At 45.2% G+C, this 144,179-nt stretch overlaps 2 protein-coding genes and 2 long non-coding RNA genes across 17 annotated transcripts in view; 2 read left to right on the forward strand and 2 right to left on the reverse strand.

Moving 5' to 3' along the window:
• Positions 1 to 6,322: 6,322 nt before the first annotated feature.
• zfh2 (Zn finger homeodomain 2) lies at positions 6,323 to 69,030 on the reverse strand. 8 transcript variants are annotated; one of them, XM_086979215.1, is made up of 12 exons: positions 68,381 to 69,030; positions 64,895 to 65,142; positions 28,637 to 28,791; positions 26,285 to 28,363; positions 25,419 to 26,079; positions 24,627 to 25,249; positions 20,311 to 24,467; positions 18,112 to 20,009; positions 17,683 to 17,981; positions 13,179 to 13,346; positions 12,008 to 12,929; positions 6,323 to 11,930 (listed from the first exon to the last, which is right to left on the reverse strand). In XM_086979215.1, the coding sequence occupies exons 3-12, from the start codon at positions 28,647 to 28,649 to the stop codon at positions 11,810 to 11,812; spliced, it is 10,941 nt and encodes a 3,646-aa protein (XP_086835341.1). In that variant the 5' UTR covers positions 28,650 to 28,791; positions 64,895 to 65,142; positions 68,381 to 69,030; the 3' UTR covers positions 6,323 to 11,809. The 8 variants fall into 8 exon arrangements, with proteins under 8 accessions (XP_086835341.1, XP_086835326.1, XP_086835322.1 ...); XM_086979200.1 differs by having other exon boundaries at positions 68,137 to 69,030; XM_086979196.1 differs by having other exon boundaries at positions 68,061 to 69,030.
• Positions 42,773 to 48,833, forward strand: LOC147758790 (uncharacterized). The gene is made up of 3 exons (XR_015320380.1): positions 42,773 to 44,424; positions 44,566 to 44,706; positions 44,798 to 48,833. It is a non-coding gene; the product is annotated as an uncharacterized LOC147758790 (long non-coding RNA).
• LOC147758791 (uncharacterized) lies at positions 54,396 to 70,697 on the forward strand. Its single transcript, XR_015320371.1, has 5 exons — positions 54,396 to 61,559; positions 62,148 to 62,697; positions 63,324 to 63,687; positions 63,925 to 64,011; positions 69,029 to 70,697. It is a non-coding gene; the product is annotated as an uncharacterized LOC147758791 (long non-coding RNA).
• A 30,209-nt stretch (positions 70,698 to 100,906) lies between these two features.
• msn (serine/threonine-protein kinase msn) overlaps positions 100,907 to 144,179 on the reverse strand; it is a 57,271-nt gene continuing 13,998 nt past the window's right edge. For 3 of the 7 annotated variants that reach the window (XM_086978044.1, XM_086978045.1, XM_086978046.1), the window contains 14 exons: positions 118,378 to 118,626; positions 117,284 to 117,485; positions 114,251 to 115,153; positions 113,770 to 113,948; positions 113,460 to 113,504; positions 112,009 to 112,155; positions 110,793 to 111,269; positions 110,169 to 110,367; positions 109,387 to 109,872; positions 108,948 to 109,198; positions 107,629 to 107,649; positions 106,419 to 106,497; positions 105,625 to 105,845; positions 100,907 to 105,315 (listed from right to left, as the gene is read on the reverse strand). In XM_086978044.1, the coding sequence (XP_086834170.1) occupies positions 105,232 to 105,315; positions 105,625 to 105,845; positions 106,419 to 106,497; positions 107,629 to 107,649; positions 108,948 to 109,198; positions 109,387 to 109,872; positions 110,169 to 110,367; positions 110,793 to 111,269; positions 112,009 to 112,155; positions 113,460 to 113,504; positions 113,770 to 113,948; positions 114,251 to 115,153; positions 117,284 to 117,485; positions 118,378 to 118,626 (3,543 nt within the window). In that variant the 3' untranslated portion in view covers positions 100,907 to 105,231. The remainder of the gene's footprint in view (positions 105,316 to 105,624; positions 105,846 to 106,418; positions 106,498 to 107,628; positions 107,650 to 108,947; positions 109,199 to 109,386; positions 109,873 to 110,168; positions 110,368 to 110,792; positions 111,270 to 112,008; positions 112,156 to 113,459; positions 113,505 to 113,769; positions 113,949 to 114,250; positions 115,154 to 117,283; positions 117,486 to 118,377; positions 118,627 to 144,179) is intronic. The other 4 variants (XM_022812692.2, XM_086978048.1, XM_086978049.1 and 1 more) reach the window with 4 other exon arrangements.

Below are 144,179 nucleotides of genomic sequence, written 5' to 3' on the forward strand. Positions count from 1 at the left end.
GGTTTATCCCATGATCGTCGGCTGCTGATGCTGATGGACAATCACAATAACAATAACAGCAAAAAAAATAGCAAGAGACGAAAAAAAAAGACTGTGTTCGAATTCAAATTGCTGAGTGCGCGCTGTTTTCACATTAGGAGGTACCAAACGGCGGCTAGAGGGCCAAGTGACCGAGCGTCCAGTTAATGATGTATGCATTTAACTCAAAGAAGACTAGACGAAAACGTTGCCTTCTCGGTGTAGCCTACTCAGGCGACTCACTTGAACGACGGCAACACTTCGTCAGTTTCTCCTCACATAGTTAACGCAGTTCATCATCTACTTTCTCCTAGGGAATGACAACGTCGGGTACGCTAGGTCGAGCCAGAGCGAAGCAAGCAACTTCGTGAAGATCTCCACCCCCAACAGTAACATAACTCCGCCGCCTTTCGGAAAGGAACCCCATAATGATCCCCAACGAGGGACGTACAGCCAAGAAGTCGACCAAGCAAAAGATTCAGCCGCCATATAAACATGGCGCATGTTCCAAACCTTCGACTCTTTTTCCCGGGTTCTACTGTAATATGATAGATCTCAAACCATCAAAAATCATGCTGATAGTTAGTCATCTGGTTGATTCCGTCTCACGACATCAAGCGTAGATTGGGTACGCGTTCACACAGACACAAACAAATAAACACAGAGGTAGACTTAAAATTCAACGATTACAAAGGATATACCCGGACGAGAATAGGCTGAAACGTAATATTCAACATTTAAGCATACCGGAGGGGTACAGACCGAGTTAAAAAAAATTCACTTTCTATGCTTAGATACTATAGCACTATTATGGCTGTTCTATATATATATATATATATATATATATATATATATATATCTCTATATATATGTACATTTCGTGTGACAATTAAACGGCAGTCGTTGTTGCTGACAAGGTGAAACTAGTTTAGATAGTGTTTGTTAATGAAGTGCTTTGTACATTAGCCTGAAATTACGTGCAACTAAACACAAAGCCACTTATTTGGTTAGTACTTTTAGTGTTATCTTGTCGCCGCTGGCTCTTTTACCGAACAGAACCTTTAATTAATTGAGTTCATTAGATCGTGCGCCTTATTTCTTTTTCTTTGCTAACAGCTGATAGAGTAAGAACCACTATTGGTACAAACATAACCGTGTGTGTCTGCTTAGGCAAGCTAAATTCCCATTTCCTATGTCATAGTCGGCTTTGAAATTTCAATTAGGCATCTATTCAGTTACAGTTTCATTTGACGACAACGAACCAGCCGAAGGGGCCGGGGGGCGAAGGGCCAACAGCCACCGCACAGGGCCTGCCCGTTGGTTGGGGTTGTTTGCATGATTACAGATAAGAAGATGTCACTGAAGTCTTTTTTCTTTTGCAGGCTGTAAAGAAAGATCTATTATGTACATTAGGACAGTTAGCTACGCATTTGAATAACTTGGTCGTTGTCTTCCATCCGATTATTCTAAACCTACAAAATCAGTTCGTAGAACATCAGGATACGCCTATACCGAAGGTAACGTATATAGTCCGATGTCGTCAGCTTTGCCGTTTGCTTCGTCTGTTTTCTATTCAATTCCTGGACAGTTTTCGTACTTATTCGCAATATCTCGCTTATTTATTGCGCCGATGAGGCAATACATGAGTACCGATAATCTAGTGTAGAAGTTTGATTTGCAATTCTAAGCTGTAGGTGAGGTGAAATTGCATATATATTGAGGTATTGCCGCCGCATTAGTAGGCCTGACTTCAGCGAGAATTACTCAAACATCAAATAGCAATCGTACAACAAACACTCAATACAGCGCTGCTATTGTCCAAACACATCACGACCTTGAATCCACAGGTTGTAAAGGTTATGTAATCTCTACCTGAGCCACCCCGTGCATTCAACGCGTTTGATTCTATGCTGTCGTTCATTAATTCGATCCGTAAACTATTTAACAACCTAAAATGAGAGCTGTCGTCCGACTAGATCAAGCGATTTCTCGGACTGAATTGTCATCCATTCGCTTCGTGAGCAAATTTCGTCTACTAGCCACGTCAATAATGTACCACCGTGTTTGTTTCTGCAACCGCGAGTGCCGCGGGTGCCTTGAACACGACAAAATAGACGGCACTGTCGCAGATTCACTTCGTCACCGTCGATAGCGGCTCGCTACTCCCTCCGCTTTGGATAATGAATGACAGACGAAATTGTGACTAGTTAGTGACTGCTTACATTGACTGGACGACTCCAGCGACAACCCCTCACCGACACCTCAGAACATTCACCTCAGAGAATGAAAAGCGGTGCAGTGCTAGCGGAGTTGGCAGGCAGGCAAATGGACGGCCGATCGCTTGGCCAGTCGGCGTCCACAACGGCAGCAGTATCATCACAGAAACCCGCTCACCACCACTACCTCGACCATGTGACGATGAACGGCAGCGTTATTGCAATAGCAGCATAGAATATATGACGAATTCGGCAGCTGCAGCGACCCTATAGAAGACGCGACTGCTTTTGCTCACGCCGGCCGCAACGGTGGTGTCACCTGGTGGCTGAGATCTGGGGCCACTGCTGCCGCTCCAGCCGCTGCTACTGCTGTTTCTGGATGGAGTAGAGTTGCGACGGTACAACGGCCGGAGCGGCAAATGGAAGCAACAACTGCGTGCGACTATATTTTAGACAGAAAACAACGTCGCAGACAATCATCGTGAAAGAGAATACGCATACGTACACACAGGCAGGCAGGCAGGCAGGCAGGCAGGCAGATAGAGACAGACTAAACTCAAGACGCAAAAAGCCGCAAGATCACGGGCGACGAACATGAAAAGGAGCCCGCGGTGACGCTGATTCAGAGGCGGCGGCGGCGGCGGCTTCGACGACGAAGGAACCACCAAAATAGCGTTGAAACGGCAGCGGCAAGAGCGAGCAGCGAATACAGTTGGACACACGCAGACGCACAAAAGGAGGGAGAGAGAGTGAAAGACAATAATCAAAATCGCCTCGACTTTGTATCTGTCTCCTGTAGCACCGGAGTGGCAGCCGTGGTAGTGCATAGTCATAGCTAGCCACCGGCCGGGCCGCCACGATCGTCCGTCGCCCCCTCCACTGGATCTTGACTGTGTCAAGCGCCCATGGATACACAGTATCTAGGGTCTGCCTGTTTATTGCGGCTCGATTAGTTTGCCACTCAATGAATGCGGACCTGGCTTCAACCGATAAAAACGACATAACAACAATATATACAAGACATTGCATTGATACCCTGTAAGTGTCCCCTACTATGCAATGGACATCGCTTCAGGTTCTTTACTTTGGCCAATGCTATAACAATAACCTCAACACGGGAATAAGAACAATGTAAATTGTCGCATTGTATGGCCAAACAGTAAAGCAAAATGGTACGCTACTCACGAGCGTCTATGTGAAGACCAACTCAGCAGCGCACATAGCAAATTGAAAATGTAGCGTGCATGTTAAATAGAAAATAATGGAAACATGATGCGCCCTCGAACCAAGGCATTGTCTGTTCTAGGTAACCGATATAACTGAGTCTGTGATGAAAGGACATGGCCGTAAATCACGGTCAAAAACGCCGATGACTCGAGCCCAAAAAGCGGTAGGTATTATATTATATTTGATCGGTAAGTGTCTTTTTTTCTCTCTGTTGAATAAGGATAGAGCCGTTTGTCAAAAACATGCTTGATTTAGAAAAGTAACACCATTTAATAGTAGTTAGGAAATCTTAAGGACACTGCACAATAAACACTGGTGTCTGGAAAACGCAACTTAGTCACTACCGTTCGTGAACGCGTTTCATATAGCTGATATCTCTCTGGCTTTCTATGCTGCAATCCCCTTGTTATACGTATGAATCGCTGAGCCATTGACTGAAAGGGACAGAACTTACTGGTTCAAGCTCCATCATTTATGTAGCATACATGATATATATAGTTTCACAACCAAATGCTTCCTGGCCATTGATCTTTCATCATTAGTATCATTGGATTACTTTGTGGTAGAAAAGCGTATTGCGTCAAAATTCCAAATATGTACTCTGCATGGGTAACGAAACTCAGAACCGAGCAGTACGCATCCGCTTTATTCCACTGAGCGCTTAAGCCACAGATAACCACCGAAGCGCTCGTATTGAAATTGAATTTTTGCTGTTATGTCTATCTTGATTAATGTCGTCAAATAAGCCTAATCAGCATTATATTTACTTATTGATCCTGTTTTGCAATACAGCTTTGTATTTACGATATATTTGTTTATACATTTTTTGGGTCAGCCGCGCAAGAACGATCCTATCTGCTTTGTTCGCCATTAGTAGTAGTAAAATGGAACCGTCGTAGTCAACACTGGAAGGAACTAGCGAAGGATGCATGCACCATTATACTACTACACATTTATGGCTTCCAGCGAAGTTGGGTCGAAGTGTGGAGGAAGAGCTGGGGTCAGCCCGAGACGGGCGGATCTTTTCTCTGCGTTTAGTTTTTTATTTTCAAATTACGCCCGCGACGATAGTAGCGCCAGCAACACTAACAACAACTATGCCTATAACAATATTTTGAATTGTTTGTCTTCAAAGAGCGCCACTGGCGCGGTCGCATATCTCAGTTCCTTGTGAGGACAACAAGGGAGAAGGCTTGCCGACGACGACGCAACTGCTGCCGTTGCACGTTTCCGTTCAAGCTCCGGCTTCAAACCACCTTGGCTGTCCTCCGCGGTCAGGAGAGAGCCCTGCGCTAGCTGCAGGGTCCACTCGACTGACAGGGCAATAACGGCTGAGAGTGACACAGCCTCTGGTGTCATGGCCCGTTCCCTGGCGCCGACAACAGCTCTGAGCACGACAACATCGTTGACGTCGACGACTTGTTTAACTTAATAATGGCAATCCTTTGTTTGTCACCGGCCGGCCAGTGAACGAGCGACCCTCGTCCGCAATAGAGGGAGGCCAGAGACAAAAAAGGGCGTAGGACGGTGACTGGGAAAGAGAAAAGTAAAAGAACTCGAATGGTACGAAGGAAGCATATTACGGAAAATAGCAGGAACTATGACAAGAGAAAAACGAAAATCTCTGACAGAGTGCCATCGCGGCCGTACAAGTGTCTGCACAAAATAGGCGACAGCGACGTTGACGCTGTGGCAAAGGCAAACAGAAAAATCAGCTAGCGTTCGAAACAACGGGGGGACAAGACGACCATAAGTAAACTCATGAAATTGAAAAATAGTTGGATAGAAAGAGAGCGAAAAAGTAGAGAGGGGAAACAAATGAAAAAAATCAAGCAGAAAATTTGGCCGCGTTGCCATAATCGGCGTAGTCTTTGTCAATAAGGTGGGCGCCGACAAGGAGCTTACGCCGAGCCGTGGCCAATTGTACGACAACCGCCCCCAGCACGTTAACCGATCGACGCAGATAGCCGCCATAGGAAATCTAAAGCAGAAGAATGAAAAAATAGAACAGAGATGCCGCTCTGCGGGAGGGCGCTGTTGGTGGCTGTCGCGCAGAAGCATCACCATAGGCGGTGCAGAGGTGGTACGCACGGGAACCGAGGAGATCAGGTAGCACGACGATCGCTGCGAAAACAAGGGATGCTTAGAAGCAAGCATTTAAGCTTTCCATATATGAGCCAGTCGAAAAAAATCAACGAAAAACAACGACCTGAACGAGAGCAGTTGGAGGCTCGCTCGCAAGTAACAGCAGACGGCGCTGTAAGGACAACAACCGCCATAGCTAACATGCGACTGATGTCGGAACTTTGTTGGGTCAAGACGAAGGCCATAAGCTTGCTAACCGCTGTTATGGTATATTGAAGATATGGTGAAAATGTGGAAGTATGAGCAAGACTGGCATAATTTTTTCCACTATGCAGTCTATGATGAAAAAAAAAGCGTTTATTATTTATTTAAAAGTGTTCGAGTATATTTAAAGTATATTAAAAATGAATTATCTACGAGTGTTTGAGTGAAAGATCCCAGTACATAAGGAAGCACAGTGCGAAAATCGGCTGGATCGCCTAAATAATGAAAAACAATCCATTTGTCCTAACTGGTAAAATCGTTAAGAGATGCACTGCGGAATAAATAGGTACCTGATGGTGCTACAGCCTTTCGCGAGCCTTGCTACGGAGAGTTTTTTTTTTTATAGTATGCTTTGTTAAAGCCGATCTAGACACGGTGACGTATCTATATCGGTTGTTTGAAACAATAAGAAACAAAGTTCTCCCTCAGAAACACTAGCGCACATATTACCGGTTTGAATTTTATACCCATATGAGTATATAAATATAGCATAAATAACGACATGATCCATATTTGTTTCTTGATATATAAATGTTTTATTTATTTACTTATTTGGTTTGTTGTTGTTTGTTGTCGTTATTATTATTATTATTATTATTATTATTACTTAATAATTATCCACCAACAATTTACAATGAACACAATCATTCGCGTTTTGCAAGCAGCCAGTTCGTGTGGTAATTAGTTATCGTGTACTTTTGCGTCACTTCGCTTGCGCACTCTCGTACCTTCTGTCGCTTCCTTCATAGTTTGCTTTCATCAAATCGTCGCCATCTGCCCGTTTCCCTGTGTCTCTTCGCACTACGTCCTGATTGCGTTAATAGTAGTTGATTAAATACCAACCATCCTCAATGTCCTTCCCAGTGTCTTTTTCAGCTCTCTGATACTATTTTCGCTTCTGATGCATCCTTCTACCTCATCTTCTTACAATTGCTGCCACAATTGTCATTCTCGACATCGTTCATGAGCCCAGTTTTGAAGTGGAAAAACTCCGTATCTCAACTGTTGGTTAGTTGTTTACCGCAATTCGGCCAATTTCCTTGTGATCACTTTACCACTGCTTCGGCGTCATTTCAATGTAACATCAGAACGTTATCAGCTCGATGCCTACAGGAGAATTCGTCATCCTTCCGATATCTCACCGTAAAGCGTTACCTTTTTTTTTTCGCGCTATCCTGTGATCTCCTGCCTCTCGCTACCTAGGAACACTCGACCAATGCTCTTCAATATATCTGCATTTTTCTATATAGTTAGTTTAGTTCTCGTAATCGTCATTCTTATTGTCGTCCTCGTCATCTTCGTCATCGTACTTTCTTGCTTAGCTTATTGTGCTGCATACTTATGTTAGGTTCATCACCGCCTCTGTAAACGCATCGAGACACGTGGCGGCCCTACCACTCTAGGACGAACCTCACGCGCCTCCCGATGCGCTGCGGCCATAAAGTGTGACAAACATTGCCACTCTTCTGCATCAGACGGCATCTGTTCGATTTGATTTTCTTTTTGACAAATAATAAATTACACCTAGCCTAGTATATTTACCATTATGTATCTTGCCACAAAAGGACAATCCGCATTCGTCCTGTTTTTTCTCTCTTTACGTCTTTGTCTTTCACACAGCGATCCGTTCACCATTTTTAATGCGCGCGCGCACACACATACACACACTCACATGCCCACATTCTAATTCTTCGTCAGTCCTTTTTTCCCCTATATATATATATATATATATATATATATATATAGGTAATCATCCTTATTCTCTTTTGCTAATATTAGGTTCCGTACTAATTACCATAGATCATTATTGTTATTACCATACACAGAATCTCGAATGCTACTGTTCTTGGTATAATCGTTTTTTACTGTTCCCTGTTCGGGTCCACAGTTCTGCGCAAATCAGTATCATATATTCATTATTAAAGGACCACGGCTTGTTTGTCTTCCATAAATTAATGAAGAATGATCATAATTGTAATGGTATATATACACAAAGGTAACAAAACGTCGTCGATTGCAGCCACCCCTTTTCTGAATTGCCAGAAAGGCTGATTCCTAGAGAGCTGTTGCCTCGAATAATTAGAACATTTCCATCGATTTTTTTGTTAGGTGGCTTCAAAAAACCGCTGGTATGTATATAAATGTAGTGGCTATATATGCTTATTTTTTCAGTAATAATGCATTGTAATATTATTTTACAAGTTTTAAAGGCGGACATAACAGAAGATACAAATATAACGACACGAAATTACACAAAGACCACATGAACCTACACACCGGTTATTAAAAAAATGACACCAAAATCATATGGAATAAATAGCCGTTTGCAGACGACAAAACTGTTTTTTTTTTTTCGGAACGAAGCAAGAACAGAAATTTTGTTGGGATTTTCCCCTTAGCATTTTCTTTTTCTCTCCCAGGCCAAAACTTCTATTTTTTCCCTATTGTTTTTAATTATTGTCGCTCTGTTTCTCTCTAGTTTTTCGGCGATTCTCCGTTGTCACGCATGGCCATCCTTACAGGAACAGCGTCGACGTACAATGTGTGGTGTCGCTACCATATCCTTTCATTGCTTCACGTTTTTAATTTTTCTGCACCTTCAGTTTTTATGTTTATATATGTACATACGTTATCGCCTGAGCCCTTCTTTCGCTTTTGTTGGTTAGCTCAGCGTTGTGCTTATAATTCGCTTATTTGCAGGCTTCCGCAGTGCATAGCACAACAAGGTAGCAGTCTGTGACTGAATCGCGAGAAGAGGATGAATTTCGACATGTTGTTCCAAGCTGTGTGATCCCATGAGCGGCGCCAATATACTAGTAATGTTCAATTGCAATAATGTCTTCTGCCGCATTGTTTGCAAAGGCGACGCGCAGACAGAAAAATAAGCAAAAAATCTTTTTCTTAGGGAGAGATCGCGGAGAGCTAAAAAAAAAAATAGCTCAAATCTGCCGCCCGCATACAACAGGGTATATATATATATATATAGAGGTGTACTAGAATAGTTCAGACGACCCGACCGTTAACGCAACCCCAGAAAGCGAAAGCGTGTCGTGTGTGCGTCTGGCAACTCTCTGTGTGTGTCTTCATCCTTCTATAGCCACTTTCTGGTGTTCGGGAAAAGGTTTTTGCATCTTTCATGCACGTATGATCCGCAAGGGCATTGCGCCCGCCGGAGGTCCGTTGTCAGTCAATCAAGCAACCAATAAATCAGTCTGTCGTTAAAGGACATACAGTTGTGTACGGCCATCAATGAGAGGATGAGCAGAATCCTTAGAAATAGAAGAACACAAGCAATCCTGAAGGGAGCATGAATTATCATCGCTGCTCACTTAGATCCAGGAAAAAAAATTAAATATCTCTCAACATGCGTAATCATCGATTGATTTCAGTTTTTGCTATTAGTTATAGATTCGATTCAATCCCCTCAACCTAGTATTATCGCGACTGTCTCTCCTAGCCGTGTTATCTTTCTGAGTTTTACAGAAGTTTCTGCATCATTTTTAGCGTTTCATTATCAATATCGCCTTTGCAATTATTTACTTTAGCAGCAAGTTAGCTTCACCATGATCATCGTTATCGTCGTCATCTTCGTCGTTATCAAATGACACACCAAAGATAGGAACTTTCGTATTTTGTGGACGGCCACTCCCAACATGGAACGGCGGCCTTTCGAAGCATTTAGTCGGGCCCTGGTACGACCGTGCCGCGCGGTAACTTCGCTCGCGTCCATCGCCAGCACAACGACCGTAATGCACCACCACTGCCATCTACAGCTACCCAACCCATAGCAAAGTATCCCATATGAATAGTAGCAAGATGAAATTGGACAACCTGATAACAGTTCGAGTAACTGGTACTTGCGGTAACTATGCAGCGAGAGCGCCTTTTAGAGCCGCTTCCGCTGGTCAACGGCTTACCTCACTCGCTGTTTGCCTTCTGCACTGGTTTATTATTATTAATTATTATCGCTTTTTCGGCAGATTTCTCATCGTTTTCTATTTTCAGCAGCCCAAACAGACATCAAACGAGACGGCACGGGAGGCCGCTCGGACAATGAAAAAATTGCACATCTTTTCTACAATATCGGTTATTGTCTTCCCTTGACATTTCCATTCACTCGTCCTCTCCATGTATCTATATAACCTGTTTTCGTTTATGCCTGTATTTCTTTCGTTCTTCTTTTTCTTTCTTATTATCTTGCTTATTTTGTTGCGCATCGTTTACAGGATATATATATATATATATATCATAGGATCATGCTATCAGCGTCCCCTTTGTCTCATTATAATAATTGTTGTTTTTATAATTATCAATATTGTTATTATTAGTATTGTTGTTGTAGTTGTTATTATCTCGTTGCAGTCCACTTGAACGATTATTTTTATTAATTCTATCTATCTGTCTGCAGCAAGTGTGTCGGTTTTGTAGTGGATTATACAATATTATATATATGAGGAACACTGGAGAGTTACCCTAATGGATGCGTGGTCACACACCCTTGTTTTTTGCGTCGTCTATGTCATCGTCATTGTTTAATATTATGTCATTAGCATTGTCGTATAACTCCGATTCTTATTATTAATAATTACCCTTATTATAATTAATATTACCACCTCATTGTTATTAGCAGCATTATTTAGCATATATACACTCGAGCGTGCTAACCCACCGTCCGAGGTCGGCGCATTATCGCCGTTCTCATTGCTTATTTTCATTTATGATTAGACGAGGGCCGCCCTCATCAGGTGTGGCTAGTGCTCTTAACGTATATCTTTTTTTTGTCACTTGGTCTTATTCACTTCCTGCAATTTTTCGTCTATGTCGTCGTCTCCACCATCGGCTTCATCAGTCTTCACAGATTATGTTGTTTCCTGTGTCTTACGATGACCTTACGACTGTATCGTCTGCTGATGTTGGTTTTCTCTCTCTCTGCCATTCTCCATCGTTTCTTCACAGTCGTCGTCGTCGTCGTCGTCGTCGTCGTCGTCGTCGTCGTTGTCTGTTTTTGTTTTCATTATTCACAGGTTACGCAGGTGGCCCGCGTCGGCGTTTCATGCGATTCGCATGTTGACGTTGAGTGGGGCGTGATATGATATATATATATATATATATATATATATATATATATATATATATATAGGGGTTAGGTATACGACTCGGCTTTGCCGAATAAGCCAGGCTCACAGGCTTGCTTTGGATTGCCTGAATCGATGCCTATTTGCATTTTTCATCCTTCTTTCATCAGGCGATTAATAAACGCGCGCACGTTATTTATATTAATTCTGCTTTTCTCCCAGCTTCCGTCGTGGCCCCTTATCTCTTTCTGCGTTTGCTGTGGTTGGATCAGGGCCATTAGTTAGAACATCTGATTGGTATTTTCTGTATAGAAATAATATCTCCGTGTGTATATGTATTTATTATAAAGAGAAGTGTATAGTAATTATTGTGAAACCACTCATGTCTTCTTCGTAAACCCTACATGCGTTCTTTGATCACGCTCATGTCGTTCGTGGTCACCGGCTTGGATGCCGAATCAGCGGAGAGCTGTCGGTTCGCGACACATCACGCTTTCGAGGCAGTCTCCGATAGTTAGTCACCCGCTTATTTACTTGCTGTAGCTTTCCTTCCCTATACTAAACTTGCATTTGTCGCTGTTGTTGTTGTAGTATTAGCAAAGACAAGTCTTATTCTTGCTTGATGTTCTCGATGGTCTCATTGTTGTTGCTGTTGTTGTCGTCCTCGTAGCAGCTGTTGTTGTTTGATCACACTTACAAATAGTCCACAGTTCTTCACACCCAATTCGTTCTTTTTGCTAAAAGCGTAAGGCCGTCCGTCCATTAGTTGATGGTCCAGCAGACCGGTCTTCACTTGCTCGCCGTTTTCATAGTACTCCAACTGGACTGAAAGTTTTTATAGCAGTCCCTTGTTTTCATAATAGTGTTCCTTGGCCGGTCGCTTATAATAGTCAATATCAGTTTATCGTTCTTCTTCAAGCAGTACTATATTATTATATTATTAATTCGTCTATTGGCGTTGTTCGTATCTTCGTAAACTCTCCTTGTTTCATCGATGACGGTGACGACACAATTTTTCACTGGCGGCTCGCAGAACTGAAAAGGGGCGCCCCAGGGCTCTGCGCACCGAAAAATGCGCTGAATTGATTCTGGCCACCGTTGACGCCCCCTGCGCCTGAAGAGGTGAACAGGCTGAAATCATCATTGGAAGCAGGATTGTTGTTGCAGTTAGTATCGCCTGTCGATTTCCCTGACGTGACATCCACGCTGTCTTCCAGCGACGCCTGTTGCTGCTGCTGCTGCTGCTGCTGTTGTTCTTGTTGCAGATTGAGCTGACTCAGTAGCTGCAGCTGTTGCACGAGCTGGCTGTGCTCGGGGCCGAACGCCGAGCTGGCCTGATCGCCGCCCGCTCCGGAGCTGGGGCCGTGTTGTTGGCCCGAGATCGGAAGGGGCGGCCCCGAGCTATGGCCGCCTCCGGCCTGCTGCGACTGTTCGGGCTCGTCCTTGTTGAGCTCGAGATACGCCCGAATCTGGCTGATATGGCTCGGCGAGAAAAGGTGGTCCTGTAATGAGCTGGAAAATGACTCGTAGCGGGTGTTGCAGATGTCACATTGTTCCGGCCGGGCAGGCTCGAGCTCGGGCACCTGGCCCATCTTGAGAGCGGCCGCCTTGGTCTTCTTCTCCTTGGCGCGGGCGTTCTGGAACCAGACCTGGATTACCCGTTTGGGCAGTCCGATCTGGGCGCCCAGACTCTCGCACTCGGCCATCGTGGGCGTCTTATAGTCGTGAAAAATACTCTTCATAATCCGAATCTGCACCGAGCTCATTTGCGTGCGGAAGCGTTTGGCCTGACCACCGGGAGCGGCGGGTCGACCCTCGGTCGAGCCAGGCGAGGTCTGCTGCTCGTAGTAGACCACCGAGTCACCATTCTCGGACATGTTTAAGTCGTTACCGTCGTTCTGGTACTGATCCTGAGTGTCTTCAGAGTCGGACTCAACGCGGGCCAGACCCATTCGCGGTTTCGCGTGGGGCTCATCAGGCCCGCTGAGGTCCAACGGCGTGGTCGTCGTCGTTGTCATCAGAGTCGACAACGGCATATCAACACCTGCAAGACGCCACAAATGCATTGGCTTAGACTGGAAAGTGGGGTACTTTCCACTTTGCCTGTATAAAGCCCTAAAAAACACTGGCACCGGCCTTACTACAACGCGTTTTTTTTCTTACCAAAGCGTGCACCAAAAGCAAGCGAAGCAATACCCGCGACAACAAAAGCGCCGATGAAATCTATCCATTTAGAGTCAGTAGCATCCACTGGTTGAGGCTTAAGTTAAGCTGACTGGCAGGTTCCTCTTACCTTGCTTCTTAGCACTCAGGTCCGTGGGACCATTGAGTTCCTCAAGGAACCGTTTGAACTCTTCAACGTTATGCTTGCTTTCCTCAACAGCAAATGAAGGGTTCGGGACCTCGTCAGGGTTCGAATTATCTGCGTCACCATCAGGAAAGGCGTCGATGTTCAGCTCACCTGAAGTAAACGAGCGAAACGTATGTAAAAATAAGTTACTTTTACACCACTGGAAGCAAACTAAGTTTAACTACAACATGCAATTTTTCAATTTCTAATCTCATTATTCTGCACTAAACACCGAGTCATTATACATGATTAGCCCGCAGTGTTTCTCTGTACAGCCTAATAATCAAAGAGATCTTTGAAACGGTAAAACGATTATTGTCGTTTACGCAGTGATGTTTGTTTGCCTGCATTGTCAGCACAAACGACACACAACAGTACGTTGATGCGCTAGTTTTCGCCGCAGCGTTTGCCACCGATTACTGTTCAACTAATTACTACCATTGCGGCTTGTGCTGTTGCCATTGCTGTCGTCTTTGCCGCCGCCGTCGCTGTTGTTACTCATAATGAACGTAGTCATTTGTTTATTGCTTCCCAGCGGCAGCACCAGCGTATCGCGTAGCGTATCGCACTATCGTAGTCACTAGTTCTGGTTGTAAGAAATATTGGTAGCAGCAGCGGCGATAATGGTGATGCCAGACAGCGCTTTTTGCTTGCTGTCTGCCTCCACCACTGCGTTCAACGCGTCCCATTGCCTACCGACGTGTATCCGGCGCGTCTGGAGGCGGGGCTAGCGAGAACCGGCCAATCCGACGCGGCGCTCTTCTCTGTCGTCCGCCATTCGGTTGGGCTGTTCCGTCCGACTGGTCGATTGCCAGTTAAAGAGCGATGGCTGGCTGGGCGAGCCATGGACGAGCCTTGTAATTACGTCGGGCAAGCCAGCCAGGGGTATTTAGTTCTGTTAGTTGTACTTTTCCTTTGTCTCTCTCTTTCTCTCGCGTTCATTCGCCTTCGTTCTTGTTTTGTCCGATTCACATTCTACCACCTAGCAGCAGCCAGCATCACTCGAATAGCCAATGAAAAACACGACGACTAGCCACCGTAACCGCCGTTACTGTAGTGCAATGTCGCCGTTAAACGAGGAGCCTGCGACAGTCGCCGTACGAGCGAACGAGAAAATAGAAAAGAAACGTAGGTTTAAAAAGCGGAGAAAACGAAATAAGTAACGAAACAACGAGGACGGCAACGCCGAAGGGAGAGTGACGATCGGGAAGAACGCAAACGCTTGATAGGTTTTTCAAGGGAGGAGGAGGAGGAGGAGGAGGAGGAGGAGGGGGGAGGATGTCTTAACTCAATTAAATGTAGGGAAGCATTTCAGGGCTTCGGTTAAGCCCGAATGGGAAAAAATTCGGTGTTTTCGCGTTGGTTCTAATTATATATGAACTCATTATCCCAGACAGATATATCGCTGATTATTGGATTATTATTATACACCGTATTACGCGTATCGGACCGATAGAAAGCAAAAACGGCCAACATATGAACCTCTTTTCACTTAAATAGCGGCTGTGCACGTATTTATTGATGTTTTGAATTCCAAATTTAACAACTGGATTTATATAAGAAATACTGGACCACCCTTTACTGATTGGTGACAACAGACGGGAGCCTAATACACGCACAAACTTTAGCATTGTGCACGCCTTGCATATATAGAATGTTAAATTTTGACGGCCACAATAGTATCCTGTCAAGTTATATATTCATCCAAGCAAACGTTGTTAACGTAGGAGCGATATCGGGCTGTCGGGAATGACTTCGATAGGAGGAAATGGTCGGGTAGTGTATTCTGGGGAAAAGAAAGATAAGGTTTTTTTGAACTACTGTTTAATTCTGACGCAGGACACGAGGTAAAGCTACTGGTAAACTGTGTCATTACATCTGCGTGATATCATCGGCGCAATCAAAACTAACATGATTTGGTCATCAACCACCTTTACAACCGGCGACCCAACCAAGTAGTGCTTTATATTGTAGCACTCGATCGGACGTATATATTTTTATTGTTATTATTATTTTGAGGCTGATGGTTTTTACATTCATTTTAGACGCTATGCGTCGGTTATCAGCGCTCCACCAAACAACGGTGGCAATAAGCAAGCACGCTGGCCTGTCTAGTTCTCGCAAATCGGCCCACTGGGTTGACACACCGATGGACACCGTGGCACCAGTTGAGCAGCCCCGGGCAGTGTCTTCTTCAGCTCTCCTGGTGCTGTCGCCGCTTGGTGCTTATAGTCACTTATGACTTTTCCTATAAAAAGATCCAATGTGCTTTAGCGTGAGGTGGCCATTACGTGGTTGGTTTCTCGACGACGCAATGGCGGTCAAGGCTTTATAGAGGGTGACGCATCTTTAAGTTCATCGTCCACGTCGACAGGCCGATAGACAACGGTCTTCATCGGCCATTCGTTTACTCGCTTACTTACCCTCTCAGTCATAGCAATAACTGACACTCTCAGATGTTCTACGTAGATGTGTCGTTACAAAAATCGAAAAGTAAGCAGGTACTTTGATTTGATGATGATGACAAGAGTGGGGCATTCTGGGGCATAAAAAGGTTTTCGAAAATCAGGAACGACGTTCGAAAGAGAAGCAAACGAACAGAACAGTACCGACAGCAACGAACATCGTAAAAAGTCTCGAACTGTTGTTGAGTCAGAATGAGTGAACAAACAAACGCCTATAGGAGTGTAATTGGCGCTCTATTGATCGATGGCTTTGCCATTTCAACGACTGGTAACAAAATTTGAATGACTGGACGGACCGCACAAACAGGCGAATACTTCGCCAACGAATTAAAGGCTACCGATGAGGCGTTTTGTCAAGCGCAATTGTGCTTCATACGTACGGTCGATTGAACTCGCGGTAATGGCAGCTGTGAGCCGAGTGATTGATATAGTGAATACCAATCTAACTTCGTTCGACGATTAGCGCAATTCATAATGATACCATTCGAGGAACAGACATACTATTCTCCGTTTCAAAATTTACATTAACAACCGTCTATTGTAAAGCTCTCTCCATTCGTTCTCACTGAAATATAAGTAGCCGATGGTAATGGCGAGTGACGCCTCCGCGTAAACACGGCGCGCGTCCGATTTGCACCACCATTGACGGCATCACCAACGTCGACGTAAAAGCTGGTTGCTGACTGCTGACTGAGCATTCAGTCAATGGCACAAAACCGAAAACCAACATACGACCAATCAGCCACACAGGCCAAAGCAGTATTCGTTGTTGCTAACAGCCCATGCTTGTTTGTTGTTATTGCTGCCATCATCATCATCATCGACATCATGGTCCTCGTCAGGCCAGCCGCTCTCAGTTCGTTTTGTGTCATTATGCGCACCCTTTATTATTGTCGGCATCTTTCTTCAGCGTGTCCTTTGCTAGTTTAGGAGTACCCTCTTCGAGGATAAGTTGCACCGCGACAATCATCAATGAGCTTTACAGCGTAACGCGACGTAGCGTAACGGGTACGACGGTGTGGAGTGCGGACGTTCTAAGACGGGATGCTCGTCGGCAGGAACCCAACAGTGTTCGACGTGACAAGCGTTTGGTTGGCGGTTAAGCACTAATAAGCCCACGTTGACCGATGTCACCATCACAAATAGCGCGTCGACCACGACGACGACGACGACAATCGGACGGAAAATGCGACGCCATCTTGAGACACTGTCTATCCTTTGCTGCAAGTGCAGTATCGTCTAAGATCAATACGTCTCTTGTTTAGGCTCAGTGTCGCAATGCTACCCCTACGCCACGTTCCAGCCGCCATTTCTCCTGGGCGTCTCTACGATCGGTTACAATGCAGACGACAACCAACGAATACAGTAAAACGAGTCCAAGTTACAAGCCACGACAATACTAGATTACTATCGAATTTTCTGAAACATCGTTAGCATCCGCAGATGAACATTTAACGACTTGGCAAATGCAAAAGGTCAACGAAAAAAGAAAGTGGAGGAGAGGGCCATCATTGGCCAAACGATGAGCTGAATAGATCGATACTATGAAAGGAAGTTAGCTATCGGTGTCTGCGAATGCCTAGAAACTAACCGTTCGATGACATAGTTGGGCGGTGCAGCGACAAAAAGATCGTGTGGTTTCAAAGGCCCACACTTTAATAAAGGATAAGTGAACAAATGCCACCCTTTTTTATACTTGATTTTTTGCCGTTCAACAAATCTACAAATAGCTGCAAAGCCAAATAAATGGACCACACACTACAGGGCATCAAATACTGTTGTTAATTTCATGTTTGCTCAGTGTCTTATAAACCAAACCGTACTACCGAAAATATTAGAGAAGACTGCCTCCAGAAATGTAGCTACGTCGTTACCAATAAACATTACCTTCTAAACCCCGCACGTTAGCCGCCCTATCGCAGATTTTAACCATCCTACACAGTGCCTACACATAATAGGGGATGAGAACAAACCGAATTTACCTTTGGAGTAGAGATCGGCGTGCCGAGTCGCGAGATGCGATTCTAGCGCGCTGCGGGCCTTGAACAGGGCCCGGCAGAAGGGGCAGCGCTTGTGGATAGCTTGTTGGTGGGCGCGAAACTGGCCTTTGCGTTCGCGGGCCCGGGTGTTCTGGAACCAAACCTGCACCACTCGCTTCTTGAGCCCGACATCTCGCGCGATAGATTCCAGCATCTTCCGACTGGGGTTCGACTCTTGCTGGTACTTCTGGTAGAGGAAGTCGAGTTGCTCCGGAAGGATGGTCGTACGCAGTCGTTTGTCCCTGAAGGAAGCAAAGCAACGTGCAAGCCGGAATTAGCCTCAAGATGCCCGATTGATCGAATCGTTGATCTTAGATCCATGCAAGGGGAGTGGACGTCGAACGCAATTTGCTTGCGAAGATGGACGCTTACCTTGGAGAACCATCTCCGCTGGCGTCCTTGCTTGGAGAGCACTCCTCGTCAGTGCTGGCTGAATCTGGTTTTCGTTTCCATTGTCCATTACTACCTTCCTCCATCATTCCCGGAAAGGCCAAATTTTGAGCGGTCGCTATCGGGTTCGCTATAGTGCTTTTGGGAGTTTGGGGCTGTTGGGCTGAGGAAGGCGTGCCGGTGAACAGGTTAGGGTTCATCACGTGTATGACCTGATGTTCACGCCATTGCTCGAACCGTGAGAATACCAAGGGACACTTGTCACAACGAAAGGTTCCCGCGCCAACAGACACTGCTGCGGCTGAGGGAGCTGAGGGTGTACCCGTAGGGGATAAGGCGGGACCAAGAGGGCTCTGGGCCAGAGGGGTTAGAGCATTAAGCGAGGGGGGTTGGACGCCCGACGTCTGGGATTGTTGTTGTTGCTGTTGTTGTTGTTGAGCCTGCGCCTGGGCTACTTGAATAGCCAGTGCAGCAGGTAGGGCTACCGCCAGGGCGCGCTCCGAGCTAAGGTTGGCCCCAGAGGACGCCGTGCTTTTGGGAGTGCCAGAAGGCTCTGGAGTATCTGGGGGCGTCTGACTGCTGCCGACGCTGCTCTCCGGGCGATCCGGCTGGGACGACTGCTGCTCCTGCGCGGACTTCAGTTGCAGGGCGATCGGATTCTCGTCCTTGAAGCATGAGTTCCTCTGATGCTTGATAAGCTCGTAGTAGCGCTGAAACACCTGGTGGCACTTCTTGCACTGATAGTTTAGGCCGGGGGTCCTCTGAAATCGTCCGCTTTCATCTTCGGAGGTCTGCGGCTGGTTTTCGTAGACCTTCCTCGCCTTCTGCCTGGCATTTTGGAACCACACCACGATCACGCGCGGACTGAGATTAAGTAGTTTCGACAAATACTCCAAATCATCGTCTTTCGGGTAGGCATTGGATTCGAAGAATTCCTGCAAAACCTTGATCTGATAATCCGTGAAGCGAGTTCTGTTGGCGCGTTTTCCGCTGGGCGGCGTTGGAGCAGAGGGCGGGGCTGCCGCCAGGTTGGCTTGCAGCAGAGCTGTCGGTGAAGCAGCGGCTCCAAGCGCTTGGGCTTGAGCCTGCACTTGCATCTCTTTCAACAGCGTCTCCTGAAGCAGGTCGGGATTGCTGAGCAACTCAGGTTTCGCCTGGAGCAGCCGCTCGTGGGTCTTCACTAGCTCCTGAATCCCCTCGCTTGCCTCCTTTCCGCCGCCCTCGCCCATCAACATAGCCATCATAAGCACATGCTGTTGAATAGCCATTGCATTCGCAGCTTGTTGTTGTTGTTGTTGTTGCTGCTGCTGCTGCTGCTGCTGTTGTTGTTGCTGTTGCTGTTGTTGTTGCTGCTGTTGCTGTTGTTGTTGTTGGGCAGTGGTTGTGGTCTCTTTGTTAACACTGGTACTACCGGGCTTTGACGGTTTCGGCGTACTGGGCGCGCTAGGTGTGGCGGGTGTCTCGAGTTTGATCACTTGCACGGGCGGCGTGGGGGGCGCCGGCGAGGGTGAGGGCTGAGGTGTAGGGGGCTGTTTAAGTGCGGGAGATGGGGCAGGAGATGGGGCAAGTTGTTGTTTTTTGTTTTCGCCGACCGCGCCTGCGGCTGCCACTGCCACCGCAGCTACCGTGCTGTCGCTAGTCAAGCAGACAGATTGACTCGACGCTGCTGCTGTCGCCGAGGTTGTGGTAATCGCCAACGGCTTGACGTCGCCGGCCCCGGAACTGCACACTTCCGAGATGGGGATAACCTTTGCCTCCCCAGTCTTCTCATACTCTTCTAGGTTCAGGTAGGTAGACGGGGGATTGTTGAAGTTGTAGGGAGAGTCCTTGTTTCGTTGGCGCTCCTTGAACAGGGTGTTGCGGAACCAGTGTTTGATTACCTAAAAATCGAATCGATTATAATGATATATCCTATTGAATCAAGCAATTGTACAAAAAATTGATCGAAAAAAAAAAGAAAGAAATCAAATAATACGACATGCTGTCTTTGTAGAGTCAAATAGATACCATTTGACAAAGGTTGTTGGATCTACTTCCGATCGATCCTGGGCTCTGGATCTAATGATTGGAAAGTTTTTACCAATAGGTACAAAATCAATACGAAATACACGCATGTCGGTAAATGTTCCTTTAGTATGATATTACTATATGATCAAAGCAGAACACAGGATCATCATTTACCTTAAGTGGCAGTCCAGACTTCTCCGACATCTCAAGGAGAGCCTCTTCGGTCGGGGAGTTATTGATGTCGAAGTAGGCGCGCAGGATCTTTAGTTGATCGTCGGTGATCCGAGTACGCGCTCGTTTCTGCTGCTGCTGCTGTTGCTGTTGTTGTTGTTGCTGCTGCTGCTGCTGTTGTTGCTGCTGTTGTGCCGCAGCCTGCTGCGCCTGTTGTTGTTGTTGTTGTTGTTGTAGCGTGAGCTGCTGTTGCAGCAGCTTTTGATGCGCCAGCGGATCAGGCGCCTGTCCCATTTGGCCGAACACCTGTTGAAGCAACTGTTGTTGCTGTTTAGCCATTGCGTTAGCGGCGGCCTGGTCACCCGCCGCGGGTCCGGCGCCTGTGGCAGCAGCAGCGCCAGCCGCGTTCTGCGCGGCGGCAGCGGCCAACTGCAGTTGCATCAACTGCTGTTGGAAGAGGTTCTTTTGAGCCGCTAAGACGGTCTGGTCGGCACCGGCAGCCGTAGCGGCAGCCATCTGCTGTTGCATGGCTTTCTGCTGGGCGGCTAAGAGCGCCGCTGGATCCTGCCCGGTCATCATAGCATGCTGGATGGCCGCGGCTGCTAAAATGGGATCTACCTGTTGCATGGGATTGGCCGCTGCGGCAGCGGCTGTCAGGGGGTTCAGGGGGTTTATGTTCATCATCATCATTGAGAGGGGATGCATGGGCGGCAACTGGCCGAGTTGTTGAAGTTGCTGCAGCTGCTGGGGGAGGGCTGTGGCAAGTTGAGGCGGGAGGCCCATCAAGCCCATCTGCATTAACATCTGCAACTGGGCTGCCTGGGCGAGCTGCTCGGCGCTCTGCTGGTCGCTTCGGGTGCCGTCGTGGTTCTGGCTCTGCGGTCCGCTTTTGGGTAATGAAGGCTTTTTCGCTTGTGGCTGTGACTGGGCCGAGTCCGCACTTCCGCACTTGTTCGGCGCTTCCGCAGAGGCGTTTGAGGCGCTAATGCTGCTACTGCTGCCGCTGTTGTTGGCAGTGGCGGCGCTAGAACGCCGTGCAGCCTTCGTCGCCTGCGTATGCACCTTCGCCTCTTCCGGGACGACGCTCTCGGACGGCTCCTGTTTGACGTCGGAGCCCGACGAGGCGCTACCCTGTCCGGAACCGCCGAGGCTGCCGGAGCTCGCGCTGGGGCCCGTAGGTCCGTTAGTGCCTGCTGCTGCTGTCGCCTGTACCTGGTTGTTGCTGCAATTTCCTGCTGCTGTTACTGCGGCTGTAATAGCTGCTGCTGTTGTCCCGACGGCTCCGGAGTGGTTGCCGGACCCAGGAGTGGGAGTGGTCTTGTTCTCGAAGTCGTTCCTAAACTTTTCCGCGACTTTGGAGACAACTTCTACAGGCACCACGTCTTTGTGGACTTCCTCGCGGTGTGCCTTCAATACCCAAACGCTCGAGAATTCCTTGCCGCACTCCGGGCAGCGGCATCGGTTGAGCTCAGGTAGATCGAGCTTTCCGGAGACATTTGCCGGCTTGTCAGAATCCTTCGCTACATCCTGGAGCTCGGGGGGCGTCTTCTGGTCACTGTCTTTATCCTTCTCCTCCTTATCCTTAGCGTCCAGGGTCTCCTGCGGCGCCCCGTCGGCCTCCAGCTTAATCTGCACCACGGCCCCGTTTTCCTGAGCGTTACTGTCTGCGCTTTTGGCCGCAGACAAGTCCCCGTCATCGGAGGCGCTGTCTTTTGCCTCATTGATCATTATTAGCGCCGCCGACGTGTCATCGCCCTCCCTCTTGTTGTCGTCTCTGTTATTGCTGCTGCTATTGTTGTCGTCCGGACGTTTCACTTTCTGGTTGAACTCGTTATATTGCATGACCACGTCGAAACCAAATGACTCGAGTAAATGCTTGTACATGGGCGGCTTTTTGCCACTAGCATTAATGCTGCCGCCGACGCCGAAATTCTGATTGAATTGGTTTTGTAGAAGATTTTGTGGAGTATTTGCTTGCTGCTGCTGCTGCTGTTGTTGTTGTTGCTGCTGCTGCTGCTGGTTGACGGGTGCCGGCTGCATGCCTTTGGGGAGCTTGACTGGGCTGACATCCCCAGATGTTAACGCGGTTAGAAGCTGTTGAACCGCTGCATTCTGCTGGTGTTGCTGTGCTTGTTTCTGCAATATTGCAGCGGCATTCGTCATCGGACAGAACATTTGATGCTGGTTAAGTGCATCGGTATTTGGAAAGGACTGGTTACAAGCTTGACACTGTTGCGCTCCGGTATGCTGTCCGCCCAGATGGTTCAGGAGCTGCTGTAGAAGCTCTCTTTCCTTGTCGGCTGCATTCTGCGAATGACCCACACCCTGGATGCTTTGCGCTAGACTTTGTATGTTATGCAGGTTTTGGGCAATCTGCTGGAAGTTCTGCAGCGCCACCTGATCGGCAGATGCCTGTTCGTCGTCGTCAGGCCGTTCGATCAGCGGGAGCTGAAGATCCAGCTGTCCTTGCAGGGCCAGCTCGTGGATTTTCGCCGCCCGGCTCTGATGAAGAACGGAGCGGAGGTGGATTTCGAGTGTGGCATTCTGGCCGTAGCTAACCTTGCATAAGTTGCATTTGAACGGCTTACCGGACTCTTCGATGATGTTGTTGTTGTTGGCCAGGGTGGCCGGCGACGGAGAGCTTCTGCTGGGCGAAACCTGGCCTGAGGGCGTGCCGGGAGCGGGTGGAGTGCCAGCACCGTCTTTTGAGCCAAGATGACCGGCTCCAACTGAGTTTTGGACACTATTTGCACATGTGCCACCCAAGGGCTGAGTGATCTGCTTGAGTTTGTGTTGGTGGCTAACCGAGTTATAGTGCCCTTGAAGGATACTCTTCTGGGTGAAGCTTTCTTTGCAAATATCGCACCTGTACGGTCGAGAGGGGTCGTTGTACTTGTCGACGACGGGTCCCGCTTTGGCGCGGTGGCCCGCGCTTTTATGGTGCTCCGTCAGGTACGATTGCTTGGTGAAAGCCACCCGGCATCGATGGCACTTGTACTTGCGGTTGGGATCGTTGTAGGCGTCCTCCGCGCGCCGAGACTGGTTCATGTAGTCGTCTTTGAACGTGCTGTCAACAGGCTGCTCTTCGTCATCTAGCTCTTCTGGCTGAAGCTCCGGGTCATCGTTTTCAGCCGGAAGCATTTCGTCATCAGCATCACGGAGGCTCTCCTTCTTGAGCATCTCGTTGAGCACTGGATCGAGCACTCCTGAGCCTCCCTCCTTGTTAAGGAACGGGTTCTTCGCCAGGTACTCCTGGTATTTCCCCCTATCCTCGGGACTCATCGACGAGTGAGTGCTTTCGACATGTTTCTGGACAGCCTGAACCGACCTGAAATTTCTTCCGCAGATGACGCAACTCGTCGCCTGACGGATCGCGTGGTACTGTGAGTGCAGCTGTAGCTTTTCCATAGTTTTGAAAGCGAGCGAACATTGGTTGCATCGGTACTTGTAGACGTGCCTCTCCGACACTGTGAGATCTGATATAACCGTAAGGAAGTGACTTTTAAAGTGATTTCTGAGATCGGGTGCAGCGCCGAATGAGGCGTCGCAGCCGGTCTTCCAGCACTGGAAAGAACCGGCCTCTTCGAAATGCTCGGGCAGGTCCTGCAGGTGGTTGAGGACATTGTCGAGGTTTTGGAACTGCTCGCCACACTTCTTGCAGGTTAGGTCTTCAGGGTCGGTCTTGTCGGGCTTGTCGTCCGCTTCGTCTTTTTCGGCTAGCTTCTCATCAGTGTCCATCTTTTCCTCCGTTCCTTCAGTCTCTGTGCCGGAATCGAGTCGCGGCCGTTTTGCCGACCGCGCTTCGCCGGTAGCCTGCACGATCGCAAGCAGCCTCTGCAAACCCTCTTTGGTGACGTTGTGCACTGCCAGCAAATGCTGGCCAATCATCTCAAGATCCGGGAACTCATCCTGGCACAGTGGGCATTGCACACAGCCCGAGCTGCTGCCGGAGGTGTCCAGGTCCTTCTTGCGACTAAGCTCCGAGTCGTTGCCGGAGTCCTTATCGGTGTCGGCCTTGCTTTCCTCCGACTTTGCTCGGTCCTTGAGTTCGGGATGGGAAGCCAAGTGCTCCCGGAAGGCGTCGTCCGAATCGCACACGAAGCTGCACAGACTGCAGTGACGCGCGTCTGTCGCCCTCGAGGAGTCGGATGTAGCAGCGCCTGAAAGAATACGAGTAAAACTTTAACTTTCGAGTCACAGAGAAGACACTTCGATCAAAAACGAAGAAGAATAACACGGTCACAAATCTTCAACAAGCTACGGTAGGCCACCACACTGATCACACTTTAACTGCTGCAACTTATTGTTGTGGCACTCACCCTGATTCTTAACGGTGACAAGGAGTGAGTCCAAGATGTCACAGGGTTCGGCCTGCGCCTTCATGATATGGTCGGCTCCTCCGGTGTGTTCGATGAGTTGCGACCTCTTAGCGGTAACGAACTCGCAAAGCTTGCAGCTGTACTGCAGGACTTGTTGCTGCTGAGCCTGAGGCTGGTGGGCGGCCTCCAGCTGCACCAGACGATTGAATGCTCGCTGGCACATTTGGTGACGCGGGCTGGCCGCGTGCAGCTGGAGCTTATGTACGGAGTTGGTGTAGTAGTCACAGGCGTTGCAGCGCACCTGAACCGGGTTCGATATGTTGACGTACTTGAGCTTCCACTCGTTTCGTTGGCCGCCCTCCTTAACGTGATTGACGTGTTGAAGGCGCTGCAGATGCTTGTCCGTTTTACAGTGGAGCTGGAAATTGGCCCGAAGGTTCGTCTTGTACGAGCAGAGCTTGCAGATATAACTGCCAGCAACTGCCATTAGAACCTCGTCCTCCTTCGTCCTCGTCCTGTCCATTTGGAAGTGGGCTCCCAAGGCCTCCACACTATCCACTGAAAACACACAGCAAACGCAGCACTGATAGATTCGCGAGGTTTCGTCGCACGACACGTCGCACCTGAAATGAGTGAGATAACAAACAGATCGCTGTTAGATAGTGAACGCTAATTGTTAGCTCTTTCCCGTTAGAGTACGTTGCGTCATATTTACCTACGAAGCAGCACGTGGAAAAACAACAGAAGTTCGAAGGTGCACATCGAGAAATATTGTGAAAAGCGGATGCTCACCTAAGGGTGGGATCGGGATGTTCCATGTCTAGCGTGGGGTTATTCTTATGAGCCGCCTGTGGGGTGCTCTGGTGCTGGTTCTGTTGTTGTTGTTGTTGCTGCTGCTGATGCTGATGTTGTTGGTTCTGGTGTGCCATGACCAGCAGTGCATGTTGGTAGGCAATGTCGGCCAGTTGCACCTCGGGGGATTGTCCCGCGGGGTCCTGCTGGCCGGCTTGCTGTTGTAGCTGCTGTAGAAATGCAGGATGCAAGCCCATTAATGGGTGATTGGGCCCTGCGGGGGTGCCAGGTTGCGTCAGCGCGCCGAGCGCCTGCTCCAGCCCAGCCGGATTACCGCCGCCGAGCGCTTGTAGCGCCTGGAAGCTCTTCATATTCTGCTGTAGCACGGCATGGTTGTGCGTGTGCTTCTCGGACGTCATGTGAATACGCAAGTTACGCGCCACGTTTGTCTCGTAGTTGCAAATGTCACACCTCCAGGTGGCCTTAGGCTTAGGACTTGCCTGTTTAGGCCGTTCAGGCTCGGTCGGTTTGGGGGGCGCGGGAAACTGCATCTGACCATATGGCGCAGCCGAAGCCGCTCCGCCCACCTGCAGCTGGCCATTGTGGAGTTCCTGGATGTTGTTGATGTGCTTGTCCGACTGCATGTGTATAGAGAGGTTGCCTGGTAGTAGTGAAACGGGTAACGTAACACACGTCGTTAGAATAAGATATCAATATATATATATATGTATATAAAAATATGCCTACACTAGCATGTTAGCTTGAGAACCAATGAAACTCTGAAAAGTTCTGGTTAAGCCAAAGCTTGTCACCATTCTTGCCGGTAGCCGAGTATATAATCTTATATCAACGCTGAGCCTGCTCACCTTTCGTAGTGGTGCTGTAGTTACACACATCACACCGATAGGGCTTATAACCGCACGTGTAGGTTTCCCCGCGCGCGAGTCGCGGATGAGGCTGGTTAGTGAGGCAGTACACGCAGCTCATGTCATTCTCGGGGTGCTTTTCCTTCATATGGATCTCCAGTGTCTCTTGATATTTGTAATGCCAGTTGCACTTCGGACACTTGAGCGTCTTGCACGAGTTCCTGGAGTGCATCACCTGAGGCGACGGCGCTGGACTACTGGAGGCGAGCTGCGGGCCCATTTGCCCCACTGGCACCTGCCCCATTTGGCCGGACATGGCCAACTGATTGAGTTGATTTAGCTGCGACATCGACATGTGGGCAGCTGCCTGCAGCTGCGACTGCTGTAAATTCTGCTGCAGAGTCTGCAGTTGGCTGTGTACAGCGCCGAGCTGAGCCGCGCGCGCCTGATTCGCATCGCACTTATTGCAGTCTGTGCCCGGCGGCTTACCCTCGGGATGCTGTGGACAAACCTGCAACCCGAACTGCTGTTGTAGCATAGCGCTGAATAGCGCCTGCGCTTGTTGAGCAGCCATCTGGTCCATGGCACCCTTACTAGGACCACCTTGATGGCTAGGAGATGAACCGGTTGAACAGGCAGAGGTTGGCCGCTGACTGCTGGGTGATTCAGCTTCGCGCTTCACCTGTTCAGCGAGCTGCGCCATCCGCTGGACCCGCTCGATGTTGGCAAGTTCTTCGAGCTCTTTCGCTTTTGCGCTCAGTGTTTCAGGGCTAGAAGGTGTGCACTCGGGCGGACTGGGGCTTCTTCTCATCGATAGAACCAACGATAACGCTGTTGGACTCGACGTTCGGGACCGGTTGCTAGCGTTAACGCTGACGCTGCTGCTGGCGCTGCTGTTATTGCCGCTATTTGTGTCCTGCTGGCTGGGACGTTCATTTGTCGTCGTACTTCCAGCAGTAGTATTACTTGAAATCGCATTGGTTGTTGTGGTGCTCGAAGTGTTGTGACTTTGGCTCGTAAAGGCTTTCGACGCGACGGTGTTGTCAGTATTGGGTGGCGACGTTAATTGCTCTTGACTCTTGGGTGACGAAGACGATGCAGGAATTGTGGAAGGTTGAATTGTTGTATCACAGTGGCTGGAACTATTTACAAGGGGACCGGATAGTGGCGTTTCCGGCCGAACTTCGGAGGGTGCGCTATTGGCGCCTGAGGTAGTTGAGGCTGGCAGAGGGGTCCTGAGGGGCTCAAGAAAGGACAAGATCGGCTCTTTCTCCCTTCCCACCCCCTGGATAATGGCGGATACCGCACGTCGCTCCAGCTGTGCGGCCTCATCCTCGCCTAATGACAGGCCGTGCTGATTCGTCGCGTGGCCTACAAACGACTTTGAAAAGCCGAATGACAGCTTGCACAGGAAACACATAAGGATAGGCCGCGCTGGCTGCACCTGCTCGCCGTCCTGCAAGCTTTCTTGCAAGAACTGCGCTAAACTACCACTCACTTGCGGAGGTTCCTGATCCTTCTGCTGTACAGCACGCGTTTTGCCGTTACGTGCACGTACGCTGAATACCCGATAGCTGTGTACAAGGGGCGTGCAACGTTCGGCACCACCGGCGGCCCTAGCACTTGGCGTGCCATCTCCGGTCTCCGCTTTGTGGATATGGTACGCATTGACCACCTGAGGGATGGATAGTTCGGTACCTCGAGGTGGTGTCAATCCCCGGCCGTCAACAATCGCCCCTTCCTGTGACGGCAAAGGCAATGAGCTTGAGTCTTCTGAGCTCTCGGAATCGATGATGAACGCCGATCCATCGGGATTGTAGACAATACGTCCAGTAAACGACTCGACGTCAGCTGGCGCCTGCGTCTGTGTTTGGCTTTGCGGAGCCTGGCTAGGACTTAAACTTTTAGTCAATGCCAAGCCGAGGTCCTGCTGCGCCCCCATAGCCAGCACACCTTCCTCGGGGGTCATGTTGATCTCAGCAGGGTTGAAATTGACAGAGAGGGGTAGGGGACTCGACGCCGCCTGTGGTCTCGTCACTGGGAGGCTTAGATCGAGCGAGGCCTGCCCGTTGCCTTGGCCTGAAATAGGACACAGAACAGTTTAACGACATCAATTGTCATCACTGATACTAATTATCCATAAAGTTAAGTTTGTTTTTTCGAGAAAAGAACTAATAAGAGCAGAACGAAGACAAGTTGTAATTTACCGAAGAACATAACGTTAGATCCAATTTTGAAAACTGAAAGAAACCGTAAAACAGTTTTTTTGCCGAAAAAAATCTGACGAACATCGGCCAGTTTTGCTTCAGGCGAAAATCCAACAATGATAAAACATTAGCCTGATTTACTTACCAGTGTCGCACATAGTCCCGAGCAGTTATCAAAAGTGATGATGTGGTTCTTCTCCTGAGTTGAAGCGATCTGCGCAAAATTTTGAGTCTTTTTTTCCTCATAGCAGGCGGAGAGATTACAAGAAACTAGGTTCGAGCTCCGAAACATAACGGACACTGCAAGAAAAGGAGGATGCCATTGATATTACTATTTAGTAAACATTTTTAGTGAGCGCTTTTTCTTTGCTATGCAGAACAGTTTAAAAGTTAGCAGACCTACACGTGGGCACACATACGCGTACTAGGCAGCTGGTTGACAGACGACTAGTTCAAGTCAGCAAAATGGGCTCAGGTTATACATCAACAGACGCCTCATTAATCCGTCCTGTGTTCAACGATCTCATAAAATCGCTTGCATTTGTTCTTCTACGGACTACCGTATTCGATGAATGGTTGGCTGTTTGGCCCGAAAGCAAGTGGCAGCCGTCGCCGCCGCCGCCGTCGCAGCCCTTGGCGAAGGCAATCTGTCGGATTGTTTTCGCTGCCGTAAGCCACTGGTCTTCATTCGTTCAGATTAAAATCATAGGCAAACCACGTTACAGCTGCAGCGCCGGCGATCGAATCAATCATTGAACCGAGGGTCAGTCACCACCGTACGGACGACCGAACGAATCGCTAAGCTCGTCGGCAGCATGTATTGTCATCACTTAATAGAATCAGCATAATCATTACCACAATCATCGTTGCCTATAGCATCAGTATCAACATGAATGGCATCGGCAAATAGATACTAAACGCAACTGTAAAGTCACTGCCAGCGGTGCTCAGCAACATCATCGTGACCTGTCACATATATATGTGTATGTATATATATAGCCGAGCGTATAGCGGTTGCAACTCGTAAGACTCCCACACGCCTTACTTGCTCTTTGCTAAGCATGGACCTGATGATGGTTTGGCGTATAGCTGTTTCAGTGTACAATACAATCTATGGGCAAAATGGTAACGCTACTGCTTCTTCCAGACTGGCCGACAACGACGACAGTTGAAGGGTCTAAGGACAACTGATCAGCGGGGTGGCTGTTTCGGGTCCTACTCCACGCATGCGATGCCCTCGAGCCTTGTTTTCTCCGAACCCATACAATATCGAGATAGGTCCAGCAAAAGCTCGGCTAACGAACCGATATCTTGTCAAGCAGCATTAACAGGTTCAGATGACAACCAATAGGTCGAACAGGAACGTTAGTGTTTCTTTTCTAGATTACATCGTCGTGTTCAGTGGTTGCGTCTGCTCTACTCAACCTATGGTACACAGGATACGCAAACGATACATCGAATTTTAGCTCGATACATGGACAAAATTCGGCTGTCTCAAGCATCACTGATTTTTTCTTCGCTGCTAAGTAGCAGTCACTACGGAAAAAATCGAAAATTTCTTTCGCCAGTTTGTGAAGCTTGGTTTCCATTTATGCGATTAATGCGATTATTTCCCTTGAGCTTCAAGTATTTCTTGGATATTTGGTGCGGCGCCACTGTGTATCGGTGAGTCGTCATCTACTCCCCTCTCCCCGTCATTGATTGAATATCATCGATAGTTTAAAATCATTTATTCTGTGCGGCCACCGTTAAGACACATTGTGCCATTAGTATCAACAATGCCAAGTAGCATTACTACCGTCAATCTAGTTCTCATCAGCCGTGTATATATATATGTGTTTCGTAAATTCATTATTCTGTATTGGCTGATTTTGCGGTTCTTCGCTACGCATACGTCATGTGGCTCTCACTTTTTGGCCTTTGAAGTTGATAGTTGCACGTACTCCCTCACAGAAGGAACGGAACTTCATAATCTATCGCTCTAATGCTCATTTTTCAATCTGCTTTGCTTCGTAGACAATTTGCATTCAAGATCAACTTATGCCGGTCCTGCTGTTGCTGCATCGAAAGTAGCAGAACAGCCTCAGCTACACCGGTACAAAACCACACGCAAAGTCTTTACAGCTATTGTACTTTGTACACGATGACCGCAATTGCCAGTAATCATGCGCCGATGACTACGCGGACACGGCCGTAACGGTGCTGGCCGACAGGCAAGCAAATGGTACGCATTTTCGGTTTGATTCTAACGCGTCTCCATACCCTTACGCCTTCGTGTTTCGCTGCGTCGAACTAAAAATTCCAAATGACTTCTTTGTCGTCCTTTCTCTTCCTTACTTCATTGTCTTGTTGACCATCTAAACAGAGCAGTCTTTCCTCTCGCTAGAGATTTCGAATTTCTTAACACAAACGTCGTTACTATCGCAGTGGCTATCGTCGTTGTTATTGCCGTCGTTGCTATTGTTTCCGTCAGCAGCAGCATCAACGAGAACAGTCAGTCAATCTGCTGTGAACTGACTTCTATCTTTCTCCTTTTTATCATTTTCTTTATTTCTTTTTCCCGCTGCTTCAGTCTTTTTCCCGATCGTTCTTACCGTAAAGTATTCAATTTTCAATTATCGATTCCTCAGCCACCATAGTCAGTCGTGTTGACGTCGCCATTAAACCATTGTAGCCAGCTAAATCCAAACAGGCGGTCCAATGAGGGTATGTAGACAGGCAGGCAGGCAGGCAGGCAGGCAGGCAGGCAAACCGATCGACAGTCACAAACCACCGCACCCGCGTCATTGCGTTCGCTGTTGGTGTAGTTTACGTCGTCTGTTCTTTTTGGCCTGTACAAGCCGCGTCTTCAGCGACTCGTCCGCGCGTGCAATTCAAGGAGAGACTAGATCGTACCGAAACTCATAGCAATGACGCATCTTAGTCGTTCAACGCAGCGCCGCTGCATCCGTTGAACCAGCTGTACTAGCAACATAGAATCAGACAGTGCTGCGGTATCCGCTGCTTCTTTTTCTTTCGCCTGATCTCAGATTTACAGCGCTAATGGTAAATGATCGGTGGGTCGTCTGTTGCTAGCGGCAGCTCGCCAGGCTCATCAGCAGTTGCTGACAGCAGATAGACACGTGAACTAAGAAATGTAGTACATGTATAATTAGAAACAGAGATAAGCAAATAAGCGATAGCTACCATCATAAAAAGCATACATCGACTAACGGGCCAGTGGATAAATTGTCGAGTTTACTTGGTGTCAGCAAGTTGTCAACAAAGTATGTAGTGTCGTAACAGCAAAATGTTCGAACTGCAGGCGCAGAAAGAATCAGGCAACGTAAATAGCTTTTTAAGCACACGAACATGGTACGGTATTAGTAGTGCGCTTATATTTCCCACAACTTTCCTCTTCGAAACTACAAAGCTTGAGTGCGTATATAACAACGCGACAATGGAGCTGCCTCGTATGGCCGCTCGTACAACACATACTATGAACTTTTCGTTTTGGTTCACCCTGATTTGCTCTCTTAAGTACTGCAAATATTTGCCAAGACGGTCAGTATTCGCTTTGCACCAATTTATTTTCTGTGCGACCGCATGTGTACACCGTTGCTGTCTCCTTCGCCCAATCTAGCCGTTAAGTCCCGATCGGGCCACTTAGCTCCCAATCGATCCCTCCCCGTTTCTCTCGGTTCTGGCATTCTGTAATTACGATAACAATTAATATTAGGTGGATAAGGGGCCATGTCAGGTCAACAGGGCAAGTGAGACGACTGCCTAAAAACAGGTTAAATGAACCCCCAACACCCCCTTGCAGAGGCCTGAATGCGCGCTACCCCGGGCAAACCCCCCGAGGACACGATGCTGCAGCAGTGGCAGCACTAAGACAAGTGACCCGAGCCTGAATTCGTCGCTTTCCCTCTTGCGTTCTTTCTCACCGTATTATTTCACTTCCACTCGATGTCCTCAGACCGAACACAACAGTTCGCTTCGTCCTGTACGACCATGAGGTTATTTCGATCTGCCATCCATTCTACTGTCCAATCATTCGTTCGCTCGACTCTTAGCTTCAAATAATTAGTATGCGGTCAACACATAAAAATGAACATGTGTTAATTACACCTATCGGTTGGGACCAAGTCGCCGCAGCCGCCGACGGCAGCACCAGCAGCAGCATCAGTAGCCAGGACAGCTCTAAATAAAAACGCACTTTATCGGACGCGGCTGCTGCGGTGCTCGCCCGCGTCAACGAGACGTCGACAGGCCACAGTTTAAGGGAGTTAGGTGTGCGTTTCGGATGGTTGACCGCAGCTGGAGAGGGGGAATTATTGAGACTGGGAGAGGCCGCCACAATGGTAGAGGCTGTAGCAATTACCGTTGTGCTATTACTATTGCTAGCCTTCTTGGTTCATACTCTTCCTGTCGGTATTTGGTACCCACTGTCGTCTGCTGGTAGGCCCAATGATGGGCAGTGGGCACTCACCAGCTCGTTTCTTCGAACAGACCATCGAGATAAACTAGGGAACGCCACGCAAATGGACGTAAGCATTAAGAGCAAGGGGACAGAAAAACACTCGGACTCCCAGGCGGGAATCAGCATCCACGCCTCACCTATCTTTGATGAAAGGACAGAGATAACTATCGCAGAGTTGAGCGTAAGGTGGCGACATATCCTTACCAGCTAAGCGAGTTTTCACGAAATACAAGCAGCATGACTTACAAGGGCAACTTGCGCAAGATGTGGTTGTTACCATTTGTCAAATCATTACTTATAAAATGATACTATCTGCTATACGTTAATAGAGGTTAATAAATGTTTTATTTGGACGACCATTCATTGAAGCCGACTGCTCGTCGACCATAACAAAAGCCAAAAAAGTAGATTTTAGCTGGTAAAACACGCAATGGTTGCAATAAGAATCCAGATTTTAGCTACGAGCTAAAATACTAAATTGGCTGAAGTAGTTACGAGGGTTATCGCTCAAGAAAAGAGCAGCTCGCGTGTGGGGCGTCCATTTGAAGCACGACGGAGGCGACGACCAAATGATGTCGTTGGTTTGTGGCTCTAGAATCTATGACAAAAGCTAACAGCAGTTCGATATCAACGAGAAAAAGAAACTAGAGACTGGAACAAGTAGAGGAACACATTATAAGGAGACGCGAAATGGCGACTTGCCCCTGCTATTCCGATCGGTCAAGCGCAGCGTCGTTGTAATTCGCGAGTGCCCCACCCATGCCTCGACATGATCCTAAACAGTAAATATGCATACGTGCATATTGCTGAATTTTTATGTCCTGGTGGTGCTTTGTAGAACGTGCACTGACGATAAAATCGGAATATAGTTCCTTGAATTTAAAATAATTTTGCAGATAAATGCGCCGATACCGTCAGCAGAGAACCCCTTTGAGTTTACTATACGTGGTCAAGGCCCAGACAATATTTGTGTAACACAACTAGTTACAGTGGCCAACTACGAATAATTAATAAACCACGAAGGCTATAATATAATGTTTGCAGGAGACAATAGGTCCTGACTGCATTAACAGGAATGAATCAAGTGATACGAAATACTAATAAATAGCAGGACACGGCCCAGTGTTGTCCTGGAAAATCAATTGCAAACCCACATTTTTCTGTGTATATTTAACCGCTGCTGCTGTGTATTGTAATTTATCAGTGCTACAAATAAATAATATTCAACTTTTTTTACTTTTGGGCAAAATCAAATGCTATTACCTGCGTCTGCGAGGGTATTATATGTAACCAATGCAGTGTGAGCTTATTCATCAAGCGGCAGCCTTTACAAACGGCCGTCACAGATGCCATCTTTATTTAGTTGTCGTCATACCCGTGAAATGGGTTCTCGAAAAACGGGTTCGCTCTTCAGATTTGCTTCGAATTACAGATGGCACGACGACACAAAACGCAAAGCAGCAGTAGGCCCAGCCCCATTTTCAATGACGATATCAATCGCCTATCATCGCGTTTTCATCGCAGCGACTAAGCTGCTTCCATTTCCGAGCAGCCCAATATTGCGGGCGTATCACATCATCAATTAACGACGACTAGTAGTTAAATATTGTTGACTTGACGCCTTATTATATCCGTGTCGCGGACTATTTCCTACTATACACCGTATTATATTTATATGTATATACTATATTAACTTGAACGTATAGTTGTACTTGGTTTAATGGTCTTCCGAGAGGAAGTTATAAAGATCACACAGACTCGATCTAATTGAGCATTCTATACAGTACCTATTGTAATTTAAAATAGAAAAGGCCATCGCTTGCTGGCCTAATTGACGTTAAGACAATAGTCGAATATTAATTAATCCACGTTAATAAATGCACTTAAACAATCGACATCTCTCGAAAAATTCACGACTCTAGAATTTTTCTTTTCGTTTTTGGTTATCTGGGTTGCATGCTGGGTTGTATGTGTCCTTAAAAAAGACGCTACGTAAAAATACGCTTGGACATGTGTTACCAGGTTGCCCGCTAGGTTTCAAACTAAATGTGGTAGTGGTAAACTGAAACCCAAACGTTTCAACTTACCACTACTACATTTTGACATGATGGGCGACACTTTAAAATTGATGTCCACTACAGCTGCGTAAGAATATATACGTGATTTGCCTGTACCGTTTATTGTATTACAGGCCGCGTGTTGCATCCGCCAGTCAACGGTCAGCCAACATGGTAAACAGTCAGAATCCTAATCGTATCGCTCGCTTTTGGGAGCGAAGTACTAAAACAAATATAATATTCCAACGGTCTATCCATTTCAAGCCGGCAGCGGAAAGCTGCAGGAAAGCTCTCATTCCATCGACGGTGAATTATACTTCGCTTAGTCTCCTTGTTGGCAGACCATAGGCCTATAGCAGCTACCACCAGCCGCGGATTTTCTGAGATGCTCCGATGCTTTACCGAGTAAAAACTGTTGTCATTGGCGCGCCTACTACACCCCGACCAACGAAAACCACCGTCTCTCCGTAACTCTGTCCTATTTTAGTGTTCCTACGATTTTGCTGCTTGTATTCGTGTAGCAGATAATAATATAGCCAACTGGAGAACTGTCTCGCGTCGCCCCTGGACTCCTCTGGCAAACGCCGAGAAAGCCCGCGTTCCTGAGTTCCACACACAGAATGAGCACCATTGCCGGCAGCGACAACAACAGAAGCAAGAAGGCCCGCAGTGGCAGCACAAGCTAATTTCAATAAATTCGACACTTTATGGTTGTGATTGGGATGTGGCGACGTTGCAGCAACCGTAGTGATGCTGATGGCGGCAGTCGTAACACGTGTCGCCGCAGAAGCTGGTGCGAACTGTAGAGCAGCTTCTGTTCATGGTATCTGCGATTGTTTGCATGGCGCGATGTTGTCTAAGATTGTTGCCGTGAGGCAGGCGAGAGGGGGGGACTGCTGCTGCTGGCGTATATGTCGGTGGTGTTGTTCATGCTGTTGATGCTGATGCTGATGGTATCTCTGACAGAGCGGCGGTGGTCGTTGAAGAATGTTGTCGACCCAGGATCATGTTGTCTTTGCTGCCGCGTTTCGTCTCCTCTCCTGCTCTCTCTCGCTTCTTTGACGCTACCGGCATCGGCGAGCGGCTTTCTTTCCTTTTGCTGCTGCTGCTGCTGCTGCTCCGGAGTCACCACTGCCTCCGTCGGTGCGCAACAATAAAGGACAACGCCACGCAACGTTCAATGTGTGCACAACGGATAAAGCAAGAGACACACGGACGGACAGAAAGAGGGAGACCATCGACACAACCGCGGCTTTTATTTTGCCAGTGCCCCGATACACGTCAGCCAGCCAGGCGACCAGCTACTTTAGCAACAATCAACAACAACAACCACCGACTGACTTCCCGCTAGATCAGCCGTAAATCACATGCGAAAACAACGGCGGCAGGAGCGCAACATGTGACGCGCATTTCAGCTTGTTCCGATGCCGCACAAACATGAGATTCGCACAGACAGGCAAACATGCCCACACTTCGTACCACATGAATAAAGAAAGCTAGGTGCACACAAGGCCCGGGTCGACGTATGATGCCGGAGCAGGCAACAGCCAACGGGGCGGGCGGTGGCTGTAGTGGTAACTATAGTGATAGCCCACAGGGGTACGGGAAATGATGTCGAGACCTGGGACAGCAGCAGCTAGGAATACGTGTATATTTTCATTTCATTTAAATTTTAGCGCGCAAAAACAACTAACTCTCGTCATCCTGCGGATCTTTCTCCAGCTATTCCGTTTATATGATTCCGTCTTCTTTGTCTTGTGTTTATTCTATCTCTCAGTGTCTTGTCTTTGGCGACCGCCAACTTCTTTCTAAAGCGTTTGGTTTCTTTATCTGGTCTACTGCTCGCAGTCAAACAGTATCATTAACGAGGCCAAACATTGACTTGGGCACTATTTCTGTTACGGAGCAAATCATATGGCCCATCATAGGGTCGGTCGTTCATTGCCAGAGGTTCGAGCCCTTCTACGCTCGTAGACCATTTAAGCGGCACACGGTATCGGACGAATATTTAAAAGTAGGCACTATAAAATAGCCATCATCGTGCTTATTCCACATTTATTCCCAATGTGCCTGTTTATGCGCAGGTAGACTGAATATTATACAACTACAACCGGGATCATGTTAATAACGTAACGATAGCTTGAAACAATGAGACGCTTTGAAAGCTGATACAGCAGAGCGAAGAACGAAGAAAACCGAGATCCGGTCCAGTCAGAGTCTGACATGAGTGAAAATACTGAAATAGGCAGCCACAACGAGCTCTTCGAATAGACGTTTCCCTAGGGCCCAACCCAGTACAGGCGTACATATATAGCCTAACAGAATGGCAGCAACGTAAGCCGCTAATACTTCTCTTTACTGCCGCTATCTCGAGAAGAACGCATGCCGCTGGGCCACGCTTTTACGCCTGCTTTCCCGAGCTCGTCGTACTTCGACTTGCCCCGCAGCTCTCAGCGTTCCTCCCCTATAAATCCCACTAGCCAGTCAAACTCTCCCCGATCCTGGGGTCGCCCTCATTGCGATTCGACGGGCGATCGTCCACCAGGTCATCGGGCTCCATCGGAGGACGAAGGAGATGATAACGATGATTATGATTACGATAGGTTCATTTTTCGCTGTTAATCATGCTGACTAGCTTTGAATAACCGCACAGTCTCATGCAATGGATGTTCGGACGCAAAGAATTCTAAAGTAAGCTGCTTTCAGCCTGTAGTCTCTATAATGTGTCCAGTGCACACACTGCTAGCTAAGCAGGCTATAATAGAAATGGCAGCAATCGAAGAGAATAACGGAAATGGCGAACAGAATTAAGGCCAAGAGGGTGTATGGATTTTTCGGCTTGCTCACGCAGGCATAAGCCACATCGAATAAACCCAGAAGGCCCAAATCTGCGCTCACTTTTTCCAGTACTGCATCTGATCCATAGCAACCTCCTTGTCGCTAATAATAACAAAAAACGTTTTCTATTATTTACACTTGGTTGGATCCACACTGATTAAATCATGCGATTAACGATGTCATACTGATGTGTTAGAGCGCGCGAATCCGCAAACCGTTGTAGCCTTTTTCGCTTCTATCAACTTTACCAGGCTTGCTCTTGCCAGACTAATTGCAATGCAGATGCATGTAATACATGCTATATCTCGTAAACTAGCTTGTGAATATTGGGATCAGACTTCGATGGTTCAACAACTCGGTCATCGATTGCGTATCTGCTATACTTATAATATGCTACTATGTGCGTGAGCATGAAATATCTCTAGTCCGGAATCTGGCGTCGTCGACAGCGAAGTCAACAAACGATGTTCCGGACCTACGCGGATACGCATGGGTCGACCGGCACTCGAGCAACGCCGTGGTTACGCGTACAGGCGCTAAATCGGTCCAATGGGACCACACATACATCTAACCATGGCGGTGAAGGGTTTTAGGTTTCACTCGCACCTCTAACAGCATAGCAAGCGCAACAGTAACTCCACTAACGTCGTTTCATCTAAAAGCCTGAGAGGTTCTAGCTGGTCTACACGAGCTGGATCTTCTTGTCCAGCGGCTGTTAGTAGTGGGTCGGATTTACAACAGCCAGTCAGCTAGCCAGCGAACAGCCTAGAGAGCTTGAGACGGCCGCCCCTTAACCACTGCCGAAGATAAAGGCGATTGCAGGTAGGTGAAAAAGAAGGCACTAGTTAGTCGAGACGTGAAGCAATGGGATCTCAATTCGACGTGCCTCGATGACTGGGTCGTCGCAGCTGGGATGGCTGCTATCATCACCACTTCAACCGCTACCGACGCGTTGTTGACTCGCCGCCCGGTTGAACGGCTGGTGAGCTTGCAGTCGCGCTGGCTGAGAACATATAGACTTCCGATAATCACCGAGCAGTGCCGCTCAACCAAGTGGCAGACCAACTGGGGTCGACCACCAGGAATGCTGACCTGGGTCCCACTGGGATTACCATTACTGCTCCGATCGCCATTGCCAGAGGTATTTAGTGCGACGGATGTTTGAAACGCCTCAAGTCGTTTCGCTTGCCTTCAGTTCACTACTACCAACTCGTGAGTATATTAATGGCAAGGCGCAAGAATAACGGCACAATCGGCGAAATTGGGTCGATCCTGCGCTTTACTCAATCGTTCTTCACTCTCACGGACTCATTCTGAGAGCTGCTCATTAGTCTGACTATCTGGCCGCCGGCTTCGCTGGTAAACTTGATCCACCTGGCCCCCACGACGCAGGAGCGTTATCCACTATTTTAGCTCCTTTAGCAGCTTTGCCACTCTACCGGCCATCTGGGCTAATTCTTGGTGCCAACTTTATGGGACATAGAGTGCGGCGAAGTTCACTGCCGATTCTTTTTGGCTTCAGCCTCACCCCGGTCGTGAACAACAGTCGGCAACGGCGGCCTCGATCAAAGTTTTCGTAATTCCCTATCGTCACAAACGACAAAATGGCTGACAGCCATCAGCAAGGTATTCTTAGCCAGCGACGCCAGCAGTCACTTTCCGATCACTATAGAATTATCGATTGTGCTGCTTTCCATAGGATCGAATTTATGTAACGCACCAATCTACCCACAGACCATTAGGCTACCGCAGCACAACAATCTGGCCGGCGGGCGTGAAGCGTCGACTGGCCTCTTTACCCACTGAGCCACTCGTCGGACTGACCGCCCACCGTACGTTCGTCCATCCGTCCGTCCGTCCGTCCGTACGTCTCTCTCTCCCTCCATTCGATATCAGACCTAACTCCCGATCGTCTACTTATTTCCACTGTTTCACATCCGATCCCAAAAAGGAAAAACTAGGAAAAGAAGGAGGAAGCTGACGGTAACGACAGCGAAAACCTGCGACAAAAAAAGGAACTCGAGGAGGATATCGAAGAGAGGACTTTTGTCAATCCGTTTGTAGCTCTTTTATAGTGAGACAACAGGTTGAGCTCTGATTAACTTGCTGTTGGACAGATGAGAGCCCACAATGCGGGATTCCATGATCAGCATCAGAAAGACTGACGTCTGTGGCGCCTGCTACATAACCGGCACCGTATGCTAGTTATAATCAAAGCAATGGCGGTTACCCTGGACGCGGACACTGGCGCTTGGCACCCGCCATGAGTCAGCGCACTTATCGAACACGAGAAGACTATTCAGTCCAGTTCCTACGCATTGCTCTATCTAGCTACTGTTACAACTGTATTTAATTGCAGCCGCGGTACCCGGCTGCGTACGTGTCTATCCACAGGTGTCATTCGCTGTCTTTCTTTCGTTTCGTCGCCCGCACTATTTTCCCTTTTCTTCATCTCACTGCGTATTTCTCTGTTCATTCGGTCGTCCTTATTTGCTATGGACATATCGGTCCTCCTTTATCTTCCCATGTATTTTTGTCTTGTTTGTCGTTCATCGTCTCATCCGCGCTTTATTCTCGACTTTACTGTCGCTGGTGGTCGATTGCTGCGCCAGTCGTGGCTGTGTTCATCGTCCCGTCTCTCTGCGTATGTTTCAGGCTGTTGCGGATGTGTACGCGCGCGACTGATAGTTGACGCGCGATGTTGTTGGAAGCAAGCGAATCGAGTTGGACCGAGACGAGTTAACAGAGCCAGGCAACGCCTCGGAGTGTTTTTCTCTCTGCGCATCAATCGCAGTCCCGTCTCCATGCGTCCGTCCGTCTCTCTCTGCGGCTTCCATGCCTGACCTACTGACAACAGCTAGCAAGAGACAGATATTGTTGCAGCTCGTGCTGCTTGGCAGAATCGGCTCAGCGACATATAAGTCTGGGCTCTTCGTGGAGGCCATGCCGAAAGTCGAACGTCGTGCCCGTAGGGAAGGAAAAGGGTCCAGCATAAAACGAAGGCCCATCCAAAGCAGCGTCGGAACAACACAGGGCTCAAGTCGACAGTTTACCGCCAGTGAACCATGGGGTAAGAGCAGCGGTAGTAGCAGCATCTAGGCCAAACAAGCCAATGGACTCAGTCATTCAGTCACTGCGAATGTCTAGTCGTAGATGCATGTGACTTTTGCTAAAAAATAAATGCATGTACTGCTATATGTATCATAAGTATGTTCTACCACGTATGCTTTTTATTTATATATAGATAGACAGTTTGTGAAACCCTCGAACAGCACGTCTGCCTGTCCGTCACCCTGTTTGTCCCAGATCTTTTTCTCGCTGACTGAGTCCATTGGTTCCTCCGTTTCGCCCCCGCCGCTGCCGCGACAGCCACCGTCTTTCCATCTTCATTTTAACAAACCTTTTCATCGTCGAGATCTTTCCGCAGGGCATTGCCGATAGAACAACAGGCCTTATATTGAGTGAGCAGCAGCCGGCGTGAACGCAGAGAGCGTCACGCATCTGCCACCGCCACACAATAACACTATGGCAGCACCAGGAAAGCTACGACCCGGTCCCATGGCTCTAGCAACGGCGACTGGTTCAGACAGGCGTCTTCGCACAATCAGCCTATGACTGAGTACTCATTGATGACGCTGCGGCCGCACTAGTGCGCCATTACCAACCGCTGTTTGTAGCAGTAGCGGCAATGGTGGCTCGCTTTCTTCGCTGGCCTCTCGCCCCAGCCTTCCTCCGTTCTCCTCTTCGCCATTCTCGACTTTGATCTGTAGTGTACTCGAACTGGTTGGTGTGTCATTATTTTTTCTCTGCCGTGTGCTGTTGCGGCAGGCGAAGCTTTTTCTAGCAAAGCGCACCTCCTTTCAGTCTTGGATCTAGCGCAAAGCTGCCGCAGGCGTCGTGTTCGACGAATTGGTAAACCGCCAGTCAACGTATCACAAGACGACTATTGTATCACGTGCATGCGCCGCTCTACTTCTGCTACAGTTAGTACCAGCTATAGTGATCTACCAATTAATATAGAAACCATCATCGAATTTTAGCCGATAACGTATATGTATACAAATCCATGTATAGACATGTAGACTGCATTGCAATACTGATAATATTATGGTTCGATTAACTCGACTAGTGGTAATTTTTCTTTCTTCCCAATAACTGCAAGCTATGCGCAGACATGTAATGATGATAGCAGTTATAATGAAAGTATAATAGTAATAAAAGCAGCGCCAGCAGCAGTTGGAAAGCAAGTACGAGGCTTATCGTCGAAGGGCCGCCGCTGGCTGCACACCTCACAACCTCACTAGACGCACCCAATCCAACTCAATCTAACCTTTTTCTTGGCCATATTTACACTCCGCGGCATTTCTCTTCTCAGATCTTTGCTCCACCCCAGCAGCTCCCCAAATATCCCTTGCCGTCCTATCCTCCTCGTCTTACCCACCCCTATCCCCCAGTAGAGTGGTGGTAGACCTTCTAAGCAGCAACAGCAGGCAATGACCAAGTTAACCGTAACAGCCAAATCCAATACAATACCATTAGCAGTTGGATAGTTGCTGCGTACTGCTTCTTTTGGCGCCGCTACCGTCGCTGTTTGAGTCGAAAGAAATGATGACTCAGCTCGTCTAAGTGCGACGGCCTAGCATTTTTATTACTATTGGTTCAACATTTGTTTGCTTCGCTGCTCCATCTTTTTCTCTCGCTCGTTTTCGGCTGCTGTCTGCCTGCCTGCCTGCCTGCATCGGTCTATCGGTGCCCTTGTACCCCCCCCCCCCCCCCTTTTCCTTCTCTCTGTGTCCGTATGTCAATGTATCTGTCGCGTCTGGCTATTTTCCTTGGCCCTTCCTCGTTGTCCGCTGACGCCTACAGGCCGTTTGGTCAGGTCGCCGCTGCCGCTCCAACCGCCTCACATCGTTTTGCTTGGTCGTTCACTCGACCTGGCGGGTGACTGTCGATTGTCGATGCCCGTTGCTTGCTTGGTCACCCGGTCGCCCGTCTATCTGCTTGTCGCATCTCTGCGTGTCCTACAAGTTACGAGAGCTACGCGCTGTTGTTGTCGCTATAGCAGTAGGCGCTCCCTGTTGTCGCTTGCGCACACTCCAGTGACGGGAGCGGGCTTGATCTTTCTCATCCTAGTCCTGGCTCTTTCTTCTACTGCTTGTTCGTCTCATCTCCTTCGTCCTTTTCGCCGTCCTCGACATCGTGGTCGCTGCTGTCGACGATGTCGTCATGGTTGTCGCTATCGCTGTCGTCGTTGTCGTTATCATCTTTAAGGGAAAGATGGAGGTTGGGACTACTTTACTAGCCACTGGTCGCGACCCTGGCCGGCCTGGTCACCCTCGGTGTAACGCTACTTTTCCTCTATTGAGCGGACGACAAGCAAACGAGAGCGACGAGGAGGAGCGACCAAGCTTCCCGCAGGCAGCTCTGCTTGCAGCTTTAGCTGGTGCTCCTTGCCGCTGTCGCTCTTTCCGAATGCACCCGACCAAATACTGAGAGCGGCCGATCGCTGCTACACTATACTTCCACGGGATTCACTAGCCCGCCAGTAAGGACCAGCATATAGACACACACGACATCCAGCAACGGCATCGTAGGACCGGCCTCAGCAGCGGCGTCAGACATGCCGGACATCTGTCGAACGCCGCGTTACTCATCGAAGAAAGGAGGCTCGAATCCTGGTCGCTTCGCAGCCGGCTGCGGGAGCCGATCGCTGTCCGAGTCCGGCAGCACCACAGACTGGCCAGTATACAGTCTACTATGGCACTAGCTATGATCACTGCCGCCGCCGCCGCCACAGTCTCCGTGATACTGCTGCTGTTGATTCTCGCTCTCGGCCATCGTCTATCTACTGATGGCTAAGCGCCGAACCAAGCGACCACTATTGCGGCCATCTCGGGCTAACCATTAATGAACGCCGTGATCTATGGACGCATGCTTGGCTACAATCGCCATTCTGGCGTTGTTCAGCTACGCTCGCCAGTGCTGCTGCTGGCGGCCGCTACGGTAGTGGTAATCGTGTGGGCCACAACCCCAGGCGGTATAGCTATATATGTGAATGTTTATATCTGAGCGTTGGTTCGTGTGCCTGCGTGCGGATATCTAGCTAAGTGTGAGCCTTCATTTTCCTCTATGTCTCCGGGCATCTATATCGGAGCGTTGTCGTTCCCAGCTAGCGCGGGCGCCGCCGCCGGCGGTTCCACTGCTAACACCAAGTGCTGGGTCGCCGCCTCGTCCCCAAATCGGCGAAAAGCAGAAGTCCGACTCAGACCCCAACCGCAGACCACAATTAATGCAATGCCTTGACTGGACCAGCCATGTCACCAATATGATGCCATCATAGTTCCCTAATGCTTGGCTCAATCTAAGGAGGCCTCTGCTAAACTATAACACAATAGTAAGTTGCCGCATTCGCGGATGCAGCTCCCAGCGTCTACTAACTAATCTTTCTCTTTTCCTATATTATAGAGCTCGTTGAATCAACCCATCTAACGCAGGAAGAACGCGCACTTCAATGTATGGAACATTTTGAGCCTCAATGTCTCATTCTGCTTGAGTTTGGGTACCAGCCTGTATATCGTACGTATCTTTGCACATACATAGTAATACAGTGTTATTATTGTTGTACTAATAAATGACAAAAAGAAAGATATTCCGAAAAAGAAATGTTCGATTCCGTTCAAAACTATAGTACTGCTGGTTCTGTTGTCTCTGTTGCAGGCACTATTATCGACTAAGGGAGCCTATTTTTTTTAATTCGTCTTCACAAAGGAGTAAGTGCATTAGAGTTAATTACGACACATCCTCAAGAGATCAGTTCTTCTTCCTCGAAATACACCCGTGCGTAGCCTGCTTCGAAAGGTAAGTCTCTTTCACATCTAGTGAGACACACAGCTTTCCGACGCCTCTCTGCCCTACTACTTTACAGTATGCGCTTTCTCGTCTCTTACAGCCCGGCCTCCAACTGCCGCTATTCCAGCCACTGATGCCACTGTCCATCGTTACTTCGTTTCGAGACTTGCAGACACGCCAAACGGGAAACAGGTCGCTTTCGGAGGATATCTTTATCGACGGACGAGGTCCTCGGAGATTCTCTAATTGCCATCAACGGTCGTCGGTGTCGTCGTCGTCGAGCTGATCGCACCGGTCAATCCATAGCGAGGCGGACTGGAGGGCACCGACGAGTGAAGTGCCACCGCGACAACGAGAAGACAGTCATTTGAGACAATCAGGACGGCCGAACAGGAACTCCATGACTCCGCCGTACGCCAGCTTCATACAGCAATAGGAAAAGTGCGCTTTGCAGCTGGTCGCAGTGCTGCCACCCCTGCTGTACCACTAATTCAGCTTCAAATCAGCACCGAAGAGTTAGACACCGATAGGGTATGGACTTAGCTGGCTAGCAACACGGTGTCACTTTTCGACTTCTTTGACGTTAATTCTCGCTGTTTTTTTCCGCCTTAGTCCTTTTCTTTTTCATGGGAAGGTACGGATGACATTGGGGCCAGATGAACCTTTCGGCAAATCCTGTACAGTCGAATCCAAGTCCGCCTGATTCGTACGGACGTGTCCTGCATATATTGTATGTCCAGCGGTAGTAAACAATACGATTGAATTGAAAGGAAAGGCAACACAATGCGCAGCATGTCCGTCATTGCAGAAGCTCTTGACACCGTTATAAATTAGTATTAAATAATGATAGTAGACATTTGGCAAAGTTAAATCGTAGCTCTTCACTGCGGATAAGCTCGCTAGCCATCTGTACATATTATTATACTGTAATTATAGGCAGTTCCTTTTTTACCTTAGTAACAAGTCGGATTAGATATGCTTCGAGCTTTCGTAGCCGGTGTGCCCCAGTTAGGATCATGCATATTTTATTCGGTGAGTAAGCTCTGACTTAATCCGTTTGTGGTAGCAGTGATGTCGTAGTTTCCCCGGAGACGTATCATCGTACTGCTGTTACCTAGCTTGCTTCACTTGAAATTTTGCGGACTAGGTTCCTTAGCTAGGCATAGCTTACCAATTTGAATTATGAAAATGACTCTTTCCACTTGTTTCCTTGCCAGCCTATCCCAGCGTCCATGGCGCCAATTAGAAGCGCGTAAAGTAAACAGCTACGAGTTGGTGTTGTTTAGCTTCGAAGCAACAGGATCGCGCCCGCGGCAGCAGACTTTTCTATCTTATTTTACTTCCAGAAGCCTCTTTTTAATGTTAGCAGCGGATATCGCTGGTTCTTTCTCGCCCTTAGAGCTCGCAGTAGTCAGGGTAGAGACCGTGCACAGCAGAGAGGTTAATGCGAGGAATACGGTACCATTCCGCCATGCTACTACTTTACGCTCTCCAGCGGCTTTTCTCAAGATGTCTGTGGTGTCTTTCTAGATCTGCGTTCAGATGGACTGGCTGTTCGACCAGATCCTCGGCCAATTCGGCTTCACAGAGCCGGCTACACCCTCTAAGCCGACCCGATCATTTTGAACGTCTGCCAATGCGCAACTAAACCTCATCAATAGGTGCCCTGATATAGGACGCAGTTCGAGCCTGTAACTGCTATTGCTTTGCTTCGCCGGCAGACTCGCTCGTACGGCTGGAGAGGCTGTGTATGGGAAAAAAATCACCGAATCACCCGTTATCATACTCATCCGATTGAGTTCACAACCACACGTACCAGCGTGCGATTGAATCGCTGCTGAACCGGCGACGGCCATAGCAGTTGCCGTTGGTGCCGGAGATGGTAGTTGTGATGATCATGCTACCGCTGCTGCCATGTTTGAGATCAGCGACGCTGCGCGCCGTACCAAACAACACACATTTCTTGCCGGATGAACCCGCCTCGAAACAGACGAACTGCCATATTATTGAGTAGTTCTCTCAAATCGTGCCGCGCTAAGCCCGGCCGTTAACCAAGTTAAGCCAAGCCACAAGTATGCAACGTACGGATGAAAATCATAGACCAAAGAGAAAGCGCGTTGTTAACGCCTGCTGCTTGCACTCGATCTTTCATAGATATAATAGATTTGATTGTAGAATAGAATAATAGCTACTTGAATATTAGCCGTTGAAGGTCGCACGACCGACATTGTGCAAAGGGCCAACATATCTTGAAAAGTCTATATCCAACTCTGATCTTTAAGGATATCGCGCCGTCTCTTCAGATGCGCTACGGGCATTAATTCATACACCTACACAGACGAGACCGTTAAATGAAATTTCAGTGTAGTCACAGCATTATTTGGAAAAATAGCACTGCTTCTTTACGCGAACCCTCTAGCAAAAATATCTATGTCCGCTATTTCCCAATAACCTATGAACCGAATGAGCGGACAGAGATACGGCACATCGACAACAAAAACGGGTTTGATATAATCTTTCTTTTCCTGCATATGTTCCTTGTCCAGATTTGAGAGTCACACTGGCAGCTTACCAGCGCCGCCATTATTATTACAGCGGAGCGTGCGATTTTCCCTCCGCTTTTTCGATCATGTTTTGACTCTGCTATGGTGACTTTTGCTGTTACTGTTCCTGCGGCCGTTGCTGTTGCTGCAGCGCTGATCCTCGTCGGTGTAGCGACATGTAAACTACCCAGGGGGCGAGAGGCCCCGAGATCCGTCATCCCAACACAAGCTTTTTTTGCCTACCGCCAGGGCGAGAGAAAGGGAGAGAGAGCGAGCGCGGAAAGAGATTCAGTACCAACTGTCTTCATGTATCTCTTTCAGCGTGTTTATCGGTTCTCTCGTTATGTCAGGCTGATTTCATTTGGATGCTTACTTTCCATCTATATATCTACATACATATTTACATATGATATCGGGTCGTGCGTATGTATGTCCGCTCCGTTAAGCAGTTCTCGGCCTCGTCTGTTTTGATCTTTTTGACTTTTTTTTTTGCCGAGAAACAAAATCGCAACAACAGTCACGTTACAGTCACAACGATAAAAAAAAAAGCGTGCCATAATATATACTGGAACAGTTCTGCGTCCGTAGCGTCGCAGTGTTTATTGTACACGTCTTTATATTTGGTTTAGCAGTTTTCTGGGCGCATTTGCATCTACTCGTAATCTGTTTGAATCGGTAAAAAGGCACTGGTAGAAGGCCATTAGATAATTCAACAACAGGAACCGTAAGATGATGCCAAGCATTAACGCTAGCACGTATTAGTAGTACTAGTAGAAACGGCAGCAGCAGAAACGGGTCGTAACGATAAAGAGGTCTGACTGTTGACTATCGTCGATGCTGATATTGCTGAAACATTGGTGTGATCGTCCGTCCATGCAGCGTCATCGTGCTCGCGTACTTGATGCGGCGGTACCGTTTGTTAACAGGTCAATCACGCGCAGATTGCAGTCTGCGGAGGGTGCCCACTGCTCAAAGATGACCACTTGAACAGATATCTCCGCGTAGTTAAGTGTCGCGCGGGTTAGCTTGGTTCGACTGCGACTAACTGAGATTGGCCGATGCTTTTCACCCTTGCCGCCGGCCATGTCCTGTCCTAGGCTTCGGCAACTACAGCCGCAAACGACGAAAAGGCTATTTGTAACTCTACCAACTCCAGCCGTTGCCGCTGCGGCAACAGCAGCTTCTTCTACACCCGTAGTGATCGTATACAGTTTCTAGGGCTCATCGAACCTTCGAGGGACCGACCAACGGCAGACGAGCGGGCAAGGCCTGGCTAGAAGAACAACTGGTTTTTCTGGTGTCAGCAGAATCACAAACCTCATTGTTATCGCAGATAAGCAATAGTCATCGTCATTGCAATTGCCTCTATTGCATTGGCAGTCCGATCTAGTAGAAATGACGGCGCTAGCCCTCATTATCCTTATAGCGCAGTTTTTCCGGCATCTTTTATCTTTTTTAGTGCATGAGTCGCGTACACGCTCACGCACGAATCATGCAAACAGGCAGATAGAGCCCGGCAGAGAGAAAGACGGCACCGAATGCACACCCAGCCATGCGTGATAGTACTAGACGCGGTAGGGCTCATTTAGCCGAAAGTCTCGTGATGGTGTTAGCCTCGTTAATGGTTTTAGCCTCCTGCTGTTGTAGACAGAGATCATACCACCGCAGCAGCAGCAGCAGCAGCAGCAACAACAGCATCAGTCGTGGCAGCTTTGCTGTCTGGTCGGCGCGGAGGCGGTTTCGCCTGCCTCTCGCTGAGTCCACAGGAGTGTAGTGAGGCCCTCGGCGCTAGCTCTCTAGCTTGAAGAGCGCGGGCTCAGTGATTTATTCGAGTTATGGTCTCGCAGCCGTCGCCGTATGCCTGCTACATGGCTGCTATATGATGCCGTTCCGTAAGCCGTTCATTCGTTTACTGGTTTTGCTCGTTCGAACGCGTCCTTTCCTTCTTTCACGACTTTACTTTGTTTTCTATAGTCATCTCTCTTGGCCACGGGCAGAGATTGTATGGTCGCGACCATGGCCAACGCTGGCTCGACGAGTCGCGTTCGTACGGAAACTCAGACAGTCTTTGGGTTCGAACGCCTGGGCAATTGGCGTATTCGAGCAGCCCCGAAAACCGCGTCTACGACTGTAGCTGTTGCGGTCTACGATAAGACCAATTTACGATGACGCCAAAACCGGCGTTCACGGCACTCGAATGATCAATATCTGCAGGAAAAGTAAGGATAAAGCAAGAATTCTGAGACGTATGAGAGTAGAAACGAGCGACGACTTCCGTATAGGGCCGGTGGTAAGACGCGGACATACGCATATACAAGCAGACGCAAGCTAGCCTGGGCACGCTTGTTCCCCTTGGCCCGGCAACCCGGTTATTGCTGCTTAAAAAGCTATGAATTGCCTGTGCCAAACGGCGCTAACAGTGGACATATTGTACAACAGATAGAGCGGCCATTAGCCAGACTATGATATTAGTCCGTGTGGATACATTATGCAAACAAAAACAATATCGAGTTTAAATAAAATATGATGACCGGCCGACAACACGCGATAGACAACAACTATTGCCTACAAACAGCACAAATGAAGTACACAACTTGTTATCTGTTTAACATCACACAGATACACGTTCAGTTAGCGACTCAATAGGAATGTAAATGGACTGATTGTGTAACAAGTGCCTGCCGTTCGTAGAATTTCTATCTAACGTACTATGCTCGGCCGCATCCTATCCACAATGGAAATGACGACCCATTATAATCTGTTTCGTTGCATTCCAGCAACTAGCCAGCAAAAATTAACGTGACGATTCCTCAAGTCCTACTGGCACTTCTTGACGTTGCCCTTAAAGTCCTTTCATATCGAACGGACTGTAAAAACATCTCTCAGCACACAGGCTAAACAGATAAATCGCTGTGAAAGACAACGAGGGACGAAGAGTGATAGAGCGAATATGCAAAGCTTATTTACGAAGGTGGTTAAGTTACGCTGCTGGTGGTGATGCAGGTAATGCAAGTGAAGCTGATTGGTGATGCTTGGGGCGTATTTGCGCGTTCCGGCGTTGTTTGCACCCCCCGCTGATCTCAGGTGTGCGCGAAAGGTTTTGCGGTATGGTGCTGCTTCTTTCATACCGACTGTAAAAGTAAAACGTGGAAATGCTGTAAGCTGACTCTCCGGTGGCTGGGCGGGCTGGTTCACAACGAGCGGGTAAAAGTGAAAAGGCTATATAAATAGAGAAGATGAAAATGAACGAAAAGCTTCGAATCGAGCTGAAAAAAATGCACTTTGCGGGGATAGCAAGAGAACACACCAGGTGGCGGCACTGGTTGCACTCGTATATAGTAAATTTAGTGATAGATAATACTAGTTGAGGCTGTATTCTCCAGGTTTAGCCGATCTCCAGTTCTAGGTGACTGTAAGCTGAGCCAAACCTATCCAAATTACCCTAAAAGACAATGCCACTCGGGAGCTCTACCCAGTTTCGATGAGACTTCTATGATCGAGCAGGTGCGATAGCATCTTCGAAGTGTAATGCCAACTCTTTGACGATCTCCGACCGGCTCGATATTAGCCACTAAAAGGACTCGCACATCGAGCATTGCTGATAGAATTCCAGCAACGGCAGAGGGACGAAAGGGGATTGGGGGTGGAGGTGGTAGTGGGGAGTCGATTCTGAACTAGTGCTGCTGCTATTTCTACTCAATCCGAAAGAACTGAAATCTGAACACCGTGTGGCTAGCTGGGTCCAGTATCATGCGGATGCAGCGGCGCGAGCGTAGCTTGTGTCGCCGTTGGTTTTCTAAGAACTGAACAAAAACAACAGAAAACGGAGCTTGCGAAGCCACCCCGATGTCGGTGTAGCAGGCACAGCAACAAACAAAAGCGCACTCTTACAGATCGACCCAGTAGACGACCCACACATTCAGCAAGCACGCCATGTTCACTTGTGTGATTGGCACCTGGTTGCGAAGACGGAGTAGGCTAGCTAATCGCAGGCAATTGTAGGAGTAGGTAGGTAGGCAATGTCATCGCATCGTTGTCTGCATAGCGTATGCTCTCTAGCCCTTCGTTTCTGTAAACGGTGCAATCAGGTTTAGCAGGGATGAGTGAGATTTTATGGGGATGGCGATAGGATGCAGAGGCGGAACACGGCTGATGATCGAGTGATGTGCCGATACGGTCTGGTGTGTGAGTGCCAATGGCGCGGTGTTAGGTAGGTGTGTATTGAAGCCGACATCAAGGGCCCGTCAACGCGTCACCAAACGACGTTGCTTGCTGTTGACTTCAGTGGTGGTAGAGGGGCGACGGTAAAGGTAGTAGTTTTACGCTCGTAAGAGCAGCAGCTCGATAACGTAGTTCAGTGCTGACATTTTGCACCTTTTGGCGACAGCTTTACTGCATCATCTGAGCGGCTGAAAGGCGGCACGCGCACTTTCATCGGCACCCAGCTGCCGTAGCCTTAGTACCTTAACGCTAGGTATCACCAGCACGCTGACAGAAAAACAGACTGCGATGCTCATGACTGTCTAAGCTACAACGCAGAATCCACTACCAAAGTTTTCTGTCCAGGTCGCCTGGTGCATAGCAGTTCCTATAATGTCATCATCACGTAACCGTCTACGTAGTGGGGGGGGGGGGGGAGCAGGCAGACGTAGAAATGGACGTATGGGAATGGATATGGATATTAGCGCGAGCAGTTGTATATATATATATGTATATATATAACACAATAATCTGGTCAATTAATCCACAAACCCTCTACTGTTGATCGTCATTTAACAGGCCGACATAAAACTTGCCCAAGTCGTTATGTTGAAGTTCCCCCTAGTAATGAAGCTTCTGTCTAAGAAAACCAAGCTAACGCCAGGAATTACTCTCCTAGCCACGGAGACACAGCCATGTCAGAAGAAACTTCACAACAGATTGAGATTGTAGAGTAGCAGCAGCCGTTGCGGTAACGGTAGCCGTGTCCAAATCAAACAACGATGGAGACTGTCATTAAGTCAGCGACGCCGATGATGCCGGCCAATAGGAGGAGTCAACTATTGCGAGGCATCAGAACTTCATACAGCTCATCTGCATCGACCGGATCTTCTTCATCATCTGCACCATCACCATCGTGTCCATCATATTCCTATTTATGAGAATATTGTTATCGTCGGTAGTTGCTGTTATTGTTGATTATGTTAATGACGCTGCTGACGATGACGATGTCACCAGCACTAGCAAGGTACTCTCGTGTGTGTTACCTGCTTGATCTTGTCGTCAGTCACTCAGTGTGAGTGAGTGAGCGAGTCCTCCTCAGAATGAGCTAAAAAACAGGCACACAAGGCAGCACCTGTTCAGCGCCGTAAGATGAAGGCTGCTGCCGCCGTTTCTGCAGTGGATACTGCCTTTTCTGCTGCGTGTGCTTCCTTACTGGCCGACTTGGCCCAACAGTAGCGGACCAGCAGCGACATCGCCAATCACGGCGATAGCACTAACAGCAAAAAGCCGCTACGACTAGAATCAGCCGGTAGGTATATCGTCGAGTTCGGGACCAGCAGCTGATCAAACATGGGCTGTTCGCGCTGGTCTACATCCGCGGGACGCCGTCAAGGCAAGCAATGAAAAGGCGGCGGCTCGATCCGACAAGCCCGAAAAGACTCGAGTGCGCGACCCCTGACTGACCGTGTAAGTAAGTATTACAAATAACTACCTCGCTATTGCCGCTAACTACGGCACTAGCGGCTGCAGGGGTATCGACGATAACAACAATACCATTCGCGCGTCACCCTAAACGACACCAGAATGACTGGCTGTCAACGGCTTGGTTGTTCCCTCGCGAAATGGCTCCCGAGTCAACGCTTAGCTTGTACGCGTTGTGTCGATGACGGCACCAGCTAAAGCCTTCAGCAGCGGAAGCGGCTAAACAACACTCCGGCTTGGGCCACTCGCCTATATTCAAGCGTCTACTAGTTTCGTTTAGTTCGAGGGTGAAGAAGGTCCGTTTACATAGTAATTGATTGATAGCGTTACAGTGCATGACTTCGTCAAGATATAGGCTAAACAAAATGCCTAATATAGGCTTGATTAAAGTGTGCATCAATTGTTCGTTGAGTTCGACGCCATATGCTGACAGAATTATTTTCTATTACATATTTAGACTTTTTACGAATGTCATTTATGTGTTATGGCTTTCATGTTTATGTCTGCCCACATTCTAGACTGTAGCAAGAGAAAAAATAACGACGGGATTTTTATTATTCGCTTATAAACCGACTTCAATGAGACATCTCGGTGTAGGTGAAGGTACAGTAACAACAAACGATCAAAAAAAACGAAGATTTTTCTCCATTTGGAGAGGCGCAGCGAACCAGCGACGCGGTTCATTTAGTGACCTTTGCCTACGTACTAGTGGCGCCCAGGGTAAATGCTGCACTCTCTATGCTGTACCACGTCTATTCGTGCCTGCCGGTGGCGTTATTGTTTACATTAATGTTAGAACGAACGTATTTTCGGCAAACTCTCCATACACAGACACACGCACGCACGCACGCACGCACGGCAGCAAAAACGACAGCAGCGCCAGTTCGCACAAGAACAAACACACTATCCTTCTATCAAACGCGTCATTATCCATCGTCATGGAATCACCCGCCACGCGGAAAAACGATGTGCCTGGCTCTATAACCTGTTATTGGCACTCGATCAGCTCACTGCTTTTCAATAGCGAGCTCTTGTTCACAGTCTCAGCCTCGTGACCAGGTCGATACGACCGTCAAAATATTCGCGTCCGACCTACGGGCATACCTGGACTATCACTAAGCGCCAGCCATCCATTGCTCTAACACCCGTGTTCAGGTTTTTCTTTTGCCAGATTCATTTAAAATCGATAGGAGCGTTAAAGCAAACAATTTCTCTTCGAATCGACTTCTATTTCCACTTAGTAGTAACGGGTTAAACAGTTTCGACGATTAGTGAGCCATAGAAAAGACAAATTTTCGTTCGTTGTGTTCGGCGTTCTTGTTATTAGAACGTTATACATCAACAGCCGTTTACGACATCAATGATACCAGCATCATCATCATCATCTTACCCCATAATAGTCGCTCTATAATGGCGTCATATCCTATTGATGATTGATAGCAGTGCGTTACCTATACACGAGCAGCTGTCCTCTCGTTAGCAACTGGCGGTCTTTCGTTTTCTTCATTCGGAATTATTTTTACTAACCATCTGTAAGTAAATAAAAGCCAACGAAGAAGCTCGCTTGCACAACAACCTTGTACAGCCATTGCCGCTTCGGTGTGCTGATCATTAAAACACATCGTATCCACCATTACTCATTACCAATCCAGCGTCCGCCAACGGTCCGATTACCAAATATCTTGTCCTGCGTGTATTCTATACCACGGTGTTAACTTGAACATAGTTTATATCATTGAATATGGTGGGTACACAGGTTCGAATCAATGAACTCTGTAAAAACAAAGGTGATGCCAATAGTACCAGAAGTGTCGCCGGTCGATTTTATTGTTTCTCACCGCGTCAACGTTGAGAACGATTCCTGCTGCGACGGGCAATGCGGTGTCTGCGCACTGACAATCAATTGTGTGCAATGGAGTATTTTAAAACGGGTCACTAACACTTTATGCACATATATAGTATAGACGCGAAACAATAACATGAATACAGCCGATCAATATAATTTGCCACTGAAACAGATTCTGTTGGCTGCAACTAGGCTGATATCCGTTTCAGGCCCATCGGGTCTGGTACTTCATTATAAATCTGATGCTGCTACCGTTCTTCAGCTCGATGAAGGCTATTAAGTAATTTGATGTCGCCTAAGCCCTCTGCCTGGACTATCAGAGCCATCAGCACACGGACATGTTGTGATAACAAGTTGACACAAGCCCAGCATTTCACAAGAAATCTTTATGGCCAAAGTTGAATCCGGATTTTTCAAAACTGTGCACCATAATCGTTCCTGTCGTTTTAATCGATAGTTGCTCTTGGAGATAGCCGCACACAGTCAACCTATCCCATATCTTGCAGCAGCGATAGACCATAAACATCGTATATACATATATATAGTCGATCATTTTGTCATCAAAAGCGCTGAATTTATAGTTTCCATTCCCCTGGTACGTATTTGCCACCACAATTGGCCTGATCCATTTTAGTGTAAATAGAACGGATTCTATAATGCTAACTAATGATAGAAAGATTCCGTTTAGTGCTCCGTAGCCCTCCTTACAATGTAAATGATCGAAAAAATGGCGCGGCCGGTGTCGTTTGCAGACAATTATATCTCGTTTTGTCATTAACACATTTACTACGACTGCTCCCTGTTGTTCGCGTAGTTGCCATTTTCGACATTGCTTGTCAACAATGTTGCCATCCTCTGCCATCTGCTATTAGTACAAGCGCATATCATTGGACTATTCGAGAAAAAGTACCCTGCCGCTGTTGTTATCGCCTCCGTTATAGCTGCCCGTTGCGTCAGTTTCTATTTTATCATAATATATACGATACTACTATATATATATATATATATATATATATATATATATATATATATATATATATATATAGTAGTAATAGTACTGGCGGACTCATCGTGGACAGATTAACAGCATCACCTGCCACCTGAATAGTTACCGTTCCACAGGCGTTGACAGATCTTGGTCGACGGTAGGACGACGATGATGTTGGATGACAACGAGCGATGCGAGAAGGGTTCATTTATCTATTGACTTGACAATCGGGCTGCCCGTCCACTGACTGATCACTTCCGGATCAAGCGGAGAAGGTCAGAGGATGGACTAAGGGAGATAAAAAGAGAGCGAGAGAGAGAGAGGGGGGACAAGCCAACGAATAGCAACAAAAAATTAGTACAGAGAAGCCGAGGTTTTACCGCTGGCTATTCCGTTCCGGATTGACTGATTTAACGCTGCAGTGGACAGCCAGCAGCCTAACGCCGGTAGGATCATGACGCTCTCGCGTTCGGATCGGGAGGTTGGTTGGCGATAGGTATTATTGTGAACGTGTCCGTATGTAAGAGTTTGTATGGATATGCGACGTGTGTGTAACATAGACGTTGGAGTTATTGAACGGCACGGGATCTTACCGCTGATATCAACAGCAGCCAACGATGTGTCTTTGTTGCAGCGGCATCTGAGCGTCAAACGAACTCGAACGTGTTTAGACAGCTTGAAGCTGCGTCACCAGCGGACAGCGCTAAAAATTTTGTGTCTATATCTATTAGCATCAGGAGTACAAATCGTTCGTTTTCTACAGCGCCCAACGAGAGACACCATCGGCTGTCTTTTGAACGAACGTAATCGCCTTCAGCAAGACTGTGACAAATATGAAAAACCCATATATCCTTAAGATGAATGAGCTTTGATGAGGATAAACAGCTCGGCCACAACTTTAGTTGACTTCGCCAGGTAGGTCTAAGTTCCATAGAGTGAAGGCCGCCGATTGTGATATGAATTTAATTCCGATGAAAGATGAAACGTTTAGGTTCATGTTGAAAAGAAAACGAAACAATTGGGTTGCTTGTACTTCACTCCAAATCGGACAACTGACCATATAGGAAACGCTGAAAGGTCATCTTTATGTAAAACCTTTGGTCCATACTTATGTGATTGCGGCACATCTTGTCGAAACGAAGCTGTCGGCTCACAGATCGTCCAAGAGTGAGGCCTTTGGCTGCAACTATGTTTCTATACGATACATCTATGTCCAACGTATTTCAAGATCATCATCAAAGAACCAGGATCATGGCTATGGTCATCAGCAGGCTGTGATATCATAACGCTGTTGTCAACTCATCGATTTCGAACAAAGCCAAGATATCGCGCAAGCGCGTATTTAATTTTAAGACATGAAACGAGATAAAGGACCAAAGAGCAGCTAATAGGCCCGAACGAACAGCAATGGCAGTAACAGCGTTCGAGTAGACCGCGCTAGCATTGGAACGGTTCTCTACGACCGCAACGATGAAATGTACACACAGACGACGGAGACTAATCATTATCAACACGATCGCCAACGCCGACGTTAAGCTGCTCTCGTCGCGGCCGCGGCACCTCATCAGTAGTATTCTGAAGCTGCTTTGCTGACGCTGTCAAGCACCGGCATCGAAACTGGCAACCGCCTCATAAGCTACAACCCCGCTAGCGGCGGCAGTAGACGATGCTGGCCGCCGCCACCAGATACGTTGCGTTGTTGTTGCTAACACATCAATGATCATATAATGATGTTGAATCGGCCAGCGAATGTGTGCCTACGTAAGATATGTTGCCCTTGTTGTCCCAGCGTACAACGGTAGCTGCCGATTGTGACACTGGCGATGGACCCGATTTTGGGTCGCCGTGCATTTTGCCGCTGTGTTATTGACTCTATCCTCTTCGTTTTGCGCTCTTTCTCATCCTCTTATTGCTTTTTTTGCGATGAGATTTTAAGCTGCTGTCTGGACGACCACGAATGAAGTTCGACTATTTGTCGAAAGCGTAACTTGTCTAGAAGCCCTAACCATTCAGCGAACGCGTTATGTGCAACCCAGATTAGTAGTAGTGGTTATTGGCTGGAACCTCTACAACTGGGTATCATTGTTGCCGTCGTCATTTTATTGCAATGACTCTCAAAGTTCGGAAGTCTTCATTGACGCCGTCGTTATAACAGCCGCAGCTACTGCGCGCATCGGCTAATGGACCTTGCCCAATCCAAATCTGTTCCGTCGTTCTTAATCCGACTGGCGAACACCTCAGAAAACACAACAGTAGAAGCGGGAGGAAAATCTGATTTCGCAAAAGCCTCGCGTTGCGTATCCCAAATACTGTAAGCGGCCGCGTTGCTAAAACAGTACGCGCGAGCAACAAATTATTCCTGTGTCGGTTGTTGAGCCTAGACAAGCGAATGACAGACGCGCGCCGACTGAACTACCACCGGTGGATGTCACGAGAATGTAGCAGATGTAGTTTTTCGCTGTTATTTCTCGTTCTGACTCCTATCTAATATTCTGCGTTTTGTCTGATTATTATAATTATTTACGTAAGAGGCGTTCACCGCTGAGCAGATAGTGGAACGGGGAATGGCCACCGGCAACCGCCAAAAACATCGGCCTAGCGAATATGTGGCGGCCTATAACAGCTACTATTGTTAAGAGCCTACATAACAGGCAAGTCGAGCAATGGCATTGTATAATGCTTGTTTTTGCGGCTGCCACAACTAAAATGAATAAAACCAAATACTCGCTGGAAAGCGTTGGCGTTTACTGTTGCCTTCGCCGCTATCGAGCGCTGAGAGCCGTTGATGGACGGTACTTGTCTTCAGTTTCCCCGTGAAGGTGTTGCCTACCGGCTGTGGCCAAGCTGGTCGGCCACTTACTGTTCGTTATTTGCGGTAGTTTTTTCTCTGTTTTTGTTTGACAATTGCACCAGACGCGGTCCCAATCGACGCCAGCGTCGCTGCTGTTAGCGCGACGGCAACAGCAGCAGCGACGCCTTTCCTATTCGGAAGAAATAATGACTCAAGACCCACCGTTGCCAGGGATAAAATGTGGCAACGGATCCAACTACGATTGTTGCTTAGGCCTACAGTAAAAACATGACCAACAACATCAATAATTCCTTCGTAATTCGTTAATTCGTCGTTATGTGTTTTGTACGAGCTCGGCCGCAAGATGGCTGACAAGGTGTGACTTGTTGCTGGTTATTATTTTGTCTGGTCTAGAGATTACGCATGACAACGATGATGTCGCTAACCACCACAGGGTCTACTGTTAGTACAACGCTGCTATACGTGAAGCTAACTGAGCAAGACCATGTTGATGCATATACAATAGCTTATCGGCAACGCTTTTACCAGAACTGATGTTTGTATCCGATTATATTGTTTGACCTTTTTCTTGGCACAGCAAACCTGAATCTACTTAAGTTCTACGTGGAAACGAACAAAATCGCAAGACGCCGAATCCAGTCGCCAGTCTCTCTGATCCAACAACTATAGAAAGCATCCCGCCGATTGGCATAGAGTGAACTGCCTGGCGCCGACACTCCAAGGGCCAATGGCAGGGAAAAGAACAAAGACTGCTGGGCATTCGACTGCTTCAGCGGCTTCGGCACCGGTCGCATCTGGCTGGTAACGGCACCGTCAACCAGTAGGAGAATTGTGCGATCGGGCCATCTAAACCGCGGCGCAATGGCGTTTGAGTTCTTTGCGTTCGCCATTTTCTCTTCAGCCATCTTGTCGTTCTTTTCCATCGTCGTTTCCATTGATTTGTTCGCTTACTTCAGCAAGGAGTTTTTCGTTGCTCAGTGCTCTCTTTCATCTCGTGCTCTTACCTATTTACTGTTCGCTCACTATTGATGAGTGGCGAGTATAGTCGAGTCGGGTTGCACATGAATTCAAACAAAGCCCAAACTGACCCAGTAGAAAGGAGATGTTCGAGAACGCACGAGCCAGCTGGACGAATAGAAGAACCAGTCGATGAACGCCAAGAGGGTATTATTCTCTTCACACTTCGAAGCAAGGCTTCATCACGGCCAAGATGCCACGAAGTGTTTCTGCGTAACAATAACAACGACAACTACCGCAGAGACTACGATATTACTCTAGGGGTGATAGCCAGCACCATCTCACAACCACTTCTACAACTACGGTGGCAATCCTAGTCGTTGAACAAACGTAAACGAACATGAGAAGATGGCTGAGTGCGTTCCGAAGGAACAGCAAAATCCATTTTTTACCGCGGCGGCCCTTGTTTCGCAGATGACAAAAAGAATTCAGCTACAGAAATGATAGATGCCAACCACAGCTTTGCGGAACCTGCAATCATGAAGGCTTAATTACATCGTAATTGTTTCTTTTCATGCCTTTATTATTTACGTATGAAGCCACGAAGTGCGTTGATGGTAATGTAAATTGTTGTTTCGTGGGCATATGATTTGGTTTCACGGTGCATCTATCAAAGGATTTGCTAATCGCAGTGCCCTTATCGTTGCCGTTGTTTGCTTTGTTCTTAAGTCAGCTAAAAAAAAAGACGCAAAAATCAATCAAAAAACGGGGATACTACGTGACGCCTCTATGAAAATCAGTCACTGTCAGCAGCCAGTTTATCTTTAGTACCAAAAGAGTTCATATAGATATATGCGCTAAAAAAGAGGCAACTATTCTTGAGCGTTGACGTTATTTTATGTTGTTATACTGAGTGAAGGACATCATCCTTTTGAAGGAGCGAGCTCACAGTTCGCCTTAGCCGGCCGACTGCTAACGTTTTCAGCTTCGTTAGCTTTCGAAACTCGGCGGGTTGCTGTACTTGTCTATGGACCAACGGCCACCGTACGACATTTCAAATAACTTGAGAAATACATAGCGGGGAAGCGCTCCAACCAGAGCTTGTCGTTTTTGCCATAGCTGTTGTTGTTGCTGCTCCTGTTCAGATTACTTATATACGACACAGCGTACAGATCGATGCGACTTAGTCATGCTGCCAGCGCAGTATTTTAAGTTGATGAGGCTGAAGAACATCGCCATCGCGCGAAGGCCATCTCAAGTGATGCAAGCAGAATTCGTCGCGAATGTGTATGCCTGTGCGTGTGTGTGCGAGCTAACTCGTAGCTTTCCGCGAGTCGCTGTGTCTGATCGGCTGTGTCACTGCGGGGGTGCCGATCTGCCTTTGCGGTGGTGATTGCTGTTGTCGCCGCCGCCGCCACTGCCCTCCGCCGCGCTGTCGAGATGAGGGGCCTGTAGCCGTAATTAAACGCACGTAAAATGAGCATAAACCACGTACAGTTAGTTGTAGCAAAGACGATAGCAGAACCATGCGTAGAGCTAGCCATACCCGCCGATACTGCTGCAGCCATCTCTATCACCCTAAGCTGTACGAATAGCAGCAGTTTAGTGGCCGATCACCTTTTGATTCGAATTCTTCCGCGTCATCTTCTCTCTTCTGGACGCTCTTTGTGTGTGTGTGTGTGTGTCTGTAAGTGTGGGTCTTGCCTGGCTCGCAGTGCTCCAGTCCAAAAAGAAGAAAATGCTTGCTCGCCCTATTGTCAAATTGCAGGCAACAACAACGACGTTGGGTCATCGCCAAAAGAGCTACTTTAGTGGGAGCAAACTACCCCACCTCTAAAGAGGAGTAGACGTCATAGGGTCCCCGGTGAGCAAAGAAAACGGCCATTACGAATTCCTCTTCGAAGGCCTTCAGAAAGTGAAGATCATCCTCGACTACGACGAAATGACGGCAAGACGGAGCATGAGTGCATTGGCCGCTCGGAGGCGATCCGACACGACACATCAAAGACAAAAGCAGCAGAACGACTAGTGGTAGCTATATTATAGTGGTTTATGAGATTACGTTTGCTCAATAGGAAATGACTAAACATGGCTGCCGACAGTGCCATGTTGCAGACGCTAAACATCAGAAAGAATCAAGTCAGCATCACATTGTTTTAGTGTAGCTCATGTAAAACTGTTATTTCAACTCTAAATATTACCCATCTCATAGGGCAGCATCAGACACGACAACGAACAACGAAGCATTGTTGCAAGTTAATATGATGATATGGTTTTCTGAGGCTAAGCGAAAACACCCCTAAAACTCGGGTAAATCTAGCGGGCTAAAGCCTCCATCACACAAAACCACTCTAGCTAATCAGCGTGTTCCACGTGCTGCCCTGTCGGACGTTTTCTGTCTCACTTTCTCCACAGGGGAGGTCACGAACACATGAAGTACGGCATCATGTAACTCATTGTAAAGACAGATCTCATAGCACTGGCCGTCAGAACAGCAAAGCACGGTGTGGCTTCAAGATCACGACAATGCCACAATTAATTCACGCTGTTGTAGCTCTAAGCGTCTTAATGTTTTTGTGTTTTTTTCTTCTTTTTTTTTGCGTTTTTTCTATACTGCAGAGTTATGAATCCATCGAGAACCGGCGACTTCTACGTGGATTCGTCCCCAAACCATACAGTCATATAGCTCCCTTCTATCTGCTCCACCATTGGGTGCCACCTTTGCTCTGATCGGAACAATGATCGCAGCACAATTCAACAGCGTCTCAACGCTCCAGCAGTGACAATTTACCAGCCAGCAGTTTTGCGCTGGGGTGCGCTAGAACAACAACGTTAACACTGCCAGTGTCACTACTACTGGCGTTGAGGTTAGGCGCGCGCCTATCTTGCCTTGTCCTGTTTTGCCTAATCACCATCAGGAGTGGAAAACACCAAGGAAATGGGGTAACTCGGATAATTAGCTGATGCAACTAATTTCTGAATAAATAGAACATTGGAGGGACAGGATAGTACCGTATTCTCTGCATTTAAATAGCCAACGGATGTCGAAGCGGCCAACGAATGAACCTCCTTGCATATTTTCCCCCGTTTCTAGTTGATTTCGTTGCAGCGCAGACGCCAGCTGGATAAGCTGGACCGGACCACCGGACACTCGGCCGACGACTGTGAGGTTGGTGGTGACGGCGACAACAACGACAAATAAAAAACATAACTAGATTATGCATGTATAATAATTATGACCGTAAAAAACTTTCTTTGTCATCGCTATTAGTTCTGGCTGTTGGTGCTATAGGCGGCAGACACACAAAAAGCACCGGTAGTGCGAGATGCACACAAGAATAAATTAGACTCATTGTCATCTGCATATGTGCATGCGTGCTTGCGGTCACGAAAACAGCGGTGGCCGAATGCCAGACAGTTAAACCCCTGTTAGACTGAACAGCCATCCACTAAAGCGGAGTCAAGCATAGCATAGCCGGCCACAGTGAGGGGCAATAGTGACTGTTTGTGCTGACAACGATAGCAACAACAAAAACAACTAACGCATATGTTAATGGTCAATGCAAGCATTGCTTATGACCGACTTGGTTTATTTTCAGGCTAGGGAAACAGAGTATGCACATACGGTCGATCGTTTGGTGTTCTAGTCCACAATGTGGCAAGCAACACCATTGCACTTCGTACCTATTGTACTGCACATAGATATAATAGTAATATGGCAACCTCGTTCACGTTTCTCATGTTAGAGTGTGTTAACGCTCATTTTTTTGGATACTGTATTTAACGTTTGTCTAGGTTGATGTTCAATGCCGTAGGCAGGTGTAATGCCCACCCGGGTTGGCACTTTATTTACCCTCAAATTCATTGAACAGGGCGAAACTCGCCATATATATAGTCAGAATCCCATCAAAAGCACTGCCCAGTTCGGACAACGTCAACAATCATATAATGGTCCTGTAGCTGATGATTATGGTCATGTCTAGCCGGCGATAACGATGGAATTAATAGATATATGGTAAGACAGACAACTTTGGTCAGTTGAAGCTCGGAATGGAAACGGATGAGTCGTGATCAGAGAAAGAGATCGACAAGCAAACCAATTATACCGTCGGGCAACGCCAACGAAGCTACAGTACAGCATCACCGGATGACTAACACGGTAGGCGACAATGCTCCCACTCATTCAATTAGAGCTCATTTCGATGCACAATGCATCGCCAATTCTCTTAAGTATTTGTCAGGACAGCTCATTCTTGCTGGTAAACACAAAGGGCAGGCCAGTGTCGAGGTAGCCTAATTTGGGCCATGGCTTCGATCAATTATCTATTTTTTTCTATCAAATCTAAACGCACTTGTTGATGTAATGTTTATAACATTGTCTTGTCTTCAACCGCAGTGCAATATATTACTTCACTGAATCGCCAGATCAGCTGAGTGTCACAAGTTCATCTCGACGATCTAATACAAGTTTGCAACGGCAAACGTAAGTCATTACTAATTATGTACTATGTTACGCACGTCCGTTTGCTGACCGGTGAATTTCGGTACCCCAGGTATATACTACTAGCGATATAGTAGATTACATTATATACTACATTGGTGCACGAGCTTTTGTTAACTTTGTTTAAAATGATCAATTTAAATACTTGATAGAATAGAATAACCGCGCAATGCAAGGATTCAAATGTAAATGGTCGAACGAACAACCACGGTTCGTTTTCCCATCGCATTTAAAAGATGGTCGATTTCGGGAATCATTCCATCAAACACAATCCGAAATCAAGCAGATGCTGGCGGGGCAATTTTATCATCGCGTAGCCGAAAACTTTTGAGTACGCATAAACCACGCCTCAAAAGCATGGATATCTTGGAAGCGCCCCCACACCCTGCCCCAAAAATTCATTTACGCGCGTACACGTCATTATCTTGCACAACAACTATTCTACGGCACGACAGAAATTTTCGCAGGTCGCAAATATTATTGAATATCTAAAATGCATCGTCTCTGTGTCGCCGTCAGTCAAATGGATCACGAAACCCTATACATTATTTACGCCAAATCGTACGTCTGATACTCCCTTTTCTTTCTCTTCTCCCTCCCTCTCCCTCTCCCTCTCCCCCTCTCTCTCTCTCTATATATATATATATATGTACATATATATATATATATATATATATATATGTACATATATATATCACAGTCACAATTCAGTCGTCTAACTCGTTGCCCCACCGATTCGAGAACGGAAGCCCTTTTTTATAGGCGCACGTGGTAGTTCGCCATTTGGCGTTCAGCACTACCTTGCTACAGCCTATTGTGTTCTATTTTATAGATACTCGTCCTAATTCATATATCAGTTACTCACCTGAGGTATGGTATTGACAGTCCGATATCCGGTTTGACACTTTTAAGTCCGGCCGGGAAGCCTTGTCGGGCACTCGTGAATAACTTCATGAACTTGAATAGCGTGAACGGCTCCGCACGACGTTATAACGTTGAACTCTTTCGTATACGAGATATGGGGCTATTTTATGCACTTGTTTTTGCTGTTATTGGCTTGGCTTCGTTTTGAGCTTGTCGGAGCTGTTGTCGTCGCCTCGCGTTTTCACGTATCTGAAATATTGTGGGGTTCAGTTACACATGTGAACCGCCGAGGCGGATGACATGATGCCGCCAACATGTCGACATAGTTGGCGTTAAAACGCCAACTCTGTCAATACGTATTTGCGTGCTATGATGAAAAACGACATGATTATCATACTGTATTTTTGTCGTAGGTCTCTCACTCCCTCTCTATTATATTTTCTGTATCACATCATTGCTTTCTTCCTACCGCCACTAATCAAGAGGAGGATAGGCGGAAATGGACGCGATGGAGCACACATTAACAAATGCCCAATCTAAACCGTTAATGGGTAGACGAGAGCAGGATATTGCAAATGCGCATACCGACACACGAACGAACACGGCCTAAAAGCACAAACTAACAACGGATCATTTTAATTGCGACGGACGTGGCTGTTATCGCCACACAATTGACACCCGAACTTCAATGCTGTTGGTAGTGGTGATGGTGGTAACAGGGCGCACACACTGGCAGGCGGTAAAGGTTTGGGTTGCGGCTGAAACGCAGCTCGTGCTTCGAAATCATCAGCACTTGCAATTTGACGACGAGTAGTTGGCTACTTTATAAGATTATACTTATATGAGGGTAAACATGTACGCCGACATCACTCGTTGATGCTTCTCACTTATTCACCGATACACTTATAGAGATCATCATTCACTACTTCTCTTTTGAGGTTGTTATTGAGGTATTTGTGGCTGTCGTTACTGCTGTTATGAACTTCCCTGTTTTTTCTTCTTATGTATGCTGCCGCACCGATAATTGACGCCATCAAACACTATAATGATCGCTTTTCAGAAGAACTTTTACATGGCCATGAGTGTGAGCGACGGTTGATGGTTATCTCGCTCTAGTCAACGCGTGCACCGCTAGAGTACTGCTGTTCAGCTACAACCAACAAGTGATATTCTTATATAGTAATTCCCTTTGTTATTGTTGATTAGTACGGGTACTACTAATTATAGCAGTTGATTAGCTGTCGTTGCGTGGCAATCCAAGGTGGTACCAACAGCCCCAGCAGCCTAAGTGAACGGTGGGCGCACCTTCGCTGTCGGCCGCCACCGCACAAGTGATCGTCGCGCCGGAGTAAGAGATGAAGCTCCTACCGGCTTGCCAACTGCTCTGCCGCTGCTGCCGAACTCCGTAGGGGGGAGACCCACCACCAGGCAGCAGGCCGCACGCAGGCTTTAATAGCGTGTGGTGCTCTAGTGGTAGCCGTACACAGGGCAGTAAGCACTCGCTCGACTCCAACCCGCTGCTGCTTCTGCTGGTGGAGTAGTAGTGTAGGGAGCGCCTGGACGGCAGACGGCTGGCGGCGGATGCAGGAGGCTACGAACTGCAAGCACCAGCGATCGCTAAAAAATGTCCGCGCATCCTAAAATGCTCTTAAAAATGCGCTCTCCTCTACGCGCCCGCGGCCGCAGCCGCACCGCGGCTGCTGCTGGCGCCGATCTAAAAAAATGCGCTAATTTGAGGGCCACTCTTTCGCCCCCGAAAAGGAGGAGAGTGCTTAAGAGTTTGCAGTTTCAGAGAGCGCGCTGCTGCCGCTGTGTTGCTCATAGGCGCTGGGGGGGGGGGGGGGGGTACGCTCGTTCGGTGTTCGCCGCTCGGAGCTAGCGAGTGCCGGCAGTAGCAGCCATAGCCAAAGAAAGCGGCTTCCTAACACCACACCATGGCTACCATCGCTTCCACCCACACAGCCGGAGCACAGCAGCGGCGTAGCTGCTCCTGCTGCTGCGGCTGCCGCTGGAGGCAGCACGGTTCACCCCATGAGGTGGGGGTGGGAAGTGGAGAGGGCAGGCACCTCGATTAGGGGAATGGGGGGTTAGGTTGGGATAAAGAAACGGGGCGCTAACGGGGAATCGAGTCGATGGGTGGGGGGAAGCGGCACCAGTGGTTGCTCTCACGTAGGGGAACTCTAGAAGAGGGAACTGACGAGCCGGCAAAATGGGGAGATTTTTAGAGCGTGGGTTTGACGGGGGAGCGGAATAGACGGGAACAGCAGCAGCGGCAATGCTGATGGTGTCGGCCGGCTCCTGGGAGATCTCTAAAGAGGAGGAGAGAATAAAAAAAATAGATAACAACCGCCGCTAACAGCAGCAGCGCAATGCTATTGCTGATGCTGATGTTGCTGTTGCTGCTGCTGCTGCTGCTGCTGCCGAGCACGACGAAGACTAAAACCACTAACTTCCGATACTACGAGTAGCAGCAGCATCCGAAATTATCTAGAGGGCAAAGGCGCGGCGAGTCAATGACACTAACAGCGCATTATTTCACGACTGCTATCGCGAAAGTGTGTTGATACGTTGGTCGTACTGATTGTATGGTGCCTAGTTAGCCAGAGTGAGCTGACAGAAACTGCTGACAAAGAACAACGTGGGGCGACGTCAGGGGTTTGGCCTTTAGCTTCTCGTGTACGTGCGTTTCGGAATGTTCACAATGCAAGGACATATTTGAAATGTGTTCTCTATTCCTAATGCTAGCAACTAGATCAAAAGTAAGCTCGAGCTTTTGCTAGAGCTAGGTTTTGAGTGAGCGGAGTGGAGTGGAGTTCAGTGGGTGAAGGCCGTATTACCAAATTGAATACTAGCAAGAAACACGTGCATACCTTAACACTGAACCACTGAGTTAGAAACGTAACGTGACGCAGAAACGCGAAGACATTGCTATTTCTACTATATATTCTATAAACTGGACGTGTTGTAGTTGAAGCTGCTTTGCTGATAGCCGGGATTCCGAACTATAATATCAACAGCGCAGACAAGGACACTTAAATTGCCTGTCAGCATCGAATGAAACAGTGGTTTTATTGAGAATACAGGATTTTGGACAACATTTAATATAAATAGAGACGTTTTGGATACGGTATTGTCACTTAAGGTTTGTTCTTTTTGGTTTTGCTTACTCTTTTTGTGTGCTTTGGAGTATCCGTTTTTAACATACGTTTGGAGGAACAACAACAACAACAATGGAAAACCAACCAGGCCGTGATCTTTATTCCAATACATGCCCGAAAAAACCGTGTCTCGTTTTCGTTTGTTGGGGAGAGAAGAGGGAATTGGCACTCACTGTCGTCTCACTCACAAACACCGGCGTTACACCGATCAACGAGAACCGATAGATACATTTTTCGTCATCATCGTCGTTGTTGTCATCGTCATAGTCGTCATCATGTTTAATTTTTTCTTTTTTTTTCGAAGAACATTTTTACACATTAAAACTCACACGAAATCACGTAGTCCACGGGGCGCGATTACAATCCTTTGTCGTTGGTCGGGTTTGCTGATCTGTCCCAGACTATGGTGTCACGAAACACAGAAATGAACCGCACCAGCACACGCAGAAGATACACGCGCACAATTCGATTTGTTGATTTGATTTTCTATACACACGCACACACACACACACTTTCTTTCTGTGTATCGCTCAATGCACACCTTCTATTGACGATACTTTCCGTTGACAATAAACAATACACACTTTTCTCTAATTTCCACTCGTCGGCTTATTCTCTTTTCTCCCTTTCTCTCTTTCGGTCTCGCTCTCTCTTTCCAACACTGCTTTTTCCCCGTTTCTTTGTTGGATCTTCGTTTCCTGTTTTTTGCTTGTTCCCTAGAAAGCGCTCAGATATGCATGCTCTCAAAGCATATATATGTAGATAGATAGATATATACTGTATAAATATACCTATACGTAAATTGGTACATGTACGTATATCCTGGGAAGTGGACAGATTTTATGAATACAACTGCTCCTGCGTTTGTTGTACCATTAGACGTAATCGTCGTTGAAAGTTACGGTCACATTTACGCTTCCTTGTGTCGTGCTTGTAATCTTCTTGCGCTTTCTTGCTGTTATCGTTGTTGATCGCAGCGACTGCAGTCATCCAATCTGTCATCTAGAAGCGCGTAAGCGATTTGGTGAGCGCAAATGAATAAACTGGTGTCGCCGGTCGAGAGAGAGAGCACGAACAACGAAATATGGACACAACGGAATTAAAGGAACTCGGAGTTGTCGCTCAAGTTGCAGTAATAGCAACGCAACGCAACGAACTTGTTTTGTTTCGGAGCACCCTGTAGTCCGGGGGAGGGTGGCGCGCTCTCCGCGACTCGCACACTCCGAGCGCTTTTCGCGCACTCTCTGACGCGAAGTGATCCGTTTCGGCCCCCAATGGCCGTATGCCACTTGTGTCCCGATCGTCGGCGTTCCTGAGCTGGCGCGGCTAGGTGGCGCTGCCGTCGAGTGGCGAGGGCACAAGTGGAGAGCGCAGCGCCCAGGGGCGGGCCGTGCAGAAGAGGTGGGACTACAATGCTGTCGTTGTTGCCGCCGCCGCCGCCGCCGCCGCCGGCACCATCACCGTTGCTGCAGCCTCATCGCGCGCCGTCACCGCTACCGCCGAAATCGCAACCGGCGGCTGCTGATTGTTGCTACAGGAGCAGTAGTGAGCCTCTCTGCTGCTCGACGCGGTGCAGACGCTGCCTGTCAGTGGTTCTGCCGCAACGACTATTACCAACAGCATTGCCACGAAAAGAAAATACTCACGCCGGCTATAGCCGGCCGTCGGATGACGTTGACGACGACGACGACGAATGAACAGCGGCTGTACTAAAGGATGTAGCAGCGTCGTTGGCAGCCGCGTCGACACCCGCGCCACTATAGTACCAGGACTACTATGACTTTTAATTGCCACTACAGGTTTTACTACAACTGCGGTCGCTGACGCCACAATCGGCTTTGTGAACTGATAACTCTCGGACACGTATCGAACAGAGTGGCCGATGAGAACCAGAAAGGCTCGGAGAATCGAAGGAGTTTCATCTTCGCACGTAATAGCTAATAGAATTAGGAGAAGCTTTCGGCTCCAGAAAAAGGAGGGGGTGCCATAGCGAGGGCCAGGAGAAACCAGGAGGTATATTGGTTTGAACTGCTACGATACTGTCAACAGTAAAGGACATTGCAGCCTAAACAGTAGAGCTACATCGACAATTTGTGATGAAATGAAAGAGCCGCGCGCCGAATTGACTGCGCGTGGCCGGGAGCACGCTGAGGGACTGTTTCGAATTAGGGTGCTTGCGCGGCAAGAGCGCGGAGGTGGTCGTTGACCTCCGCTGTGAAGGAACCGATAGATTTTAAAGACACTGGACATTATAGCAGCAGAAGATAACAATAGACGATAAACGTGTATGTGTTGAAAATAGATACTCGCGTAGAACTAAAGGGTTAAGTTTTAAACGTATACATATATTTTCCTTGATGATTGTGTGATAGATTTGATTTCGATGCGCTTCTTGATGCTCATCAATGGAATAGTCTTTGGGATATCTATTTTCACCGATCAATCTCAGATCAAACCAATCTTAAAAGAATGTAAAATGTGCTGTAGCAAGCGGCTTACAAAACAAAGAACACCTCAGACGATTATTTTAAAGTAAAATTATTCGAATCTTAAAGAAATATCCTTGATTTTTACACAAGTCTATAAGTTGGGCAAATTGACTAGGAATGAGTTTTAATACAATAAAACCCATGCAATTTATTCCGATCTTCTGTGTTTCCATATCTATTATTAGTGGTACATTAATATAGTCATATAACTGCTAGATGTGGCTGGTATTATAGATAAAAAGACAGTATTCAGAAATACCTTGTAAAAATGTCATAGTTTTCTACACTGTAAGTTGTTCATGGCAGAATTGTTGCATAAACTTTTCATTTAACCTATCAGTGTGGCACACCAAGCTTTGTCATTCCGTATTTTCCCAAAAACATCGAGTTTTGAATTCGAACAAGAAGCACTTGGCTTGACATTAAAGAATATTCTAGTTATAGTCAGTAGTCCGAGTCATTTTGCTATCTGCTTCCCAATCGGCTTTGTAAGCTATTACCGAGTACCTAGCAGTGTGGTTGGTGAAAACGGCCAATCGACTGTTTGTTAATGGAATGCACCGTCTTCAAGGCATAGCTATTTTGAAGCCGTGAATAATCTTCAAGATGATAGGTAAGCTGAGAAAAGCACTCACAGATCGACATGTCATGAGTTACATCTGTCCAAATAGGCACCCGAGTTGTTAGATAATGTTGTTACCAACTTCGCCAAATGATGACAGCCAGTACAATAACGTATTCGGCCAAATTAACATTTTGAACAACTTGAAATTGAAGAAACGCTGCGGAAAGTGGAAGATATTTGAACGGTGTGTCGTACATAGTAGTAAACAGCTATATAGCGTAACGGTAGAAGTATTGCCTCTTACTAACTTAGACTTAAAACAACTAATTGGTATACGTTGGATGTGTTAAAAGGGATCAGCCCCTTAATTAGCTCTATACACAGTAGTGTTTCTAGTTCTATTAGTCTATTCTATAGTGTAGATTTAAAGCAGTAAATATTTCTGCGGCTGGGAATCGTTGAGTCGCCTGACTAGACAAACTGGCGCCCTCTAGTGACTCTCTTTTAAACAAGAGGGTAAATATGTTTTGAAATAAAATGCGCGCTACTCACAATAGGAAAAAACTAGATCGATAAGCAACAGATACACGCACGATTACCGGAGCATTTCTACCTGACAGTAACTGCACTAAATGACTTAGTCAATGTGTACACTTTTATTGGCGGGCAACAGAATTTAATTTTGTCCTACTAAGGCCTCATCACGTAAATGGGTCGTCTGAAAATAACAACAAACTCTTTCATGTGTTCTAGACACTTGGTGCTGCTAGCAAGGAAAGAAGATGAAGAATGGATCATCAGCCGTTACACTGATACACATTATTAACGGAACATACACGGAAACAGCGTAGTCCAAAACAGTCGAGGACTCAGTCATTCTTCGAAAGCTATAAAGGTAGATGGGCTTTGCAATTTTTCCACAACACAAATTTTACGGTAGCCATAGTAAATTACTCTACGTGAAAACAGTTCTAATGACATGTTGAGACTAGCTTTCGGAGACATAGCTCTGAAACATTGGAATACAAACCCGAATCAAAAAAAGGGAAAGACCAACCCTTCACTTGAGAAGTAGATATCTGTAGATGCTGCAAAACCGTACGAACAATTATTAGCATCGTAAGACAACAGAATTTTATAAGTTTACCTTTTTACATAGAACTCAGTGTGTGTTTCAATTTTGTCTCTGTACTATTATGCAAGCAAAAGCAATGGTCATCTTTAACAAGACAAATGCTTCATAAACTGTGCTTTGAATAAGCTTAGACTGATTTATCTTGGCCGATCGTGCGCCATATTGCTTTACACACTCGGCTGAAAGGGACCAGTCTCTCGAAAATTAAAAAGTCGATAAACGTGAGTGAAAAAACCAGTTTAATGTGGTCATACTGGACTAGGACATTACGGACGCGTCAGCACCTTCTTGGTGACGGCGGCTGTGAAATTGACAGATCTCAATCAACATGACCCATGTGGTTTGAGCGACATCTCAAAACCGTCATTTAAAAACACAGGCACAGCGTCGCTCTTGAAAGTCTACGGAACACATAATAACTCTAAATAGGAAACAGCACGTTAATTCGCTTCTTAGAGAAAAGAGCAAACAACTTTAAGAACAAAAAAATTGCCAGATATAGTAAGTAGAATGGTACCTATTCAAATTCGGTGAAACAGTTTCTTTTCACAGTTACACCTTATAGCCGTAATACAAATTTTATTTTTACGGAAGATTTAAATACAAGAAGACAGTTCTATGAGCAACTTTCACTTTCGTATGTTGTACTATAGTTCTTATGGAGTCCGATTTCTACCCTTCCGATGAAAAATAGTACATTTATTAACATTACAAGCAGGTACGCTATAGAGCTAAGCTTGATTTATACGAGGGCGGCTAGCATTAAAGCACTGTTAATTAATTCTATCAGGTTACTTCGTCACTAGTCTTGCTCATACTCAGCTTCGGAAAAGTTATAAACTTATATTGGTAGACTCCGAAGTTGTGTCGAGATAAATCTACTCTAGTTTGTGTTTTTGACACATGTGTTCGTTCGTTGAAAGCTACTCTCCCACATAGTATCAATGCAACATTCACTTTATCTCAGCAGCAATCGTCCACGGTCCTTAGCTTCGACAGCAACCAACTGGGTCAGAATAAAAATAGTTTGGAAAAGGAGCCGGCTACAACATCTCCAAGGCCTATCTGGCCTTTTTTTTACTTAGGAGAGTATTGTTATAACGGTAACCACGTAACAACAACTGTGTGTACATGAATACGAGCAATTAAGCAATTTTCTGTGTTCACTGAAACACATAAGGTAAGATTCTTTTAAACTTATGTACTTTGAATATATGGCGTTTTTGAGAAATGTTTTCCCATTTATTATATACTACTTTATGGCGTTAAGTTTCTAGGAAACCTACTCAAATCTACATACGGTATATTATTGGCACTTATTTAAATACACGTAATTATTTTATTGTTTTATGTCGTGCCTTTTCTTCCAACTAGAGGATGAGTATCTCGATAGCATGCAAAACGTCCAGTAATATCAATAAACTAAATTACTGCTTTATTGCCAGTTGATTGATTTGATAATGATCTCACTTTCGGCTGGTTCCGTGCACATTATTCGTACTTTCCATATTTATTTCCGTATACAAGCCATACTTAAGTGTCAATCATTGTACAAAAATCTAAAGGGTATTTACAAATTTCAAGAAGGCCAAGGAGTTCTATAATTTTAATAAAAAAAAGTGACACTTTGCGTGCTTGAAGAAGAGATAGACTGTCTTCGGCCTATCTCATCACACGTCTTCTCTACTCGGCCTACCGGCCAAAGATAGCTACAAACAGCAAGGCATCAACAATTTGTTTGTTGAAACATGTTAGTGATCATTTTTCGCTCAGACGGATGAATTCGACATATTTATATATGGTCTAATCCACTGTTATTCTTATTTAATTATTATCGATTACTATTTTTATGCTTTAAAGCATAAATCTTCATTATCATCAACACAATATAATAGTAGGCGTCGACGTTGCATTTACAAAAGGCATCTCTTAACCTGCAAATATATATGGGGGTCATTCGGGAAATGCCTCATAGGATATTCATACACTTCATATACACTTCATTGGCAGTTTTCGCCATTATGTTAAAAGGCTAGCCTTTAATGAACTAGATGCACATCGAAGATTGAGCTTAGTCAGAAAGCGTCAACTGAGCGAATGTGAGAACCCTGTTTGGGAAGCGATGCAGAATTGTCCATTATTGCTAATCGACGCGCGTAACATCACGATAGTTTAGTCGTAAAATTCGACCAGGTTACCTATCTCTCACAGTGTAAAAAGTGGAGGCCAGCGGCGGACAAACCGCTAAACGTTCTCAGGCTTGAGACGTGAGAATGCAGAAAGTCCAGATCATTTTAGAAACGATACTGTTTTTTTGTAAATGTTTATCACAATCGCCTATAGAACAGTTTTCGTTTAAAAACACGAGCTGTTAAATGTGCCTTCTTTTTAGGTCACGACACCCTATCTAGTTACTAGTCTTCCTTTAGAAGTCGCTCATTAAATCTTGTCGAAATATAGGAATGAATTAGGTAGCAGAAGGCCCCTAACCTGAACATCTTTATGCACAGTATTAGTAAGATTTCTATTAAGGTATCCGAAGGTTCAACTTATCAAAAAGCAAACAAAGACACCATGACAGTGATATAGTGAAGTAGCCGCCGCAGTTCGGTACGCCTAACGCTCCTACCAGAAACGTTAATTCTAACCCTTTCGAAATATCTCATTGGGGGGATGCTGCCATAGGACATAATGTTCACAGGTATTGCGCTTACTATTATAGCCTCTGACGAGACGACTTCTCAATGGGCCATATAGGTCGATCAGCAAATCTGTTTGATCGTTGGAGCGAGCGGGGTTACGCGGCGGCGTGTCTTCTTTGATGAACCCGACGAAAACGTCTGCGTATCTGTGTGAAGATAGCGACTGATTATAAAGAGTACGCCGACTTCATTTAACGACAGCCGCGAATGTGCGGAAGGAAGAGGCCGACCTGCTTCGCCTACTTTAGATAAGGTTACAACCGGCTGTAGCGCTGACGTAACAACCTATGGACAACAACACCCGCGTTAGCTTTTCGCCGAAAACTCGAGTCTTTCGCGTCGACATTGCCGTTGACGAAGACACAAACCTCAAATTAGCTGATCCACCAGGCCTCCCGTCATCAGGACGGGTACAAACCATCGTACTGCTTTCAGCCAATATTCGCTCGTCCGCCTTAAACTAAAACAGAAGAGACAGAATGGCCACACTGACCGAATAGGTACGGTGTACTCAAACAGGAAGCGTTTCTGCTAAAATATTAACAGCTAACCTACGCCTGTTATGTAGATGTATCTAAAATTAAGACGTCAGTGCTGTAATGTATATATTAAAGCGGGCTGGCTTACCTTTGTCCTTGCCTGAAAGGCACGAGCGCTTCACAGCCACCCGCTCTGATATTATATAACCCTGGACTGTGTATATATTCATATTATGACCACGCTTATCAGGTACGATATCATCACCCCGCGGCCGGCTCCCTCGAGCGCCTGTAGGCTCGACATAATGTCGCGCTATTCGGACCTCCGTATGATCCCTTCCTGCACGTATCAGGTGGGATTCCGTTGTCCCCAATAGCGACTAACGGGTTGAACAACTTCCGGTGCTCAGCAACATCGAAGCCACTTGGCACGAGCCCGTGACAACCAGCCCACACAACTAAGCTCTTGTCATGCTGAAGCACCCCTTACTGCCGTGCTAGTAATCGTTGTGATCGCGGCTATTACTCTGTCCAGTGTGGTTAGCTCGCATTTTTCCAACGGTAGATTTGCTGGTCCCAGGTTAACGGAGTACGAAGCCGCGTACTTTTTTGTTTTCCTTGCGCAAACTGGTATATGTCGACCCCGAATGTATTCTCGAGTCGGTATCCTCCGGTTCGAAAACAGCACGCTATCATTCAGCGCATAGTTTCGTTGACGTCTGGTGGCAACTTGCACACACGGACACCTCCGTTAATTTTGGCAGGACTGCTCATGATTCCCTCAGACTGGTCTGGCATAAGACAAAACGAGAGAGTAAACCCAGGGATCTTTTATGCTTCCCGCAGCATTCGTATTACCATGCCCACGATGAACTGGCCAATTGATGCGTTATGACTGATGCACTGAGCGTGCAGTTTTTGATTGCAGCCATATGGGTCGCCAAATCTGCACTGCGGACTACGAGCCTCACAGGACCAACTAACTGAATCATACCACGTTCGTCTGTCTTGACAATTGCCATTGCTACCTGCGGGCGCCACGGGTGCTCTTACTGTTCTGAAAAAGTGTGTTTTCTCTTCGCTAAATGCGCTTCCGAAAACAGATATCAGGCCCCTTCGGTGTTTGGTCCATATTATTCGAGCCAGTTTGGCGCTGGAATTAACTCTGAGCATAGAAATTAGTCACTATAGTGATCTTTCGGACATTAGCATCGAATACATTGAACTCAAGCTTATGTCCTTGACCACCCAGCAGTGCTTGTTACCACACACAAAATATTTGAACGTCCTCCGTTCGACCTGTTCTCCTACACCGACTTGAAAATCCAACCAACTGCGGACCGTTCCTTGCAAATATCGACACGTCCTCCTCACGATATTGTCCGGTGCTCATTTTCGTTTCTCGGCAAGTCTTTCGTACTATCCAACCCACCGCTTAAGTTTTCGCTTGTGGAACACCACCGGAAGCGACTTCCATGGACCGGCCGCTAAAGCGGTTTCGACCATATCGACAGCCGCCCCACCGCTGCTCTTAAACATAAGCGGCAAGGATTGATTTTGTCATTTGCTAATGAAACCGAGCGCCATAAAGCCACTCATTCTCATCTTATATAGCCGCAAACATGTATTCATTCATAGATTTTATACCGTTGAATAATCCCATTGTTTAGGCCGTGTTTCTGTTAATCTATTTATGACCTGATGGTGTTTGGCAACGAAGGAGATGGAAAATTAAATTATAGTATCTTGTTAACCAAAAAAGTATTTTACTGAAGCAGATCACAGACCGGCACATATATAACTTTTGTTTTTACTAGGGTTGCTGATTCTAACGCTGTATCATTGCGTTAGACTAGCCTTTTTGCGGTGCTTATTATTGACCGTAGCTAACAGATATTTTAATCATGTTGTTTAATCTGCAAGACTATCCCAAAAATATACCCCGATCGAATGAACCGCAACTAGATAACGATCTGCAACCTTTCTACTGCAGAAATTTCACGAGCATTTTTTTCTAACCCATCATTTTGTCAGAAATCATCGTGCCGTCATCTATATATGGTCGTGTACTTAACAACATCTCTGCTTGGAACGATCTGAGGTGTGTTTATTTATTTAAATTTACTAAGGTTATGAAGTAGGTGAACGCGCCTCAATGCACTAATCAGTGCTTGGTGACGTTATAACTTCGACGACCAAACTTATATCGAGTGCATTTATAGCCGTGCGAAATCGATTGCCTGTACTTAGTTTAATAGGATTCAATAGATTTGAAACTGTTATTATAGTCTCTTTTAGTCAGTAGCGTGTGACCGTGGCCGTAATTCACGTTGCCGTGGTGGTCTAGCCTTCGCTTTGTAAAATTTACCAAACAACGTTTACCAACCAGAGGCAACCATTGTGATTATGGAAAAAATGTGATCAATGTTATTGTGATTACTATCGTTCTAATTTTTGATGTTAACTCTGATGTGGCCGTCAATAGCTGACAACCTTGCTGTCTAAGTTAAGTCGTAAAGCTTAGACAAAATGGACGGTATTCGCCGGCCGCATGCGTAGTTTGCCATAAATAAATGTAACAGACAAAGAGTGTTCTATTGCGTGGCCTGACGGTCATGAAGGCCGGACGCGCTCCCGATCGACCAGGAGCGTTATGGTCAACAGGGGTAGAATCAGGTTTGGCCGGCTCACAATATATTGGGCTGAAGAATACGGTGGTAAAGGTCCTGAATTTTTAATTGTATTGTCGAGCATTAAACCACATTATCTGTAAGGTACTTGGCAAAGCGAGATCCGGGGAACTTCACCTGTTGCTGGTTGGCTGGCGATTTGAATACGCGCAGTTTCCGAAGTGACCCTATTGATGCGTAATTTGTTATAGTTACTGACGTACGACGCTGTATTACACTGTATCGTACGTAATAGCCGGTATCGTTGCAATTGCTTGCACTTCATTTACAGTCTATAAGCTGCTAACTTTCAGCTTTATAGCGATCATTGCCGCCGTCCGTCGATGGACCACAACTAGAGAAACAACTATTGGCATAAAACCAGTAGCAGGTAGAAAAATAGCGCGGACCAACTATTGCTGTAGGACGTAATGTTGTCTATCCTCTTTAGATAACTGGAAAATGATAATTGTATTAGTTTTATCAACATAACATCACGCCGACAGCGGCATCAAAATAACCGTTGGAAACGAAGAAGTGAAAGAACTACGAACGCCCCCGTCCCATCGGCCTATTCCCTGTACGCATTTGCAGTCGGTGCCGTATCTGATTCGGTCGTTCAACGCGTTAATGTCAAACTTGGTTGCAAATTGCGTACGTTTCAAATAGTGAAGGCTGACGTCCAATCTCCCATTCCGCTAACAGTTGCCAATAGGGTAAAAGAAGGCAACGGTTGTGCATTGTGACCGCTCGCAGCGGCGGAATCGTCCGCGGCGACTATAGCGCCCGTTGCCGTATGGCTAATGAAAACGTTTGCGGTAACAGCGACTTTTGTCGCTCACGACGCCAGTTGTTGTTGTTGTTGTTGTTGTTGTTGTTTTTGTTGTTGCAGTAAAAGCAACAGTCCAGTGTTAGAATCGTGCGTTTAACGTTCGACTCCGCAAGACAGACAACAAATCGTGAAGTTCACTAACTGCGGGTCCTGGCATCGCTGCCACCGTTGCCGTCAGCAACAAAACGGCCGTAGATTCAGGTCACTGAAGACGCCGCACTCCGTGGCTGTTATAGTTTGCCAGCGTTAGCTTTTCTCACATCGTCTTTCTGGTCACGGCGTCTGTAGCGTTGTCTGATGACACAAGCATCGACAGTAACAACAACAAAAACAACTACCACAGTGGCGTCAACAAACGCTTTACTTCGTCTATTTCATTGGGATTTGTTGCGGCAGAGTCACAGCCCTGACGTGCGGTCGTCTAAAATAAATTTCCGAGTTCAATGTTGCTCAAAGGCGTTCGTAGAGATGTCTAATTCGAAGCTGTCTGCGAAAGTGTCTTCTACGAATGTGTGTGTGTGTGAAATAGATAGGTGCAAGTTCATATGCGCGAACGCGTCTCTCAGTCTGCTTGTTACTCAGTCGCCTTCCGTCCTCGGGGTTCACCGCCTTATTATAGTACCTGCTGATGTGTGGCCATATTGCCTGTTTGATGAGATATGGCTGTGTGCTTTCAGCGTATTCTGCCGACAGGGTTTTCTTTCCCTAGCAGCAGCAGCAGCAGCACATGTAATACCTCTATTATCAGCATGCAATGGTGGTAATAGTAGTAAAAGTAATGGTGACTGTAATCACATTATACGGCGTAGTACTTTGTGATATTTTCAATATCTCCGAACATACGAGTTGTACGAGTCCTATGTGGCTGTTGATCCGCATCTGAGTACGACTCTATATAACTTTATAGATTAGAGAATAAGACCAAGACGTCATTTGTAAGCAGCTGCGCGCTCCGTCAAGTGACACAGGGTGAGTGAGTGAGTGATTCTGATGCTGATGCTGGTTGTGACGGCACTGCTGGTGAGATCTCTGGCGCGGCTGCGGCGGCAACAATGTCGCCGGTACTTGTCACTTCCTGTCATGCCGTTAGTGCGATCAGTGACGGTCAGACAGATCAGAAAGAGATCGAAAAACCAGGGAAAGAAGCAGTAGGAGGATGGTAGATGGAGAGAGAGAGGTCTGCAAATAGCTTTCGAGCGCTCGCGGGGACGACAGTGGCGACGGGAGCGGCGGTTGCTGTAAAGATACTACTGCATGTCCGGGTAAAGGTAAAATGTCTGTGTAAGCATATCTGCATACATACAACAGTAGCGAGTATCCTGTAAAAACGACAGGCGAGAAACGGTGTTACACAGTCGAATACAAGCAAAATACGGGCTAGTGGCTACGCAGAGCAACGAGTTCGTGTCTGACAGCGCATACGACTGTATGTTCTAGTAGATACTATAACACATTCGTATTTGGCTGAGAATCCGCCCACCAGACTCTGAAAAAGTGAACCAACAACGAAATAGGGAAGATATGAGGAGAAAGCGAACCCGGCCTGCCGACGATCGACGACGACGTTGTGACCATTATCGATTGAATGTTAGACTACAGCTGATCTATATACAATAGTTCTAAAACAAGACAAGACCAGCAAAAAAAAAAAACAGAATTTACTGGTTACGCTACAGATAGCACAGATGACCACATAGATAAAGATAATGAAAAAAGAAACAAATCGTACCGAGGAAACAGCAGCAGCAGCAGCAGCAACAACAACAGTGGAACTGTACCAGAGAACAACTAATAGAGTGGCACTAGGCCGCTTATAGATGCAGAGATGGTGGTGGAACCGATTATAGCACCACTCTCGCTTTGAGTCTACGAAGGCATATGAAGTGTGCAACAAGCATCTCTTTCGATTCGAGAGCCAATTTGAGCACGATAAAAACACAAAACGATCTCGGTAAGCGTATGTATTACTTTATATTTAGTACAAGAAAGACCCTATACGTCACCGAGAATGATTTTCACGTGCTCCGCTTACTGACTCGCTTAGTTCATTCAATAGCACTATCGTCATCGATAGCGAGAGGTCATCATAAGCTCCCAACGCATACAAGTTCTATATACGAAACGGTTCTACTTCGTTCTAGTCAGTTTGTCTGAAATTCCTATAGCTAGTAACGTATATTCCTCCGCACAGCCGCACCCTCCATGACCACAGTCGAATGTATCTGTTCAGAAGAGCCTTATAGCACTAGTCCTCATTGCAATTCAGCTGTAGTATATGTTGAAATGTAACATTTTACCAACAGATGTAACCACCAACAAAGCTTCTATAAAACTTCCGTATATTTCGAAAATTCATTTGATCGATTCACGTATTTAGTTGTGCCTATTTCAAAGCTTCTGGTACGGCCCATTTCATTCTATGTCCAGAGTGTCATTGTGCTACCGAACTAGGGAAGGTGTAAGAGATAGCACGGATTCTGTATCGGCTAGACGAGAAAGGGGATAGAGGAGGCCCGCTCTGCAGCAGCTGCGCTCTGCGGAAAAGCGGCCGCAGTGCTATAGCAGATAAAGCGGTAATATGCCAGCGAGTTGTCAATTGTCCCAACGAAGTTCTACTACATCAGTTCTAGCTTCGTAGCTGTAAGTAACTTTGCCACTGGACTATTCCACTAAACGCCCGGCCCCCTTTTCGTCAATTGTGATTTCACCATATTGGTCTCGCCGTTAGATTCGTCGGCCATGCCACAATAATAACCGCTTCTACCATAAACACAAGCGCAATCATGTAGGAACCGGTTGACGGCTTTTGACGACTGGGAACAAGGTCATAACTCGCTGATTCCTCGGCCATACTCAACGCACCGACAGAGTGTCTAGGGATTCTAGCTTTGTGTCACCGCGATATGACTATACCCAGTACATACTTGTTCCATTATTATGTAGTGATAATGCCGATTAGCTTTATGGGTTCGAATATAACCCCGATAGCTGTTACTGTTCCAAGCAATACGTGCAATAATTAACAAACGTAACTTTTAAAGGCTTCCTTTGTTTGGGGTTTGCTATATATAATACTTAGAGGTAACACGTCGCGCATCTAGTTCTAGTATTGAATCACTCATTCATTTAATTATGTAATATATAGGTTAGGTTGCCTATTTTCATGTGTTTATCTTATGCGGTGCATCTAGCCATATAGCTGTCCGCGAGCCGTTCCCATAGCAAATGTTATGAAATAGTATTTCGCTCGAGGGCTAACGAAGGTCTTCAGAAGAACAAGGAGAACTAGTAATAGGAAAACAGGAGTTATTGTGGACTTGAACCGAATAGGTACTGCATGAACGGCGTATCAATACACCCAGTCATCTACGGCGAGTTCAGCTGTCCACAAGCTTCTTGCCCAAACACACACGCATGCAAGCGTATAGCGGTACAGCATATCTTATCGTAAATGTACCCAACATCGATGTACCAGTGTGTGTGCTTGTTTTCTTTTGCTGCTGCTGGAGTTGCTGTGCTAATGTGCACGTCAGTAATACACCAATGCATGGAACTAGGTACTTGCTCGCCGCAAAGTTACAGAGGTCTAGGTGGGGTGTGGAGGTGTGGGGGTTAGCCTGTGATGTGGGGATTGTCCGAGCCGACCTGTGAGCGCCGCATCGACGAATGAAGATCAACAAAGAGCACCATCGATAGCGGCAGCAGCATCAACCACAGCGAACCTGGGTGGTTTCGTTCGGGGGTGCATACCAAGCAATTGCATTGTTGGCTATCTGCCTGTTTCAACATGCAGGCGATAGAAGTTGCACTCGCACGTTATCCGCGTTCACAGCATACGCCTGCCTAATAAGAGTACGGAGAGGTAGCATCGAGTTAGACTCACACATGAATCGTTTGCCTCCGGAGGTATATATAATGGTGCAGTGTGTGATGACGACGCTGGGACCCAAAACAGTTAGCCGTCATTCGTGTGCGTATCCGCACTCGGAATACACTTTGAAAAGATGATGCTTATAGATCAGAGAGGGAAAAAAAAAGAAAATAAGCAGCCGCCACTGCCTTGTGTTAGTTCACCTGTGCCAAGAATATTTACACTTTCCGCGGTTTAAGCATGGAGCGGTTCGATCCGAGCGGTTGAAACCTATGGATTTCGCTCGACGGGAACGGACCGCGGCAGATAGAAACAACAGATCGAAGATTATACTCTAAAACTGAAGCTAACACATTTTGGCGGAGAGTGTCACATGGCAGAATGTAGCATATGGAGATAGTACGGAAAGTGATCGTAGAGAGCCAGGCATCGACTTTTATCAGTAGAATGGCTCAATGACAACTAACTTGAAGTATACAAAAACGATTTACGGCAGTCGCTGAATTGGAGTCATTGCGATATGTGTTCGTTTAGACATGATATATACGTTTATACCAAAGACTTACTTGATTAAATGCTTTGTAATCAATACACATGGCCTTCCTTCATACTTCAATTTAAATCGCTGTTTGTTTTGTGGGCGGTTATTTTTATTGAAACATGCATTTACACGGAAGTATTAGAGAGTCTAGAAGCCGTTGGTCTTACGTGTAGAAGATGATTCGAGCTAATACAGGTCCGTTTACCTAATATCACTAACTGACTCTCAGATCTTTTTTTTTTTTGGTAAAAACATTTGGTTTCAACCGCTCTCCACAATATCCGCTTACTTTGAACTCCAAAGCCTGTATGGCAATATCATAGCTTGGCGATGAACAGTAGTGTATTTTTCGTCTCAAGCTTCGAGACTCTCCAGTTATGCAGGAATCAGCTTGAAATTGAAGCTGATTTTGGGGGGCGCGGCATATCCCTCGACAGGTAGTTTCTCGGGGTGCAGTTCTAAGCAGCGGGAGACCATTGGTTCAAGACACAGAGGCAACAATACACGCGCTAGGCCACTAAACAATGGCCTGGTTGGCTGACTATTTCTTGGGTTGGAATTCATCCCTTTTCGAACACTTGAACTCCTATTGAGTGAATAAGAGAAATAGGCTCGAAAGGAAATGTTGTTTTCATTATTCGAGATTATGTGTCCACTCAGTCGGCCAGCTTGTCCTGCTGCACTCGATGGGGCCGGGCCCGACGGATGATCTTGGCTTCTACTTGAACTACAATATAAGGCATATGGTTGACTGACGGTTATCAGAAGACAGCCGACGCGATTCTGGGTTAGACAGACATTCAGATCAAACATGATACTACTATACGGAGCAGAGCCAGCAAGCTCTCTCAAACGAGCACGCTATTATGTATTCATGGATATTTATCGGGTAAGCGGAGGCGACCTCATCTGTTCAATTTTTTAGGTAAACGATTATATCTTCTAAGTTATGTCTGTCGTGCTTTATTTGTCATTATTATCTAGCAAATGCTCTTAGGTTATAGCAAAACACAGTCGGCGTGCACAAATATACGATAGCTTACTCTTAGGATACGGGCCAGCGTGTTATGGCTGATATATAGATATCTGCTCTAGAAAACATTGCACTCAGCCAACATTTTCCTGAGTAAGAATTATTCCAGGTGTTCGGTATAATAATATTTACAAGCTTCTAATCATTGAGCAACTGGCGTTCAGATTTAAAAGCTTATCTTTTAACTCGGAGGCGTTGCCATATAGATAGATGGAACTTTGCGCTGGGATATGGTTTCGGCTAGCACAAAGTTTGCCATTTCTTCTGATTCAAGTATTCCTTCTATGATGCAAATTGCAGTGTATTTCGGTGACGTTCGTATACGTTTCACGTAAGTGCAACTTAGTAAAAATAAAACTTGAATTCCGTATTTGAAGCATGTACTATGTTGTTGTATCATTGTATAGTGTTGTATTTGTTTGGCCAAATCGCACTGTTTTACTGATGTAAGAATATGACTAATTATAGGTAGTTATTTCTCATCCTTTATTATCAGTATTTTGTATTTCCTAGATGTCTGCTTGCATACTACGAGCGGCCTGTACGTGAAGCGCGTTCATCTAGCGCACTTCGGTAGGACGTAGTTAAAAGGTTCGTTTAATTCGGCCACCGGCACTCACCGGCTTTTACATATCTGTAAGAAAGGCTACACTTTTGATTTTGGTCAATCGCCACTCTTTGCTAGCGAGCCACTCGGATCTACCGTGTTTGCTTTGTGATATTCTCGTGAGGTTGACGATGACGACGAACACGATGAAATTCTGCATCTTTTTTCACTAATCCGCTGATCGTCTGATCGCCCATCCGTCCATCTACTAGAGTCCTGGACAAGAGATCCTAACCTCTCTCGTCGATTTCTTCCATGTCTTTCTTTCCTTTTCTCTTTTTTCGTCAAACTTTGCCTTGGTACGCTTCGTCGCTAGCGGTGTCTCTCAGTTCCTCATCACGCTATGCATTTCGAAGTTTCTGATTTGATTCGTTCCCATTATATTTAGTCGGCGCTTCTTCTCTAATTCAGTTTTAGACAGTCGCCAACTCCGGCTGGACTATGTGGCCAGCTTTGGCCGGTGTTGTCCGAGCATCCCTGAGTGTTAGTCCTAGAGCTATCGGCGTCCTTTCGCCTTTAGTCTTCGGCGCAGCAACTCAAGTCGAATTCAAAGCTCGGTGCTGCTGCTCCGGTAGCCGCTGTTTGCTACTGCAACTTTCTGTTGCTGGTTATCGCGGGCAAACTGCCTCTGTGTTCTTCACAGCAGCAGTAGATGCGCTCAATCGCAATGGTGACAGGAGCAGTATAGCCTATATATGCGAGACCGTATGGATAGAAGTGTCTGACCGCCAGTGAGGCTCTTCGCCGTGATCGCCAGTGGCCGGCCGCAAAATTCGCATCAGCAACGTATAATATGTGTATGTGTGTATGCCTTCTTTTTCGCATCCTATACATTATTTGGCCGAAAGCAGCAGCGGTAGCAAGCATGAGTCTGTGGACGTCCAGGTGTCGGCATTGTGAAGCTTCGAAGAGAATGAAGCTCCGTAGAGAGAATGCGCGATGCACATTCATACACACGCATGCACGGCGATGTAAAAGGGCCAAAGGACAGCGCCGGCCAAACAAGGAAGCTGACGCTAAGTAGAGACCAAGAAGCTTCAGGATGCGAGCGGCAGCAGCAGCAGCAGCATTAGAAGCAAATCTTGGCCGGTTAGTGAGAGCTACGCAAAATCGTGTTGCTTTTGCGACGCCAGGCTTGCGGCTTAGAACACATACTATTTCTATAGTACACACGGCGTCATCATGCATCTAGCTTGAAAGTCTGTTGCACTTCTGCAATCAATGGTGGATTTCAGTGGCGAACCGGTCGATGGAGGGCGGGGATGTATTGTACCAATCCCAATCATTAATACTCAAAGTAAACCCAAGACCATTGCTTAAATCGTGTCTTTTTAGCAGAGGGACGATATTCGCCAGCCATGAACAACCACAAGAGCCCCCTAAACGACAAACACTATTGGCGCACTATTTTCTTTTGTTAGAATCCTTAGCCTTAACTTCATGCGCTAGCAGCCACTTACCCCTATGTTTTGGGGAGTTGAGCGCGTGGTGTATCGACTACGTAACGAGTACACGTTCCCACTATCGGTGCATGCTACTGGGGGCATTGTGCCGACTCTTGCGGTGTACGGATAATAAACTGCATGCGTAGTAGCAAGGAAATCAAAACCTCGAATACCGAAGTCTTGTCACGTAAGAGGTCGTACGATTACTTCAAGTCGGGAATTACTCCAGTTTATAGAAAATCAATATTCGGCATACTCATGTCGTTTCGGTCTCGGCCTCGATGCGCCTTCTTACATTGCTCATTACGAGACATTTTAATATCGTACTACTAAGTTTTCAAAGCTACAGAAAAATTTGTCAATGAAAAATTGTTGAACTTTTTCTGTAAATGAATTGACTTCTGTAACGAAGTCAGCCGCTGATCATTCCGTCCCGTCTGTTCGGTAACGATAAAGTATATGCAGGCTTATTAGTAGATTAGAAAGCACGATTTAGCCCCTGGGCCGCCAAAAGACGTTATATGAACTGAAAAAACGCAGCGTCGTTCATGGATATAGCAAATAATATCCTGACTTAATTTATAAATGAATAGATTTGTAATATCTAATCTGATTTAATTTATCTAAATTCGAGTTAAGTTAATTGAAGTTATATTTTGAAAATGTGTGACGAACATTTCCAAATTTAATAGTTATAATAGCTTTAAAAGTCTAACCTTTAGGTAATATCCCACGCAGTCGCCATTAGATATTATCAGCTCGCTACCAAGGACAACGACTAATTAATTCAATAATTTTTCATACTTTTCTACATACATAATTTTTAATAGAAGCACCTACTGTTATTATTTACCTTGCTCCCGTACAAAAGCCTGTCGAGTCTCAATTGCGGCATCAGATTAAATATTATATAGTTTTCCTATTAAGAAGTTGTCGAAATCTTGAGAAACATGGCAGTCTGTGGACATCATGATCTGTGGCGAGTGTACTGATAGAGAGACTGATATATATATATAGTGATGATACTGACTGAATAATACGGAGCCTATGCTATCATTCCTGCGTCTCTGCCGTTGTAATTGTTACTCTACGAGGTCGAGCGTTGTCATGCGATAGGAGTGATTCAGGTCTGCTTACTCTGGTTGGCTACTTAATGCGAGTTTTTGTTCATCGTCTACTTCGATTCAGGACAGTAGACTTCAGTCTCAATCGACGAATTAACTCTCATAGGACTGAGGTGAAACAAAAAAAAACACCTGCATCACAAAACGTCATAAGGTTTCACAGCTGTACATTTGCTTTAAGATAATCATATCCTCTGCGTTTGACTGCGCACATCCAGTTGTGTGGACGTCTACGATGGATCGTAGGGTATCTATTTTTCAAGTTACTAAGTTACTATTCGATACAAAATGGGTCACTGCTATAGCGTGAAAGCAAAGGCAAGAACGCGTTCCTACATTTCAGCCTCTCTCAAATCATTTTGAGTTCAATTTTCTAGAACAATAGAACCTGTACTGAACAGAAGCTTTATACGGCGAGGTGTTTCCTCTCTGTAATAACAAGGTAGAATTTATATTCGTAAGCTCCTTCGTAAAACTTCATAGCTTTCTATGGCAAACTGTAGCTCGCCCCCTGAAGGTTCAAGTGACCCGCATACTAGTGATCAGTCTCAGATTTTAAATGCATTTCAGACAAACGTAAAGTGTCGTGAAGTATTATGAAGTAACATCATTTGAAGCTAGAAGGTCATGCTGCACCAAAGTCATTTTTTTTTTTACATCAATTAATCAAATTACACTTTCGATCGCCAAAAGTGAGAGATTGGTTACTGTGATCCGAATATTTATAAAGTTTATAGAGTATAAGGTTTATAGAATATAGAGTATAAGGGGTTTCCTAACAATGTTGGTAATATTTCTGTCCTATAATGTCATCAATTAAACTCAAAACATTTATTTTCTTGTTCACTGTTCTTTTCGAGAAATTTTGAGCCCTGTGTCTCGTCTATTATATTTGAGATTTTTAAATATAGATCAATTTTATTAGTAACGATAATAGCTAACGATAAATGTCGCTTTATAAAATTAGAGATCAAGTTCTTCAAGTCAATATACTTCTTTATTTACCTAAATAAAGACCTCGCAAAATGAGCCTTCACCTACCTAAAACCATATTAATATCCAAGATGAACGAAATTAATGACATTAAAAAATACCTGTAATATCTTGCAAGTAGAGAATACGCAATGGAATTACGACGCTCCCGTTTCTGCCGCGAAGCAAAGGTTTCACCATTGAATTGAGGTGTGTTGATCATGTCGCGCATGGAATGACTGCTGTGTGGAACTGACCAAACTTAATCGAAACATTGCCCCCAAGCCACTGACATCGATAATGCCTTGATGCCTGTAGAAGGCCTCATAGGCACATGTTGCCAATAGACCACCTGTTCATCACGATTGTACTATTGTGTAGGATCTCTGTGATAACTTATTTCCATATTTTAGGAACTTTGGAAATGAAATACTGTAGATATGTATTACAATTTAGATATTTGGAAGCTACGATAACGACAATTTTGACTTGGTGATTTTTTTCCGCTGAAAGTTAATCCCCTGTGAAAGTGAACAGGAATCTTAACTCGTTCGAAAGTTCTAGTTGTGCGTAAGATCGTTTTTTTCTTTTTTTTTCTTTTTTTTTTTTTTTTTTTTTACTGAACATTTTACTGAACACCAAGTATTGTTAGTAGTATTACTATTCTACCGATCGACACACACAAAAATACCAACCTTTCAGATAGATTCCTTTGCAGCCTGTCTTGTTACTGGCATCTAAGACCGTCACTAATATTATGAATACAACATTTGGTTCGTCAGTGTGTGCCACGATCCGGTCCTGGCCTAAAAGCTGTTCCTGTTAAATTTATACTTTAAAGCTATATGAAAGGCTATAACATTAGACTTGGAATTAGAATGCATTCATTCGAGGTAGCAGAACTTTGGGCTTTGTCCCAAGCTATGGCCGCTCCTCGTAACAGAGTGATGCGACAATTGAAGCAACAGAGAGCAGGTATTCAGATCTTAATGTTTGACGACCAAAGCGCAATCCAGGTCGTCGTGGAACAGTGAAGACTATTAGAAGGACCGACCTAACCAGCTCCACCCAAAGGCTATCCTCTTTGTTGTTGTCGTCGTCATTGTTGCTGCTGTTGTTCTGCTGCCTGTCCGGCTGCTTTTTCGTGGTTCAGCGTAGACAAAGTAGAATCTTCTGGCTCAACTAGATGCAAGCATAGGCGATTCGCGGTTCACTGCCACACAAACACATCAATGAACAGAACATCCGCGCCTAGAAAGACATATGACGAAAAAGTCACAGGCTGCTGGTGATGCCGCAACCCGTTTCTAATTGTCACTTGCCTGCCTGTTAAGGGATGCCTGCAGGAACCATTGAGCGTGTAGCCGTGCCGATGTGCATGAACAGGACGAACTGGATTAGTCAATGGACCTTGGGCTTAGGACTTGGCTGACTGCGTTAGAAAAATACGAAGCTTACAGAACGCTAGACGTCTTGTGCAAGATTATTTTCAATGTACGTTGCCTAGATGTGATTAGAGGAGCATTTAGTAAGTTCTTTGTTAACTTGATGGTCAAGCTGAATGCTTGGACGTGTTGAGAATAGATGTTCTGGAGAAATTTTGACGCACCTACTCATTTATCATCATTGGCTAAAGTAACAACTACGCTCTGCGGGTGTACTTTTAGAAGAGTTACTTTGTCCCATCAGAAAAAGCCGTGAAATTTACCTTGTTATTTACGCAAGAGATCATCATAAAGTGAAGAATCTACATCCGAGCAGACACTTATCATCGTTTCTTCATTTGCAGACCGATTATGAGATTCGCTGTTTTCCATCCGTAGTTATCCATCTACTAGTACACAGTAGAATATGGGCCGAATTACGTTCTCAAACCAGTCTTGTAATAGTTATTTATCCCTACTCTCGAAGCATCCAAGAAGTCAGCTACCAGTATTCAGTACCAGAGCGAAAATCGTCGTCAAGCTCGGATCGTCCCACCCGGTGGCTGAGAAAACAAGCAATCAGACGAAGACGACATACGGCACGACGCCAGAAGGACTCTCACAATCGAAATGGAACAACGGAAACAAAAAGTTCGTTTCTATCGTGCCTCATCAGAATCAGATCTCGGATGCTTTCTATCCGACTGAGAAGTACAGCATTAGTCGACTTTTTTCGGGTGGTGGACTTGTCGCATGCTCTTATAATCTGCATTAGGCGCAGAAACACCCGTCGCGGACGATATTTGGGCGTCGATACGTGCGCGTCGCCCCGAGAAAACCTCAAATCGTATTCCGTTAAGAGCGCTCTTCAGAAAAGCAGTTGAGCATAGTTTTATGAACAGTTATGTTAGGGTTATAGGTCGTACTTTATAATAACCCGATAGCTTAGACGGCTAAAACTCCGACTGAGAAAGTCAGACGTTGCTAATGCGAGCCTAACTTACAATATATAGAGGTTCTTAATCCGCGGCTGACTTGCAGCTTCTAATCCCTGTATATCGAATCATCCCAGATCTGAATCACGAGATTTTACTATAGGGACAATCCAAAAGGTATAATTTGGCCCACATTAATACCCAGCCGAAACCCACAAAGCGCAGGTTGATCCCTTGGAATGACAGCCCCAATATGAAGACTATATGCCACGTTTTATCCCCAAGCTAAGGACATATGTTACATTTTAAGCATAATTAGAGAAAGAAATAAAACAATATTATACTGTGTATAAATACTACTTTCCAAGAAAGAAAAAGCAAAGTTACTCTGAAAGAAGAACCGGCAAAAAAAACTGTGATATTGCAGCTGCCATATTCAATTCCAGTTCACATAGAAGAAGAAAGAAAAAAGTAATATATATGCATATGTACTCCTATAATATTGTAGAACATTTAGCTAACGATTTCACTCCGGGCTGATGTTGTATTACAACTATTACAAAATAAGGAAGACGTAACAAATCGGACGGTTTATGAGGTGTTTGAGCAGAATCAAAGTTACCACTCGTCAGTATTTGGGCAACGGCGTACAACGATTTGACACACATACGTGCGCTCCGTTATTACACGACTCAAATTAACGTGCGCATGTTGAACTATGCTGGTAGAAATAAGATGGATATTTCTACAGGAACCAGTAGTTCCAGCAAATGTACCTATATTCGTATAAATGAATCCTTTATCGTCACGCACTTATTAGTAGAACAGTTTAAAATGTTGTGCACCTAATAGCTCCATTGGATGAATGTCTTACAGACTGACTCCAGGACGTTTGAAGGTCATTTGTATGTTGGAGGATGAGTGGGTCCTCCTAATTCAATATGGCTAACACGACTGCGGTTTGCGAGAGAGGTCATCTCGTGAAATTAACGCCAATTGATTTGCATTTTGCCCCAGTAGCGAATATCGAATGCTGGCGTACCTATACACGTATTTAAGTTCTTGCAAAAATCCAATACCTTAAATCGTCTTATTACAGTTTGAATATTTCTAATTATTCTACAGCGTCCGATCTAGTTCTCGCTTCCAATCAACTTCGGCTGTATTTTATAATTATCTATAGGAAAGGATGGTTCCCGCCATCACTAAGATACAAGCAAGATTGCTATTTTGATATCTATTCGTCAGGTCTGTTAAATTAACAAAAAAACAAGAAAGTTTTTACTGTAGGCCAGTCAATGGCTTTGGAAATACCGTCTGGGGAAAAGGCCGCTTTTTCGTCCTGATTTGTCGCGCAATTTCCGTTACAACCCGTGTATTTAGGCTGTTCAGCATCGAATAAGTGCATTGTCGTCAACCCACTTCTATGGCTCGTTCATGATAGACAGTAGGCTTAGATGAGATGGCTTCGTGCGTCCTTAACTTTTGTATAAGCATGACCCTCTGTAGTGATTCTATCAGCTACAGCGTTTCAGGTGCAAGTTAGTTCAGCTGATCGTCAGTGATAGCTGACTCGGAACACATTCGAAGGCTGAGCTTTACCTATTTGGTTGGAGGATTCGTCCGGGCGTCTCATCAGCCTGAGCTACGTAATATTCTGCTGTTAAAATAGTAACTGTAATTGCAATTGCCTGTGCGTGATAAGTTTTGTTAAAATCGAACTTAGAGTCTATACAGACTGCCACGGTGGCGACGGCAGCGGGATCGACTTCAAAATAACTAATTACATAAATCGAGCAGCGTAAATTTTATGAAAAACTTTTGTCTGAAATATGCTTGAAACGCTCCATGAGATGCCCCTTAGGCAAATATCGGTACTGAGAAATTTCAGCTCCGTGCCTAACACAAATCAGTACGATTTTTTCTTTTAAAAGGAACGCGGTCGACAATGTTTTACTTGTTGCCAAGGGACAAAACAGGTCAAATAAGCGTACATTGTCAAGATGCCCCTTTACAAATTTGTTCATTGAAGTTGAACTAAGTTCGATCTAGGCTGGCTCAAGCATAAATGATTTGACAACTTCAAAGATATCTTAATATATTAAGTAATAACTTATGATTTTTATTGCCGAAGCCCAATTTAGAGCCTGTACGGACTGTGATGGTGTTGGGTCGACTGCCTTTTCAAAGTAACTCTAATTATATATACTATGCTAATACGTTTAGTTGTTGTTAGTGTTATTGCGGAAATCAGTATTTGTGTTATCAGTTGGCGTTGGCCTGCTTAACTTGAATGTTTGTCACGCTGTTCACAACGGAAAACATTCTCATCGAATGTCTTATGCTTTAATATTTAAATGAGTACATCCAATCTAATGAAACAAAAAGATTGTTTATAAACACTATACAATGTACATCAACGATGTGTCTTTCCTTAATTGTTGAATTAGTGACGTCAGGAACAATTCGTCGCGTATGCTCAAAGTTTCATTTCTACATTAGGCACCAAAAAGCGGAAAGAAATCCTGTATCTTCGTTGTGCCGCGAATTCCCAGAATTCGGATCAAGTGTAATCACTTTCGGCGCTTGAAGAACGCATCAAAGGTAGGACCAACAAGCTGAGGCACAAAAAGTGGGGTAGCTACGGCGTAATGGGGTTCCTGTTCAGTCTACTCGAGACGCCTTTTCCGGATCAAGTGCGGGACTCGACCTACCCTTAGGCTGTTAACCGCGCGGCGCAACTCCTAGCGCAAAAAGACAACGCAAAGATTTCTTTAGGAAAGTTCGGGTTGATCATAACATAGTGTTGTAACGCAGATCATCGTTGAAGAGACGGAAAAAAAAGAACCTTCATTATCACGTCATATAATTACTGATGTCATTTCCTAACGGCAGCCAACAATTCGTCAGAACCTCGTTGACATATGTAAACTTCAGATCATCTGACCTGTCGGTTACCAGACAGGCTTAGTATAACAACCATCTCCACTGAGGTCGTGTCAATCAGAGCAAATTGTATACCTTTATTAGTCGGTAATTCTCATAGTCGAAAGTACCAAACTTGTATCAGGTTTGGCCCCGAAAACAATCGCTATTGATACGCTTTTTATAGATCTTATACATGTCTGCCCCTATTTATGTTTTTGTATTTTGCCCAACTTTAACAAAGTACCAGGCGCGTCCTAACCTTGATTCCTCTTTAACGCCTGTAGTTAATGTCGTCATACATGCTAGCATTAGATCGAGGATATTGGCAAATAATAATCCTTATTGAAGCGGTTCAATGCGACTTCGAAGGTCTAAATATGTAACGTATACGAAAAACAGCAGATGGTCTTGTATGTATTCCTTGTTTCTGAAACCACGCTAGCTTTTATGTTTGATGGCTATTATTATGTAGCCAGCTCAAAATAGACATATCTATATGTTATAGCACGGTGATGATGACTATGAGCCTATGGTAATCCGCGTTATCTGCATATAACTCAGCCAGTGAGCCGATAGTATCGGGTGTTTTTTACACATCAAAATCAACCTCAGCTACATATAACGAATCTTTAAGCAAACGAAAAAATACTGCTATAATCAAAACCTGCCGATTGTCCATTATGCTTATGCAGCTATTATATATATAGAAGAAAGTACAAAATATTTTCAAGATCATTCACCTTGAATGGGGTGAACACGTCCTGAGAACTAGCCAGAAACAACGATCTATGGAAGACAGCTGATATGTTTATGGGGTGTTAGTTCTAAGAAATTGATGTTTCAGGTAAACTACTATATGAACCTGTTCAACACCCCTGCCAGGCTCGTTTTTGACTTCGTAATTCTAAAATCGTTAACAATTCCGTCTTGTTATCAGACAGTTCATAGTTATACGGTTCAGTGCGGGAGCAAGAATAAAATGATGTTTTCTAGATCGCCTAGAGATCGTCTTCTCCCTCACCCGTCGTTCCCCTGCCCCTGCATCTCCCGGGTTTCCCCCATCCCTTTAAAACGGTCAACGCTTTGGCCGTTCGATTCAATCTCAAAGCCCACACAGGCGAGTCGCTCTGGTTGACTGAGGCAAAATCCACCTATTGGACCATTTAGAGTAGTTCGAGTACTACTACCAACCAACACCTCCCGCTTACCGCGGATGGGCGACCGGCGCCTCTTCGCACGCCAGCGCACATTTCCGCACGTTTAGCTTTTCCTCTCTTTCTTTCTCTTTCACGCGCGCGAGAGCTACGACGCAGGCGCAGCGTCCCTAGACCGCGGCCTGCGCGATCTACGGGCGATCTTTAATGACGCACCGTCGTGGCGGTAAATTGCAACCGTAGCTAAATGTTCAGATGATACCCAATATGCGGGTGTTTACTTGCCGCTAAGCCACACCGAAACCACGCCGCGAAATGTACGCCCGCTGTTCTGGCTTCACTTCGCCAGATTGTACTACTGCCACCACGAAAGCGACTGCTAGCACGACGGCTTCTTCTCCTGTTGAAGCAACGAAAAGTTTGGCCTTTTTCCTTAGTTTTTTTTCTCGCTTGATGACGACAACGATAGAATGGCCGGCTGTAGCGACCACGACCTTCATGTGATCTTTAAACAGCAGTATGTAGGAAGAGAACGCGAAGAAAAGGTTGTAAATAGTGATGCAGGGGGAAGGTGACATTTTTATAATACCTCAGTTGCCTGCCTGATACGTTGATGCTGCTACCGACGGACCGAGCGGCAAAGCCAACGGCCTGCCTTCTACACCTCCGCAACGCGCCAGCAAGAGCGGACCAAGACCCGGAATCCATCGAAAACATAACCTTAGTTTTAGGCGTTCGACCTTTGGACACGGAGAGTCTATTGTAGTGGCGATGCTGGCGGCGGTGTCAGACCCAACTAGTCAACTGCTCCGGCTTACGGCCGCCTTTGGCATAGCCTGCACAAATATATCTACGCATATATATATACACGTTGAATACGTGGAGTACATATGGCTGCCAGAAGTTTACCTATGAGAGAGTAGATAATGAATGACAGTCTGCTAACTAGCGCTCATTGCTACAAGAGGTGCAAATAAAATACGTGTACCGTAGAAAATGGCTTTCGTGACTCGTACGATTCAATCACTGCTAAAAATCTTACGTAAGTTGGCAGGATTTCGTTTCACTATCAATCTTGGCACTAACCCATATCTCCCATATATATTTGTTCTGGATTTTAACAAGGTCTTTACGGAAACCACCGCCACCAGAGATTGCCATAACAGCAAAGGGTCACAAGATATCAGCGTTACTACTCTTGGGTGCTATAGGGTGTCGCATCGCACGCGATAGATTATACACTCACTCACGGGTCTTGTCTCAATTATATAAAAGAACATAATTAAAAAATTGCTCATACACTAACATCATCGGTAGCGAATATATCGTATCATGCGCACTGGCTGTAAAATCACGCCATAATCGAAACGACCTAACGATCTTTTTTTGAAAGAGGATATTTTCGAAGACTTACTGCCAGCTAGCTTCAATTACGCCTCGCCAGAGTCTTAAGCTAATTTATCGTTAATGTGAGCGACTAGACTCCCATCAAAGCCTCGGAGGTACTTCGAATCTTTATCTATTAACGTATCCAACGTAGGCCATTGGCAATCACAAACGATGATACATAGTATTTTTTGCATCTAGTGATCGATCGATACTGAATGGGTAAAAAAAATTTCGCTTTTAGTCTTTTTAGAACAGTGACGCAACATGGCGACAACATAATTATCTTCCGGTATCGCGGCGTACAATCCAACTGAACTGCGAAGGTAATGAGTAAATAAGAATTTCTGTTCGCGCATATTTTAACAATGGTTGATTCGAAACATTCTGATAACATTACACTCTAACGCGCCCTATGCTGCAAGTCATGCCAAAAGAAAAAATTTCAACAATCCTTAAAGGGCTACATGTTGGACTTCAGTGAATATTGAGTCGTTTTGACCGGCTGATGACCCTATATCGGAATAGTCCGCTATATTCGAATATCCTGCGGACGAGAGCCACGATTATTACTAATTTCGTCCTCGTTCAGTGAGATCAAACCCTTGTATCCTCTAACTGGACGAGTTAAAAATACGAATTTCATTATAGTCTCGGAGGCGAAGAACGAGGAGATGGCCAACCCTCCAGCAGAAACTGGTTGAAGAAGGGCAGTGTTCACAGCTACCGCATGAGACCTACACCAGATATTACCAATTCACCAGCACGAATCGACGCTGCCTCTCGCTTCGCAGACGGACGACAATTATTTCTAACAACGATTAAACATCGACTCCGTCATTTGGAATTTCTTAGTATGTTATCGTACCGTAGAGTAAATTATCTTCGCTATTTCGACGATGTAGTTATCGTGTCGGCGATGTTTTCGTGGGCACGTGCAGACTCTCGCGTTCTATACAGAAGCCTATTGCAGCTTGTTCTCGATTATTGACCCAGTGAATCGAAGCAAACATTTGGATCAAACTAGCCGTGTGCACCTCAATAACGTTACCCTGAGCCAGGCCCTGACGCCCGGCCTCCCTCAGACAACTACAACTTCCATTACCACCGCCGCTGCCGTCACCTTGAGGAACTCCAATCGGGTTCACTATAGTCGACGACAACAACAGCAGCAGCAGCGGCGTTCACGACGAGAGTCTGTCCGTTCGTTCATTCGAAAGTTGCATGCGAACGTAGTAAAAGTTCTTCGTTCTGGATCAGCAAACTGAGACGGCAGACTCAAGAATACGCTACCTTCTCTTGTTTTAGATACTTACATACACACGCACACATAGGCGCAGAGAGATTAAGCAACAGACAGTGCTGGCTGTATGTACTTGACGCTTGGCCCCCGCTCATCTCGTGATAATAATCTTTAATTGTGGCATAATTGTTCCGTTCAATGATAATGACGCTGATGACGACAGTACCCTATAGTGGCGTTCGTTATTCGATAGCAGCTAGATGTTTGAACTGGGCAGATACAGACCCGGCGAAATCGACACGGATACGGTGCTGTAATCAGCCACGAACACGCAAATGACGCCTTGGTGAAGACCGGCCACGAGGTTTAAATGAAACAAGCAAGAGCTTAAAACAGATTCAGTGTACGTTTCGACATCGAGAAGGAATGCTTTTTGCGGACCGTTAAATCCAGCCAGACTTGTTATGTTCCTAAGACTTAGTGCACTTGTTTTGGCTGTTCCCTTCATTCGTCCTGGGCGAAAATGACGTACAACACCGGGGTAGTATCGTAGCTAGCACAAATTAGCGGCAACTGATCACCACCCACAATCGCCGTTCGTATTGGCATGATTTTGCTCGGAAAACGAGCCTAGTTGATGAAAATATTCATTTGTACAATAGATCAAAGTGCTTAAAACGTCTTCAGTTAAGTAAGTAACTTGCCGTTAAGTAGGTCGTCAAGCTGATCAATCTGACTGGCGATAAAACTATTGTCAGTTAAGGTATTTCACTAATAATAAGTTGAACAGAATCGATATCGCGTGCAGATCGTTAAAAAACATAAACGGATAGATACATGATTTGACTGGTGAGTCTGTGTCTCGATTTGGACAATAAATCAGACATTCTGCCCTGATAGATTAGATCGGTTTTGAAACAATTATCAACAGATGCTTAGAAGTTCATTTGCATTTAGTCTTCGGTAACTGAGCTACCGTTTTGTCTTCGATTCGTCTTTCTGTTATGGTAACTCCTAGCTCATTTTTTATTCCTTTCAATAGGTTTTGCCCATCTAAGAGTATGGAGCTGATAGTACATGCGAGTGCACAACAACGATCAAGTTCGCTGCGCGTCGACCTTCTGATCCTATGGAAGGCCCATTAACGTTTCACTTGAAATACGATCGTAAACAGGCCGACGTAACTATACTTGCTCCATAATACAATCTCACTATTACATTACTTATTAAGTTTATCTGTTTAAAACATAATTCAGAAGAGACTTACACGTATTAAAGAACTTGGCCCATATTTTATAGAATGTACGCGTGGGTCTTAGTGGAACTCGAGCCGACCACTGGATCACCGACAAGCTGGAGGCGAATCTGCACATATTATAATGAGAAGACTAAATCTCATTGTTATTTCTGCGGTGTCTTCGATTTGCAACGAAGAGTTTTGCATTGTTTAACAATTAAAAAGTTTACAGGGATGTCATATAGCTCGTGAAGAACGAGTACGAAGCGACGAATCATACACACACCACGTACATATGCTAACGTCAATAGAAAACGTACTGTGTGGGCCCGGTATGCTTCATTTCGTAACTGCAGTTATAGAAACATAGTATACGATTGAGGCGTCTACCTAGTTCTTTTAGCTCGTTTCGCTAAGTATCTCTTAACGGGGATAGCCTTTTATAGCCACTGCTAACGTATGACATTTTGTCACGCGCTAGATTCGCTCCAATCACATGAGAGGTATTTTGTTTTCTCAAAATCGTCGGCGCGCTTTTATGTTGCTCGACTCGCTAGCGGGAAATACGAGGTCGATTTAACCAGTAACCATTCATATACGTCTGACCCCACCGCCTCCCGCCCCCCACCTTCACCTTGTTTCGACAATGAAAAGTAATGAGGCTTCTATAATAGAGGAGAATTTAATCCTGGCAGTGTCGTCGTTGTCGTCGCTGTGGGTTTCAAAAATTAATAACTTTCCCTTCTCATGATCCTCTTTTTCTTTTTTCGCCATATTGCTGGCGTTACGGTACTGTCAAGCGATGACGTAGTCTCCTTTATTGTTACACACATATAGACCAACACGACGGCCACCGCCACCATACGTACGACAAAGATTCACCAAAGGCAGGTGGGAGTGGGAAACGGAGACGTGGTGATGCGGCGGTTAATTAAAATTTCGAGGTGAAGGAAATCGGCGGCAGCTTCCTCGGCCATTGGCACAGGCCTGGCTATAGACGGAGGCCGTATGGAGAAATAAACTTGGAATCTTTTTATCTCTTCCTTTTCCCCTTGACGCATTTGTCTCACTATGAATGCTGAAAGCAGATGGGTGGCGGTCAGCGAGCGCGACCGGTCGAAGAAACTCGGGATAGCGGGACGGAGGTTAACCGAGCGCTGACACACGAGACAGTCATTGTCTTGTGGTGAGGCTTCTGAAGTAAGCGGACATAGACAGTTATAAGCGGGGCGATCACGAGGTTATTTAGCTTTGCCTTTTGATCGAAAATTAATAATATAAGGATGAGACGGTAGGGATCACAAAAAACAGCCCATGTGATACGCTATTTGGAGAACTCTCTCTCGCTTTTCCACTCTCACCATTTTAAATTTGAAACCAACTCCAAAAAGTGTGTTAACGTAACATTTTCATGTAACATGTAATCGTTGCATTTTGCGATATTAGATATATTAAAATTGGTTTAATTTACGGTGGAATATAATAATTCTGAGGAATAGAATAGCGAACGATGTATCGTCCAATGAATTTAGAAAAAACATTGGAAGCACAGAAGATAACACAGGTATGCTTCTTATCTATGTCATCTATCAGTGATGGATTACGTAATGAGTTAATCGAACGAACATCTGGCCAAAAAACGTCATTTCAGTGGCCACCGACCACGATCTTCATAAAATGGTCTAATAAGTATTAAGGTTAATGTTTTCCACAATGAGATATCGAAAGGTATCACGTTAGAGAATCTGACAAAGCCAGACCTACAACTGTGTTTAGACAGATAGATATATATATATACGAAACAAAAAAATAGTGTTTATTATTTACAATGGTTTTAAATATGTTGTAGAATTATATATTCGTGTATGTTAAAGTTAAAAACTGGGCGTCTTTTTTATTGCGAGGCTCTTCTTAAAAAGCATCACATTAGATTTATGTTTTTTAACAATATAGATGAAGCCATTTGATGCGAGATTGAGAAACTGAAAAAGGTAACCCGTATGAAAACCATCTCAACAAGCATCGAGCACAGGCAATACGTGCATGGCAAAAGCCTTATCTCGCGCAAGAAAGACACCTTCGTATACTTACGCTCATTATACTTAGCTTAGTTTATTTAAGGTAATATAAGTTCTGCTCTTGCATTTGTTTATCTTCTTATAAAAATCGTCTTTTTTTTTTTGTTTCTACATATGAAACCGTGAGGTGTAAACTAAGAAAGAACACAAAAAACATCGCTTTAGCATTTTTTCGTCTTTCAAGTCGAAAATCGCTCTTTCCATACACATCGATGGTACCACCCTCAAGTTCGGCGCGAAACTTCTTTTCCTGTTGTCCTTAATTGTTTCCCTCGTCTGTACCATTGTTGCTGTCCGTGTTTTTTTTTGTTGCTTATTAGTTTGTCACCATTGCTTTCGCTTCTGTTATCACGTTATACGCGTTTCTGTATAAATACGCTGCACAATATATCAATATTTTACTAGATTTTCTGTAATCATTATATAATAATTATAATCATCGTATCAGTATCATCATCGGTATGGTAATAATAATCTTTAATTATGTTTATTATCATTACTTGTGACAGCTTTAGGTTTTTAAAGCTTCGCGCGCCCGCCCTTCGCCCGCCGTTTCCGGTGCGTCTTAAGCGCATTTTCGCATTTTTTTTCATTTGCGTATATTTTTCTATTTTCGTCTTTTTTTTTTTTAAAACCGAAAATGTCAGCAAGTGACAAAGTGCCCCAAACGACCAAAGTAATTACGAGAGAGAGGCAAATCAAGTCACTATGTTTCTGTTTCGTTTCGGCGGCCGAGGCACGCACGCGGATTACTGGAATACCATCTGACTCGTTATTTTTTGTTTTTCTTCTAATAAACACCAGGTTGTTCCCTTGGTCATTCCTGGTGGACGCCTAACTTCTGTTGTCCGTTAGAAAGCAGGACCGACCGATGCTGTTTGCCGGGAAAACGAAATCACGCCCTCGGTAAGTTGGGCGGGGAACGTTTTAGCAGCCTTAGATTACTCAATTATCTTAGCCTTAAGGGCCATCATAATTATCAACTTGAAACTAAAGCCTACTGTAGGTTTACGCAGACCTCATTCATTCTTGGGCTGCAATCGTTCCCTGCACCGCCATAGCCAACTATTTCGTGCCTCGTTCAAATTCAAAACATGACTTCATTGTGGTCACTGTTCAAATTTTATCATTGTTTCTACTATAAATATCGCTGATGTACAACCGTCTATTCACCGTGGACACAAAGTTATTACGCAATTATCCTTGAAGTTATTTACGTTGTTGATTCGTATACCATCGTACCCATTATCTTTCATTAGCGTCTACATATTAACGTCACCTCCGGTTTTTGTTAGTTTCCCTTTATGTTCGTGCCATTACTACTATTAACAGTCTTTTATGGTCTGAAATGGGGGTATGGGGCTTTCCTGATCACTAGTGAGATGGTAGGTTTTCTATCTATTCAACGTAGTTAATGAATAAATTGAGGAAAGGACCGATCTTTCGCTATAATTGTTATTGCACTTTTGTTATCTAAATTCTTGTTCGTTTTACAGTTCTTGCAGTGGTTGAAATTTGTTGTCATCGATCTTCGTGCATATTACCATTCGTTCATCCTTCGTCATCTTTGTTAATAAGCTATCTCTATAATAAGTTAGAGACGATATATAGCATTACGATAATGGTTTGTCACTGTTTGTTAGTATCGTTATTTCACTGGGTTCCTTGTTACAGACATCGACCCATATATTTTGCATTGTATTTATGTGGTCATTATATGGCAAACCACAGCATGTTTTGTTTCGAATGGCTAGAAAAATACACGATCCCTTCCTTTTTTTCGTCACCTCCATTTTCTCGTACCCGTTGTCGATCTAAGTATTTCTCAATTTAGTAGCCAGTCAATTGTTCGCACGACGTTATCGGCTTCTTGTTCATGTCAAAACTCCTTCCCGTTGCTGATATCGATAATGTGACCTTTTGTGGTAACCCTTAGTCTCTCGCGGCTCGTTTCGTCACTTCGGTCTTATTTTTATTATATAGTAACGAGCCGACGTTGTCGTTCGCATGCAATGCCTCCTCTACCTCCATATGACAGCTCACTCTATTCGTGCTCTATTTTCCATATATCTATACGATTTCCTTCGCTCTCTCTCGTGCACCACTCTCTCGCGTTCTCTTGATTAAAAGCTTGTTGTCAAGACACGGAACGCGTATATATGGTAGCAATAGTACTAATTGTTGATGTTATAGGGCTGCTATATTATTGTTGTGTTCAGACCCGAGCCGGGCAGACAGTGGCCTGGGCGGGGCCGCGGTGGCAGGTTGGCACTACAGACTTATTATAATAATCAATATTATAATTAGTTTTTTGTTATTATATAATATTTTATTCATCCTCGTCGCTATAGTCGTCTCCTCCGTTACTTGCCTCTTCGAAATGTTCGATGTGACGCAAGCATCTTTGTTCTTCACTGTCTCTTCCGGCGTTTCGTTAAATTTTTCTGTGTATTTACGTTTCTTTTATGATTATGTTCTCTTTGTTTGCTCCCTGTTCGTGTTCCTATATTTCTCTTATATCATCTTTTGTCTTATTTTGCTATTAAGTTCTTAATAGTGGTCGGTCGCGTACTACGCCGCAATTACACCACACATAATAGGCGATGACAACGCAAGTTGCGTCTTCTGAGTCTGCAGCTGCTGCATAGGTAGGGCGTTACACAATGCAAGATGTAAACAGAGTTACGTGGACGCACGTAAACGTTATTACGCCTTTATGTTGCTTTTTGAAAAATCTCTCTTTGCTGTTGTCTGGCTTTTTATTTCATTTAGATTCTTACCATATCCGCACCTTGTCTTTTCCCAGAGCCACACAATTTGATGCCATCTCTTATGAGCGTTCATACCTTTACATAGACTGTAATAATCAATAATAGTCACGCACACGATGATATCATATCATCAGTCAGCACATAGCTGACACCATTATAATATATAATCTTAGATATAGCCATCCTTTTTCGTTATGGTTGTTATTATTATAGAATTATTTAGTTTGTTTTGCATCTTTCTCATATTAATATATCATCATTTTCCATCATTACCGCCGCCATTATTGTTTATCGCCGTTACTTTTTATGTAATACTTGTACATCACATTCGAACTAAACCCAGTATTTTCCACTAGATCCGACAGACTGGAGACTTCAAGCAAGGGTAAGCGCGTTTGTGTATTTGTTTGGGCCCACAGCTGGGTCGCCAATCCTTTGCCAGGCGGCGCTGTAAAGGCAGGCGACGGACGACAGGCCTAAGCTTGTTCTGCTACAAAATAATGAGCGCAGCTATACGCTGAACAGTTACAGAGAGACTACAACCGACGCGGGTCCTGATGATTCCGCCTTCCCCAAATTCCATCGAAAAGGTGATCAGCTATTCCCTGTTGTCTTGTTCACTGACTGTTTCCTATTGATTGGCCTGTTGTTCATGCGCTAAATTTATATCAGTGTTCAGGTTAACCCGAATGTCCTGCTTCTATGCTAACGCGTACATCTGTAAGCACAAAGCCACACACGCAAATGTCCCACATGCACACTAACACACACGCACGCACACATTTATAATACATTCGTATAGTCGTATGTGTCCGTTCATTATAACAGCATTCCTATACAATGTAATGCTGTTCTACCTCGTTGTGGTTTTGTTTCTATACGCTAGACTCATTCCTCGACATCGGTTGACCTGCCGCACCTCGTCGACAGTGCTCCATAGAAGTTACTCCTTAGAAGCTATTACTAGCCCAAAAAACCAACTGTTTCTACCGCTACTACTATCACTAATACGGCTATCAACTATCTTACTACAATCATTGCTACCCATCCATGTACAAGACCCATGTCTGTGTCTTCCCAAAGCAAATTAACACGTCTATCGGTTTCGTTATTCGTACGTTAGCCCGCAACGATGTGCGATCCCTTAATTGTATCTTTCCCGTTTTGGTAGAAGAACAGTGCTGGTACCATATAGTTATATATATTGTTACACCTTTTAGAGGATAGGGAAAAACGGACTAAGCTTCTATGACACCGCGCCGGCGACACCTGGACTCGAAACTGGTTTAACAACCTGGACGAAACGTCGACGGAGACGACTACTCATCTGCCTGAGCCGTCGTAGGCTGCAGAATGCAACTTAGCCGGTGCGCCATCGTCAACAAAAACAACAAAATGTCATTATCAACATTGTCAGCATCATTGTCGTCATCGTCGTGAAAGACGCCGGCTGGCTGGCTGACTGACTAGATCAGGCTTCCGAGCAGTGTCCCTCGTCGCTCGTTATATCCTCGATATCCGATTCATTCTCAATCCTCACCCTGACTCCAACCTATTACTTCACCAGTTGGCCATACCCGGCTTGTTGAGTGTCATGAAGTAGATTTGACATGACGAGCCGCCTTTCGCTGATGAGAAGAATACCTGAACAATGTAAATATATAAATCATAATAGTGCGTTACGACGTTCATGCGAAATTCACTGAGAAGTGTTGTCTTGGCGCAGAAAAGCAGAGACTCAACTAGTTGAATAGTAAAAACACAATGGTTACGAATAGATAGCGGCGGTTCGCCCAAGTGGCGTATAAACAGCAAGATCTCTAAACTACCCGACGGAATTATGTACCTTGTAAGTACCATCAGATGCTCGTTCCACATTTATGTTCGATACTTAACGTTCAAGCCTAGCCCGAAAATGTCACTTAGTCATAAAATCGAAGACAGACGTCATACCTTGTCGTTTCTTTCACAGAGGAATTTGAGTCTCTGTGCCTTCTTGTGCATGAACACACCGTCGAGATGTCCAGAGTCGACTGACCGTATTTCGATGGCCTTGTTGCCCCAGCCCATGATCTGGCCGGTTCCGATGAACGCAACGGACGTTGGCGCTTCGCCCCACTGAAGCATGATGTTCTTCGACACGCGACCGTACGTCGAAACGTAGATGCCTTCGTCTAGTAGATGCAAAAAAGTCATAGCAAATATTACGGTGACACGAAGATAAGAAACGATGGCAAATTAGGGAGTACTTAGAATCGTTGTCGAGTAGCAGACCGATGAGGTCTGCTCCCAACGACAACAAGAAGTTTTTCTAAAATATCGGGTATGCACTTTTCAACTACTGGATATAGAAAATAAACCAGATATAGGATCATGCCCATGGTGGTGCAGTGGTGACACGCTTGTTTACAAAAATTATGCGAAGTTATCTAGGTCCGGGACCGAGAGTATGCAAAACTTTGTTTTGTGCTGAGACCAGCCGTCTACAGCAGCGCCGCTTAACCGCAGTACCGGACTCAAATCTCGAACCATTCAATTAGACTATAGATTTGTACAATTATATATAAAAGAAAAACTGCCCAACTCTTCTCGCCAGTTGTGAAGCTTGCCAGCAATATGTGGTTGTTATTGGGTCGTTATCCAGTTGTTTCCATTCTCGCGCATTAGCAACTCATCAATCGTACTTTTTTTTTTCCTAATAAATGCACATTCATAAAAAACATGGAGTAACAGGTCGTGACACTTACTATCGTAGCACAGGAGAAGTTGCATCCCCTTCGTATTGGGTAAAGTTACTATCGTGTGTGGAACGATCGACGTCTGAATCTGTAAGCAATACGAAATTAATGACACGGACACAATCAAACGTTAGACATCATAACCTGTCGTAACTCCAAGCTATGGTGTTTTGAAGCAAAATCACCATTTGAAAATTCCAGCATTAAACACATCGACATCCTCAGTCATTAACTATAGAATGCAAATTGAATCTTACATCATTAATAAAAGCCTTTCTCCTGATCCTGTAATTACAGGAGATCACTAAACTTCCAGCATACAGATTAGTCTAATATCGGCATAAACGTACACTTCTCTTCGCAGAAATGTTTAAATATAGTAATCCCTCGAGGATAATAACGTACTTCTATGGTACGTATAATCAAAATTGTAAACATGTACCTTCAACCATGCAAGCCATTACCATACTGACAGAAAAGGCATTGAATTTGCTGTTATTAATGACAATGCTCGTAGAAATCGCAACGCGAACGAACTACATAGGCCAAACGCATAACAAATCAACCGTGAGCATGTTTCCTACATACGAAAGCGCATAACATGCCGCTCATATGCACGTCATACACATCACAGCGGATTTGCTGTGACCTTCACCAGGCACCGGAACCGTGGGCTAGCTAGTGAAGAATGGACACGAGAAATAATATGAGCTTCTTCAAATCGCGCTGCTAACAAAAGGTTTCCTCGAACATTTAAAAAAGGCAGAATCTAAAGAAAATGTCAATCGAACGTCTTGATGACAGCGAGAAAAAAAAAGACCTTGAATCTGCTAAAGAAGACTGCACAAAACAGGTTATGTTCGAACGAGATAAATTGAAGTTCGTTTAAGTGGAACACTTCGTTCACCGGTTAACATGAAAACTATTAATAGTGTATTTAATTTAGCACTCGATCATTCGCTAGAGGTGTCTTCGTCTCCTGCAAAGGCTGTAGCTGAGTTGTACACTTCTAAACGGATGCATCTAGCTAAAACTTATGCTATTCTTGCGGTCTTAACACAGACCCCAGATAAACACAAAGCGCGCACACTCTCCAGGAGACTCTGCTCCTGCTGTTCGCATACAGGAGTACAGCGAATAATAGATGAATGGCTTCCAGATGCTAAAGGGTTGTTATCGCTTAGCCAACATGTTGGCAAAACAAAGTGTCTTCACTCACCCCTTCAGCTCCTCCTCGATCCTGCAGCGGTAGTAAATGCAGCGTCAGTGACAGCAGCAGCCGTACCAGAGAGCATCAGTAGTTGGACAAACAATGCACACACGGTCATTCGGACAGACAAATACATACTAGGCAAGGACGACAAGGATTGGCAACAAAAACAATAAACTCGTACAAGGACGCAGTCCAATAGGCTATCGACTTGTTGTTACCAGTGATTGTAACAATCTTGCCACACACAGATAAAAGAAAAACCCACGAAAAATCTGCGATCTTTTTCTGTCTAACTTAACTTGTTGAAAAATGATATAGAAAAAATCATATATAGTGCTGAGCTTATACATGATACACCAGATCAGTGAGTGGGCTAATAAGTATCATTTAATTGTTTGTATAATTAAAACACAGACAGTACCATTGTTAACATTATCCACACGCCAACGTGCGTCTCCTTTAGACCTGAAAATGCCTTTTTGTCTACCCAAACATCACCGCTATGCATCCAACGTCTGCTAAACGACTCACAATGATTTGGCGATTCAAAGTTTCCCATGTTTAAACACACATTATCGACTATTCTATCCACTATGAATACTCTATAATCTAAGCGACTCTAACTATTAAGCAATAACAGCATTAAACTTTGCTTTGCAAGTTAAGAATCTGGAAAAGACGACTGTTAAACTACGTCAGATATACGTGCAATATACTGTGCCCGAATACATGATTTTTATTTACATTTTTCCTGAAGAGACACGAACTCTCCGTAAGCTAGCGTAAGCTTTCACAAATGTCCAATGCTACACCCAGTTTAATTTTAATTATTGCCCGTGCTAACATTAAATACACCGTAAACAACTCGCAGATATAACTAACATGCTAAAATTTACGTAATAAAAAACGTAAAAATCCATAACGTAACTTGGGGGTATCGAATGATGAAAATCAAAAGAGTGCATATTGGCTAAGACAGAAGCGACTCTACAATTTTTAGTCAGAATTGGAATATCACAGCTCATGGAGATTTTTCACAGAAAAGTAGTAGTAGAAATTCATGGTAGAAAAAATTGTATGTAGAAACAGATCTGTTGACGAGCGGTTTGCCTAAGATCAGTAAGGGGAACAGAGAATTATTTCGACAGTTTCGACGGGTAGTATATGCTCATAGCTTTTAAAGTAATGGCTGGAAAACTAGCCTCCCCAGTGGTTCAGTAGCCGTCAATTGGGCGCAAAATAGTCATTCAGTGATGAAGGCCAGCCGACTGATCCGAGGTTAACATGAAGCTCGCATGAAGTCAAATGAAGTATTCATTACTCACGTGACATGGTATGTAGATGTCATAAACGTTGCCTGAATCGAGGTCGATAGCATGGAACCCCTCAGAGGACCCGTAGATCACTTTAAGCCGCACTCCCTCCTCAATTGTCATGTCGACGAGGAGCGGCTTGTGTTGTAATCCCGAAAACGTTTTGAACGCCATAAACTTGTGGTATGGCTTTGGTGCCCAGGCATAGATTTCGACACTTTCCCGTAAAGCGATCACCAGGAACTTAATGCGCTCATATTTCACTGCAAAAGTTAAAACACAGCGCTATAGTGGGGCATAATAGACGTACGTCATTGTTGTGTAGAATATTTTCGATCATTTTCGATCGGAAGAGGAGCACAACAAGTCTCAGATAGAAGAAGTAAACACCTTAAAATAACAATGTGTTTGCTCATGGTAAATATATAACATGTCAAAAAAGTCCACTTACCAATCTTAAAATGCACCGCTCCTTGCAAATCGCCTACGTTAATGAAGCCGTTGCGCTTCTCAAGTTGGTTGCCACTATCGGTGCGCAGAATTTTTGACTTCAGCCACGACAAATAATACACCCGGACGCGACACTTTTTCCCAGAGATAGTCACAAGGATATTTTGTCCTTCGAGCACTTCCATTTGTTGGAAGCGACGCCGTGATATTAGCTGGTACACTTTGCCCTGACCTGAGCGATCTAATAGCATGAGGCCATTCTCCGTGCCAATGAGCAGGTTGACGCCCCATAGCGCCGCACAAAGTATCTCTGAGTTGAACCGCTTCTTGTATTTTCGAATCTCTGGGGTATCTGAGTGTGCCCCCGTGAGTCCCTGGCCCCCTGCTGTAGCATCGGGGCCCAATGTGGGGGTAACGTTTACCTGCACTGACTCCCTACGTTGGGCCGTCGACTGCCGCTCCACAGTTGATGGTGAACCGTTCGTACCTTTAGGGGTTAAGTTGATTAGAAGAAAGAGATATAAATTCCTTGCTACTAACTAAGCCTTATTCGCACAGGATAGCAAGATCACTCAGATGGCTCTAACGTGGCAGTTGTTCTGCTTCCGGTGATATAAGCGCGGATCCACTAATTTACGCATCTTTAATATTACTGAACGAAATTTAATTCTAGTACAAGTCAGGATTATTATTTGTGTATCCACGCCATTGGTAAAGTCAAAGCATATGGAAATGTTGTGCATACAAAATACCTTTCTGGCCATTTACTGCTCCAGCCCTTACCTCGCCCTCCGAGTGTCCCATTAGCGTTAAATCCGAAAGTGAGGAACGAGCGCTGTTTGTGCTGAAGAGGCGTATTTGTCTGGCCGCCCGGTGTTGGTGCCTGGCTTTTAAGTTGCAACGCTTGCCGATATTCCTCTGACGATGAACGATCGCGACGCGGAAGAAGATCCGGTAGGTTGGCACCCGATCGAACGCTCGACTTCGTTATAGCAAACAAAAATCATTGATTTTCGAAAAAAACAAGCTCAGCTTGGCACATCTACTTACTACCAGAATAATGCTATAGCTAGACGACTACAATAGAAAATTGTATGAGGCCAAAATAGTCTGCTCGATTTGAAGTCTCTTGGGGACGCTCTAGGGAGTTTCAACTAGTCTGTTGACTATTGCCGTGTGTAGATACACGTGGTGTACCTTGACCTGGAGCACCTAGAGGTACCTAGTATAACTAAGTGAATAATTGAAGTTTCGCAATCATAGGTCCGTAATGTTGTGTACAGGACCTACCGCAGAGAATGCATCCATGATGGATTAAAGCACAATGAAAACAAACAAAATATTATAAAAGATAACTTAATTGACACTTATTTGACATAAAGGGAAAAAATAAATAAAAAAAACTACCTTCTCATTATTGTTATTGTGGTTTCTCGGTATTAGGGGACTCTTATCCGATGCACTAATAAACTCGCCAATGCCTTCGTGAGCTCGTCGGAAAGGACTTTGTGAACTTTGACTTTTCCGCAGGGGCGGACTCGCCGAGGACGGTGATGAAGGACTCGATGCGCCGGATATACATCCACTGCCGGCTCCTCCACCAGCTAATGCAAGACTTGCTCTCCTGTGGCTTACGTGCTTTAGGTGCTCGCCAAGCAGCGACACCGCGGGATTGTTTTGATCCTGATTGCTGCTGCTGCCGCCACCAGATTTGAGTCCCGCTGACGCTCCATGTGAAGTGGGCGTGTGCGGTGTAAACTGATTGGTTCTGGTTGGGCTAACGATCGAAGCACTGTTTGATTTGAGCAATGGCCGGACGCCAGCGCCTATCGATTGTAGCTGCTGTTGTTGACTAGGAGAGGCACCGGGTCGCACTGCGGCTGACTGTGAATAGCGCATTCACAATGAAGGGAATTGCCACCATCGTTTTCAGAGGTAAACCAATTTGGTTTTATCGCAGTCGACCATTTAATTGGTGTCGATATTTAACATGTTTCAGTTACCACCGCGAAGATTAATCCGGGCACGGTTGTTCCAAGCGATTAAAGTGCACGTTTTTGGGCACGTCATTGAAATAATGACATTAGAAACTTAGATATATGTATATATAGACGAAATACAACGGAAACGATATAAGCAATAGATAACTTAGGAAACTGAAATAAAACATATTCAAGTTTTTGTGTGCTAAAACGTATGCGAGCATGTTATTTCCGTTAGCTTTAAATATTTAAAGCATGCAGTAGGAGTTGCTATGATCCACATATAATAACGCGTCTTTACTGTCGTCACGCGATACCTAGCCATGTCAAAAGTAAATCAACTCCGTTCTCAATTAGTAAAAAGAGTAACATTGATGATTCTGGAAGAGAGATGAGGAAGCCGTTTCAAAGAACCGCGTTTATGGAAGTGTTAGTGGAGATGGACGCAATTGCCGCGTCGGTTCGTGCAAGTAGGTTTATGAAGGGGGCGTACAGGAAATAGGGCATTACACGATATCTAGTGACTGACTTGAAGCTAAATTTCCAAGTGTATGCAGTTTATATATATATATATTGGCAGTATCGAGAGAGAGGGACCCCGAAGAGATAAAGGCAAGACCACACAAAAATAATAAACATACCCGATTGTTAGCGGTCGCTTTGTTGCTGTGCGTATTGACAAGTGTCCCCGTGTGGCCGTCTTCGTCTGGGGTTGGGGGCAGGGGCCTGGTTGGGGCCTCGCTCTCACCCAGCGGCCGCGGGGGATCGCTAGCCAACATTGTGCCATCCTGCGGTATCACCATAATCATCGTCGTCGTCAATAGAGCGACAGCAGGTAGTAGGCGGTATGACCATACCAACGGTTGTCATAGTAAAATTAAATGAGAGGCCCCGAGTGGGCCACGACGAGCCGACGGTAAGTAGAAGCCAAAGACGTTGGCATAGCAAGTTCCGCCGACGTTTACACCGCCGCCAGCGATATTTCGAGGATTATGATGCGATTGTGGGCGCGAAGATAACATGTTGTTGCCGATACGTGTCACCGGTGCAAGAGTACGAGCCCAATTGCGATATGACAGTGGCGATGTATTGGTTCCGGTGTCAAAAATTATTCCGGAGTGACGTATGTTCGATGGGTTAACGACGATTTGGTTGGTAAGAATGGACAGGGGATGTTTGTTGATGGGTGGTTGATCGGGACAGATCCGGGCGTGGAGAACCGGTGGCAATGATGATGATGATGATGATCAGGACCAAAGGGACACACACAAACAAATGGATGGGAAACATTGCGATGGGGACAATTAGTTAATCAAACAATCTGCTATGATCTAAGCTTAATGTACACGATGGAACAGAAACCTCTTCACAGTTCGAACAATATTCATTTGATAGATATATATATATATATATCGGTACAAAATCGAAATGTGAAGAGACCTTTGCCGCACTACGTACAGCTGGCTAATGTAGCAGACTATAACATGGCTCAAGCATTGCGCATATTTCCGTTCAGATGTTATAGTAGCGGAATCAATTACTGTTAGTTCTCGTTTTGGCAAAATGTTCCTCTGTATCAGTATACTGTATATGATATAGTAAGCGATCTTTAATAAAAGTATCTTTCTTCGATTTTTACTGCCAGTACTTCGTTATCGCCAGTCTGATTAGTTGATTTGAGCAACACCCCAGTATCGACTCTGGGGGAATAGTACACCGTTTCCTGCGTTATAGCAGCGTTATTTTTTTTTTGATAGGCGTTTAGTTCAAATGATCATTTTAAACGGTCAGTCTATTTTTCATAGATGTTGAGAGTCAGCTGTTGATCACTCTCTTTCGGTGATCGGTTACTGAAATACTATAATTAATAAGTTAGTGCTACATAAAGATTAGACCCCAGGTAGGCGTATCTTTAATGCGTTATCAGCTTAATAGAACGTAAGCTAAAAACTCTCACGTCGGGTTATCGCGATTGTCATCAAGTGTTTTGGCTTTGGTAAGCCCATCCAGCAACTGAGTTAATGAGCAGCTAATTAAACATCGTATAAATTGATTTAGTGTTGGCCTTTTATAATTGTCGGATAGGTCTTACCACTCGTACGCCTAGAGGCACATTTATCACCTTTTCGACCATTTCCTGAAAAGGCATCTAAAAGTTGAGTTGCAGCTAAAATGGCTTTTCAGTAGTTTATTTGTGTCAGACATCTAAGAGCTGTACATATATACAGAACTCTGCGCATTATATACATTTTGACTTTGAACTTTAGTACGTAATTATCGGTTTGCCCGTAACTTTGTTGCCACTGCCGATAGGTAAAGCAAGCGAACGAGTCATGATCGTACCGTCTGAAGTGTGAAGATCGGCGGGAACGTTTTTTTTCCTGCACGAACGAGAAACATACCTGTTGTATTTCACCATCCGAGTCGTCCGAATCCGAGTCCAGCGCTTGTGTGATATGCGATATTCTTTGTGAAGCGCGATTAGCGTTTGTGTTAGGATTCGATCCAAGAGCACCCGAACCAAGTTCATTGAGCTGCGCTGCCAGTACTTCGAGGTCTTCAGGCCGACGAGAAGAAGGCGCTGTGAGTACGCCAATTGGCGACGTATGAAGAGAATCATGGAATCATCATACGTAACAACAGGTTAGGCAGGCCACGCCAAGACTAACGAGTAGATAGGGGTGATCGACAACCATTAGTTCCCATACATACATACATACATACATCCGAATGAAAATTTACGCCCTCTGTTCCCGAGGATCACAAAATGGCCATCTGACATCGGTAGAACTAGCGTCACATTCTAAACACAACAAATTATTACACAGTGTTCGGCTAAATGATTTCTGTTAACTGAAAGGACGGACAATAAATACAACCCACGTTTGACGGCCTGTCTATTTGCTGGTGGTAAGGGTGGGGCGCCGTTGCTTCCAAGTTGTTGGCCGAACCTGGCTCCTTGAGGACCTCCAGGTCGAGCCTCTTCTTGGCCAGGAATCGGGGGTAGAGGTTTGTTCTGTCGTGAATTGGGATCACCGACTACGATAACGCGGTTGCCAGCCACAGGCGGCGGTGCCATCGCCCGACTACCACCCTGCGGCACCGGGGGTATTCCCGGAGGTTCGCGAAGCGGGGGGCCGCGCTTAGGCTGTTGAGGTTGCGCCGACGTGAGCGTCCCATTATCCATTTGGATCTGCTGGAAGTTTCGCTTGAGCGTGTCACCCCCGCCGGGTTTAGCCGGCGTCTCGGTTGGCGTATCGACAAGATTCGGGTTTGGTCCACGTTGTTCAGGCTCCTCGTCGCTGTAGTCTTCAGGCTCCTGTTCCGTGCGACCATTACCCGCCTGTTCCTGGCGTTTATTCTTCCGCGTACGGTCGATATGGTCTTTGAGTTGGATTCGAACCTGCCGTTCCGTCGGCTGGTCCTTGATAAACGCGTGTTTCAATAGCTGGTCCGTATATGGACGCTGTTGGTAGTCTTTGACGAGAACGGTTTCGATAAATGAGTGGAACTTTTTGTTCCATTTCTTGGACTTTAATCTCGGCGGAGGATTTCTCGGGATGAGGAATAGCGCCCGCATGGGGTGCATCTCACACAAAGGCGGTTGACTTTCGGCCATTTCCAACGCTGTAATTCCAAGCGACCAGAGATCGGAACGGTTGTCATAGGTTGCTTCCGGATTTTCATCACAAGCGATAACCTCCGGAGCCATCCAGTAGGGTGTGCCGATGAACGTATTACGGCGACCGATAGTTCGATCAAGTTGTGCTGATACGCCGAAATCCACTGCAAAATAATCAATGTATTTTGTATACGACAAATATTAAACTATACGTAATTGACTGGTTATCCGCCTGTATGCTCACAGATTGATAATATAGAAGCTTTCACTTCACAACCCAACCCACATATAATTCAAAAGTAATAACTGATTTAGAGCAATAATAAGATTTGACTTAAATGAATAATAATAGCAGTGTCTGTTTGCTAAAATAATCATACCAAACAAATAATCTGTAACCTCGCCTAGCAGGTTTACTTGTACATAGTGGACTTATGGGATCCACCATCAGAAACAACACATCGATGCGTCCGAAGATTATGATTGAATTTGCAGCGTTTTGAATACGTACTATTTATGCCGTTCTGCGGTAAAAGGACATTAGTCAAAGGATCTATTTCCCTCCCGGTATTTACAAGAAATTTTAGATTGTGCTGTCCGGAGCACTTTCGCACCGACCGTACCGAAGAAGGAAAGAATGTCTTGATATAATTAGGAAATAACATTAGGGACGTACATAACTCCTTTCTAAGATCACCTATGCATCGGCCATAGGCTGCTAGCTAGGACACAGTTCGAAACGTACGCTTAGAAACCGTGTGTAAGTCCAGCTGTTGACAGCCTCTCCTCACAAAGACAAACTGCTATCATATAGGCAGGTAATGGTGACATACAAGCGAGTAATTTCCCTACACTAACTAGGCAGTCAATGCTTGTCTATGAAGCGCATATGTCAGCGCACATCAACTGGCTCCAAATCGAGGTTTCCAGAACCCTTCCGTCTACAGACGACATAGGCAGTGTAGAGCGTATATAAGCCAACATCTACGTAGTCGTATTTCTCAAATCAATGCTAAAGGTGACACATCAACAGGAGGTACACAGGAAAAATCCAACGGAGCCACATTTATAGCCTAACCTATAGATTCTAAAAGAACGTACGGGAATGTTCGTTACGAATTTTCTTTCGGCCCTATAGAAGCCACCTTGAGAACCTAGAGGCAGAATCGTGCCTACTGGTATTCACCGCCGCCGATTTGAAATTTTTCAGTAATACGGTTCACGCTAAGGATGCTTCCTTACTAGGTTCGGTGGTTTGTCTAAACCTGAAAAAACATTTTTTATCACTAAGACTATTTGTGTTTGTGAGAAAATGTTTGATTCAAACACATGCAAAAACAGCTCGGCTAGCTTATGCATGTAGAGATTGAAATCGAGACAAAAGCCACGAATGTTCTAGATCCTTGAGCAGTGTTTACATTGTGCTGTATTCGTAGAGCATGAAATGCCAAATCAGGAGAACAGCGTGCAGAATGTTAAGGTGAAGTGTTCTATCTCTGCTATACATGAATCAGCGGATATGAGCCCGCTGTTTGTTACACTTTGCGAACAGAAGAATAGGTCAGTGTAGCTTATAAGGTTTACAGTGCTCGATATTACATTGTATTTTTCGCCCACATATTGAAAGCTGTCCCTTTCGCTTAAATCTTACGGGTGACCCTAAAGGCTGATTATTAACTGCCCGTACAGCCATGAAAACGTGGACATTAGAAATTTTCAAAGAATATATGAAGCTATCAAGTCTTAAGTAAGACCTAGCTGGAATAAATACTAAAGTATGCGTGATTTGTCATTATCTTTAAGCGCGGGTATGACTGTTTCCAAATATATCTACGCAAGCGTATATTTCAACTAGTTAAACAATAGTGGGCCTATTCTACGAAGAAGAAAGACTAACGCGGAGCCGGCGTGTCTTTCACATGAGACGAATCAATCATGCCCAGGTCAAAGTCGAGTAAAGCCTCTGTCTGCGCTATTGCGGTTAGAAACCGTAAAAGATTATTAAGGTTGCGTTCAAGGATAAGTTAGGTGGATAAATGTCCATTTGTCAAGCAAAGCTAATAAAGACAATTGTCCTCGCGCGACCGCAAAAAAATATATAAACCGGACGATTAGACAATGCAAGGTAGTTGAATCGCGTACATGTTAGCCATCAAATAGTTACTCGATTAATCTACACATTTCAGAAGGTCTACAGTAAAAAGTGTAGTCGCGTAAACTTTTTCTACGTAATGACTCAATATGTAAACAAGCCGTAATTTGCGTACCGGTACATAGATGCCAGCGTAACTTACCAAGTTTAACTTCGGCATTGTCAGTAAGAAGCACATTCTGTCCTTTGATATCTCGATGTATGATCTTGTTCTGGTGCAGGTGGGCCAAACCTCGGAGGATCTCCCGACACACGTACGCAATCCACTCCTCCTTAAGTTGCTGGCCCTTTGTTGACTTCACCAGATCCGTAACACTACCGGCACCGCAGTACTCCATCACGAGCTGAGCACAATGGTAAAAACAGCTACATGGTTCAGCATTTCTAAGATTAACCGCATCAACTATTTTTACAGATTAGTGCAAATGCATAACATTACAATAAAGTGACTTTTTTTTTAGGTTTTTTTTCGATCATGTTACTACTGAGTTAGACAGTACTAATAAAACAGAGCTAATATTGTTGTCGGTCTCGAATTTATAAGAATACCGTGTCGATTCTTCATAGCCGAAATATTTTGTGTATAGAGAAAAAAAAAACTGCGATATTTCTAATTATGTATTTACTTCCCAGCCCATAGTAAATAGCCTACTCTAGCGGCCCGAAATCATAAGAACAGAAAAAGCTGGGTAAGCGTATTAAAGATATACACGGCCGTGTTATAAGGGATCACGATAAAACCTACCTTATCTAGATCGAAACGGCAGATTTACCCGGATAAATTAAATCAGTACCTTGGTAAATCTCAAGTCCATCTTGGCTACAAAATAGGCCAAATCTAAAGGAAAAATGCAAGACAATAGTTGGTTCTAAACGAACTGACAAAGCTAGAGTGAGTTTTACATGCTTTTGTTACCTCTATGTACGCTTAATTGTACGCACTTGAACCTACGTACTCCGTTATCAGTAGCTAACACGTATGCTTTTTTCGAAGAGAAACGCCTCTGGATAGATGAAGTGAGCAAATTTAGCCGTCCTTACCTTCGTATCGGGCACGTAGAATCGCTTGGTTTATACTACATTTAGCGAGAAGTAAACTTGTCTTTAAGTTCTGCATCTAGCCCGTCAAATATTGTAACCGCTGACCATTATCTTTACTCTAAGCAAAGCCTTATCTTCAAAGAGGAAAGAAGATTATGCTATTTTTCTATGCTAGAGGACAAATATATGCTCTACCCATAATTTGTCGTCTTTCCCAGGTGGGCTCTTCTGGATGAAGACTCCGTAATAGGTGGCAATGTTACGGTGATGCGAGTACTTCTTGAGAACGTTGATCTCAAGTTTTATTTCTTCTTCTTCGTCCTCGGTAACGTCCATGATTTTAATGGCCGCCAGCTGGCCGGTTTTAGTGTGCCGGCCTTTATACACTTGGCCGTAAGTGCCATTACCCACAACTTCGATCAGTTCAAAAATTCCCGCTGGATCCTGCAATGACCACATTGTAAACAAGGTTTTGGTTAAGCTTATACACACAAAGATTTGTAATGACTTTTTTTCTGCAATTGATTGGTAACCGACAAATTGAGAGCTTAGGATTACTGTGTTGTCGTCGTCTCACAACGGTGAGATAAACACGGTGAGCATTCATTTCTACTGTGCTATTTTGAAATTTAAAAAAAAGTCCTATTATAGATAATAGTTCCATTGTTAATCTGGAATATGAAACAAAAGTAATTAGTAACGGCAAAGTAAGAAAAACGTTGTTTCGAAGCCAATCGGGCAAACATATAATATACTAAATTTGCTTAAGATCTGACTTTCTCATTTGACTCCTTGTTGGGCTTAATGCTTAAGAACACTTAACACTTAAGGGAACTACTCATAGTATTCTCAAAATATCTTCCATCGCGATGTTGCTTTTGCGATGAGAATGCGTCTTCTTATAATAACAATTACATGTATAGATCAAGAGTAATTATGAATATAATGCAGCAACAATTTTCCTATCCTAGGTGTCTAATCCTAGACGACCTAATCGTTAACAAATTTCCACCTCATTAGACCACTGAGACCATTTTTTCTGAAGATTAAGCATCAGTTGTCTACTTTTATTGCAATGGTATAGCACGACCAGAAAAGCTGCCCTACCAACGCGTACTTAAAGCGTCATTTCGATGCAACAGAGAGTGGACGCCAGGCGATTTGACTAGGCGGACAAAAAAACAAATACACATAACGAAGGAAGCGTTATTGACGAAGACCTTGCCAAACAAAAATAAATATGGCGCCCCTTCTTTGACTGAAAGTGCGGCTATTGCCTGGGAATTTTGCTTCGGTCAGTCTTGATTCTATGCCTATCTGAATATAGTCCGATTCGAGAATCACCAGCAGGAAACGGATCGCTTTTGTTTCTATGTTGGTTTTTTCTTTTTCTTTTTTTTTTTTTGTATCTACGTGAACGGCCCAAAAACCGCGCTATCTTACCGTATTACTTAAGCAACAATCGTGAATCTCGGGCTTGATCTGTCCCCATTTCTAGAGTGATGTAGACCTCCTACAGCGCGCATGTATGGCAAAAAAAAAAAACCCATCTTATTTCTATTATACATTTGTCATTAAATGAAATCAACTTGGAGCGATTTGGAAGTTTCACAAAATTGAGTGGCGTGCCCACCGTAACACATATCCGTTCCTGTTTAGAACTGTGAAACATCAATTCGTCTTGGTCATTTCACACAGTTTCTAATAATAAAAACTAAAATAGAATTATACTGTGGGATGTCGAGCTAGCAGTTTTCAACATTAGCCATAGGAAAAGTTAGTTCATAAGCTGGTCAGTGGCTCTTCCAAGCATTTATATAGTAGATGAAACAGGCCGCATTTGATCGTTGTCGCTACGACAATGTTGTATGTGCTGCTATAGTGCTAAGTTCTTCGCTTACCGCGCACGACACCATCAGCCGTGCTCTCTTACTCCACAAACTTTCGAACCCCCATGCGATCTATGAAAATCTCTTTTTATCGTATGATTTCGTGTAGCGCGCCGATCGCTCAGTATTTTTTTGCCCCTGCAATTTTGTGCTGTATTTCGCATCTCTGTCCGACTTACTAACAAGAAATCAAATGTCAATCAACGATCAAGCGGCAGTTACATGCTGAAATTCAGCACATGGCGAAAAAAACAAAAAGGGCCGGCCAGTAGGTCATGACTGCCTGCGGTGGTCATTAGAACTTAATAAGCTTGTCCTATGGGCTGAGTAACCGCATAAAGAAAGAAACCAAGCCTAAATGCTGGGTCCCAATTGACCCACTCGTTGAAAAATCAACGGATCATTCTACGAGAATCTAACGATAACAGTAATTATGGTGTATCTATTCAAGTATGGCCACTTTGCAAGGTGGCTAATTATATGCGTTTATAGGATGCTGGACCTTAGATTGATTCCTCCAGTCAACACCTTTGGAAGAAAGATTGATAGAAGGAAACATCTGTTAACAGTGAATCCCTTCGAGGAAATCAGATTCGAAGAATTTAAATAACTTTTTTAATGATTTTTGTCGTGTGTGACTATTTCTGCTCTGAGGCCAGTGATTCTTCCATCATGGCGATAAAGTGAATATATGTACTTTTAGCTCAGTAATATGAAAATATGCTAAAAGGGCACCGCACCGACTGACAAAATAATGTGTCCCAAGCGGCAGACACGATTCTGTTCATTAAAAGAAGATGAAAGACAAAATTGAAGACTGTAGACTGCACCGTGGAACGCCCGATCTGCCTACGACAGAACGCGATGCCAAATGAAATTGATTTTAGCAGTATTTAGTTAAATTATCGCATTGCCACAGGCGACGGCAAGAGTATTTCATGAGTATTTTTTCTTATGTTAGCAGATAAACGTTGCACAGTTTTACTCACAACTGCTCGTCTTAGCAATGGAATAGAACTGCTTCGGTCATGATGACGTTAGACCATAGTTAAATTGATGAGAACCTAAGATATTGAGATGAAACGTCTACTTCTATGAAATCTGTCCAGCGATTATAATGTACGACCCCATAGAGACTCATACAACCATTCGGTTGCGGCCGTTATCTTTTTGGTCTGCGATTAGAGACATGGTTCCGCTTTAACTCCTGAAAGTTTCAAGTTAGCATACAAACTAACATAGCTCTTCGTAACCGAGTCCCTACCATGCGCTCTGTCAGGCCTTCCTCTACAAAGAACAGCCGGACTTAACGCTGTGTCCGTAGTGGGCCAATCAATGCTTTAGTGTTATCGTATGAAACCAGCAACGCATCTTTCGCGCACAGCGGAAGAGATCCTCTAGATGAAAACAGTTTCCGGTTATTAAAGTATATATTACTTTAATTATGATTCATGCGAACCCTTATCATTCGGACGTGACGTTAAATAATTACGGGAAAACGTTTCACATAGAAATCGACACTCGTTTACGCGAATGATGACCGAGGTTGCGACCGAACAGAAACATTCCGCAGGGTACACGTTACAGCGTCTTAAAGCCTCTAAAACATTGCGAATGATATGAAGTATGTAATAATGATGCCAACAGAAACCAATCGACATAATTGCTTCTATCTCTTTGTATCGATTCCTTGCTCCGTAAACCTACTGAAACGCTCCATACCTATAGGAACGATTGGATTACGTTGGCCCTTAGCACTACGCCTTAGTGTCGAAGTACTGGGTATTACCATCCGGCTGTCGTCGGCTACTTCCACCCGGTGGCGACTACGTTGCATGGCCGGCTAGCTGGTGGTTCGTTAACGGGGCCGCCTGTACCGCTTTTATTTGGACTCTTGTCTTCGCCTTGGCACTTTATCTCTTTCGCACGCTTTCGTTGCTTCGCAGAGATAACCTCGGTCAATAGTGCGCCTGCTCTTGACCTCGTCCTCTCCTTTAACTTTTGCTATACTCGTTCGATATCAGTACACCGGGCTTTAATCATACTTCGACCTCAAGTAGAAAAATAGGAGGAACGCCAAAGAGTGTTTTCCGGGAGAGTGTGAGAGCCGCAAACAATTTATTTACGCGCGAGAAATATCAATCCAGTTGCTGCTGCTGCTGCTGCTGCAGCACCGGCGATGTTGTTTTTGCACTACATGTTTCGACGACACTTTTGACACAACGCCTCTCCAAATGGTTTCTATCCATTTCCAAGCTGTCCCGAGGAACTACAAATGTACAGGTAGACAGTTTGGCTAGATGGATCCAAAAACAAGTTTCAAGAGCTAATTAAGGGGACGATGAAGGTGCATGTAGAGAGTTCACCTGATTATAGGTAACGATCCCGTGCTTCGTTCACGTTTTCGTCCTCAGGGAACAACAGCCGAAAAGGGAGGGACGACGACAGCAGGCTGGCAGGTTGACGGGGCGCAGGTGATTAGTAAACGCTGCCCACCATCAGATTTTCCTGAGCGGAAAATCCGTTATCAACGAGAGAAACGGAACACTGTTGTGGGATGTCGGACGGTGTTATGCATCGTCCGATGCAACCTTCTCCCATTATTACGTATAATATATGGCGGCGATATAAAGTATACATCACTTCAATTTCCCGACAACTACAATATTCAATAGTAATAATAATTATTTATAGTAAGCGACAACTGAGTGCATTTACTAAAGCGTCCACAGTGTTAGTGCCTCGAGTGCCAGGTCATTCTCGAAAAAATTCTACTATCATTACCTTAAAATAGGACAACACTAACTAAGTTTTGAGGAGACAATGCGCACCAAAACCAGTCAATTATCCTTGTCTTCAAGAATACCGATATACATACAAAACTATCCCTGAACGGATCAAGCAGTCTATGGCACCGCGTGCCTTTTCACCGATAATAATAGTAAGCTTCTAGCTGTAGAATAGCCTTTATTTGTTATGCAAACGCTATGTCATTGTCAAAGACGACAGAAGATGGCTTTGTTAATATGTTACCCGATGCAGCCAATCTTGTAGAAATCGTGCAGTACGTTTGATTTGAGCAGATAGAGAAAAACTGTTAAGTCAACATAACACGAAGCTCAGCCTTACGACCCGCAGAAGAGCCGGACAATGCCAATATATTTTTCCGCTATCTGTACAAACTCCAGCTCTGTTTCAATGATGCTTGTCATCTCTATTATGACGACTTCACCGGTATCTGTTGCAATCGAACCCAGCCACATTCTCAATACTCCGTCAATTTAAAAAGTCTTTTCACCTCCACTCTACGGCCTTCTCAAAGATTCCTGAGTTGACTCTCGTAACGGTCAGGCAACGCATTTTTCATTCGCTTGCTGATCTGTACATCCGTTCATATCGGCAATTTCCGCAAAGGTATCTTCAAGGGTTGATTAAAAAAAATCCACTTTCCATTTACTTTGCTCGAATCTGGCTCCTCTGGCTTTCTTTGCCTCATAGTCGCTTCCCGGCCTCTTCGGCCCTTTTGGCGTCTCTTTTGCTTCTGCGCTTGCTGTTCAGCTGCGCCCGAAAGAGTTCAGGGTTTGCCAGAGGGAGGCCGGACGGCCAGACGGGTGGAGCAAATATGTATATGTTTGTTCTACCTCTGTTGCATTCTACCCGCATCACCGTCCACAGATCAGGTGAACGAGAGATCCGGTACTTCCGTGGAATTTTGACGACGCCACGTTTTTTAGGCATGACGGTGTTACTTCTATTTGTTCCATCTGTGGTGGCATCACATGTGTGTTCCACTTTCTTTCACTAATGTGAACGAGAACGACCTCTATAACATTTGTTTCTCTCGGAAAAAAGCTACCACAATTTACGACGTCTGCTCGCCTGCCTCTCTGTCTACGTCAACGCAAACCTAAAATGTGCACAAAGGTGCATGCTGCAGTGGGAGTCCTAGCCATCTCCTATCGCTGACCTGCTCGCTGATATATCATGACTGTATAGTTCATTTGTTCAGTCGCTTCGCCAAGCTTTTGTTCCGAGGGCTAGCGCTCACTTTCACTTTTCACTGCCTATTTGCTTTCTTCCACCGTATCTACTCACGCATTGTAGACATCTTAGCTCTGAAGCTATTGTCGACCCACAAGCCGTCATTTCAATGACGCTTCATCCCAGCCCAGAAAAAGCGCGAGTCAACATAGCTCACAGTTAGACGATATTCTTCCTCCTAAAACGCTACCCTTTTATTTCAAGCCATGACTTATGCGAAATCAAGTAACGAGTATTCGCGTCTTCAGACACAGTAAACAAAATATTTTACCCGCCAATGTACTGCCGTTACTAAGCCTAATAAATTGCAACTACTCTATATAGCCACTTTCATAGTGTAGTATCCCATATCAATAACCCACGACCCCCTTATCAGGGCGGGATATAGAAGTTCAGGTTCATCCCTTTATAGCATTGGGTACTGCAAGCAGCACACTTAAACAGATCATCTCTATTATTGCCTGGTCGTAAAACCTATTATGACCTGCTGTCTCTTGTGTAATACGTGTAGAATTGGGTGGCATTCAGCTTAAAGTTGATTAAGGCTTTTTCAAAAGTACTTTTGCGTCCGTCCGTCCGTCCGTCCCCCCATCCACACTCCGTTAACGGCACGCATGCTTTAGTTTTCTTACGAACTATTACAGCGCTATATGCAAACGATGGCATGCTCCGTCCTTCCTTTCGTCCAAGTTTACGTGAATTTTCAAACGTAGTCAAAAATTCATTTATTAACTCAGTGGTGTTTCTACCCCATACCATATCACCTCCAGAAGTGCCGAAATTCTTACTTATAGCTCTACCTGAATTGTCTCTTTTACATTTGCGTCCGTCGCTAGCAGTGCTTCATTCATTTTCATCTCCACAGGCTTACCACCATAGTCGTCCAAGAAACAGCAGCGGCAGAATGCAGCTCTCAGTAACGAAGAAAAGCAATGACCGCCCCTACTGATGCGTTCCATAAGGCGTCTGCACCAACATCTACGCCCGTAGCGTCTAGCGCCATCTCTCCATGAACTGAAGAAGCGAAGTAAGTGAGCGGTTAATAAGCAGACAAACGTACCGTCGACTAAAAGTTCATTTGCAGCTTCGTGCATAGGAACAGCCAAGGAAAAGGCTCCGCTTGTTTCTGCCATGACGGTCGATGCTGTTACTCCTTCCAAGGGTAACACGGTTACATCATGCCGGTCGGCGAAATGACGCTCGGGCCAACCTGCTAATGCTTGTTACATCGCATATACACGCCTCAATGGAAGCGGGCGCATCGATTTATACATACGGCCGGGGTTACTGCGCCTGCCGTAGCATCAACAGTAACTCTAGCATGTAAGGGGTCTCCCGCCGATTTGCTGATTAGAAATAATGCAAATCGACGCTGACGCTGAACTGCCAACTTTTTTCTTCATCTTACGTCGTAAAAGGCTCTACCGCGCTGTCACTAACTATACAGCTGTAGCAATTTTCACACGAAAAAGCAAGCAAAGGTGCAGGCAGCGACAAGAAACTGACTGCGCTAAAGTTACCGCCTATTCGGTGATCCTCGCTGTTTCGATGTGTGGTACTTTACGGCCCTGCGCTACGTCTCTCCATGGCGCCTGCTCAGACACAAGACTCACAGTCTTATCTTCGCCTGCGTTCATACCGTCAGTACAATTAGCTGGGCATGAAAGTACGCGCCTCGACTGCTGGGTGATACCTAGTGGACAGATGCTTCAAACCGTAATGGAGCTGCTAGCTCGCTAGAGCTTAACTATCAAAACAATTCTGACGACAACGGCGTCAACATACACCAGCATCACTGCCATGACCAGCGACAAAGGACCAGCCGGCATGGAAAACGAACACTAACACAACCCAGATCTGCGTCCTCTTACGGATGCTAAAGCTTTCTGGCTCATGTTTTGGTTTCTTCTCTCCCTATGCTGTCTCTCGGTTACTCGCAATTTCGCTTCGACGAAATAGGACGTCGCGGTTCCTGCTATCGATACCCATCGTATGCATTCGTAGCAGTCGTTTAGAACGATTAACTAAACTTTACGGAGCAACAAAAAAAAAAAATAAGAACATGGAACAGAGAAGGAAGTCGTCGAATGGTGTTTTTTACACACAAATACAAACAACAACACTACAGTGATACAAGCGACTAGAATCGCTTTGCACAAAAAATCTAAATGATCTAGATATCGAGTATTGGTTCATACAACTTAAATGCTACACAATCACCGCTACTCTGCAGGCTGTGGTCGCGCGCGGGGAACATTCGCGCGTCTCCCCAAACCTCATATATTCCTAACAAGACGAACGAATTAAACACGAAGTTCTCTCGCTTTGACAAACTAACGGTAAGTGAAGTCAGACGCCGCCAGACGATCAGCTTACAGATTTAAGCTAGATTGTACAATCGTTGAAAAACAAGAAAACCTCATGGTTCAATATGATTTCGAAAGGCTATTTCTAAAATGAGTATGTCAATTGTTCCCCAGTACATTACTGAGATAAGCTTTTTCTTAGTTTTAAGCTTTCAGGCCTTGTTATGCATTGTTTACTACCTGTTGGTTTGAGTTTGCACAATCGATAGATCAGTAGGTGAGACGTGTTACAAATACACTGACACCCGACAGAACAGGATGTAGAGCCTGAGTGCGAGTTCTCCTTGGATGAACAAATGTTGTCGAACAGCTGGTTGAGCACTGTGTACCCTTTGCTTCATGATGGCTTCATAACGCCCGTAGCAATAATGGTAACAACTGCCGGGATGTCAGCTAAATGGTGCCTTTTAATGTCAGAAGATGCACATTCTGAGAATTCGCTCGTGGCCATTTTTTAAGGCGGATGAAATCTTAAAAGGCCAAATTGGTTTTATAGATGTACAAGTCGATATAAACGGAAGAAGATAAATACTTATAGATTGGTATTATTTCTCAACGTTTTTTTCATTAAAATATATTAAGTGGTACGAAGAATGCACTATTGCAGCTTGCCGATCGATAGTCATCAGAAGCGCTTCGTAACGCCAATTGAAAATGTCTTCGCAGAAACAACGGAGTTCGCATAGTTAAAATAAGCTATATTTCTTAATAATGCACCTCAATACTTCAGCATGGAGTAGGCGACATCAAAGGGGTAAACAATTTCTTCGAATAATTTTGCCATTGTGTCGGCTAAATTAGCGCTAGCCTGTGTGTCACACTAGGTTACTCGATTAGAATCAGACGACAGCTTTCGAAAATGAGTGCGTTGTGGGTTTTTTCCCCCATTTACCAGATAGCACAGCATCTAAGCGAAAACGTCAGGCTCTGAGTTGAAAAATGGCTTCTTTATTAGTTGTCACTGGACATCTAGATGACTTTAAGCGAGCAGCATTACAATCCGATGTTTTCCTGGTGAGGTACCAAAACGAATTAATTACCAAGGATTATCAACGACGAGTCACCTCTTACCACGAAGACCACTGGCGCAATTTCATCCACTCGCGTCTGTCAACAGACGCCAGCGCATAATCTTTTGAATATGGCCAGAACATTTGTCAAGATTCAAAACTGTCTTAGCAAACGAGTCTGCTACGACTTGAATAGTGTCCGAAACACTAGACTACGTCGTCGTGTCTACGCTTATATGGTGATGGTCATAATGCCATTCTGTGTACGTTAGCATTAGCTCGTTGCTGATTGAAGGGGAGGCCTCTAGATGGCATGGATGCTGTTGCAGCAGTAGGGACGGTTGCCGTAGCAGTGTCCATGGCACTGGATTACATACCCTTTATACTGGCGACCGATGGATTACGGTTTTTCCTAGGGCGGTCGGAATCCTATGGCATGTGATAACAACCCAAGGCAAACAGGGTGGCAGAGGAATAGATTTCATCGTGACGGAAGTGAAAAGAAAAGCAAAACATCTGGGAGGATGTCCCCGTGGAAAGGGCCCCATGCACCGATGCAATGATTGTGGTCAGGCTAGCTAAAAAGATAATTTCACTCAGTCTTCTTTATTTTATATAGATATATATATATATACGCTTCACACCAAGAGGCCGTCGACATTTTCCAGCAACGAGACACGCATAGTCGAACGTCACTTCTTGGCACATATTTATACGTCTGACTGTGAAGGAGAAGGCAACGACGCTAACATGATTGCCAACTTAAAGAGTGAACCGCAGAGAAATGTGGCTTCATTTCCCGTTTATCTTGTTTCCATTGAAGAAAAAAAAAACAACAAAATGACTGAATTATTATCCAGTCGCTGGTGCTACGACTTCGTTGATCCAGTCGGCTGCGACGGCAGGCATTTGGGTACAATCTTCTGTCAGCGCTCGAAGACTTCATTTAGCCAGCCAGCAGGTTGACCAGTTTCAAAGTTGCTTTTGGTATTGTCGGTCTTCTTGTCGTCGTTGCTGTCGCCGTAAACCACTATTTCTACAAAGAGCCGCCACCGTTATTGTCGAAATATGGAGCGACCAGAAAGGCACAGAGCGGTTATCGCTCGATAACAGTTTCGACGCCTTCACGTCTTCAGTCGACTGCTCAAAGGGTTCATCGCAGATACGTCTGCTCCTTTAGCAACGCATAGAATCAATAACAGCTTGGCTGTTTATATTCAACAATGTATAACAGCACTTACGTTGGGAGGGTATCGATACACAAGCCACTGGTTGTACTTTTAGTCGATGTTAGTTAGATTAACAATCAGTGAAGGGCATCTCATGGGGCAAAACAAGCAAACAAATAATCATGCACAGTACTGATGCGTCCCGTTCCCTGAGACACATCTCTAGAATTATACTCGGTAGTTGTAGGACTTGTTGTTGTTGTTGTTGTTGTTGTTGCTGCTGCTGCTGCTGCTGCTGTTGTTGTTGTTGTTGTTGTTGTTGCTATCGTTGTTTATCCTGCCGTTCTTTTATATTGAATGCAATCGGCCGAGGCACTTCAAGGAATGTATGAGACATGATAGTTTTTTTTGGTTTTTTTTTGGGTTGCAGACAAGAGCACTACTACATGTCACGGGCTTACGAGCGTAAATAAATAACGTTGCCTCTTATCGCAGCATTGTTGCCTGACACATGTACCTGATGTACATGATGCAGCAGCCCCCCGCCCCCCATCCGCCAATACAAATAGATAGTAACTAATTAGATAACTCTAACAGCAGTATCACATGTGCAGAAGTAAACGGGATCGCGGCGCAAGCGGTGATGAAGCTACTGCAGATTGACCATTTTCGTGGGCAACGGTATGCTCTGTTGCCCCAGCATTTGTGATTCAATGTTACAATATAACCTAGCCGTTATTAGCCTAATATGTATAAGAGCGACGGCACCGCAATAACTGCTACGGTCTTCCGTAGTTGAAGGGCGAATCCTACAAAGGTCGTATGGACCTACTGATACCATCAATTCAGCAGCAGTAACATAACTACCATCAGCATCAACATCGTTGTCCTCGAGATAAAAAGAAACCATCATCTTGGCTTGGTCTATTGAATAACAAACAATCTTCTCATAGCTTGTTCGGTGCGAACGAGACAGCGACGGAGACACACGATGCATTGAAGCGTATGTTTTCTGTTTATCTTTCAGAGGAAGGTTATTTTGTGCAGAACGTAAATCTTCATTGCTTACGTACCGTCGGTCACACACAGTCAAAACAGCATTACAACAAAAAAAAAAAACAACATTAATAATAGAGAGAGTTTCAGGTGGTCAAAGTAGAAGAAATAGAGATAAAATAATGGTGAATCTGCAGACGCCACGGTTGTAGCGCATGTCTCCTTCGAATCAGCAGTTTTAAGCGGAATAACGTGAGACGACCCAACCCAACCTGATTCAATTCAAGATTCACATGGGCCAGACAGGAGATAGCGAAAGACGGCGGCAATACATACGATATGATTGCCGCTCAAGAGGCTTGAACGAGAGCATTGAATACTGCGTATGGCTACCAAGTGTTAGTAACATTTGTACTTCTACATTTGCACGGACTCTAATCTGTATCGGCGACACGTATCGCCCGAGGTCTTGGAGGCTGGCTAATAGAATTTACGCTAATTATAAAAAAAAAATACTGTGCCACAAAAAGTACAACGTGAAGGGTCACGTAGATACAGATACATGACTCTATGCTAGACAGGACTATGTTACGTCTCCGCTTCAATGAGGTCTCATGCGATTTGAAAGCATTATCTGCTTTTTGCCGCTGATGACAATGCCTTAAAGTCAGACAACATAGTGGCAATGTCATCAAATCCACAGTGTGTATCCATTTAGACGCTTCTGAGCACTAGCCTTTTACTCGATCAGATAGAACACACACAGCCCGTATATTAAATCTTGGTGTGAACTAGCATTTTCGCATCGATTTTCTATTTTTAATTACCGACATCGACGCCATTAAGGTTATAAGAAGCCTCTTTTGTTGCTAGACTCGCGAGCAGCAGCTGCTTCCCCACGTAATTTCATAGATTCAACTGATGCACGGGCTCAAACAACCAGAATAGATCAAGAGATAGATAGTGATACAATGAGATATAACGATTTAGTTCGAGCGTAATGAGCTCTGTAACTAACAATGTTTCACTTAAAAATACGTAAATGTCGAAAATCTTTAGGGGACTTGCCAGTTGGCTTGAAATATTTCACAGGGAAGATATCGGTGCGCTCTAACTAACTTCACAACTTGTGTTTCGTTAGAAACGTAATAACATCTATATATATACTGATACAACAGCTAGTTTTCTTCATCGATGCTTCGTACAGAGAAAGGCTTTATCAAGTTACTGTTACATTAGGCGCAGGTGTGTCGACAGTTCAAAATGAACAAATTCTTCTAATGGATTAATCTTAAGTAGGCCGAACACTTGGGTGCTGAAAATGTATTCGGAAAGAAGCTTTTCGGTAGAGTATTCGCTATCTTCTGATTGTCGGTTTACATCTCGAGTCTGGATCGATGGCGGTGCCTGCCTTGTAAAATAGCCGACTTAGCTTTTCAAAAATAGATTATATTTAAAAAAAATAGACTATTTTCAGGTAGATGAGACCTAACAAGCTAAAACAGAGATCACTACAAGCAAGAATCGCCAAAATATGCATTGCAGATGGCGTCAATAGAGACATCACCGTAGAAGCGGAAAACCAAACAGTGAGAAAATACGTTAATTAGACAAACATGCAAGATATACTACTTATAGCTATTGAAAAACCAGAATTCGATGTTCAGGAAAGTGTAGGCCGGTCCGCAATCGGCGTATCGACCCAGAAGGTAAGGTCACAAACAAGTGACAATCAACAGATTTAGGAGAGGATTTCGGATCTGTACAAATTGAAGTTCTTCGACCAAATATCGCTTCATCAACTACTTCTGAATAAAGGGAGTTCCCACATTATTGTAGTGCTAGGCTGGAGACTATTGGGCACATTATTTACCTGAAGCACAGGCGCAAAGGTATTCCTTCTTAATGCAACACACGCACTCTTGAGATACTTAAGTTGTACTTAGGTAGGTAGGTAGGCATGCTGAATTATAAGAACCACCACCTCTCTAGGTTTTGTAAGAATGAAGATCCATAAATTTATGGCGACATCCAAAAGTGAGCCGCAAACAAACTCCTTCAGCTTTGAAGAAGAATGCTGTATGCGACTCGGCATCGGAAATGATGCCGAGTCGCACACAGACGGATGTGAAGGGCGATTAGTTCTGAGTTGTGATGATTGTCTTATTTTCCCTCAATAGTTATACTATGGGTAGGAAATAATCAGATGTAATACGGCCTAACCGCGACTCCGTACGTCAAGCGCAAAGCATCAATTTTCAGTAGGATATAATCTATTGCAAAACAAGCGGCAAACTCCATTAATTTGCTAAGCATTCTATAAAGTTTACTGAAACATTAAAGCAACTCTCTACGAGGATTCGCGGAAACATCCGTCCAGCACCTGTCATTCTTATCCATGTCTGCTTATTAGATAAGGACAAAGCAGTGCTTGTATATATAGATGGCATTTCTTATCTGTTTTTATAGATACTCTCTCATGTGAGTAAAGCGGTAATTCGCATCATTCCTGGTGGCGGAACATAATTTTACGCAGCTTGTCGCCACAACAACGATACGAATGGCAGATATTGTTTGGTGTTTAAGGTACTGTGGTCAAGTCGGCGCCTATAAGAAAACGAAGCGCAGGTAGCGAAAGGGATGCGACGGCGGTAATTCATTTAAAAGACATGAAAACGCTTAGAACAACGCTGTTATGTCCTCAGAAGATGTCGAACCAACCCAGCAGTAATTACAGCATCAGCGAAAACAAGCCAAAATGAAATGCATTTGCTCTTTTTTGGTGACGGTATCGTTGCTATTGTTGATGATAGTGATGATTTCGCTGCCGCTACTGAGGACGAAAAGTGTCGGCGAGACATTTATCGTGCAGTGACTCCTGAAACGTCGGCGACCATCGTGACGGCAGCGGCGGCGGCATCCGACGACGTTGTTGCTATTAACGGTTGCTGGTGACCATCTAGATATAAGCATCAGGAGCTGCTGCATTTTCTGCCGTAAGCGACTGGGCCAAGCAACAGCGTGCAATCAGCAGCTTGAAAGGTCAGCGTCTATACGATAGGACCTGGCAACATCGACCCAGCCGCACCGCTTTAGGAACAACAACCAGCAGCTGAAGAAGGGACGAGCCTATCGTTACTGCAATGTCTGGTCTATGAGCGCTTGTGTGGTAACGAATGGACCCAGCGAAGGCAACAGCAGCTACAGGGCTTAAGACTGCATTGGGGAGCGGACGACTACTCCAGGTGGCAGTTGGAACTCGCCAAGTAACACGCAGACGTTGACGGCTACATAACCAACAACGAACGGAAGACCAGTCGAGGGACAAACACGAACACCAAACAGATTTCCGAAGTAGCTGGCGCAGTCGCTGTTGCCAGCAACTACCAGGTAAAGCAGTTCGACAGAGTCTCGCTGACGCCGCTCGTTGCTTCAGCCTTCGGTAACGGCCCAAGTAAACCAACTGACAGGGAACGAATAAGTAGAGTGCTAGTAGCGACAGCATCGCCTCCCATAGCTGTTTCATGGCCAGATAGTTCTTGTGCTGACAGAAATTGTTGAGCAAACTTGCCATCACCGATCGTCGCAGCGCACAATCGCCCGGCGACGTGCCTGTGGAGCACCAAAAACAACCAGCATTGAGCAAAAGAGACCAGTCTGCAGCAACTTCGTTCTTTTCATTGTGGCAACGTGTAACGTTGTTCGGTCGTCCGTCGGTGCTGCTCGCCGTCGTCCACCCGTGCCCGTGCCCGTGCCCGTGTCCCCGTTGCCAATACTCCACTGCTATAGTGGCGACGGCGGGCTACATCGATGAACATCGCAGCATAGCACAGCAAGCCCACCACACGCAACATATTTTGGCGGCGACGTTGGCTATCACCACTGCGCCAGGAACGCCAATAACGCCGTCGTTGTTGTTGTTGCCATTTCTGAAGCAACCCAAAATCGAAAAATTCGATAACACAGCGCTATGGCGGCCATCATGAATCATGGACGATGTGTATGAGTATTATCATTTCCACGGCTGCCGCCGCTCGTGGAACTGCTATCGCCGTTGGTGCGACTAACGTTATCCAGCAGTACGCTCAGAATACCAGTGAACCAAATGACCGTGGTATTACTGGCCGGAGTGCTGGCCGTAGCGGCGTGGCCATGGCTTTAATGGTGGCCAGTCTGTGTAGGACTCCGTAAAACGAAGCAGAATAAGAAACCGGCACAAAAGCAGATGACAACAGCTGCATCCACTGGAAACACGATTTGGGATTCAATGTCACCTGAAGAGGCAAATGTCGACAGAATTAAACTGAAACAAGCCGGCGTGTAGCTGCCGCCAATTAACACCTCATGAGTCATTTACAGTGACGACAAACGGGGTAAACAAAACCTCGTCTCGTACAAAGGCAAGAGAATTAGCTGCGCTCGATCAGTTTATACGCATGCACCTGTAGCTATCTCTATTGATCTGTCTATAATATCACAGATCCGACAGACATCGTGTTGGATAGTACCAGTGCGACGAGCCTATGGCTGAACGTTTTTTCTTCGCGTTTCTTCTGAAGGCAGCTGGAGGAGTAAGTTGACGAAGCGCGAGCCAATGGAAACTCTTCGCTGGTTAGGGGACGGGGGGAATTTGGGGTGCGGTAACGCCAGTGATGCCGTCGCCTTTCTTGTCGCGTCGGCATAAGACAGCAACGAGTTCGTAGAACTCATTACTTTCCAGCCAAACATAACTCGAAAATCAGTCATACGCACACATAGACATAAATACGACCAGCTCAGACAGTCTAGGCAACGCAACGTGTAATGCTGTGAACTTCGCACACGCCGTAACTGCCGGGACCCAGCAATATAAAAACGCTCGTATAGAGACGCACACATCCACACAGGGGCGGAAAGAAGCGACCGGCACGAAGGCAAACATAAGCACAATGAATACAATATAACTACCTCTAATAGGGTAACACAAGCGTGGAAGACACTTCAAAGCGAAATTGTACAAGCTAGCTCCTCAATTTATATTAGAGAGCGATAGAAGTGCGCTAATACCACTATGAGCACCACCACCATTACTAGGAAAGATAACGTTATGAATGTCCATTCTGTATATATATATGAACAGTACGGAATTTGCCACCGTGCACGTATGTTCAGTTGTAGTTTTTAGGAAAGAAAAATTAATTGTTAGCAATAACCAGCACACAAGATAATAAGTTCATACATTTTCCATCTATAATTTTCTTCGGTGTGACCTTCTTAGCGTCACAGCTAATTGCTCCGCTACCAGTCAGCTTGTAACCTCAGGTGTTCTTACGTACGTATGCACAAGCGAAAAAGACATATTCAGTTATCATGGAAAACACACAGTATATCTAACTACGAGTTATTCCTTTATGCTTATAAGAGCTGGGCAGATGGTGATAAAAACGAGTCATGGTTATTATTGCATTATTAAGCATTGTTTGTTCCAGACCCACTTCTTTTATTGTGGAAACGAACACCGACAAATATAGTGGCACCAACGTGCTTTGACGTCGATCGGCTTGCTTTTACTCCTTCGTTCTCTGAAACAGGTACAATGGCGACGAAAACGAGCTAAGGAGGGACGTGCCCGAATACGCCCGGAAGATTATATAACATGTCTCTGTTACAATGACGAGGATAGCACAAGCACGAAAAGTGCATCAAAATGCCGATGCATCCAATGCTCACCCTGTACAAATCAGGCAAACAGATAAGCAGGCCGATATGTTCTGTAACACGGGTGCAGCAATAACGAAAAGACAAAAATGGCGGCAACAAGAGCTGGAACGGTAACAGATAACGGTGAAGGACAAAATTCATAACGATGACGGCGACGACAATGAAGCTAGGCTGGTTGGCCTTCTTCAGGTAGGCCTCCATGGCTAATCGTAATAATCTCAGATGATTGGGACGTCTACAAAACTATCACCATAGTTATTATTAGCATTCAATCTGATACCTGAAATGATATGCGATATCAACGAAAAGACGGCAGCGCTCATAGCAGCCGCTGACTGCAAAGCTCAAAGGTGGCTCACATTAGACATGAAAACACTACCTGGAGGAACTAAAGCCATGCATGCTACCCTTGAAAATCGTTTTACAGAAAACGTCGGGGCATCAAAACGAAATAGATGACCATGACAATAATCATGATGAACGGCAGACAACAATAAACGAAGACAAATAGATCAGCCGTCGTTCATCAACTGATCCGATTGCAGTAGCGTCTGCTCTTTTTATAAAAAAATAGCTAACGGCGCTGAGTAAAGTGATATTACTATGACCCCTTTCTTCACTGTTGAGAATGGAACGAAGACTACAAATGGACTTATGGTCCTAAAGGGCTCTTAAAATAAACGGGCAGAAATTAAGGACAGTCACAAAGTAGCAAGAAACTGATTTCAACTCACGAATCCATCGACAACAGTAACCAAACCTAGCATACAATGTTATCTTTGAACATGAGGCATTAGACTGACATCGCTATGTTTTTCCTAACTCATTGTATTTCAATCGAACGTCAACAACCGGCACAAAAAATCTGGGAGAGACAAGAGCAAGTTACGTCAAAAAGTGTATCCGTATCTGGGCGTTCGATAATAGATTGCCTCGTTATAAATGTCTGATAGGAACCATAGCTTGACTTAAAGCTAGTGCGTTCCATTGAACATACGCCTCACAAATCACCTACGAACCGGCATGGAAGAAATGTATCCACATACTCAGATACGAGTTGTTCGTGGATTTGAAATTTCAAGTCTTGTCAATCTAATCTCTCTATTTTGGATCTTCTGCCTTTTGCCCATTTCTTGGATTCTTCGAAAGTGCCATAAAGACTGGTTGATTTCCAATAACCAATGGGTTTACAGCTTCGGTGAAAATTCGTGTGGAGCATATGGACCTTTGAGCATATTTCAAACACAAACATTTGTCTCCGCCAGGGTTACTCTGTGGTTTTGTTTAAGGAACGACGAGCTTTTTCCTAATAGCAGGAATAGCGGACGGACGCATATCGGTGCAATAAAAGCCCGCCAAAATGTAGTCAAATTTATCTCGAGCATTCTATGTAGATACCAAAACTGGACCACGTGTTACGTATGCGCACCTTTTCTGCTCAGGGAATCATATGTACGAAGAAACACTACCACCATGGTAAGTGCGCGGATGGTTACTTTACGTTGAAGGTTTTCCGTTTGAACATATATAAAGTTCCAACGTGATTCAAAAAAACCAGAACGAAAACGATTTCGATTTAATTCCATTTTCTCCTATATACATTTTTACTCATATTCACAGTAACTAATCTAACTAAAGAAAATATGGTTCAAAAGTTCCCTTGTTGCCCCTTTTCTCGGATAATGATAAGCTCTGACCAAAAAAACTCCCATACAAAGTAACCACCAGCACTGGCGTGTATTCCAGTAGTAACTTCACTTCGGCTAGTTTCAGTGCACTTGCGCCACCGATAACCGCCTTAAGGCCGACTATCAATAGTATGTCCATTTACGCCTTTACGCATTTATAATTACGTCATTCGTCGGAGATGAAGATTCGACACAGCCGGTGGTAATGAAAAGACGTATCGAGGAGACGTACCGAAACTGTCGAATGACAGAAATCACAGGTCGCTGGGTGGGTCGCTGCCGATGATTATGCGAAAGTGACACGTAGACGACAAAGTATCAAGTTCAATGCCAAGCTGATCCTTAGTTGTTTTGCAAAATTAATGAACTCCATATATCAAATCCGTATATCATTTTGCTTTTCACGAAGTTCGTTAATACAAATATAGAAAGCATACCCTTTACGAACATTTGCTCTACCCCTACTAACAGAATTTTTAGCAGTCCATAGTAAAAGCAGCGAAATACAGATTAATAATTAGCACTCCTTTTATTATCAGGTAATGATATGCACCATTGTTTGAAGTGATATAAATAATAGCCAGGCCTACATTTTTTCCGAGCCAGCAGCTTTACCTGATTCCGCTCGCAACTCTCAATCCTACTGCTACGTTTTGCGTGCAGTACTACTGCTCCTACTACATGAACACTGATACCTCTCGAGGATTGAAAAAATTTTTGAGAGGCCAACAGATCGATGCTGTTATCACCGTCTAGGCAGTATTCCCAGTTCAACATCGTGGACCGGCATCTACAGTCGAAGCAGTGCGAAGCTGCAAAGCAGGCTTTTGCTTATTGTTGGTCCAACCCTGCCCAGGCTTGTCCAAACGTGTCGGCAGGTTCAAATACACCTACGCTAATTAGTTTGCTAAGCAAAGAATAACGCGCAACCAGACACACAAACACGCTGCTGATGTCTCGTCGGAGACCCATAATGTCAGCAACTGCTCGAGGGGCAATTGTTACTCCTGGGACTCTCGTTTTGTCGTTGTTATTCGAAATCTACGAATCTTTTTTAGCAGGACCTTCGTAGTAGCTGACGTTACCGCTGCCAGCATCGTGGCGACGTCACAATTGCACTAACTGCCTCCACCGTCGCAAGCGTCTGAGATAATAACGTTCCGCTGAGAAAAATGAGGCGGACTTTGAAGGAATGGAAGGACAGAGGAAAACGCATGTTAGATTCGTAAGTAGTCATCGTCTTCGTGAGTTAGAGAGTTGTAGGTAGCTGCTAGGCAAAGATGGAAAGAATGGCTCGCTTAAGCTGAAAATACTCTTCTGAGGACACGGTTTCATTTCCTGCCCTTGTCACACGCGTAAATAGAGGGCAGCTGAACGCCAGAAACTATGAAGAACAAAAAAAAGACATACTGGAAGAATAACAGCGGACACAGAAAGAGGGCCCGTCTGTTAATTGAAAGGTATCCTATTCTTTTATGCCACCTTTGTACAATTCCAGCGCGACAACTAGCCAGCGGAAAACCCTTCGACATAGTCTTTGTCGCTCGGCATTTACGGATAGTCGGTCTCTAAATTAAAAATATAATTCTATTTTCCGCATTCTCTGCATCAAATTGATATAACAGTACCTATCACGTGCAGCTCCCGGCCAGCAGTCAATCTACATAGGAGAAAGGATATACACGGAGGGTTTGAGACGCCGACTCCTTTTGCCAGGTAGCAGAAGTAAAAGCTGGAATAGTAGAGCACTTCTATTGAAAGCAGATACCATACATTACAGTTTTCGCAAAGTACCTTCCTTACTATTCTAAGTTTCTGTAGTTAAATCATTTTAAAAAAGCGCTCGTACAAAAATACCAATTTCAGCCCAGCTGATCAACCTCAATAATAGATGATTGCTACAGTAGCAAACACAAAACTCAGCCATCTGCACCGTCCAAGACGCCATCGTGTTGGACGCGAAGCAAATCGCTAAACCACTGATTTTACAACAGCAATACCATTCGCAGCAGACAGCGTTTAAACGGGACAAACGCATCTGGCCGTTTGCACATCGCAGCGGCACGGGCTCTTCTTTACCTTGAAAAAGTGTCGTCCGCTGATCATCCTGCTAGTTGCAGAAGTTAAACAGAGTTCAAGATGGATTTTGCCGACAGCATCCAGTCAGGCCTCTAGCTCAGGTAGCTTTTGAAAAGATGCTATTTTTTATATGAAATTCATAGTATGTTGCCTTGCCACACAGGAACGCGGTTGTGGTTGACGTCAAAACCATCGCTGCTTTTTTATCGTACTGTCTTCTAGATACGAGACAAACCCTAACATACCGAATGGCTCGGTACGCATTTGTGCTTATAGATAACCCTAATCAATAATAATGTGAAATTTTTACAACGCGACCGAAATAAGACTGGCAATAATAACAACGACTTTGGGCAAAATTATGTTTCAAAAGTAAGTGGCATGTTTATTGTTAGCTGATGCTAGATATCCTATACGAAAGCAAGGCTATGATGTATTTTCGGTCTGATCTATTAATAAACATTGCATTAAAAACAAGTAAGGCAAGCGCTTGTTCATTTTCTAAATAATTACATGATTTACTCCATTAAGCATCTTTTCAGGGTATCAAACACTGCTTTTCCATCTGTTTATAAGCATAACATTCATCCTAACTCGTGTCTTGGCGAAATCGTTTCAGCAACGCCATATCATGTCGTTCTACGTACCGCACCGCTCACGAACTCGAATGACCCAAATGTATCTTAGCTCTTAGCGTGTTCACGAGTTCTTACATTAGCTTGAAGGGTTCGAAAGCGAGCCATAAAATCTCCTCCGGTTTAGAGTGATTTAAGCTCCCTCGTACTCACTTTGCACCCGGTCGTTCTGAATGCAGTCTTGTGTTCATCCTACATTCAAGCACGAAAATTTTATCAGGGCCGTTTGCAAAATAAAACCGCGTCAACTTTCGAGCAGTGTACTGGATCACCAAAAACTTCATTTTTGGTCTTTTTCGTGCGGTTTGGGCCTACCTATTACAGACCATAACATTATAGATGATCTTTTGCAGTTCCTCAAATAAGCAATTTTTTAATAAGATTTAACCCATGACACAGAATAGGATATCGGAGAACTGTATTCAGTTAATTAATCAGAAATTAATGTTAGCGCGTAAAAATGGCGTGCTAGAGGCATTCGATAAGGGGAACCTAGAACAATACCAACTGACACACTTCACCAATACCTGAAATTGGCCAATATCCCATGTATCGAACATTAATAGATAGACCCACTATGATAGCGGTCCATATTGCAAAAAAAAATGACAGTCATATTCTGTATTGTTCAGTTACAAGCGAAATGACTTCTATTTATATATATTTTTATATTTATATATATGTTTTATATATATTTTATATTTATATATATGTGCTTGAAACAAGTGTCGCCTCTTCGAAATTTATTCCACGGTTAGGTAATGCCGTCCTTCATGGGTTAGGCCTTCCAGCTTAGTGGAACGAGTTGGAACGAGCACAAGGAGTCAAGCGTCTACTGACTCAAACGAAAAGTTGTCCTCTTTTAGCTTAAAACTAATAGTAAGATTATTGCATTCATTCTCTTCATTAACATGAGCACCGACACTAACGAACTGTTCACTCTTATTCTATAATCCATCGTATCGTATTCGGTCAGAGGTTATCAGGAAGAAACCGAAGTTGACAATGAAAAGTTAATGGAGTTCTCCACTATCGCACTGCATCACTATAGCGAGGACCGTGTAGATCGAGTAGTTACATGTTCTATAACAGCTTTGTGTCTGTAGTCAATTCGCCGGGTCACACTTATTATTTCGAATAGATAGCACGTCTGCTTCCGCGGGAAGCTGGCCGTCAGTTTATTTCCTCAGACCCGTCCTTTCATTCGTCCACCGCAACACATAGGTGAGTATCAGGGTTCCCATTATGATTGCGATCTGGCCATGTATGTGTACCATCTTGTGGCGAGATACGCACGCCCAGATGCCGGAGCGTGCATACGAAGACAGAAATACAGGCACACATATGGGACCAGTTTGCATGGCCTGTCTATCATGCGCGCGTCCGAGGAAGGCAAAGAAAGGGCCGCCCAATGTTTGAGCTAACGAAGTTTATAACAACATTTACATCCAGTCACGCTTGTAGTTCTCAAGAACAGTTGTCGGCTGCTGGCCCCTTCCGGTATCGTCCGCTGCACCTCTGCTGCGCCCCGAAATGCTCTCCGGGCCGCCCAGGTCTGAATCTCAGTATGGGCTTCATTTGCGTATCACGTACTCGTAAGCACAACTATTTATACAATAATAGCCGAGGGTTGATCGTGTATGATTCTCGACGAAAATACGACTGCCAGCATGCTATTGGTGGTTAGTAACGTCACTCAGAGGCGTGCGAAGTCGTGTCCCTTTGAAGTTGCTGGAGGACACCAATGGAACGTGCACATTTTTCTTGCCGAACTCGCTTTTCTGAAGTTGTGGCCAGCGTCTACCGGCCCTACATGCCGGTGGCTGCGTACTATGATTATATTGCAAAACTCAGTAATCAACTATATTTTAATGTAGCATGTTATTCACAAAATCTCTAAACATCAAATATTCTCCGAACCATTAAAATAAACGAAACACACATATGAACAGGAAAGTTTCCGTATGACTATTGAAATATACGGAATTTTGGGTATGTTAGCAGTTACTGCCTCTGATCTATACTGATCAATACACGAATTCAGACTGACAAGCAACTACATCCGATAACATTACTACTAATCCCAGTTTTAGCATCACGTCGAAAATTAGCAAACGCTCATATTAATAACCATCTGTTAGGCGTTCAAATAATTAATAATGAAGATAAAAAATATAGGGTAGCAACAATGAAAACCCTCGCGATCACCCCCAAAACACACAGGACAAATAGTATGGCATTATCGCATGTGGCGGCCGGCTGTTGGCCGCTTAATCACCCGGAACCCTTGCTCTTTCAGGTCCCAGCGAGGAAAAGTAGTACTGCCAGGCAGAAGCTGCCAACGAGTATATCAGACCATCGGACTTTCCCCCGATAGCTCTTCGGAGAAAGAAGTAGGAGATGGGCCGCTAAATATTTGGCGACTCGCGTTCGTTACACAAATTAAGAGGCGGTGCTAGTGTTTCCCTTCTATTTCATTGTCTTATTCTTTTGCTATCTCTCACACCTACCAGCCACCCAACGAAGGGCAAACAGATAATCAGTAATAATGACGACGACCGCCGCGAAACTCGTTGGTCTTCGGCCGTTTGCTATTCGATGCAGAAGCTGTTTTTACTGTTCTAGTAACCGTTCAGTGAGAGCAGATGGATAAAAAAAAGGACATGTCAATGGATAGAGAAGCAGCAGTAGCTGGCGCCCAAAAATCAAGTCCTAATGTTACGCGTGTTGTAGGGAGCAATAGCTATACTGCTCGGTCCGTGCGATTCTCTACTGAGTTAATATACGAACGCACCAAGTTTTTATTCTGAACTGCTATCCTACGCGTATTACAGCAAGCTTATTACATCAATTTAAGACTTCGGGGGCGTGTGCTGTGCTGTGCTGTGCTGAGTATAGCGGTAATGTTGCAAAACCTAAAATGACTCTTTTTTTTTTTGTATCTTGTGTTCCAACTACCTCTTAATTCTCACTTTGGCCATGGAAGAACAATGTTTGCTATGGTAGTAATTGTACTACGCCAATTGAAAGTAGCCAAAATAACACGTATCGCAAGTCTCACATTCTCCTTGAGCGATGCCTCTTGAGTGTATTTCGCGGTGTATAGTCCAAGTGTTTGTGGGTTTTTACCTCTATGGCACAGGAAACCCGATCAGCATTTGCTTTAATCCCCGACCGCCCGGTAGACGCCCTAACGCTTGTAACTAAAGAATTAGCAGGAGCTGCTTCATAAGTGAACACTCACTGTAGCGCAGATATCATACACATGGGAGCTTGCTAATGAGGCAACGCTAGGGTTCGGCCAGCATAGATGTCGCTTGTAGCCCATGCTAAGTAACTCTCCTTTGGGTTACAGATCAAAAGTGCGAAAATGATAAAAAGATGTATTATACGTAATATCATCATGTACGAACGTTCATGACTGACTAACAGTGTTTGCCAAAGATCTTCAAGGGTATTTCTTGTTATAGAAATTGTTTTACTTCAAGAATCGTTAATTCGTACTCACTATAACTGCAAAACCCCTACAACGAATGGGACGAATACGATTAACCTAACCAGAGTCTTGACAATCAGCCACGTGCGTCAAAAAAACGTGAACAGCCTGTGAAACTGAATCTGTATATGTATTTTTATGTCCAATCCTCGACGTTGGCCGCTTAGAAAGTGGCCGGACACAGCTGTTCCCGGAGGTAGAGTAATTTCTCAAACACCCTGTTTAACGTGCAATGCTTAAAGTATGTAGAGGTCCGGTACAGGCGCACATAAATATCAATACGTTTGTCGGGAAGTGACCAGATGTTTGCATTTAGGTTGCATTAATACTCGCCCAAGTTGCTCGAAAAAAATCATTGCGTCGCTCAGTGGTGCGCTGCTGTCTCCATTGAATGATCTGTTCCCCCCCTCCCCCTCCCCCTCCCCCAACTAAATCGGGCCTTAAACTTATCCTGTCTTGTGGGCACGTAGAGGTATTGATACAAGTGTAAACATAGGTAAGACATTCCATCGTTGTTTACACTTCAGTGCAACTCTAATTACTTAGAAGCATGTATTTGTTCCAAAGTAGACTAATTTCTATCTCCTTTTATCGACTAATTGTATAAAAGGCCAAATGGAGCGAAGTTAGGCTGATCTACTAATTGTCTAAGTGTCTGCCATCTCATCGATGTCTCTGTGGGCAAGTTCAGTCGGACTACATATTCAGTCTGCGCTGGCGTGCTAAGAGACTGTATTAGAGGCTTTGTGAGCTAAGCAACGACCTTTCTATCATTTGTAGAAACGATCGTACTTTTATTCTTATCAGTAATTTAATGACCTGAAGCAGAAACTGCCGAAAATTTCATTATTCCACACCAAAAGCGAACCTCGGATATATATACGTATGTACAACGGTATTAAGTGTTTTCGCAGGTTTGTTTCGACCG

Source organism: Varroa destructor, unplaced genomic scaffold (genome assembly GCF_002443255.2).
Source record: "Varroa destructor unplaced genomic scaffold, Vdes_3.0 BEIS01000001.1, whole genome shotgun sequence".
In the NCBI taxonomy this organism is placed as follows: domain Eukaryota; kingdom Metazoa; phylum Arthropoda; class Arachnida; order Mesostigmata; family Varroidae; genus Varroa; species Varroa destructor.

Coding starts and splice junctions, on each gene's coding strand:
- zfh2 (XM_086979223.1), bottom strand. Junction 24,468..24,626: donor TGTCACCGTTAAGAATCAGG/GTGAGTGCCACA, acceptor GTATTCTTTCAG/GCGCTGCTACATCCGACTCC. Junction 13,347..17,682: donor CGCCGATCTCTACTCCAAAG/GTAAATTCGGTT, acceptor CGTTTACTTCAG/GTGAGCTGAACATCGACGCC.